Consider the following 144,179-nt stretch of genomic DNA (forward strand, 5'->3'; position numbering starts at 1 on the left):
CTGTAGGGCGATTTTGTAAAAGAATGATAGTTGAATAGCTGACAAAAGGCAAAATCTGAGTTGAAATTTATTGAAAATTATCCAGAATGTTTTCTTGAGGAAATATTTTGAAATTCCGAGCCCTGGGGGCAAAATGGGAAGAATTGATAACTTTGAAGACCCAGGGTTTTGAAATCAATTTTGAAAAGAGTTAAAATTCTAATCTGGATTGAAAATTTTGAAATCAAGAGTTCTGGACCTCGAAATGACATGCTGTGCAGTGCAGTGATATGCAATGCCATGTCTTATGAAATGCAATCTTGAACCAAGACTTGGAGCTGTCTGTCTCCTGTCAGGAATAAATTTTTGAACATCTGAGTTAAAAATAGAGAAATTTTGAGAGTTCCAGATGAAATTTGAACTTTTCAAGGTCCGGGCTCAGAAAATGACCATTTTGCCCTCCGACAATTTCAAAGGCTGGATACTGATGCTTGGTGGAAATGTTGGGGAGGTGAGTGAAAATTTGGGGTGTTTACAGATGCCCCTCTTTGCTACTAAGCCGGCTCATGGCCGAGCTTAGTGGCAAAGAAAAACACACCAAATTTGGGCTATACATAAAAAAATGCCCTAGTTAGAAGGATCTCACTGGGTGTGAAGAAATTAGCCCGAGGAAGATGGTAGATATGGAACGAAGAATGAAGAAAAAAGATTTGCTCTATGAGAGCGAAGTTCAGGTTTATGCCCTTGACCTGGATGGGACAAAAATACCTCGCATGGAACGATGCTCAGGTTTGACCCTTATCCTGATTGGGGAATGGAATATCTCATCGAAATGAGACTCAGGTTTGTACCCTTAACCTGATCGGGCGGAAAATGAAATACCTCTTTGAGTGAGGCTCAGGTTTATACCCTTATCCTGATCGAGCGGAAAATGAAACACCTCTTTAATTGAGGCTCAGGTTTGTACCCTTATCCTAATCGGGCGGAAAATGAAATACCTCTTTGATTGAGGCTCAGGTTTGTACCCTTATCCTGATCGGGCGGAAAATGAAATACCTCTTTGATTGAAGCTCAGGTTTATACCCTTATCCTGATCGGGGAGGAAAATGAAATGGAATCCTCGAAGGAAGAGACCATGATGGAACCTTCGGATTTTGCACAGTAAATCCGACAAGGGTTTTGCAAAAGGAAGGAAAATGGGGTCCCTAAAGCTTGAAAAGGGATTGATCTTGGGCATCTCATTGCTGAGACTAAAATTAGCTTTTGAAATTGCCTTTTGCGAGAAAATGATTGGTGGTTCGACCTCGAACCGAAATGGGACTGTCTATGGTGGGACAGTGGGGACACAGGGAAGTGTGCAAATCTGAGAGTTCATGCTCTCGAAGAAAGGAAGGAATCAAGTCCTTAGGAGGGATTTAAAATTGATGTCTGGATGTATCAAGGACGAACATCAAGCTCTCACTTCACGTCGGAATAGCTAGAAATTATTGTCAAAATATTGAGAATTATGTTGTTGATACAAAATTTTTGAAAATGTTGCACATTGTTGCAAAGATATTCTTTCTTTTCTACCCAAAGCATTACCTCCAAGCAAGGTTCACTTCGTAGAATCGAGATTGGAAACCCAAATTGTTTGCAATTGACTTTCTTCAAGGAAGCTATTAATTTCCTTGATATGAACAAGAAAGAGAATTTGATATTATGAAAGAAGTTGATGAAAGAGTATTGATAATAGAATTTCACAAATTTAGAGAGGATTCTTGATAAATTTGGCAGTTTGATAACCTGGGAGCTTCTCTCATGATAATCTTACTGCACTCTTTTGGCTCTCTTGAGCTTTGGCTGCATTCTCCTTCATTTTGGAGGTATTTTGACTTTTTTTTCTTTCTTATTCTTTTTCCTCTCTTGCTCTTTTTTGGAAGGGTACGTCACAAGTTCCTTCATCTTGGAGATGTTTCGATCCTTCTTGGATAATGTTGGCTCATGGGTTTAGAGATTTTTGGATGATAGCTGAAATTAAATATCTTTTAGGGATTGTCGAGAGGTTCATTGCATCTGCCTTCATCTCGACAGTGCTTTGGACTTTCCCTAGAAGGATCCGTCACAAACTCCATCATCTTGGAGATGTTTCGAATCTTCTTTGGCCCCGGGGGTCTACTCGCCTAATTCGCCTTCATCTTGACGACAGGTGAGAGATCCCTTTTGCGGATATTTAATTGCAGCTTAGGTGATTTTGAGGAGACGAGGCTTGGGTAAATGCACTCTTTTCTAGCACTCAGGATATTTCCACTGCCTCATTTTCTCAAGAATAGTCTTTAAAAATGTGTCATTGACTGCGATCAGTATCAATCATCTATGGCTTTTCAATAACATTGAATCTTCTTTTCTGGCCATATCGAGGATTTATCATTCATCCTTTTGGTTGGCCAATAGAAAGAATTCGAGTTTTGAATCTCTTTTTGCAAAAGCTTCACTCTTTTGGAAGTAATGCTAAAGGTAAACTGAGGTAGAGATTAGTGCAATAAAGATTCTGAAATCAACAAATACTTTGATTGACAAAATTTGATAAAATTTTCTTGAAATCCTTGGTGAAAATGAGTATTTGAAATCCGGCTCAACACATCCGTGACGAAAATTCTCCTCTCTTTTTCCCCAAAAAGAGAGACTCAGGCTTAGCCCTTACCTGAATGGGAAATGGGAAATACTCCTCTCTTCCCTGAAGAGGAGGTGTTTGCAAAACGAACTTTCGAAGAGAAATTGAGCTTTCGTCAAAGCTCCCTAATATTAGGCTTCTCCTCTGGAAAGGGGGCCGATAATAGTGAGGTCTGAAAATTGGGTCATGAAAGGAACGAGTCCATCACACTCTCCCTGCAAAGAGGGTCTTTCATGACGAAAATGGCCTAGTATGAAATTGGGGGGTCACAAGAAAAGCGAGTCTCCGTCGAGCCTCTCCCTTTAAAAGGGTTCCTCGTGTGAAATTGGAAATTGTTTTGCAAACGGTTCACAAATATGCGAGTCCCTTCAAACTCTCCCTGAAAAGGGGCTAATTGAACGAATTGGATAGCATGCGAAAAGAACGAGCTCCCTCGAACCCTCCCTAAAAAGGGTCTTTCGCAAGAGAAAATGATTGAAATTGGATATTGAGATTGATTGACCCAAAGGTTGAAATTGGAAATTGGAAAATTGGTTGCTCAAAATGGGATGACCCGAAGGTTGAAATTGGATGACTTGACGGTCGAAATTGAGAATTGATTTGACCCAAAAGGTCGAAATTGAGAATTGGTTGACCGAAAGGTCAAAATTGTGTGACTCGAAAGTCGAAATTGAGAATTGAGTGACCCGAAGGTCGAAATTGTGTGACTCGAAAGTCGAAATTGAGAATTGAGTGACCCGAAGGTCGAAATTGAGAATTGAGTGACCCGAAGGTCGAAATTTGGAAATTGAGTGACCCGAAGGTCAAAGATTGGAAATTGATTGACCCGAAGGTCGAAAATTGAAAAATTGGTAATTGAAACTGAGAATTGGAAATTGGGTGACCCGAAGGTCAAAAATTTGAAATTGCATGATTCAAAGATGTAAATTGGAATTTGGACGGTAAAATATCAAACTTTGAGCAATTGACATACCCTGATGATTGAAATGACTTGGATCAATCAAAGGAGAATGATGAGTTTGAGTCAGAGCTCGAATAAAATATAGAGATCACGAGTCGGAACCCGGATCAACAAAAGAAAATAAAGAACTCGATTCAGGGTTCGAGTAAGGTAATTGAGATCATGAGTCGGAACTCAGATCAACAAATAAAATGAAGAGCTCGAATCTGAGCTCGAATAAGATAATGAGATCATGAGTCGGGACTCGGATCAACAAAGGAAAATGAATAGCTCGAATTTGAGCTCGAATGAATAAAGAGATCTCGAGTCGGAACCCGGATCAACAAATGAAAAATGAAGAGCTCGAATCTGAGCTCGAATGAATAAAGAGATCTCGAGTCGGAACCCGGATCAACAAATGAAAAAAATGAAGAGTTCGAATCAGGGCTCGAATAAAGTAATGAGATCACTAGTCGGAACTCGGATCAACAGAGAACAATGAAGAGCTCGAATCTGAGCTCGAATGAATGAAGAGATCTCGGGTCGGAACCCGGATCAACAAATGAAAAAAAATGAAGAGCTCGAGTTAGAGCTCGAATAAGGTAAAGAGATCACAAGTCGGAACCCGGATCAACAAAAAAAAAATGAGCTCGGGTCTGAAATGAATAATGAGATCACGAGTCGGAACTCGGATCAACAAAAGAAGATGTTTTGAATAAAAGCCCGAGTCGAAACTCAGTTTTCCAAAAAGTTGGATCTTGAAAAAGTGTCAGTTTGAACACTGGATTTTGAAACAATACCAGTTTGAGCGCTGGGTTTTGGTTCAGTATTGGTGATGATCTTTCCATTTTGAATCATTAGGAATTATGACGGGACTGTTTGTTGAAATCCCAATACTGACTGGATTGTTGTTAATGCAGTTGAATGCAAACGAATATGAATTGATGCATATGAATGCACACGTGCGTGAAATGAGGAATTTGTTTATCCTGCCTGCATACAGAACAAAATTTTAAAAATGCCCCAGTGTAACTGGGAAAGAAAGTTGGATCATTATTTGAAGGAAACAGGAAGGATTACAAGAGGAGAATAAATGTTTCAAGTATAAAACTTTTTCAAGTGTCGAGCATTAATAGGATCTGGCAATTCTACCCCATCGGCATTGATGAGCCGATATGAGTTGCGGGGTGATGTTTCTTTGACGACATAGGGGCCTTCCCAATTTGGCGACCACTTGCCGTCGGGACGATGCTTGAGATAAGTTGTGGATCGAAGTACTAAATCATTGACTTTGAATCTTCTTTCGATGATAGACTTCGCATATTGCCTGACTACTCTCTGGCGATAGGATTGAGCATGCTCTGCTGCTTTTAGCCTTCTCTCGTCGAGTAAGTCTAGCTGCACTAGTCGCTGTTGCTGGTATCGATCAAGAGGTAATTCCAATAGTGATGCGAATTTCAAAGCGGGCTTCTGAACATGTAGCGGCAATACTACTTCTGTTCCATAGACCAATTCTGATGGAGTAGCGTTCGTTGGAGTGCGAATGGTGGTCCGATAGGCCCATAGTGCATCGTGGATCTTCTCATGCCAGTCACGGCCTGTTTCCACAGTTCGCTCCAAGATACGAATTAAAATCTTATTGGTGGCCTCTGCCTGACCATTCCCTTGAGGATAATATGGAGCGAAAAAATGGTGATAGATCTTGAATTTTGAGCAGAATATCTTCATCTTTTCATTCTTGAAATGACTGCCATTGTCTGACACAATGTCATGTGGGATGCCGAAACGGCAAAGGATGTTCTTGTGAATGAAAGAGACCACATGTCGTCCTTCTAGGGTGCGAAGAGTGATAGCTTCTACCCACTTGGTGAAATATTCTGTTGCGGCAAGCAAGTATTTGTGGCCATTTGAAGCTGAAGGAGTGATGGGACCTACCACATCGAAGGCCCACATAGAGAACGGACATGGAAAGACAACAGATTGCAGATATGTTGCCGGAGCATGGATGGAAGGTGCGTGTATCTGACATTGCACACACTTCTTCACATAATGATAACAGTCTTGTTGCATAGTCTTCCAGTAGTAACCTGCTCTGATGATTTGCTTGACAAGGGTTTGGTAGCCGACGTGGCCACCACAGATACCATTGTGTGCTTCTCGCACGACTTCTTTGGCTTCGTCTTCATCCAAACATCTGGAATATTCTGAACTGAATCCATGATGATATAGGACGTTTGCCAGAATGAAGTATCGAGTGGACATACGCTGGATTGCTCGCTGCTCTTTCCTTGAGAGTTCTGGAGGAAATTCGCCAGTTTCTATGAAAGTTTTGATGTTGTAATACCAAGGCTTCTTCCTTTGCTCAGCCTGGTTTACTTGTTCTGCTGGAAGGAAAGCAGGTTGGTCAAGTCTGCCAATTTCAAAAGAGCGACAAGATTCTCCATTCTTGAATGCCATAATGGAGCCTAAACTGGCTAGACTATCGGCCACTTGATTAAAATCCCTCTTGATATGGAAGAGCTGAAATTCTTCAAAATTGCTGACAAGAGCTGAAACAATTTTCTGATAGGGAAATAGCTTCTGATCTTTGACCTGCCATTCGGCTCAGACTTTATTGACAACGAGTAATGAGTCGCCATAAGCGTGCACTCTTTTAACAATAAAATCTAGTAGAATCTTTAGACCTTGAATCAGGGCTTCATATTCAGCCATATTGTGGGTACATTGAAAATCTAACTTGAGAGAAAACGAAATCATCTCTTTTTCTGGAGTGATTAATAGGATTCCGATGCCTATTCCGGCCATGTTCTTGGAACCATCGAAAAATAAATTCCAGACTGGAGATTGCTGGATATTCCAAATTTGCTCATCAGGGAAGTCATCTTCGGCTTTCGCTTCTTCTGCCAAAGGAAAATCTGCCAATTGATCTGCAATTGCTTGGCCTTTGATTGAATGATGTGAGACATATTCTAAGTCATATTGCATCCGTAAGACTTGTCATTTGGTGACTCATCCGCTGAGAAAAGGCTGCTTCAAGATGTATTTGAGAGGATTGAGTTTAGACAAGATTTTGACTTCAGATGCTAGCAGGTAGTGTCTTAGCTTCTGACACATCCACACCAGAGCTAGGCAGGTCTTCTCTATTTGAGAGTATCTCTTTTCATAATCTATGAAAGTCTTACTCATGTAATAGATGGCATGCTCTATCAAGCTGCCTTCTTTGTATTGCGCCAAGAATCCGCCGCATGCGACTTAATTGACTGAGATGTATAATAAAAGAGGTTTTCCTAATTCAGGCGGCTTCAGGATTGGAGGATTAAGGAGATACTTTTTTATTCGATCGAACGATTGTTGGCACTCTGGTCCCCATTCGAATTTCACTCCTTTTCTGAGTAAGTGGTTGAAAGGTTCGCATCTCATTGCCAAATTGGAAATAAATCGCCGGATTGACTGCATACGTCCTTGAAGGCTACGCAGTTCTTTGAGATTCTTTGGGGGTGGCATATCAATGATAGCCTTTGCTTTGGCTGGGTCGACTTCAATCCCCTTTTTGCTGACCAGAAAACCCAACAGTTTGCCTGATTCGATTCCAAAGACACACTTTTGTGGGTTAAGCCTTAACTTATAAAGAATGAGTCGCTTAAAGACTTGATCAAGGGCTTCGAGGTGATCCTCTCCCTCTTTAGATTTCACGAGGATATCATCAACATACGCATCCATGATTTTGCGCATCTGATCATGAAAGATAACGGCCATTGCTCGTTGATATGTTGCTCCGGCATTTTTGAGTCCAAAAGGCATAACGATATAGCAGAAAGTGCCCCAAGGCGTAGTGAAGGAAGTTTTTGATTGGTCGCGGGCGGCTAATTTAATCTGATTGTAGCCGGAATATCCGTCCATGAAAGAGAACATGGCATGTCCTGCCGTGCTATCGACTAGAAGATCGATGCTTGGAAGTGGATAGTCATCCTTCGAAGTTGCCTTATTGAGGTCTCTGAAGTCTATGCAGATCCTTACTTTGCCACTTTTCTTTGGGACAACGACGATATTGGCTAACCAATCTGGGTAGTCAATAGCTCGAATAAATCCTGCTTTAAGCAAATCTTCAAGTCCTTCCTTGACTTGTTGTTCTATTCTTGGATCCATTTTTCTCAGCTTCTGCTTAACTGGTTTAGCCTCCGGCTTTAAGACAAGACGGTGTTCGACCAATTTGGGGTCTAAGCCTGGCATGTCTTCATATGTCCATGCGAACACTTCTTCATGCCGCTTGAGAAAATCTGTAAGTCTTTCCTTCTCTTCTGGACTCAAACTGGTTCCGATCTGGAGAATTTTGGGATCTTTTTCTGAACCGATATTGACCTCTTCAGTCGGATCTTGTACTAGAGGAGATGGTTCATCTTGCTTCTGAACAACGGCGAACTCTGGTAATTTCTAAAGAGACTGATCATATTCTGCACAATCATCTGACTGCTCTGCAATCTTATCATTTCCGGTGCTTGCTTTGATTCTGTGAATTGCTGCCGATTTATGGAAAGCCTTGGGATTGAGAACGAGCTTCTTAATTGTCCGAGAAGTCATTCTGAAATTTTGGATAAGAAATCTGGTTCAGATAAATCGGCCTACAGTAAGACAAGCAATCATTTGAAGAGAACCATGCATAAAATGAAATTGAATTATAAAATCAAGAGATAGACAAAAAGGGAGTAGATGGCATCCGGATAGACAAAGAAACTTGGAATTTTATTGATTGAATTGATCAATGACATTTGATAAAATGAGACGTTTATTTTGGAAAGAATGGAAAGAAAGAACAAATGGTCTTTATTGTGCCCCTTTGACAAAAACAGTCTTCTTTGACGAGCTTCCTCCGGAGAACCCTAGTCCTGCTCTGTGGGGACGATGTTTCTGGATCACTGGCTCGATGCGGCCGTCCTCGTTCTTGCCGGGTCCCTTGAAGGGTTGATAACCATGTTTCAGGAGTAACTCAAATCCCTTTCTTGACTTCATGAATTGTGGAAACAATGGGTGATCCTTAATGGTGCTGTAGTCGATTCGGCCTCCAACCTTGAAAAATTGAGGACCTCTCCATCGGGTCATGGCTACGGTGTGCGGGGATAGTTCTGATGATGTCGGGAGGATTTCTCGATTTTCTTCGTGACTGATCTCTTTACTTTCCCTGATGCTGGGAATATCCGCGTTGAATGATGGCCGGGGAATCATGGGCTGCGGGAGCCTTTCTTCTGGGTCTTCTCCTAGTATTGTGGTAATCATTCCACCTTTTGACCACTTTACGCATTGATGCAGGGTGGAAGGTACTGCATTTGCATTGTGAATCCACGTCCTTCCGAGCAGCAAGTTGTAGGTGGGTGGTACGTTAACCACATGGAAAAGGACAGAGTGCACCGAATAGTTGATGAATACCTCCAGAAATATCTTCCCTTTTGTCGTTTGACCATGGTTGTCAAACCCATATATTGTGATGGGATCTGGGATGTATTCTTCATCTTTGATCCCTAATGCTTTTGCGGTCATCTCGGGACATATGTTGAGGCTACTACCTCCATCGACCAGTACATGGGGAACCGTCATTCCACTGACTCGAACGACAATATACAAGGCATTATTATGAAATGAATGAGGCTTTGGGAGGTCCTCATCCGAGAAGGTGATTGGCGCATTTGTCATGGCAGAGTTCACAATCTGTTCCATGTCTTCAGGAGTGGTACTGGGCTTAACTTTGATTTTCCTGAGTAAATCTTCCAGTACTCGCTGGTGCTTGCTAGAATTCTTGGCCAAATCAAAGATGAAGACATTGGATAGAGCGGTCAGAGGCTTCTGACTTGAATTTTCCGGCCTGGGTTTGATAATTTGCTTGAAGAAGTCAGGAGTTCCCTTTGACTTGGGGGCTGACTTCATAGATGCTTCTGAAACTCTCATTTTGTCGAATGCTGAGATTAAGTTCATCTTCTTAGAATCAGGAGCTGTTTGTCGTAGCACTGTCACCTGATGTTGAACTTGGAGATCTTGCGCGGAACATGGCTTGATATGCTCATGCGGTAGAAATGGCTGTGCAAACACTACCGCTGTGGTGTGCGAAGGGAAGGGGTGATTGAGAATGTCCATTTTCTCTTCTTCTTCTCCTTCTACCAATAGATTCTTTTCAATGAGATCTTGCACAATGTTTTTGAGAACAAAGCAGTTCTCAGTGTTGTGTCCTACTGTCCTGTGGAACTTGCAGAACTGATCTTTCTATTTCCCCATGGGCACAGGGGGATCGGCCAATCTGGGCAACTTAACCATCTCTTTTGATAGCATGTACTCGAGCACATCCTCGAGTGATTGGTCAAGAGGAGTAAATTTTCTATCGTAACTCCATCCTTCATGTCTAGTCTTCTCACGCAGCTTCGGCCCTTGATCCTGCTGAGGAGGCTTGCTGTATTGAGGAGCAGGCTTTGCTTTCTGATCCTTGTTGTTTGAACTGCTTGAGCTGTAGCAGTGATCTTTCTTCTGCTCTTTGTATCGATTTTGGCATTTGCTGTTGTTGTTGGCAGAATAAGTGAAGTGAGCTTTCTTCTTCTGCTCACCATGGGAGTTGTTCTTGGAAAAGGTGAAGCCTTCATAGACTCCATTTTCCACACTTAGTTCGAGCCATTCGGCTCGTTCTGTCAGCTCAATGAAGGTCCAGGATGGTGCTGTGGAGATCAATCCTCTTAACGGTTGCGAAAAGTTATTGAGGATTATGGACAGGGCGTGCCTTTCCGAGATAGGATCTCTCATTTTGTTGCAGGCCGATCTCCATCTGTGAATGAAGTCCCGTGCCTTTTCATTCTCGTTTTGCCTCAAATTGCAGAGATGGCTTAATGTAGGCAACGCTTATGTGTTGAACAAGAAACGTTCAATAAACAGATTTACAACTTTGTCGAACTCCTTGAGCTCGATGGGGTTGATATGCTCAGCATACCACTTGGCTGCAACTCCTTCCAAGCTGCGGGGGAAGCATAGAAATAGTGCTTTGTTGTCCCTTTTGAACCGAGAGCATTCTGCGAAGAATGTGGCGAGATGAGCTTTTGGGTTACCAGAGCCGTCGAATTTGATGAATTTTCGGGAAAGATTCTCCAGATCATCATCCCCTTCTAAGCCGTCATAGAAGTCCTCACTGGTGAAGACTTTCTTGCCCTTGTCGCGGGCTTGCAGATCCTTGACAACTCGGGCCATTTCTTTGAACTGCGCTTGCAAGGGCTCTTCTGCCTCTCTGCTCTTTGATCTGCGGCTTTTACTTTGGCCACGTTTCTAAAATGCCGGAGGCACCTCATATTCTTCATCAGTATTTTCAGTGGAATCTGATTCATCTGAAATCTCTTCTGGCTGGATCTGCTTCTTGGGAGCCTTCTTACCCCTGCGACCATGGAACCTTTCTCTGAATGGATTTCTTTCTGAGCTGGTCCCGGGCTGTTCATTCATCATTTTGTTCATCATTTTTCGAAACATGGCATACATTTGAGGGTCTATGCCATCATCTTCTTGCTGTTGCTCTTGACTCTTCTCGGATCGGGGGGAACCCATTTCTTCTTCCGAGGCTGACGAGTACTGCGGTGTTGCTGTCCTTTTCCCTGATCTTGTTTGAACCATCAAATGTTGTGGATGCTCTCTGCAGGGCAAATACCTGATTAGATTTTATAGGAATTGATTTTTTTTTTTTTTGAAGAAATATTTGCTGGAAATATGGTAGACAGTTTGAAAAAGATATCCCATTACTAGGGACTGAGTCGTCGCGGGAATCACGACAATTGTGTTGTCATTCCTTCTGCAAAAGAAATAAACAACGAAAATATGCCTTGTTACCTAGGCGAGGTCGTCAAACCACAATGGAGAGAGAGACAATTTTATAGAAGTGAGGAAACATGACTTTATTGATCTTGACAAAGAGGTGGGGGACAAACAATTTGCCACCATTCATGATAGTCCGCAGACACTCTAGGACCTGGAAAGATTTTAAGAGAGACAAAGGAATCCCATTTATAGCGGGCATAATGATATGCCCCGGACCATTGTGCGGAAGTGAGGTCGAACTCTGCCATAGCTCCTGATAATAGTCGGGCTTCGACATACTGCTGCCTCTGGGAGAACTGCCGAACACATCTCTCTGGTTGGTAGTAAGTGCAGAAGAATGGTCCTAGCAACTTGAACCGCTTGCCATAAGCGTAGGTATATCTGGGAGGAGATAGTTGCCGATCAAAATAGTCCCAAACAATGTCATCTTCTTGAATGTTGTTGATCATGGTTCGGTACTGCGATACTGGGAGAAGTTCTTGACCATCGTATCTGAAAGAGCTTGCTCAGGCTGGAACATGTTGGAAAAACCAGGACTGAAGTGCGTAGATGCATCCTTCAACTAAAATGGATTCTCCAAGCGAGAATCGAGTCTGACCTCGATATAGGAAGGCGAGCGCTGCCATGGCTATGGAGAGAAGATTGGTTTGCCGACTTCTCCATCTTCTCATAAGCTGAATTATTCTGATGTCCATGTAGTTTTGTCCATCTGGGAAGAGGGATAATCCTACAGTGCATAGAACCATTGCATTTTGAATCTTTTCTTTGGTTGTTCTTGATAGCGAGCTGACTTCGACGAAGGTCCCGTACTGGCGGTACAACTCAAGTAGGTCAACATATTCATTTCCTTCCAACTGGATCAGAGGCCAAGATCGGCGGCCTGTCATACGAGCTAAGGAGTCTCGGGGGTCCAAACCCTTGACATTGATAAGGAATTGATGCTCTAATGGGTCTCCTGGTTGACCGGCTCGTTCTGGTAACCCCATGATTTCTGAAAATTCATCCATTAAAACGGTCATCTCTCCCCATGGGAACCAGAAGGTGCACGTCTGAGGATTCCATCGCTCCGCCATTGCATGGATCAGGTTGCCATTGATGATCTGCTTTCCGACTGCTGACGCCAGTTCTAATCCGCACTCGCTCAAATGGTCCGGGAACATTCGGGAAAAGCTTTTTAGCCAGGAATAGTACCACCGGGGAATGAAAATTTCGGTGCTAAGGGCTCGATGTTCAGGACGACCTTGTCGCACCTCGTAGGAGATGTGACCTTCAGGAAAGATAGGATCGACTTGACTGGATGCCATCGAACTGAAAACAGAGAAATACTCAGAATGAGACTTAGGAAAATGTGGGAAATTTTTAAAAAAAAATTGCAGGCAGGATAAAAATGCAGCTGGAAATTCGAGATCCAGTAGAATGGTAGAATGAAAGAAATCACCTGGAGTTTTGAAAGAAATGGGATATTTGAGAAAATTATCCAGGGTTTGAGAAAAAGACCTTGTGGAAAATAAGGATATTTGGAAAAAGACCTAATGAGTTGAAAAATATTGAGAAACATAAAGAATTGAGAAAATCATACATACAATCACATCCTGCACAAACATTTATGCACATTCAGCACTCCCTAAAAGGCTGACTCTAGATGCATCAATTTGAAAACAACTGTAGGACCTTAATCCTAACTCTAGGTTCAGATCATCTTTGTCCAATCCAGTTACGCCGATATACCCGAATCGAAATCCGAGGTACATGGCATAGAGTTTCAACTCTGGTTCTAAGGTAAGGTTTTCCAACATCCTTGAGCGCCTACCGATTTACTTCGGACTGTGGCCCGCGGTACGTGGTAGGGGGGTGTTAACCCAAATAGTTGGCCCAATTGTGAGGCTCTGTCCCAAACTATGGTTCTGGAAGAGAGCCAAACAACGTGAAGACCGGGTAATGATAGGTAATGGAGATTTTGAAAAATGATCACATGCAAGAAATAGAGAGCTCTAAATCCAAGAGAAATAGACTTTTAAAAAATCTTTGAAAAAGCATACATTGTTTGCATTCAGATCCTAAATTGAGGAGAGTTGTATTTAGACCTAAGTCTATGTGAGCATGAAAATTTCTCCTCAATATGGTCCTACCAAACCATGCCTAAGCTATATGCAATCAATGTCAGCTAGGTCAGAATCTAGGCTCCTAGGTTCGCATGATAGCAAAAGTAAATAGCTGACATTTTGTGAACATAATTTCGATGATTGAACTAAGTCAAGCACTACTTTGACCAGACGAGGACAGGTCCCATCTCAGTCGCCAAACCTGTTATCGTCGCGAATTTTTTTCCCGTCTTCCCTTCCTTGCGGAAGAGAGAGAGGGAAACGCTTTCGCGCTTCAAACTTGACCGGATTTTGGAAATTGTTTTTGAAATACTCGCCTCCGTTTTGAAAATTGCGGAAAAATCCATGGGATGGAGCTCGACCTGTCGGTACGAGGTTCGACCGTTCCTGCCGCCTTTAACAGGGGTAATCTAACCAAAAACCAAAATTGTGCTTGACTTAGTTAAATCATCAAAATCGTGTTCTATCCTAAATGCACAGAGAATTCAGGCATGTGCTATGAGATTTTGGAAAATGCAACTTGGGAAAACATGATGTATGCTTGGAAAATATTTGAAGTTGAAAAGAATCTCTCAGAAAAAAGATGAAAGTCAATTTCTCAGAAAACTCAGAAGAAAAGGGTTTTGAAATCACGGGAAAGTTCATAAAGATGTAGGAAAATCATGAATAGTTGAAAATCCTGGGAAAATGGAGGTGATTCTTGAGAAAAGGGTGAACCTTTGAAAAGGGAAACACTTCTTAAAAAAACTTGGACTTTGATAGTTTTCTTAGGAAAATGATGGAAATTCATTGGAAAGCCCTTGTGGAAAAGGAAAATTGAAACTTGGGAAGTTGAAAACCTGAGAATCTTAACCTTGAAATACTTGGAAATCGATTTTGACTTTGAGAAAGGTGAGAGACTTCTCTTGAAAATCTTGGGAAAATGACCTTTTCCCATGGAAAACTGTGGAAAACTTGACTTGAGAAAACCGATTTTGAAAGATTCTTAGAGTTTCTTGAGAAATCAATTTCTTGAGGAAATATTTTGAAATTCCGAGCCCTGGGGGCAAAATGGGAAGAATTGATAACTTTGAAGACCCAGGGTTTTGAAATCAATTTTGAAAAGAGTTAAAATTCTAATCTGGATTGAAAATTTTGAAATCAAGAGTTCTGGACCTCGAAATGACATGCTGTGCAGTGCAGTGATATGAGATGCTCATGCAGTGATATGCAATGCCATGTCTTATGAAATGCAATCTTGAACCAAGACTTGGAGCTGTCTGTCTCCTGTCAGGAATAAATTTTTGAACATCTGAGTTAAAAATAGAGAAATTTTGAGAGTTCCAGATGAAATTTGGACTTTTGCAAGGTCCGGGCTCAGAAAATGACCATTTTGCCCTCCGGCGATTTCAAAGGCTGGATATTGATGCTTGGTGGAAATGTTGGGGAGGTGAGTGAAAATTTGGGGTGTTTACAGATGCCCCTCTTTGCTACTAAGCCGGCTCATGGCCGAGCTTAGTGGCAAAGAAAAACACACCAAATTTGGGCTATACATAAAAAAATGCCCCAGTTAGAAGGATCTGACTGGGTGTGAAGAAATTAGCCCGAGGAAGATGGTAGATATGGAACGAAGAATGAAGAAAAAAGATTTGCTCTATGAGAGCGAAGTTCAGGTTTATGCCCTTGACCTGGATGGGACAAAAATACCTCGCATGGAACGAAGCTCAAGTTTGACCCTTATCCTGATTGGGGAATGGAATATCTCATCGAAATGAGACTCAGGTTTGTACCCTTAACCTGATCGGGCGGAAAATGAAATACCTCTTTGAGTGAGGCTCAGGTTTATACCCTTATCCTGATCGGGCGGAAAATGAAATACCTCTTTGATTGAAGCTCAGGTTTATACCCTTATCCTGATCGGGGAGGAAAATGAAATGGAATCCTCGAAGGAAGAGACCATGATGGAACCTTCGGATTTTGCACAGTAAATCCGACAGGGGTTTTGCAAAAGGAAGGAAAATGGGGTCCCTAAAGCTTGAAAAGGGATTGATCTTGGGCATCTCATTGCTGAGACTAAAATTAGCTTTTGAAATTGCCTTTTGCGAGAAAATGATTGGTGGTTCGACCTCGAACCGAAATGGGACTGTCTATGGTGGGACAGTGGGGACACAGGGAAGTGTGCAAATCTGAGAGTTCATGCTCTCGAAGAAGGGAAGGAATCAAGTCCTTAGGAGGGATTTAAAATTGATGTATGGATGTATCAAGGACGGACATCAAGCTCTCACTTCACGTCGGAATAGCTAGAAATTATTGTCAAAATATTGAGAATTATGTTGTTGATACAAAATTTTTGAAAATGTTGCACATTGTTGCAAAGATATTCTTTCTTTTCTACCCAAAGCATTACCTCCAAGCAAGGTTCACTTCGTAGAATCGAGATTGGAAACCCAAATTGTTTGCAATTGACTTTCTTCAAGGAAGCTATTAATTTCCTTGATATGAACAAGAAAGAGAATTTGATATTATGAAAGAAGTTGATGAAAGAGTATTGATAATAGAATTTCACAAATTTAGAGAGGATTCTTGATAAATTTGGCAGTTTGATAACCTGGGAGCTTCTCTCATGATAATCTTACTGCACTCTTTTGGCTCTCTTGAGTTTTGGTTGCATTCTCCTTCATTTTGGAGGTATTCTGACTTTTTTTTTCTTTCTCTTTCTTTTTCCTCTCTTGCTCTCTTTTGGAAGGGTACGTCACAAGTTCCTTCATCTTGGAGATGTTTCGATCCTTCTTGGATAATGTTGGCTCATGGGTTTAGAGATTTTTGGATGATAGCTGAAATTAAATATCTTTTAGGGATTGTCGAGAGGTTCATTGCATCTGCCTTCATCTCGACAGTTCTTTGGACTTTCCCTGGAAGGATCCGTCACAAACTCTGTCATCTTGGAGATGTTTCGAATCTTCTTTGGCCCCGGGGGTCTACTCGCCTAATTCGCCTTCATCTTGACTGCATCTCTTTCAGTTTCTTGATGCTTTGCATAAGCGCGGGCTAATTCTAGGATGGACACCTTAGGCAAGGCACTAATTGGCTTCTAAATTGAGTTCGTACATTCTCCTGATGCTTCCTTTTCAGGGACTTGCTTCTTAATAAATTTTTGAGGAAAGTCTAGGGTTCTCTTGGTTACACTACCCGACGCTTTATCAGGCTCAATCGACGAATTCATCTTGCTCAAGGCCGAGATAATGTTCAACTTTTTTCTGGTGAGCTGAGATTGGAGAACCAAGACTTGATGCTGGGAAAGGATATCTTCATGGGACATGGCTGAATGTGATCTTGTGGTTGGAAGAGATGTTTTGTAATTACTGTTGTTGTATGATTTGGGAATCGAGTTGATAATATGGCTGGTTTTTCTTCTTCTTCATCCTCTACGAGAAGATTCTTGTCAATGCAGTCCTGGACGATATTCTTAAGAACAAAACAATGTTTAGTGTCATGTCCCACTACCTTATGAAACTTGCAAAATTGTTCCTTGAATCTTTCCATGACCAACGAAGGATCAGTGACACTAGAAAGTTTGATCATTCTCTTCCTCAGCATATAATCCATGACTTTTTCCAAAGGTTGGTCCAGAGGTGTGAACTCCTGATTATTACTCCAGTCTTTATGCTTTGGTTTTTTCTAAATTTTCTCTTTTTGCTGAGGACTGGATTGGAGAGGCTTACCATTGTTTTTTAAGAACTTCCCCTTTTGGCACTTGAACCCCTCTGAATTATTGCTATGATTATTCATGTTGCCTTTGTTGTTGTTGGAGGAATTGGCAGAAAAAGTGAAGTGAGTTTTCTTCTTGGCATCTTGACTGCTTTTTGCAATGGTAATGCCTTCATAGACCCTGTTCTCCATCCCCATCTTGAGCCATTCAGCTTGCTCTGTTAACTTGATAAAAGATCTAGAAGGGGATGTAGAAATATGACTCCTCAGCGATTGAGCAAAGTTGTTCAGTATGATTTGGAGCGCATGCTCTTCTGAGATCGGGTTTCTCATTTTGTTGCAGGTAGATCTCCACCTACGAATGAAGTCTCGAGCTTTCTCACTTTCCTTTTGTTTAAGATTACAAAGATGATTCAATGTTGGCAAAGCTTCTGTGTTGAATAGGAATCTCTCGATGTACATGTTGACAACCTTGTCGAACTCTTGTAGTTCGATTGGATTGACGTGCTCTGCATACTATTTTGTCGTTGTTCCCTCCAGACTGCAAGGGAAGCATCAAAATAGAGCTCAGTTATCCTTTCTAAATCTGATACATTCAGCAAAGAATATTGCCAAGTGAGCATTAGGATCGCCTGATCCATCAAACTTGATAATTTTTTGGGGGAGATCTCTCAGGTTATCATCCCCTTTCAGCCCATCATAGAAATCTTCACTTGTGTAGATCTTCTTACCATTGTCCCGAGCTTGCAAATCTTTGACCATTATGGTCATTTCCTTTAATTGTTTTTTAACAGGGTCCTCAATCAACTGGTGCTTTGGTTTCCTCATAAACTTTCGTTCTGGGACATGCTTTTTGGGTATGTGATAAGTTGGAAAAGATATTTCTTGCTCATCATCCAAAATTTCTTCTGTAGAGTATGATTCTTTCAAGGTGTCATCACTTTGAATTTTCCTTTTGGCAATTTTGATATGCTTCCTAATGGTCTTGCCTTTGTTTTTCTTTTTAGTAGTGGCCTTCTCAGTTTTTTCTTTAGCATGCTCAGCTAGCATCTTAGTCATCAATTTTTGGAACAGTTTGTACATCGTTGGATTGATGTCATCATTATCTGGCTGATTCTGCCCTTTCGCTGATGTTGGGGAACTCATCTCTTTGACACTGCTTAGACTGTACAGAGGTGGAATTGTTCTTTTTCCTGACATTGTCTGGACCATTCGATAATGCCAAGATTTTCTGCAGAATAAAGAAGGGTTAAACCAATGAAGAAAAATTATAATGAAGGCAATGAATCAAGGAAGAGTTAGAAGTTAGGTTGATAATTTAAGAAGAATATCTCATTACCATGGATTGGGTCATCATAAAAATTGTGATCATTTCGTCATTACTTTCATAATGAAAGCAAATAACTGAAATGTGCCTTATTACCTAGGCGAGGTCGCCAACCATGATAAAAATAGTAAAGAAGAATAAGGAAGTAAAAAAAGATAAAGTTTAAATTGATATTTGGAAAGGATATCCCATTACCAGGGATGAGGTCGCCACAGTGTGATCATCGCGTTGTTACTAAGAAGTAAACAACTAAAATGAGCCTTAATACCCAGGCGGGGTTGTCAACCATGATGAAGATGTAAAAGGAATATCATGAAGAAAGTAAATTTTATTGATGAAAGATCATAAACAAAGAGAAAGTGGGCAGACAATCTTCCACCATTTCAGATAATCAGAAGATACATTGGGTTCAGGAAATATAGAAAGAGCGATAAAAGAATCCCAACTGCATTTGGCTGCATGGTATGCTTCAGACCATTGAGCTGACTGCAAATCGAATTTTGGCATAATACTTGTTGGAAAATGAGTGTTGACATATGTCTGCCACTGCGAAAATTGCCTGATACATCTTTTTGGCTGGTAATCGACACAAAAGAAGGGTTCAAGCAATATGTAGTGCTTGCCACGCGCATAAGTGTAGTGAGGAAGTATTTCCTGCCGGTTGAAATAGTCCCAAATGATTTTCTCTTGATGTAGACTCTCAATCAAAGCTCGATATTAGAGAGTAGACTGTAGTGTTTTGCCATTAAATATGAATGAGCTAGCTTTTGATGGTATACATCGAAGAAACAATGACTATAGAGCATAGATGCATCCTTCTACCAAAATAGTTTCTCCAAGGGAAAAACGAGTCAAACCACAGTAAAGAAAAGCTAAGGCAGCCATAAAAATTGAGAGACGACGGGTCTGTTGACTTCCCCATCTTCGCAGGAGTTGGATAACTCTAATATCAACAAAATTTTGGCCATTTTGAAAGAAAGCTAATCCTATTGGGAATAGGACCATGGCACGCTAAATTCTTTCTTTGGCTACTCTCGATAGGGTGTCAACCTCCTCGTATGCCCTATACTGACGATAGAGCTTGAACAAGTCAACAAACTTATTGTCATGTGCCTCGACAAGTAGCCAAGATCTACGTCCAATCATTCTGGCTAAGGCATCTCGAACATCCAACCCTTTGACATTGATTAAAAATTGTTGGTCGATGGGATCAGCAAACTGACCAACTAGTGTTGGTAATCCCATAATATCATTAAACCCATTCATATGCAGGGTCATCTCTCCCCATGGAAACCAAAATGTGCAGGTACGAGGATTCTATCATTCTGCCAAAGCTTGAATGAGATTTACATTTATGATCTGCTTACCTATTGTTTATGCCAGCTCCAATCCGCAGTTATCGAGGTGGTCCGAGAATATACGTGAGAAGTTGGTGAACCAAGAATAGTACCAACAGAGAAATAAAGGACTGGTATGAAAGACTTGATGATCTGGAAACTCTTGCCTTATCTCATGTGAGATATGGTCTTTAGGAAAGATGGTGTCAAATGAACTGAACGTCATTGAATAATACTGAGGAAGAAAAATGGAAATGATTAGAATGATGATAAAATGCAGGGCTTTGGAGAAAATAGAAGGTAGAATTTAAAGAAAATCGAGATCTAGAAAGGAAGAAAAAGGTATATACCTAGAATTTTTGGAAAAAGGAGTTTTTAGAAAAGATTTCCAGGGTTTTTTAGAAAATTGATAGTAAGAAATAAAGAAAGAGAAAATATACACCTGGATTTTGAAAAATAAAAGAGAAATTTTAAAAGAAATATCTAGGGTTTGAGAAAAATTATTCTAAAATATGGAAAATTATAGAAAATAAACAAGAATTACAAAATCACAACAATATTATACAAACAAAGATGTGAAAATCGCACTCCCTAAAAAAGTTGACCCTAACATGCAAAGTTTTTAAAGAGCTTGTAGGACCCTAATCCTAACTCTAAGGTTTAGATCATCTGAATCCAATCAAGATATGTTGATATACTCAAGCCGAAGCTCGAAGTACAAGGTATAAAAAATATCTCTGGTTCTAAGGTAATGGTTTTCCAACATCCTTGAGTGTTTTCCAATATACTTTGGACTATGGCCCTTAGTACGTGGCAGGGTTTTTTTAGCCCAAATAAGTGGCCCAGTTGTGAGGCTTTATCCTGAACTATGGTTCAATGAGAAATCCCAGCAACGTGATGACCAAGACAATATAGGTAGGAGATGTTTCAAAAATATGATTCAAGCATGCAAGAAAAATCAGAAGGCTCTAATGCAAAGGCCTAAAGTGATAGAATTTTGAAAATCATAAGAAGCATACACTTGCACACAAGGTTCGCATTCAATCCCTAAATTGAGGAGGGTTGTATTAGACCAAATTCTAAGTGAGCATGAATAAATCTCCTCAATTAGTCCTACCAAACCATGCCTAAGTCTATATGCATCAAATGTCAACTGGGTTTATTTTTAGGCTCATACGTTTTTGCAAGAAATAAAGCTGACATTTACAGAATAATAACTTAGACAAATTTGAACAAGGTAAAGGCATAAATTCGATTAGTTGAAGATGAGTCCCATCACGGTCGCCAAACTTTTATATTCATGCAAAAAAATCATATCTTTTGCATTTCAGCATTTTTTTTATAAAGTCTTTTTGAACAATGGTTTTAAAATAAAACATGCCTCTATTTTTTGAAAATTAGGGAAAATGGACTCGCTCGTCGGTACGAGGTCCAACTGTTTTTGGCGCCTTTACCAGAGGTAATTGAACCAAGAATCGAATTTATGCCTTTGCTTTGCCCAAATCTGCCTAAGAAATTATCATAAATCCTAAATGTACATATAAACATGCTTGTGCTATGAATTTTCAAAAAATATAGATTTGAAAACATGATGCATGCTTTGGGAATCATTTTGTTTTAAAAGTACTTAGAAAATTAAAATTGAGTTCCAAGTGAATTTCGAAATTTTAGAAAATATATTTAGAAAATCCTCATGAAAATACTTTGAAATTGACTAAAAAAAATTTATTATTTTGAGAAATCACTTTAAAAATGAATTCAAAAATCACTCTGAAATTGCTTTGAAAATATTTAAAAAACGAACTGAAAGTAACTTGGAAAAAGGATTGAAAATAACTGGAAATGCATTTAAAAATTGTATGAAAATTGAATGAAATAATTATTGAAAATGTTTCAAAATTGAATCAGAATTAACTTTGAAAATAACTTGAAATTACATTGAAATAACTTGGAAAATATTTTGAAAGTGATTTGAATTTGAAAATAATTTTGAAAACACTATGAATTTGCAAATGATTTTGAATTTGACAATGATTTCGAAAACACTTTGAATTTGAAATTGATTTCCGAAAATAACTTTAAGTTTACTTTGAAAATTACTTTTGAAAATGGATTGAAATAGATTTCTAAAAACACATGAAAAATACTTTAAAATTGATAATATTTTGAAAATAGAAAATAATGAAATGATGCAATTCTATCCTAAGTGATGACTGTATTATTTTATAAAAAAGTTTTAAAAGAATTTTATTGAAAAAATATTTTATTTAAAATTTTATTTTGAAAGAGAGCTTTTGTGCCTTTATAGAATTAAAACAAAGTTAAATTTTCAATATATCTATGACTATGGCCACAAATATACTTTAAATTAACTTTTATTTGAATTCTAATAAAGGTAGAAAAAAGAAATTGATTTTGAAAATTGATGATTTTTTAAAATGACATAAGAGTGTAGGTTGAATTTTCTTTAATAAAGATTAGTAATTCTAAATATTATTTGTATTTTGACTATGGCCACAAATATGAATTTTACTTATTTTTATTATCCTCTATTAAAGTGGTGTACGTGTCATTCGTATTTTACCATGGTGTAATTGAAATAGAAATAAAAATGGAACAAATTAATCATGAAAAATCGAAATTAAACTATATGCTCATTCATTCCTATACTAAGCCTAAAGTAAAATTCTCATTAATTAATCAATTACAACCCTTTGAATTAATACAATAATTGATAAAATAGAAAAATAAGAAAAATTTCTGAAAAATTAGCAAACGTGTTAGAAATAAATGTAGGCTTTTATGGATTTTCCTTCAATAATGAGAAAATTGAAGAAAAATAGCCAAAATTAGCCTTTTATGCTCAAAAATAAAAAAAAAATAAACAAAATAAATGCAAACGATGCATGACTTTACAAAAGCATTTGAAAAGGTATTTTGGAGTTAAAGTTTTCAAAATTGAGTCTTGAAACATCAAACTTCACTTTGAAATTTGAATTTCAAATGAATATAAATTTGAAATTAAAGATTTTATAAAAGAGACATTGAAAATCATTAAATAAGAAGCAAATAAACTCCAGAACTTATTAAAATAAAGATAAGGCATTTTAAGTTGATGGACAACATTTTTAATTTATAAAATATGTGAATTATACTAAAAAATTGAACTTTAAAATGCTAAAATACATCATTTAACATCATTTTAACAAAAAATATGCATTTATATAAAATCAATTTTGAAGAATGCAATGAATGAAAAGTCAAATGACCATAGAAATTTATGAAAATTGATATGGATCCCCCTAACAATCCTAGAAACAATCTAGAATTAAAAAATTCAAGAAAACTTTGAATAAAAATTTAAATTAGGGTTTTTTATCAAATTAAAACAGGAATTTACAGAATCAAGATTTACAAGAAAACCTATCAAAGCATTTTGGGTGAATGATGGTCTAAAACAACTTAAATAAAGCTTAAAATAAACCTATGGATTCAGAACACATCACAGAAATATCTCCTTTTTACAGAACTTCAAAATCATTTCTGAATCTTGAGATGTGAATGAAACATTGGAGAATTAAATTTAGGAGGAGATTGAATTTAACATACAGGCTTTTAAAATTTGGGTGTTTCAGAGGCTAAATCGACTTAATTTCTCCCAAATTTGTAGGAGAAGTTGCTTAACACAATCAGGAAACTATTTCAATTTATAGAAATGGAAGATCAATTTCGGTGTGGAAATGGTGACTTCGCAAAATCACGGATCTATTTCAGGGAATGAACCTGTTACAGAACATGAAGTTTTGTAAGTAGTCCTGATTTTAATAGAATTGAAATAGCAAATGAATATGAAAATTTATAAAAAATGATAGGTATAAACTAGACACATAATGAAAGAAAACCCTTTTTACATATATTGAAAATGATTTCTCTCATTAGAGAGAGCTAATCTAAACAAGTTGACTCAAAGTTTGAGCAAGACCTGACAATGCAAAATGATAGGGTTTTGATTTTCGATCAGAATGAAATATGAAATGGCAATGAAAATTTATGAAAATTGTCATGCATAAACTAGACATTCCAAGTAAAAAATGTTTGTTTATAGATCTAGAAAATGATCTCGCATTGGGAAGATATGACTATAATAAGTTGATCCTGAACCTGGGCAATGCCTGACGTGGCAGACATACAGGGTTTAGTTTTAAATGCAAAAAAAATAGAAATAGACCATAGAAATTACTGACAATTGGTAAGGATGAACTAAACATGTAAATGAAGAAAACTCTTTTTACAGATCTAGAAAATGAACTAAAATGTGAGCAATTAAAATAACACAGAGTGACAAGGTTGTGGTTTCTGATCCAAATTAGGTATGAAATGATGTAGAAATTTTTAAAAATTGGCATGAACAAACTAGATTCAATTCTAGAGTCACCACCTTTTACGAATTGGAGAGATCACTTTTGGTTAGGAAGAAATCACTCCAGCAAGTCGGTTTTGATTCTGCTAAAATCTTGATAGTGCAGAATGACAGGTTCTGAATCCTGATTTTTAAAGTGAGTCAAAAGACTTCTGCATGAAGTGAATTTTGGTAGAAATCCCGAAGATACATGCATAAAGTTTCAATAAAAAAATTAGATTAAAATGGCAATGAATTCTCGTCAAATTAATGGATCTAAAATCGAACCAAAATTGAAAATGTAATCTAAACATAATTGAATGAAATAGCATCTAATTTTTGCATGGATCAAATGATAAAGAATGAAATCTACCATTTCATATCATGGATGATGATAAAAATGATGCAAAATTAGAATTAAAACATCTAAAAAACAAAAATAAAGTGTTGAAGCATAAATTAAAATTGATTTAGCCAATTGAAAGTGAGATTTGATCTATAAAAGATCGAATCTCTACAATCTAAATAGCTAGAACGAAAATGCATAGATCAATGATCAAAATGCATGGATCAAATTAAAATCTCAAATGCATATGTTTTAGATCTACAATGTTATAAATCAAATTGCATTAAAATTAAAATGGAAATGTAAGAAAGAGAGAGAGATAAAAAAATAAAAAATTGCAAAAGGTAAAGAAATAGAAGAAGAAAAGAAAATTTTGAAATTTGGGAAGAGAGGAGGCTTACTTTGGCTGAAGAGGAGGAAGAGGAAGTCTTCTTCTTCTCCCACAGATGGCGCCAATCCAAGAGCTTCAAGTGATGGAAATCCCCCCCCTAGGGGGTCTATTTATAGCCCAAATAGAGGGCATTTTGGACATATCAAAATGGTGGGTTAGTTAAGATAGGGCTGATGTAGAGGGGCCTCTAGAAGGCTACTCCACATGTCATCCTTAGAGCCCACAAGGGGGGGTTGACCCCCCCCCCCCCCACCCCATGTGGGTCATTTTTCAATTTTCAAAAAGGGCAATGTGGGAAGTTTAAGAAAAAGTGGACATATGGCACCACTTTCAAGTGTGTGCACAAGTGGATTTTTTTAAAAAAAAAAGGGCAAAGTTAAAACAAGTTTAAAAAGGGGGTTTTAAACTAAAGAAAAAGTTTAAAGTGAAAATCATTTTTTGAAATTGAAAGAAAATGCCAAGTGGCGCCTCCTTTAGAAAATGTATTTTCTTCTTCTTTTGATTTTAAAATCTAACAAAGGAAAGGATTTAAAAAGAGAAAGTGAAAATGAAAGAAATAAAGGGAGAATTTTGAATTTTGAATTTAATGGATCTTGACTGGATCTAAAATCCACTTTTGATTTTTCTTCAAAATCCAGATCGAGTTGTAAATTGGATCCAGACTAATTATCTAAATTTTTTTGCAAAAACTAATGAATTTGAATTTGAAATTCAAGGATTTGATTTTGAAGATTGAATAAAAATTGGAATTTAAATTTGAATCTGGATCCATTTCGATATTTGAAATCCAAATTAAGATTTTAAAGTGGATCCAGTTTTGAAATATTGATTTTTTTTTAAATAAGGAGAATACTGGACTTGTTTTTTAAATAAGAGGATTAATTTTGGAATTGAATTTTGAAAAGGATATGGATCTGAGGTTTTGAATAAAAATTGGATCTGGATCTCGATAAAAAACAAAGAAAATGGATCCAAATGATGATTGGATTCTGGATATAATCAGAAAATAGAAAAATTGGGTCTGAAATAGAATTTGGATTTGGATCTTAGATTTGGATCTAGAATTGGATCGATCCCAAAAAATGAAATTGAATTGGATGAAATTGGATGAAACATCTAAGCCCATGATAGAAATTGGATCTGATATTGGATCGGGCCTAGAGATGGAATTGGATCTTGGATAAAGATCTGAGGAAGTTGGGTCTCAGATATGAGACCATGAAATAAATCTAAGTTTGAGTTCAGAAACTGATCCAATTATTCTGTTGAATGGATTAGAAGGTGGATCCATATGGAAATGGATCTGGGAGTGATTGATTGGATCTTGGATATCCAATGGGACATTCCAGGTTCATAAAGTAATTTAGACTCTAGGTATAGATAATAGAATGAATTTGATGAAAGATCCAGGTCCATGGTAGAAAATGGACATCAGATCCAGCATTGGATCCAATATCTAAATTGAAATATGGATCGAATCTCGAATATTGATAAAATATCAGATAAAGAAATTTATCTGAGTCTGAATTGGGACTTGTCCCAGTTTAAGAAATTGATAGAAATGACGTTCTGAAGAATTTATTATCTTTGCCCTATAGGGGTAGCGAAACACGGTACTGGACTGGTTTAAACTCATTTGAACTTGATATGATTGAAATGAATTGAATTGAAAGTGAGTTATATTAAGGTGAACTAAATCTAAAGCTAAAACACTAGCTCAATCGACTGGGGTTGGCTCAATTTTGACCTAATTGAGCTAAAACAAGCCAAAAATGAGCTGAAATGAGTTTTGAGGAGTTGGAACTGGAACTGAATCATTTAAACTCCTGGTGAACTCAAATTAGACTGATGGGGATAGGATATACTAGATTTGACTGACTTGGGAGCACTTCGGCTAAAATTCGAGCTAGAAATGAGCTCATTTTGCCTGAAATGAACTGACATCGCTCATCATGAGCTCAGAGGAACTGAAAATGACTGTCATTCTAAATCCTCTAAACATAAAATGAGTTTTGCTAAGTTTAACTGACAAAGGGCTAAGGGTGACTTATGGATAAAATGGTAATTTTATTGACAAAATGGGGGTAAACTGACCTCTAGACTGGGATAAACCTAGGGGTGAGACTCTTACATTGCCCTGCAGGGGGTTAGCATCTGTGAAAGAGGGTGTCTGAAACGGACTTGGAAAATTTGGGGTGTTTAGAGAACAATGTGGCTATAGTTAACCTTCTTCAAGAGTTTCCTTGTCTGAAAGAAGTTTTTGGCTACTCTGATCACATCCTTTTCTATAATATGCCAAAATTTTTGAAAAAATAATCCTGAAAATCCATTGGGACTTGGCGCGCTATCTGCATCAAACACTACCCCATTGACTTCCTCATTGGTCACCTGTCTCCCCAAGTATTTTATTTACTTCTTCACTAATTCTCGGTTCTCTTTCCCTGGAAGGGATGTCGACTAGTGTTTGTTTTCTGAAATAGTGCTAACAAGTACCGAATGGCATATGTATTGATTTCATCATTAGACGTGAGGATCAATCCATCATCCAAGCTGAGAGACAATACGGTTTCCCATGATACTCCTATTGTAGAGAAAGTGAAAGTAGGAGGTATTTTGATCCCCCTCATTTACCCATCGGCTTGCTTCCTCCATCTCATGAAAGCCTTAGAATTGAGCTTTCAATTGGAATTCTTTTTTAGGTCGTTAGGACCCAGTCTCTATGTGCAATTGACATGCCTCTATCTCAACGTGGATGACTTTCATTCTCTTGGGAATGCATCAAATGGATGATTTGGCCCGTCAGATTAGACTCCTTGTGATCTCTATGCGAGAGGTGAGAACAAACATAGTACAACCATGAACCTTTGTGTCCCAACTGGATCTAATGATGCTTTCACAGTCCTCCTTGAGCGCACAATAATTGGAAAAATTGGAAGGGAAGGCCGAAGGTGGGACTTAGTTGATCATGATATCATTATGGTCCGAGATCAATTTGGAAATGAGTTTTTTGAATCTAGTGATCACTAATAAGACATCTAGCTATCTGACCAGCCTGGAATTGGTTCCAGAGCTGATGATTATGCCTTTAAAACAGTTTTTGAAGTGGGTAAGGATATTTGGGTCTTTAAGAACCTGACTCGTTCCAGGATCCAAGATATGGGCCCGGTAAGGGTGGACCATATCCCAGGAACTGAAAGGGAAACCTGGGAGGGCATCTGGTTCACTTTCAACCAGCCTTTATAGTCTAGTTTTACACCTATCAAGGGAAAAGGGAGAAAAAGGGTACCTTGGAGCAGGTGTTTTGACTTGGGTCCCTTATGAAGACAACACAACCTCCTGTTGTGGTGTGTCGGGGTGGAACTTTGTTATCTTGTCCTTGGTGCAAACTCCCCTCAGCACGTGGTTGGTCAACCAAATTTCACTGGAGCAGCATGTCCTGTAAGCACTTGGATGCTCGGATGCAGAATTGTTGTGGGGTGAAGAATACATTGTTACACTCGAAATCACCAAGGAGGTCCACACTCTCAACTCTCTTATAATTTAAATGCTTTTCTTTAACTGTTATTATTTTTGTATATCTATATGTTTTTCATACTCTTTCACTGCATTTAAAACTTGTAAGGTGTTCAAGTTTTGGGACACATCCCTGGGAGAAATCCCTTTATCCCCAAGAGACATGTCTCTTTGTATTTGAATATTGTGACTATTGGAATAGCTTTCAAGAGTCACCTTATGGCCATATAGCCTTACATCTCTCACTTGGCTATAAGGGATTTCCTGTGTTTATATGTTTGTTCTCAACCGGACCTTGCATACACACTTTTTGAGTGATCTTTACTCACTCATCACTTAGACATGTATGAGTCTCATCTGACTCATATGTCTAGTGAAAACATCCTCAGTGACTGCCTTGGTTTGCGGATATGCTATCGTGTCACTTGAAGAAATATAGTTCACTGCTATTTTATTTTTCATAAGCATATCATGAATATATTGATATTTAACTTCAATATGCTTACTTTTAGTGCTATCAGCTCCTCTTTGTATTAGTTTTTTAGCAGTTTTATTGTCATATTAAAGTTGAACTGTATCTTTTAAAATGTCCAATTTCAACTCATTTAGAAAGTGATTTATCCACACACCAAATGTGGCAGCCATATTATAGGCAATATACTCAGCTTCCTGGGTATGTTGTGCCACACACCCTTGTTTCTTGTAAGACTATGCAATTGCCTCACCTCCTAATATAAATACATAACTAGAGGTGGACTTTGCTTCATCTCTATCACCAACAAAGTCAGCATTTGAGTAGCCAACAAGCTTTAAACTATCTGATTGATAGCATAACTTGAGTTCCTTAATTTTCTTTAGATATCAAAAAAAAAAATCACTGCTTCTCAGTGAAAGAGACAAGGATTACTTTGATATCTACTTACTAGAGTTACAACAAAACTTAAGTCAGGTCTAGTACAAAGCATTGCATACACCAGGCTTCCAATTGCCTGAGCATAGGGAACATTCGACTTTTTTTGTTCATCTTTTGGACAGTCATTCTTACTTAGTTTTAGGCCTTTTACTATAAGAGTACCCTTTGCCTTGGTACTTTCTGTTCTAAATTTCTTTAGAATGTAATCAAGATATTTTTCTTGACTTAGACATAGCAATCTCGATTTTCTATCTCTCTGTATCTTAATTTCAAGGATATATGAAGCTTCACCCATATCCTTCATTTTAAATCGAGAACTTAACCATGATTTAGTCATATTTATCATGTCTACGTCATTTTATACAATTAATATATCATCAACATAGAGAGATACTACAATAAACTTACTCCCACTATTCTTGGCATATACACAGTAGTCCAGACTATTTGCCTCATAACCCGATTTAGTTATAGCATTATGAAAAGTCAAATATTGTTATCTTAGTGACTGCTTAAGTCTATACAAGGATTTATCTAACTTATATACTTTATCCTCTTGACCTTCAATTTCAAAACCTTTTGGTTGCTACATGAAAATAATTTCATTTAGTTCACCATTTAAGAAGGTCATTTTCACATCCATTTAATATAGGTCAAGATAAAAATAAGCTACCAATGCCAAAATAATATGAATAGATGTCAGTTTGGCTACAGAAGGGTAAGTTTCTTCATAATCAATCTCTTTTCGTTGAAAATAACCTTTTGCTACTAATCTTGCCTTGAATTTATCAATAGATACATTTGACTTGAGTTTTTTCTTAAGAACCCACTTACTATCAATTGCTCTATATTGATTAAGCAAAGTGGTTAGTTCCCAAACTTCATTCTTTTCTATGGAGTCCAACTCATCTTTCATTGCTTTCTTCTATAGCTCAGACTCATTGAAAGCAATCACATCTTCAAAACTCAAGTTGTCAATAGTTTTATCCAAATCCATGGAATAACATAACTCTTCACTCAAGAATGTATAATAATCATTCAAATAGGATGGAAGAATTTTTGTTCTTTTCTATCTAATTACTGGTTGTGAGTTTTGCTCATTATTTACACTTGGATCGTTATGCTCTAACTCTTGATCCGGTATCCCAGGATAATTTATGATATCTAGAAAGACACCATCATCTTCAGGATCAAAATTGTTTTCTTTTATTTTTAGGAATTTTACATCTCTACTTTCTATAAATCCCTTTTTTAGGATTATATAGACGATATCTCTTTCATCCTTTTGGGTATCCCATGAAGATGTATTTGATAGTTTTGTTATCTAACTTGTCTCTCATTTGACTAGAAATCAACACATGAGCAAGTGATCCCCACTTTCGCAAATGACTCAAATCTAGCTTCCTACCAGTCCATAATTCATGATGTTGTAAGCTCTACAGCCTTAGAAGGAACCTTATTTAGAATATACATGGTGGTGAAAATTGATTCTCCCTAGAATTTCTTGGAAAGATTTGCATCTGCCGACATGGACCTTGTCATATCCATTAAGGTTCTATTCATTTATTCTGTTACGCTATTATGTTATGGTGTATAAGGCATAGTTATATGAGGAGTTATATTATTATCATTGTAAAAGGTTTTAAACTCATTAAAGTTATATCCATCTCTTCTATCAGATCTAATCACTTGGATTTTTTTCCTACTAATCCTTCAACTTCATGTTTATATGCCTTAAACTTTTTAGAACGTCAGATTTCTTAGAAATTAGGTATATTATACATACGTTGAGTAGTCATCTATAAATGTAATGAAATATGATCTCTTTTCATGTGTTTCTATTGTTAAGGGTCCACATATGTTTGTATGTACTAAAACTAGTAAGTCACATAATCTACTTTCCTTAAAAAAAAGGTTTTCTAGTCATTTTACCTTATATGCATGCTTCATATTTTTCAAATTCTATATTTTTAAGATAATGTAATAATCCCATGCAAATTATTCTTTTTATTTTATTGACATTTACATGTTCAAACCTTAAATGACATAAATATGCATCGACATTATGCACAATCAATATAAGCAGAAATATGCATTGCATTATTTATAGAAGGAGTTACATTAAGACAAAAGAGACCATTGTTAGCATCATAGCAACCCCTGAGCTTCACTTTTTTATCTTTCCCAATAGTGACCTTGTCACCCTTAAAACGGAGTTCAAAGCCCTTTTTAGCAAAGTCTCCTTCATATCCATAAGTCCTTTCTTTGATTTAGACACATGGTCTAAATCAATCCACCACCCTAAGATATCACTATTTGTGATCAATGATTTAAACACAGTGCATACTATTTCTCGTCCTCCATTTACTTATTTTTCTAGATTCTCTTTCTTTGTTCTATTTGGGCAATTGTTCTTAAAATGCTCAACTTTTTCACAAGAAAAACATGCTCCCCTTGTTACAGTCTTAGAGTTCTTGGTTTGCACTAGACCCTTCTTATTGAAATTATTCTTCTTAAATTTCTTGAAGAATGTGCCTTTAGGCTTGAACTTGTGAGAGGTTGTCGAGAAGGATTCTTGGCATTCATAACTTCTCCCTTCCTGTCTTTTGACATGTGCTCTTGCTCAAGGGCTAATTGCAGAGGAAGTTCAATTAAAGTAAGGTTTTCTGGTTTAATCTCATGGCAATTGACACCATCTTCCAAGTTTGAGGAAGGTTGTTCAGTATGGTGGAGATTTGCATTTGCTCAAGAATATCATTTTTAGCTATGGCTAAGTCGTTAGCTATTACCAGCATTTGATTCATATGATCGACTACATTATCTGACTCTTTCATCTTGCAAGAGTTGTATAGCTCTAGAAGAAGTTGAATATGGGTTTCTGAAGTCATATCATACTTTTTTCTAACTTTTTTCATCATTCTCTTTACGATGTCAAAGTCTTAAAATACTCAGATGAGGTCATCTTGCATAAATGTTAGAAGAGTTGCTCGAGCAAATTGATCATCTTCGCTAAACTTATTATGAGATTTCTTCTCTTCTTCACTCAATTTATCAGTTAGTGAAGATTTTGTATTATTCAATGCATATAGGGTCTTATCATGTGTTAATAGATATTTCATCTTCCTTCTTCATATTCTAAAATTCATCTCATTGGGTTTTTTAATTTTGAACAACTCAGCCATGACTATTCAATTTACCATATTCCTAATTATAAACAAATATTAGAATTAATAAAGCTTATTTCAACTAATATTTATAAATGTAACTAGTTTTGATCCTTCTAAACAAATTTAGCATATAATAAGATACATAAATGTACAAGAATATGCACAAAAATGCTAAATTATAAATACTTTTAACAAAAACAAGCACTGGGTGGTTTTCAGAAACTCAAGACCACTTTTCTGCAATTTTATAAAACAACAAAAGAGGCTTTATGTAAGCAAAAGCACATAAACCTCTTTTTGCAACTTTTTGAGTTAAATAGAAAGTTTTTAACCCTCTTTCTGTAATATCAGAAAAGATTAAATGATACGTCTTACAAAAATTTAATAAAGCAGAACACTTTCTAAAAAATTTTAGTTTATCAGAAAAGATAACTCACCTTTCTGTAATTTTCAAAAAAGCAGAAGTCTTTGTACGCAAAAACATAAACAGAAACTTCAAACTGAAAATTTTCTGAGTTAAACAGAAAGATTCAACCCTCTTTCTATAATTTCAAAAAATTAAAAGCTTGTTTCTGCAAAAAATAATAAGTAGGGGACTCTTTCTAGAATTTCTAGAAAATAGACCCTTTGAACAACAATTTCAGAGGGGTCTTAAAAGGAATTAAGAAAAACATATGGATTTAAGATGAAAAAAAATTATGTAATGAGAGAAGAAGCCCTTCTTCTTAAAAGAGCCTTACAGGTTCCCTTTTCCGGTGACGAGGCCACACTCCAGGCGAAACCCGACGACCGGTTCGGTAGCAGCACGCTGCACCCGACAACCAGTCCGGCGACAGCACGCCCCACCAAACAAGATGACCGATGGTCACCGCACGACCTCAGAGAATGAGGCCTCCGCCAGCAAGGTTTTGAGGGCTGAAAAAATTCGGCCAATCAGTCCCTAGCAACAGCGCCACTACCGGCACCTCCGATAGCGAATCTGGCCTCCGATCGAAAAAGATGAGCACGGTTCTGGGCCCTCTATTTTTTTTTTCAATGGCTCAGCCGATGCAGACGATTTCTAGCAACAACCCGCCAAAAATGGAGGACCCACTTGGTGCGTTGCTCTCAGCTTCAGGCAACACCCCTGACGGCAATGATGAAGGGAACCATCTCTTTTTTTTCACTGGCAACGTGACCCCTGCAGTGAAACTAGGCGGTTCGGGCCAGGAAGAATCCTGACGACCGATGCACAGAGAGAGAGGGAGGGAAAAATTGGGCCACCACAGGTGTCCGATCACCCCCCGTGGTGGTGATTTCTTCTCTACCAAAAAACCGAAGACGACTGAACCCTCTTCCTTTGCGATGAGTCGTTGCCGTGAAAGGGGTATTCTGGTCTGGTTTCACCGGTATTCGATTTCTACGTCAATACACCTGCACGCACAGAACCTGCTATGATACCAATGTAAGAACTTGGATGCTCGGATGCAGAATTGTTGTGAGATGAAGAACATGATGTTACGCTCGAAATCGTCAGGAAAGTACTCATTCACTGCATTTAAAACTTGTTTTTTATACTCTTTCACTGCATTTAAAACTTGTAAGGAGTTCAAGTTTTGAGGCACATCCTTGAGAAAAATCCTTTCATCCCTAAGAGATACGTCTTTTTGTATTTGAACATTGGAATAGCCTCCAACGGTCACTTTATGGCCATATAGCCTTACATGTCTCCAGGGTGCCATCCATGTTCTGCATCACCGCCAACTTTCCACTATTTGTCGGAGCTCAGACGATGCTACCATGCAGGAGATTGGAGTGATGGATCGCTTCTAACCTGTGGTGGGGCTCCCGCCCCTTCACTTGTATCACGGCTGGATCTCGTTGTGGGTTGTATCTGTCATGTTGAGCTCTCGAGATGTCGCAATGGCCCTCCTCTTTTTGCGGCAGTACCGTTGTGGGGTCACCGTCCATTTGAAGCAGACTGTTTGGGAGTGTTGTGGTTCCATCGTCGGTTCCAACGGGATATCTTCACCTGGGTCTAGCCCTGGTTCGCTGGAACTACCTTTCATTTCTGGTTCTCGGCCTTCACCCCACACAAATCTGTTGTGTGAAATTGACCCGCAAGAGGCGCAATAGCGAATGTTCTCATAAATCACTTCCTGTTGATAAGTTGATCCCATTTTCACTTCTATTTCCACTATCGAAGCTGGATGAAAGTTCAACGGCACTTGGATTTTGACCCTCGCAAATTGCCTTCTCCCCTTCGATTTGGTGTACGTATCCACACCCACAAAAATCACTACCATGGATTAGATCCTCCCCTCTTGGTCCACCTACTACGTTGGCCCAGGATCGAGAGTTTGGTGGGGACAATAAGGTAGGCTGCTGCAGGGGTCCAACGCAGTTACTTCCATCAGAGTTGGGGCCAGTGGAATCAAGGGCCATGGATCTCCCAGCGGAGGGTGGAGGCCACGACACGAGTCCGGATCGCGTGCAATATGATTGCACAAATATTTGTGCATTAAGCACCTGATTGCCCTCCATCAAGCCTTGGGCCCCACAACTGACAGGCCCTGTCCCCAAGATGAAGGGTGATCAGGTGCTTAATGCACAAATATTTGTGCAATCATATTGCACCTGATCTTTTCAGGGAGGCCACCCACTGTCATTTTTTCACCAGTCGCCATTATTGCCTTCGGAATCCGTCTCCATCCCTCCAGACCTGCAAACACGTATCCTGTTGATGATAAACTTCGTTCATGGCCTAACCCAAAGTCTAGAAATTTAGTCCAAATCGTGAATTGTTGACAATGAGAAGGATTCAACCAGATGCTATCACTTGTTCGAGTTTGAGTTGTTTCATCATCTTTAGCAGACTTCCAAATTTGATTGACCAATGACACGCTGCGAAGAAATATTCAGTGTAAGCAGCCTACCATATGAAGAAATCCATGAATTTTGAACGTTCCTCAGATCCCTCAAACATAAGACATTGATTAGAGGACCTTTCAACATTTGCTAGAATGTAGCCCACCATAGAACATACAAAACGGGAGGCGGAGAGAAAGGTTTCACATGACTATCCACTCATACATTATAGTTATCACGGCATTAAGATAGTATAATCAAGACAGAACAAAAATCACACATGCAAAATGCTTTTACATGGAAGAGTTTCCAATGGAGTATCGCTAACATTTCATAGCAACTGCAAAAACCAAAAATCACCACACCAATGGAAAAAATGTTCATCCTCTGAAGTGCCCCCAATAGAGTATCAGTAACACTAGTAGAATAACTGGAAAACCAAAATCACCACCAATGCACACCAAAATACACGAGGGCGAGTTGCTGGCCAGGATATTAGTTACATACAATTAACTTGAGTTGATCCCAAGAGGACTCAGTCAGGCCAGAAATTGTGGAGAAAAAACAACCTTCCTGTAAAGAGATGTAAATCCGCTTATATCATTTCCAGAAGAGACAAGGATGAAAATGCACATATTGTTCTTTATTATTTCCATTATGCAAAGAAGCCTCTACACATAATCGGTAACGTATATTGTATAGAACCTTCTCTCTCAGAAAGCAGGTTTTCAATGGATGATGACACTTTGAATGTATATTTTGTGGCATAGGCAATAGCAGAACTCCTCCAGCTTTGATAAAATCAATAATTGTAACTAAATCAACCCTGCTCTTCTTGGATAGAATGCTCAAGGGCAAGATCCATATCAAGTTTCCGCTTCAGATATGACCTGTCACTACTGCAAATATTATCCAAAAACAAGTCAGTGGCTAGCTTCTAAAGATAAACACGGCCTGTAACATATAAAGTAATCTAGAACATAGTTATAGCAGTTTAAACTGAATTTAGTTGAAAACTATTAAATCAACAGTATAGGAGAAGTTGCACGTCTGAATCATGAAATATCTAGCAAACAAGATGGATATAATTACAAGAATAGCCGGCAATCCGCACATGGACAAACTACAAATGCAGGGAGAAGTTATATGTACTAGCAATAGAGATCCTCTGTAAATTAAAAGAGAACAATCGTGGGAGATTCTTACCCTGCATGAACTTTTCCAAGCAATACTGGAGCACAACTGTTCTCATATAGGCTAATCTGATCAAATCCGCTTCTCTTTCCCCCCCACATGCACCCTATGTCACATAGACACGTCTAACAAGCAGCCGTATCCGTGTTGACACAGCCTGACACGGGTACAGGTACCGGAGACAGCACAGATACATGCTGGTCCGGATCGAGTCAGGTACAACCTTGACCCGACCCAAATAACATTTATTCTCTTTTTTTGACTTTTGACCTGGGGTCGAAGGGCAGGGAGGAAGCAGGAGAAGGAAGAAGAACAAAGAGGAAGAGGAAGAAAAAGTAGAGAGAGAGAGAGTACCAGATCTTGCTCAAGCTGCTCCTCTTCTTCTCCACATCTGCCAGAGAGAGAGAGGGTGGGGGTGGGGGTGGGGGTGGGGTGGGGGGGCAAAAGCCCCCTTTTGTTCCCCACCCTCCTTTTTATTAAAAAAAGTCAAATTCCTCTCATTCTTTTCAAAAACTTTATTCAACCTCTTAAACAACAAACAAACAAACAACTACGCCTTCATCCCAAAACAATTGGGGTTGGCGATATGAACCAACAAAGAAAATCATTCTGGGTCTTCCACATGAATCCTTTTCCTCCATTCATTTCTATCCAATGCCATGTCCTCGGTGAGGTTCAAAGCATTCATATCCTTTCCTATCACCTCCATCCATGTCTTCCTAGGCCTACCTCGACCTCTTTTAACTAATATATTTTCCCATTTCTCCATCCTTCTAACCGGAGCATCATTAGGCCTTCGTCGAATATGTCCAAACCACCGTAAACGATTCTTCTCTCATCTTATTTTCAATGGGTGCAACGCCTACCTTCTTACGTATCTCCTCGTTCCGAATCTTATCTTTTATTGTATTTCCACACATCTATCTCAGCATACGCATCTCAGCTACACTCATTTTTTGAATATGATGTCTCTTGGCAGCCCAACATTCCGTACCATATAGTAAAGCGGGCCTAATAATCGTCCTATAAAACTTTCCCTTCAACCGCAATGGCATTCTACGATCGCACAACACTCCAGTTGCACTCTTCCATTTAAAAAAAAAATATTAAGGGGCTTTTGTTTTCAAATTTCTAATATGGATGTACGTCCAAAAAAAATATGTCGAAAAAATTCTAAAATGGATCCTATTGGAGAGCCACACCTGATCCATACACAAACTCTCTTTCTATATATATATAGAGAGAGAGAGTTAATCTAACACTAAACTAGTTGTGTTTAATATTAGATAGATTCAACCTTATAAAAAGAACTAAAATACCCTTAAAAGAATGGAACTTTAGAAATGCTTGACTACTTTTTAGGAATTACAAGTCTTTTGAAATTGAAGAGAACTAAAAAGTCAAACACCTTTTCTAAAAAAGTAACTTTATGAATCCATCAAATCCACCTTTTTTTACCTCAAAAAGTAACCATATATTTTAAAAAATACCACTTTTTAAGAGTATTTTAATCATTTTAATATGGTTGAATTCTTTAAACACAACTAGTTTAATGTAAGATTAACTCATATATAGTCGTGTCCCCGTCATAGTGACAAATCTCGCAAGAAATATCGCAAAAAAATACCCGAAAGTTAAAAACGGTAATTGTTCGCGATATTTTCAATTTCTCACGAGTTTTTTGTCAAAAACATAAATATTGTATTTTAAATGCCATATTCATGTTTTTATTGGCTATTTATCATGATAAAATCGTGTGGTTTTTATTTTTTAATATTTTTATGTATATTTCCTTATAAAAACATTTTTTATATTTTTTATATTTTTTATTTATTTTTTACTGCTCAGATTTTGCCAAAAATGCAAGGTTTAAAAAAAATCAAATTTTCATGTTTTTGTCTGCCGATATTTTTTCGTTTTTAACTTTTGTCACTATGGTCGTTGTATCCTAACTTTTGAAATTGATGTGGCGTACCCTCCGTACCCATGTAACTTAATCATAGGATACACCCACCCACTCATATCGTACAAACTCTTTGAACTTAACCATAACTTGAGTTGAATACTAGCACAACTATAGAATATCTCAAAAGACATTGATGAAATTAATAAGCTGATGGAAGATGTGGCTGGATGTTCCAAGAAGGCAAGGACCAAGATAGATCGTTGGAGAAGGTTATGCACAACAGAGATGATACTAATCTCTGGTCCTCAAAGATTGTAAAGCTCGTTAAAAAAAACCATGTCGTACACATGTCAGACACGTGCAGGGCACATGTCGTACACATGTCAGACACGTGCAGGGCACATGTCGGACACGTGTCAAGGTTTGGTCCGTCGTGTCGGGCCCGGGTCTGAGCCGGACCCGAGATTGACCCGGACCTGAGTTCTCGAAGCTTTGAGAACCTGCGTCTTTTAAAGGACGCAGGCGCCTCGGGCGTGGGCCAAAAACCTTCGTCCCTTCTCTCTCTCTCCTCTGCCTCCTCTCCCAGCTCTGTCCCGGGTGCTGCAGGAAGCCAGCGACTGAAGCCGCCGTCGGCCTTCGAGTTTCGGCGACCCACACCGGCGACTATCGATCGCCGGTAACCTCTTGTCAGCGACCTCCCCTGTCACCGCCTCTTCCTCTCTTCTCTCACGACAGTGGCCTCAGCAGACAACCCGACGACCGTCGTCGTCGATGACCTCGTTTCCCCGGCGGCCACTTGCGACATCGTCGACGACCTCCCTTCCGATCGTCGACTGCGCTAGAGCCCCCGACGTCGAAGTCTCCGGTCTCTCCTTCTTTGTCATTGTTTCTCGTAGCCTCTCGGTCCATGAGCGATCGCTGGCGACTGAAGCCGCCATCCTCCTCGGTGTTGTCGTCAACCCTCCCGATCGGCGATCCCTCGTTTCCCCCTTCTTCCCTTCTCGACCACCGTGACCATCGACGGTTGTCGTCGACGATAGCCTCGTGGGTCTTCCCCCTTTCCTCTCGTGTTGGGCCGACACCACCCAACATCGCAGCAGCCTCAACGCCGGCTACGCCTTGCCGGAACCCTGTTCTCGACTCCCCTTCTTCTGCGGCCTCCGGCGACGGTGTTGTCGGCATCCTCACCCCGATTGTAGTCCATCATGCCGGAAAACCCCCCGACTCTCAGGTAAAACCCTCCCCTCTTCTTCTTCTTCTCCTTTGTGAGGGGTTGACCGACAGGAGGGGTTGAGCCCCCTGTCGTCGCCTCTCATCGGCAGGGGGTTACCCCCCTGCCTTCCTTTTTGGAGTCGACCGACAGGGGGTCTAAGCCCCCTGTCATTGCCTCTCGTCGACAGGGGGCTCCACCCCCCTGTCGCTTTCTTTTGCAGCAGGGGGCTTTGTTCCCCCTGTCCTAGTGCTTGCCTGCAGGGGGCGAAGCTCCCCCTGCATTTGTGTCCCGATAGGGGGCGAGGCCCCCTGCTTTCTTTTTGTTTTCGGTAGAGGGAGAAGCTCCCCCTGCCCTCAGTTGTTCCTCAGCAAGTGCCGAAGCCCCCTGCTCTCTTGTTGCTTCTCGACAGGGGGTTTTGCCCCCTGCCTCCTGTGTTATGTCAGCAGGGGGCGAAGCTTTTCCCCCCGCCTCCTTTAGTTTCCCAGCAGGGGGCAAAGCCCCTCTGCTTCCTGTATTCGGGCAGGGGGTGAAGCCCCCTGCATCTTATTTGTTTCCCAGTAGAGGGCTTCGCCCCCTACCTTGATCTTTCTACTGGAAAGGGTAGAACCCCTGCCTGTCTCCTTTCCAGTAGGGGGTTGCGCCCTCTGTCCCGATGTGTGTTTCGACAGGGGGTTGTCACCCCCCCCCCCTTTCCTGTTGTGGCAGGTTCGGCAGGGAGCCTCTGCTCCCTCCCCTGCCTTCTCTGTCCTGGCGGGCAGGGAGCCCCTGCTCCCTGCCTCTACTGCTTTTTGCCAGGCAGGGGTGAGGCCCCTGCCTCTGGCACCCTTGTTGGCAGGATACAGAGTTTTTGCCTCTGCATTTCTGGCGGTCTGGGAGCAGGCCTCCCTGTCTCACTCATGTGGATGGGGGATAAGCCCTTAGCCCTCTCTTGTTCGGGCATGCAGGGAGCAAGGCTCCCTACCTCTGCCATTGTTTACTGTCGATGGTCAGCAAGGCTCTGTCAGGGGGCCATTGTTGCTCCAGCAGGTAGGGAACCCAGGACTCCCTGCCTTGCTGCCTCTGTTGTTTTTCTCCAAGGAGCTGAGCTCCCTGCCTACCTTTGTATTTGGGATCCGGTACCACTGCAGGTCTTACCGGACCCGCTTCTCGTTTGTATTATGGCATATTACTAATGTTCTAAGCATCGCAGGTTGAACGGTGGATCCAGCTCGCCTTAGTGGCTCGAGCTTACCTACGCCGCAGGCGTACGAGAACCCGCAACCCCTCAAGGTAGGGGATTCTTGCGTAAATGGACAATGAATGGATAAATGCCAAAATAAGGAAAGATAACTAAAAATGAAAGAGGATGATAATATATGTATATGTATAAAATATATACGTATGTCTTTTAATTCAAGGACGCGGTTTCGCGATCCTTGTCCTCTTTACTTTCTTGCACTTTCCTTTTTTGTTGCCGCCGCGCTATATATGCCCAGGCTTTTAATTCATGTTTTTACAGTTCATATCATTTTAACTCAAGGACGCGGTTTCGCGATCCTTGTCCTCTTTACTTTTTTGTACTTTACTTTCCTGTTGCCCCGCGCTTTATGCGTCATGGCCTTACTACCTTACTTTCTTGTTGTAGTCATGCTTGCTTTTGCATTTACTTTTTGTATGTGTTGTTCATCCTTACTTGGATGCCGCACTTCGTGCATATGCTTTGCTCGTGCATGTATTCTTATCTCTGTCATATGCTCATTTACTTGCTTACACTTATCGTTTTATCGAGGTACAACTCCATGCCTCGCGAGTCATCTTTTGCACTTGCTTAGTCATGATAGGATCTCATACCCCGTGAGTTGCTTACGTAGTTGTTTGCTTGTGTGTTTCGATGGTCGATGTATGATTTCATACCTCGTGTCTGGCTTGTGCGTTTTATGCTTGAGGTGCAGCTTTGCACATCGAGTCTTGCTCCTCGATTTTCCATGACACTATAATGTGCACGGGTTTGCCCCTTGTCAGCTAGCACTCCCTGAGTGCAGTTTCGAGTGTATAATGTATATTGTTTCACTTATTTGTCTTAAAAGCCACAACACACGCTTATGCATTTCGGTTCTTCAAAAATGATGGTTTTTAGGTGCAAACCTATTTTCAAAAATGTATAGCTTAGTAAAGCAGATTTCGAAAGCCTTTTGTGAGATAGTAGTTGGATCTCCCAAATCGATGTATTTGGGAGAAGTGTGTTGCAACTTCGGTTCGCGTATCTGATACAACTTCGATAACCTTGTTTAGGAGCCTGTCCACGAGTAGGGCGAGAGTCCTATCGAGGTACTTGCGCCATCGCTAAGATAGATGCTATATCACCTCTGATGCGAGACTTAGTTTCTAGGCTTTCTGGTCAAACCAAGATAGTTGGCGCACTTCCTTCTTTCACGAGATTATCGCAAGATTATTGTTAATGGATTTCTTTTAAGAAATCCATGCTCCTCTCCCTGTAGTCGTACTCTCAGTAATGTACAATATGTTTGGACTACGAAGAGCAGGATGAGAGGTTTGTAGTAACCTCGAAACGTGTATTGACACTTAAAGGTAATCATGAAATGTTGATATTCGCCTAATAGGCAAAATGCTTGCAACTGTCTAAAGGACCCGAGTGTGATAAGTTGGAACTCGAATGAGTTCACTGTGGACTTCTGTAAAGCAGATGTGTGGGGGATTTCCTATGAGAAATCCTTACCCCTCTCATCGTGGTTATACTTTTGAACAGGTATGTTGCATACTGCGGTGAGTATGATGAGAGGTGTGTGGTTGTCTCGAACGCGCAATGGCGCGTGTAATTCACATAATGATAATTATGTGCCTTCACAGGCAAGATGCTCGATTGGGTCGAAAGACCAGAGCATGTAGAATGGGACGGCGGTTAAGAAACCCCCGTCGTGCCCGTTCGGGATGGTTCATCAAGAGAGAGGATGAATGGTACAAAACTCTGATGAACAAGTCATTAATGGTTATTACGGGCAAAGGTCTGGCTTCCCTAGTCATCGGAGGTAGGGGAAAATGGGGGCTACCATAAGTATCCTAGGTGGTAGCCGTCTGACACTTCTGCAGAAGTTGGATGCATCCATAGGCTTTGTTCGCCTTTGGGGACTTACTCTCTTGGTCACTGGCCGTCCCCTTAGGATGTGGACTCAGTCAGTCATTCGGGGTATAATAAAATACATAGCATAATGGACCCCCGAATCGATCTCGGTTGTTTCTATGTTTCGTGCCTTATGCGTACCCACAATGGCTTGCTCATAATGAGAACAAGATATAACCTACGTACATGATTATGAGATAAGCGTGTTGTGACGTAAATTGATTGTTTGCTTACTCGGTAATTCAATATGCTACTCATTGAGCTATGCACGTTTGTCGAGGCATTACTCTAGTTGATTAAACTGTTTGTGTAGTTCTTTGCTAAGTAATAATTAGTTTCTCATACTAGTCAATTGTTTATAATACTAGCATTATGCTAGTTGTTACATATTGTGATATAACTATTGTCGTATGATTGCTTAACATGTGTAGCTTATAAATTGTTTGTGATGCAACAGCTTGTACTTTACGATTAATATAGTCATTTGCCGATGAACTGAACCATTTAATGGCAATTGTATGTATTGCGAGCATTGTTATGAATGCTTGTCTTATTCAGTTGCTTTGTTTGACTGTTGGATAGAGTTAGTTACTCTTCACCTTTAGAATCAGTTGGATTGCTATAGTTGCTTGTTTAGTACTATGGTCCTTACTGCTTCTATAGTTAGTTGTTTGCTTTACTAGAGTTTTGCTTACTCCACAGTACGTTTGGTTAGTTCTGCTAGTCTTGTTTTTTCTTGCTTGATCTAGCGAATATTTTGCTTATTGCAGCATTTGTAGCTACTAGTTTGTTGTGAAACTGACTCATTTCTTGGGTAAGTGGTGAACAGGTTGAGACAGCTTGCGATGGCACAATGACGTGATGCGTTCAAAGCGACACCCTTTCCCTGACGTTGCGCTCCTTAGGACACTTTTGGTAAATGTGGTATAAAGTTTCTTTGAAAGCATTTCTTCTGATTAAAACTCTGGATTACTAAAACTGTATTACCAAAACTTTGTTCTTCTTTTCATTTCAGTAAAATATATATTCGAGTTGCAAAACGGTTTGTAAAGGAAAGTTTGCACTGTAATGCGCCCAAGGTCCAGGGACTTGCTATTTCAAACATGATTTTCCGCTAAACTCCTGTTTCAAACTCTGATAAGTAATCGATTTCAAAGCTTTCAACCATTTTCATAAAAGGTTTCAAGTCCACGATTTTGGGGCGTTACAAAGATCATGGGCATATACAGTAAGTAATCTGACTTCCATAGTTGGCAAACCCGGCGAGTCAACTCGGGAATCACCCGAGTCGACTCGGATCGGACCACAACTGGGTCACGATTCAGGACTACCAATCCAACCCATTAGAAAAAATTATTATGTATTTTATCATTTTAATGCATAATTCTTATATAAAGTCGCTTGTTACGAAGAATCTAATATCGTTCAATTAGAAAAGTTCATACTCATGTATAATTATATATTTTTGCAACTTATCTATTGGCATATTAGCTTGAAGTTTAGTTATTTCCATGTCTTATTCATGTGCTTACATTATAAAATAGAGTCCTGACTAGTGTGAGTCACAGAGTCAACCTGCTGACTCGGTGACCAAGTAGGGGTCCGATCTTTGCCCGAGTCACAAGTTTGCCAACTATGCTGACTTCTCAGGTTCCTAATGGATCACTCCTTCATGCATAAGGAAAGTAAGATGATACATTTTTCTGTCATTATATAGAGAGAAAAAGAGTTTCAACATTCACTTTATATAGTTATATGCAAATGAATGCAAAGATCATTTTATGTAAGAGAAGTCATGAATAGGCAGAGGCGTTGATCAAATCCATTTAGTTCTTCACTAGCTAACAGCAAGTTTATGGTTGAATTCAGCAGCAAAGAAAATTTAGAATTTTAACCATATGAATGGACCTGGGTGGTGGTTGGGAGAATCCTTATCCATGGAACTATATGATGGATCAAGTTTTCAAAAATCCCATGGTGTTGAGAGAGTATCATTGCCAAATACTGCAGGTCAGTAAGGGGAAGGTGATAGCAGTGAATGATACGACAAAGAATTATAACCGATTTCACTTTGCATGCTTGCTCGTAGAAGTTACAATTAATCAGGATTTATTGGACTCTATATTCATCAAGTTAGATTAGGAACTGAGAGAACACTCTTGAATTTGAATCTTCTTCGACTTTGTGCTCCATATGTAGGCACCAGAAGGCATGTTGAGGAAAGATGTCCTAAACTGGCCCTGAGAGCTCAGCATTTCCCATCCAAGAAGATAAGAAGAAAAAGAGGAAGAAAAAATGAAACTGTGTGCATTACAAGAAAACCAGTAACCACTTCACAAATTCAAAATGTTGGATCAGATTGAAGGACCAGATGAGGTGGTAATACTCAAGAATGAAATAAATAGAGAAAACGCTGCTTCCCAACACCAGCAATGGTTCTTCTGGGGCCCCTATGGGTGCCAAAAATCTCAACCGATCCTAATGCAACTGGTCCAAGACCCAAAAGGCAGTGAAAAAACCCACCAAAAATAAATGGAGATAAATTCTTAGAATATAAGGGCTGTCAAGAGGCGCAACCCAACTTGAGCTTGATGAGGTGATTCAAATAAATCATCTAGATATTATCCAAAGCACAGATTGAAGTTCTTAGTCCTCGTGGGAATGAAGTCACTGCTAAAGGCAGACCTAGGGTTCTATTCATTTGGGACTCGAGGACTGTTAGAAGCTCATATCTCATACTGGAAGCATGTTTTATGGCATTTGAGTTCATGTCATTGAAAGACAGATCGGAATCAATAATTTGGAAGTAGACTGAGGACAGTTTTGTGAATTTCTTGTGGAACAAAGACGTAGGCAAGAGAAAAGCCCATTTGGTGAAGTAGGATGCAGTTTGTAAACCTAAATTAGGAGGGGCTTATGTGAATCGGAGACATCACTAAAACGAGATGTAAGCCGACTTTGAACATTTTATAGGCGTCCCTTGACTTGGAGAGACTTTATGAAAAAAATATGCAATGCAATATGGTCCTATGATGAATTTTATAGAGGGTCATACTTTTAGAAAGTATTTTGGGAGAAAATTAAGGACAATTTGACGGTGGAGCATAGGCAATGGGAGGAGCACCAATTTTTGGACGGATCCTTGGGTTGTCACTTATTTCTTTGATGCATCGTTCAAAAGCTTAGAGAAGTTAGAAATAAGTTTGATTACACAAACGAGAGGGTGTAATGCTGTATTATAACAATGATTCATTCCAAATGTATAACAAAAAATTGGTGCATGTGAGAATGGGTATCACTTCGGAGTATGAAGATTTCCTGTTTTGGGAAGGTAGGGAGGAAGCCATGGACAAATCTAGAAAGAAATTTCATGAATCATTAAGGACTAAACACCATTTGGAACAGTGGAATAAACTCATATATGCTAAGGACATACTTCCAAGAGACTCTTGGATGGTGAATGCCACAATGGCTAGCAAACTATTGATCCAAGATTATTAAAGAAGATCGGCTTCGAGTTCCTTGATAGATGTTACTTATGCGTGAGGAAGAAACAACCAATCATGTTTTTTTCAAGTGCAAAGTAGTTGTGAATGTGCAGAAAGAGACCTTCAAAATTTGGGCACTCTAGAATTCCACAAATTTGGTCAAAAAATTTAAATGGGTGGTTTTTTATAAAGCATAGATGGCCATGGATCAAACACTGCTGGAACTTGATGTTTCACATTGCCATTTGGAAAATTTGGTTGACTAGAAACAAAGCAGAACATGAGGTTCTGCTTATTCATATTGCAGCAATCAGGAGAGAGGTATTACAATATCAATATAGTTTTTGTGCATTCTAATCTATGATTACTCTTGCAAACCAATGAGGGGACGTATTATATTTTTAAATTATTATTCAATTATTTCTCCTATTTCACATTAGATATTGAATTTGTTACATTTAAGCATGCATATGTTTAATATTTTAAAATTTAATTGCATTTTAATTGTGGATAATCCAATTGGGATGTAAACCCATAAGAGTTTTGACTTGGAGGGGGAGCATGATTTGCACCCTCACATGTACTTAACTGATCCTATCCCTCCTTTTGATGCGATTGACGATGAAGCAAGAAACAAGTCAGATCATTAGCTCGTTCATAAATATTCAGCACGAAATACTTTTAGTATCCATTGTTTTCTCCCTGCCTCTGAACGTTCTTTTACTTTGGTTAATAAAACCTTTAGTAGTATAGTTTAATTCTTTGTTGTTTGACTTGTTTCATGTTTGCTAATTTACTTATTGTAGCTGTGATGTTTTTAGATTTAATTTAATTGTGTTACTTTTTATTGATTAGTAACTAGCAATAAATACTTTTCCATTTAAAAAAGATGCACCACTCCAATTGTCAGGTTAATCTTTCCAAGTCATGAGCAACTGAAAAAATGAAGTCAAGAGAGGTTCCAGAAGTATACAATGAATACCTGCTTAATTTGGGTCTGGATGGAAAGTTTGAACCAAAACCCCCATTTGTGTCTATTGACATTGGAATTCCCGTAGGTAGATTTGGTGTCTCCTTAACATGCTTCTCAACGATCCCCAAGGCATGGGGATTACCTGCATGTCCTCCAGGTGGAATACTTACTCGCCTCACCTTATTGGGTGGTGATAATACAAGATGACCTTCTTGGGAATTTCTCTCTGCAAATATTGAAGGATTACGAAACTCAACCTTATTAGCAGGTCTGGGAAGCAATGCTGGTTTTGTAGGCAAAGGAACAGAGGAAAAGTACCTATTGGCCGAAAGAACAACACATATTTTAGAGATCTTTATTAATAACAAATGTCACATATATGACACAAATTAGACCACTATGCACCTATGCTCCAGTGCCTGCTGTGCAGAAATTCTAGCTTTTGGATCATAAGTGAACATCTTAGAAAGCAGATCCAAGGAATCTTCACTTGCCATCGGGAATAATACACGTAATGGTTGAGCAGGAACATGTTGATATTCAATATAGTCAGGAAGGAAAGTCATGTCCTGCCACTGAGAAGGACTTGGAGTGCCAAATACTGCAAATATCTTCCCAAGCTGATCCATGTCAGTTTGACCCTGTACAAGATTTATCATAGCTTAGAAAAGCACATAATAAATAAGTACAAAAATTTTGATTAAAGAATATGATAATATGTCAGAAGTTAGAAAAGTGCTTTTTTCAAGAGAAAAATCAGTTGTGGAAGGCATCACTCTGCAAGTGGCCAAAAACTATTTTTAGTTCACAGGCTAGAAAATACTTCTGAAGTAAAAGCTAACTGGGCTATGACAAGTTTAACCACTATTAAAGACCTGTCATTCCAGATAATCATTATATATAGTCCAGGAGAACTACGAACTCATAAGCGAGGAAACATCAGCACTACAAAATTAGCACACAGAAAACAAATCTTCGAAGGACTTGAATTTCAAAAAATGGAAACAATGGCAGCATGCATGATCTATCCTTAGGAAGAAATTTGAGGTAAAGGAAAGTAGACTAGATGTTATTTGCATTCCAGGATCAAACATGAGACAACTACTGAATCTTAGAACTCAGGTACTTCACAAAACAAGGAAATCTGTTTTATATATCGTCCACTCAAAGTTTAAAACAAAGTAGCATGTTTTCCATACCCAAAACCAAAAGGTCAATTCCTAAAAAATCTACATTAACACGTTACAACTGTCAGGCAATGCAAAAGATGTAGGACTTGGTCCTTATGTTTCCTGAAGCGAACTCATTAAAGCATATAAGGTCATTTTACCTTTTTATCTGCATCTTATTCAAGGATGGAGTAAGAATGTAACTATTGAGTAACAATGATGAAAAGAAAAGGAAACCGTTTAGGTTTTTCCTAATTGTCAAACAGCATTTTCATGAAAAAGGCACTATTTTAACATGTTGAACCAAATTCCCTATTTTGGGTTGTTAGTTGGTAGTAGATTGTCTATCTATGCATGTCCGCCCGTAGGGGCGGACATACACATACAAAGTGGGTAGAGAACTTCTTGCATTTTTACCTTAATAGCTTTAGAAATTCCATCACTGAGCATCAAAGTAATTTTATAGTGCAATGGAAAATTTATTAGTTGTATTTGTGAATTTTAGTGCATCTTTCAATGTGCTTTCTTGTTAAATTTACCAAAATGCCTTGATGGTGACAATTAATGCATGAAAACCCCATAGTATAGATAAGATTATTGTAATATTGTGCTTTTTCACACAACCAAATTATGATTTTTTCAAAAATTTGGCTAAGTCTGAGAGAAAAATCGGTTGGACCCCGTTATTTAGACCGATGTTTTTGAGTCTTAGCCTGACTCAGATCTCATTTACAAGGTCGAGACGATCCAATCAAAGCGTAAGAAAGAGTTTTAAATTTTACCTTTAAATTCAAGCGAAATTCATAAAGTTCAGAATTCGATAGTAATGTAATATGTCGTTAGATTCGTCTCGAAACGCCGAGCGCAACGGTTTGTTACTTTGTTGAATTTGAGTTTTGGTTGGCCCGAAAAATCGCATTTTTACAAAAAGAAATCAGTTTGTTAAAATAGATCCGGATTTGGATCGGATTTGATCCGATGGGTTTGACCCAAATTAATATAGATCTGGACTCTATCCAAGACCTATATTAATCTGAATTTGGTCCAATCCAAAATCTACTGGGATTTGTGGAGTTGGATTTGGATCTTGGATCCGAATCCAGATCTGAATCCATGCCCAATATTTTTACACTTTCAAATTCAGTTAGGAGCTTTAAATTGGAGTTAATTAAGTATAAAAAAAGTCTTCCTAGTCAATTTGACTATTTTTGGAAGCCTTTAAATAATTAATAATTAATAAATACTTAATAATTAATTATTTATTTAATTTTTATTAATTCTGAGTTGGTAATTAGGGCTTCCAAAAATGGGTCCTTATTCTTACCTAAGAGAGATTTAGGAAAAACTTTTAAAAATACCAAACTTGGAAAAAAAGTCAACAAGGAAGAGTTTTTAAAAATTTGGAAACAAGGGAGAGAGAATTCCAAAATTTTGGAAACTCTCTTTCTCCGAACCTTTTAGAGAGGGCTGGAGAAGGAGGAGGGCATAACCCCCCCTGTTGGCTTACTTAAACAAAGAAAAGAAGAAATAAAAAAATAGGAAAAAAAGGGAAGAGAAAAAGAAAGAAAGAGGGAGAGGGAGGCGGAAGAAGAAGGCGGACCTTCTTTTCCAGACAACCAGTCTCTTTCCACCATTGTTCTTCATCATTTTTTTCGATTTTTGCAAAGGTAGGGGTCTCCTCTTTTGAATCCAAGTGAGATATCGAATGCCGGTTTGATTCTATGCAAGATTTAGATGTAAATCCATGAAAAAAATGGGTAGATCTATATGTCTACTCCATAATACATGAAAGAGGATCTATGGATCCTCTTCCACGGATTCGTTTCCGATTTCATTCACACTTTTTCAAAATAATTTTTTGTGTATGTTTCTTTTATCCTAAACAGAACTTATTTCATGGTAAAATAGCCTATAGTGTGCTTGATCTATGCTAGATTTGATTTCCAATGATTGAGCCGTTGGATGAATGCTATTTTGTGAGAGAATTTTTGTTTATGTATGTATAACACTTGAGAGATCCAACAATGTATATGTTCTGGATCAAGCATATACATATTATGCATGTGTTGTGGATTGGTATAATAGCACAGGCTGGCAAGTGGGATAACCATATCTTCCTAACATTAATTATGAGTATGTTTACAGTTTGATAAATTTGAGCCTAGGTTAATGAAAAAGTCTTATAGGTGTATAGTGGAATGTTTTTTTTCTGCAGCTTCCTTTTTGGCACACTATGTCATGGTAAATATATAAATAGTCTGTATTCTTTGTCTTTTTTTGTTTTTGTTTGGGGTTGGCTGCCAGGCCCTGGCAGCACATACACAGGCCCAGATCGGGCCTGTGCATGGTTTGTCAGGCCCAGCCGAGTGAGCTCGGCTGGGTTGGCTTGGGCAGCCTGAGTTAGCAGGGCTGTCGGGCCCAGCTCGGCCCCCTGGCTGGGCTGGTTCAGGCCGGGCAGCCTCTTGCTAGGCCCAGCCGTCTCTGACTAGACCAAACCCAGCCGACCGGGTCGGCTGGGCCTGATCTGGACCCCAGCCGACTGGGTCGGCTGGGTGCTTAGGCCTCTTTTAAAAAAAATGGGGATGAATGAAATACATGTTTAAAAACAAAGTTTTTATAAAAAAAGGGGGGGTTTGGGTGTGCTGGCTGTCAGACCAGCCGAACCCAGTTCGGCTGGCCTGATTTGCCATGCCTTGCGTGTAGCCGAGCCCAACTGAGTAGTCGGCTGGGCATGCACTCAAAAAAAAAGTTTAAATTTTTGTGTGTGTTGGGCCCAGCCAACCACAGTCGGCTGAGCCATGGGCCATCAGCCCCCAGCTGACTGGGTCGGCTGGGCTGGGTAGCTGACCCAGCCGACTGGGTCGACTGGGTGGGTTTGGCTGCATGTCAGACCCAGCCGACTGGGTCGGCTGGGTCACATATTTTCAATATATATATATATAGGTGTTGGCCTGGGTATGTTACAAAAAAAAAAATTATATCATTGGAGCAGGTCGGGCCCTATTGGGTTCAGTCCAACCAAGTGGCTGGACTGGTACAGGGGTATGTCCGAGCCACCCGCTCCCTGCCTTGGGCCTACATGTCCCAGCCGAGTATGTGCATTAAGTGAATGCGTGCACTTGTCATAAGTATATGAATTGCATAAAAGCATATGCAAAATTGACCACACTTAAACACTTGCACATGGATGGTGAACACATGCATATGATTATGGTGGCTCATGCACATTATCAAATTGGTATGAAATGTGCATTTGGAAACATGTTAACATCATTGTATATATTGCATATCGTTATGATTTTTGCATATGGTGCATCGATGATTGGAATGAATCATCGTGGGTCTGGTGGGCCTCGAGCTTTGGTTTTGCTCCTCTTTATTTATTTTAAAATGCATCACAAAAATTACATTAATATTTTGCATTGTTCTATGTTTTTTCGTGGGCGGTGGTCCTGTGATGGTTCTCGTAGGGAAATATGCGAGTTATTGTCTTTGTTGGCATGCTGAATTGCAAATTAAGAAAATGGGACAATAATAATCAAATAAAAATAAAAGAACAGTGTAATATACGTTCTGAGATCTCTCGTCGAAAGAATGAAAATCTTAGAGTTTTGATTTTTGAGGACCACGAGGATATAAAAACTCTATGTGTACTATTGATTACCTCTGAACCCGATATTGAGATTTTTTCTCCTAGACACGGTTTTAGGAAGAATCCACAACTTTGTCTAAAGGTAGTGTGTAGACACAGATGTTTTGGTAGACCAAGAAAAGTGGCACATATGGATGGGTAGTCCCTGATGTCCCCGACATTAGATGGGTAGTCTAATGTTCCGAAGGCTGTTTCGGTCGAGGGCTAAGTTTGGAGCCCAGTAATAAAATACAACTTGTGTACTAAATTATCCATGGAACCTAACTTGACATCGGGGATTTTACCCGTTTGGTGTATTCATAGGCAACGGTAATTAAAAAGAGAAACTCAAATTGTGTGCATTTAATAGGGACATACATATGAAAAGAAAATTTTAATAAGAGATAATAATTTACTCATGCATTGCACTGAAGCCATGCATATTCCTGCTATGCATTAAATCATTCATGTTTACCTGTTCCCTTTGTTAAAATATGTATATATATATATACATATACTTATATATATATATTAGTATATATATAAGTATATATATACATATATGTATATATATACAGTTTTCCCTTTCTTGGAATACCCGATAGGGGTATTTTTATAAAACCACAATGTAACTTTTTCTTTTTTACTTTTTTTCTTTTTTCTCTTTTTTTTTCCTTTTTTGTTTTTTATTTTCTCCTTTTTGTAAGACCACAAGGGCCCCACACATGTAGTCGTTGAGGCCCCAACGATCAGATTTATGACCGTTGGGGCTCCCAACGACTACATGGGATCCCCTTGTGGTCCCTTCCTTTAGATTCCCTCCTCTATAAATAGAGGAGGTATTCTCCTCTTGTAAGCAATGGGTTTTCACCCTTCTCTTCCTTTCTTCAAAAAATCCAACTTATGACTTTAAGTCATTTTCTACTTTTGAGAGTTTTGTGTGTGCACTTTTAGTGTTTGTGTTCTTGGCTCTTGAGGTCACTCTTAAATAGTGCTTTTTACTCCATTGGTGCTTCCGCCTCTTTTCATTACATGGTATCAGAGCTTGGTTGGTGATTGGGCTTCTCTTTATTATCTTGGACGTGTGCCTCTCAAATTTTAAGAAGAAAGGAAGGATATTTGGTGCCGATGGAACGTGATTCTAAAGTGGAGCTCTCTTTTAAGCTAAATGGGTCCAACTATCTCATGTGGGCCTCCGCGATGGAAAATCATCTAAGAGGTAAGAAACTTTGGGGTTTTGTTATGGGAACTACTCCCGAACCCTCTCTTGTTCTCACTAAAATCGAAAATGAGGTTGAAAAGTTTTAGATGGCGATGAGTGCATCAAAGCTATCAATGACCATTAATCCAAAGTTGAGGATTGGGAAAGTAACCATGCCAAAATTTTGGCATGGTTTATGAACAATGTAGACCTTAAAAATTGTGCTAATATTGTCAAATTTAGAAGGGCCAATGAGGCATGGTTTTTCCTTAAGGGTATGTATACCCAAAAGGATCTTGCTCGACAATTTTTTTGTCAAGAAAAAATCTGTTCCACCAAACAAATGGATATGAGTGTCCTGGACTATTTTAGCTCTCTAACCCCTCTTTGGGATGAACTTGCGCTTCTTGAGCCTAAATGGGTGACTCCGAAAGATATTGAGTTAAGAATGGAACAAATTAAAAAGGAGCACTTCTTTCAATTTCTTCATGGTCTTCGCCCGGAATTTGAACAAGTTAGGGCATCTCTTCTCCATAGAAGCAAAGCCCTACCTATTGAAGACGCCCTTGCCGAAATATGCCAAGAGGAAACTCGACTTGGCTTAAGCATTAAGAATGATGAAGTTTTGGTTGTTACTAGGCCCGGATCAAATGTGAAAGCCTATAGACCTCCTCACTTTAACAAAAATAGTAATGTGCCTAGAAAGGGAAAAATATGCCATTATTGTAATGAACCGGGACACATTAGACCGGTTTGTCCCAAACTTAAAGGAAAAATAGCCGCGCTTGGAGAAAATTCTCCAAAGAAGGAAGAAGAAAGTGCCAAAGAGGGAGATATCAAAGAGACTCTTAATCATATCTCCAAAGTTCTCCAACATCTTCTCAAGACTTCTTCCTCAACATCCGGAGCCGCGCCATCTCTTATTCTTCATCACCTCCAGATATGTGGATACTAGACTCCGGTGCTTCTTTTCATATGACATCTCATAAAAACTCTCTTTCAAATGTTTTTTTCGAACCCATATCCTCTTATGTTTCAACGGCCGATGGAACATCATTGAAAATTGAAAGTATTGGAACACTTGATTTTAAAAACTCTCAAAAAAAATTTGTTCCTAAAGTAAGAATCGTTCCAAAAATTAATTTAAATCTTTTTTCTGTTTCTTAAATCACCGATCATGGATGTCAAGTCTCTTTCTCACCTAAAGATTGCATCGTGCATGATCTCCAGTCAGGGAAGCTGATTGGGCAAGGCCATAGAAGGGGTGATCTCTATTTTATGGACTTTTTGACTCTTCCATCTAAGTCATCTTGCAATCTTGTAAAAGACAAAAGTATTGGAATTTGGCATGAGACTTGGTCATCCAAATTTTGTAAAAATGTCTCTTTTTCCGTTTTTGAACAATACTTGTAAAGACAATCACATGACTTGTAAAGATTGCATTTTTGGGAAATCTAAAGCTACTTCATTTCCTCAAAGAAGTTACTTTACCACTCGGCCATTTGAACTTGTTCATTCCGATGTATGGGGACCTTCCCTTATTTTGTCTAAAGGAGGATTTTCGTATTATGTGGTCTTTATTGATGACTTCACTCGATTCACATGGATTTACTTCGTAAGTCGCAAATCCGAAGTTTTCTCCTTCTTTAAAGAATTTCATGCAATGGTTAAAAATCAATTTTGGGGAAATCTATCTATTCTTAGGTCCGATTCGGGAGGTGAATATATGTCCAACGATTTTCAAAGCTAATTAAAAGAAAATGAAATTTGTCATCAACGTTCTTGTCCCAACACTCCGCAACAAAATGGTCTTGCGGAAAGAAAGCATAGACACATAATAGAAACTACAAGAACGTTATTAATTTCAAAAAATATCCCAAAATCCTTTTGGGCCGAAGCGGTTCTAACATCAACATATCTTATCAATAGAACCCCTTCATCCACTTTGAAAAAACTTTCTCCATTTGAAAAACTTTACAATATGTCTCCCGATTATAAAAGACTAAGGATTTTTTGATGTAAATGCTTTGTTCTAACTCACAAAAATGATAAACTTTCTCCTAAGGCTATTGAATGTATTTTCTTGGGATATGGCGAAAAACAAAAAGGTTATCGATGTTTTGACATACTCAAAAACAAACTTTATATATCAAAAGATGTCACATTCCTAGAAGAAGAAAATGGTTTTTCGCACCAACCAAATGAAAATATTAATTATTCCTTTTTATTTGACTTATTGCCTCAAGAAAACATCATAGATGACCATATTGATCCTAGTGAACCTTTTAGTGAAGATCATTTTGAACATTCAAATGATGATCAAAACTTAGAAGAAAATGTTTCAAGACAAATACAAGTCTACTCTATAAGGAATGAAAGAAATCCTCTTTCTGCCCTTGAAAAATTCTCTCAAAGTGAGTCAATCGAAGAGACCTCTCAAAGAAAATCAAATCGTATTTCCAAAATACCCAATAGATTTGTTTCTTATGATTTTTTTTCTCCTAACTTTCGAGCATGCCTACTTGCTCTTCACTCCTTTCATGAATCATCTCATTACAATGATGCTAAACAATATGATCATTGGAATGAAGTTATGAAACTTGAACTTAATGCCCTTAAAAGGGCGCAAACTTGGGAAATCATTGATCCTCCCAATGGCAAGAAACCCATTGGATGTAGATGGGTGTTTAAAGTAAAAACTAAGAGTGATGGTTCATTAGAAAGATATAAGGCTAGGTTGGTAGCCAAAGGATATGCCCAAGAGTATGGGGTAGACTATGATGAAACTTTTGCCCCAGTTGCTCGAATGACTAGTGTTCGAGCCCTTATTGCTATAGCTTCTGTTAAAAAATGGCCAATCTTTCAACTTGATGTTAAAAATGTCTTCTTGAATGGTAATTTAAATGAAGAAGTTTATATGGAACCGCCTCCAGGTATGAATTTAAATGGAAAAGTTTTAAAATTAAAAAAGGCTTTATATGGACTTAAGCAAGCTCCTAAAGCTTGGTATGACAAGTTTAGTAATGTATTAATCAATTTAGGTTTTTCTTCTTGCTATACTGACACTGCTCTTTTTGTTAAAAGGACAGGTGACTCCATTATTATGCTTCTGTTGTATGTTGATGATATGATCATCACTGGGAATGACAAAAAGGGAGTAAATGATGTTAAGAATATGCTAAAAGATACTTTTGATATGTCTGATCTTGGATATTTAAGACATTTTTTAGGAATTGAAGTGGCTTATTCTGCGCGAGGATACATCCTATCTCAAATGAAATTAGTTGCAGAAATTTGTACCAAATCAAAAATATCTGATGAAAAGAAAGTTGAGACTTCCGAAGTTATCAATACGAAACTGAGACTTGAAGATGGTGTTCTTCTTGAGGATCCAACCCCCTACCGTCAATTAATCGGATTCCTCACCTATCTATCCATCACATGTCCAGATATAGCTCATGTGGTTAATGCAGCAAGCCAGTTTCAGCATGCACCTACTTCGGTTCATATGGCGGCCATACTGAGAATTGTGCGATACATCAAAAATATTATATCCAAGGGACTCTTCTTATCCTCTTCCTCATTTCTTAATTTAACTGCTTTTACTGATGCTGACTGGGGAGGAAATCCCAATGATCGTATCTCAATAACGGGTCTTTGTATTTTTTTAGATGAATCTCTCATTTCGTGAAGATGCAAGAAGCAGCAGAAGGTTTCACTATCATCCACTGAAGCTGAGTATCGGGCCATGGCAATGACAACTATGGAAATCGTATGGCTCAGGAGTCTCCTTGGTGACATGGGCGTCCCCATTTTCACTCCCACCAAGCTCTGCTGTGATAACAAAAGTGCGATATACATTGCCAGCAATCACACTTTTCATGAGCGGACCAAGCATATCGAAATGGATTGCCATTATGTTCGAGACGAATATCTAAGAGGGACTATTTCATTACCATATGTTACTTCAAAATATCAACTAGCTGACTTCTTCACCAAGGCGCTCCCAACTCCACGATTTACGTTTCTTCTTAGCAAACTTTCGGTCTTCTCCCCGTAAAGTTTGAGGGGGCGTGTTAAAATATGTATATATATATACATTCGTATATATATAAGTATATATATACATATATGTATATATATATACAGTTTTCTCTTTCTTGGAATACCCGATAGGGGTATTTTTGTAAAACCACAATGTAACTTTTTCTTTTTTACTTTTTTTCTTTTTTCTCTTTTTTTTTCCTTTTTTGTTTTTTATTTTCTCCTTTTTGTAAGACCACAAGGGCCCCACACATGTAGTCGTTGAGGCCCCAACGATCAGATTTATGACCGTTGGGGCTCCCAACGACTACATGGGATCCCCTTGTGGTCCCTTCCTTTAGATTCCCTCCTCTATAAATAGAGGAGGTATTCTCCTCTTGTAAGCAATGGGTTTTCACCCTTCTCTTCCTTTCTTCAATAAATCCAACTTATGACTTTAAGTCATTTTCTACTTTTAAGAGTTTTGTGTGTACACTTTTAGTGTTTGTGTTCTTGGCTCTTGAGGTCACTCTTAGAGAGTGCTTTTTACTCCATCGGTGCTTCCGCCTCTTTTCATTACATCCTTAACTGTTAAATGTTGATGAATGCATAATGTTGTTCCCTAATGCATGTTAAATAATTATATTGCTTAAATTGTGATCTCTGTTATTTATTAAATGTTCTATCATGCTTAATAATTGTCTCTAATGTATGAATGCTTAATCGAATTATGAATTTATCATAATTGCATACCTATAAGTTATTGCATGAATTCTTATATGTATTCTTTATGCTCATTTATTTCATTAGAGGGATTCGTACACAGAATTTCTCGGATTTCTGACACCCCTACTTTTGTAGTTTTCGCATCCGCAGGGGATCAGTGAAGTCACTCGCTTCTGGGAGAGCTACGAGTGCTATATGTTTGTTAGACAACTTCACAGATGGATAGCGTGGCTCTGCATTTCTTTATTTTTTCCTTACATTTAATTGTCTATGCACTCTGATTTTTAATGCAATTGTCTTGTGATTGTTATTTCTTAATTAATAAAATTTGGTTTGCTATGGTTTAGATGATAATAGTAAGATACCTTGTGGTTGGTTGAGTTATCCAATTGTGTGTGGAGTTGTAAAGGCCCCGAGTCTCTGGAAATATTTCCGCAATGGTTTAAAAAAAATTGTGTTTTTAAGGGGTATGAGTTGGGGTCGTTACAATTAGTGGGGTCATGGACACAATCAATGGCACACACATAGATGAGCAAGCAAAATCTGAAGAAAAATAAAAAGATAAAGAATAACAAATGTATCCATAATATGAAAAAGTTATCAAAATAGACGGTTAATAGTTTGATAGTGTAAAATATCATGATATTTTAGAATTAATTGATCCTTCTATCACAATATTTTCCTTTTTAGTCATTTAGATTTTTTAACAATTTTTTTACCTAGCAATATATTAGGAAAACATAGTGAAAAGACTCTCTCTCTCATGCATGTCCTATGCACGTGAGACCTATGTGATTACCAGGCACTACTTAGACACCCAAAATTTAATTTTGAATAAATTTCAAAAGTTAAAAAGTAGAAAATATAAAGATTTAATAAATGATAATTTCCTTTTTTTTAACATGCATTAAACAGTTACTATTTCTTGTTGATTGTCGTCCTAGGCGCTTGGCTAGTGCCCACAGTTCACCCAAGGCCGATTGCCCATTGTGCCAATGAATAGGTTGCCTAGCTGCTTTTAACTAAAACATGTGCCAAACACCAAGATGGCTAGGTCATCTAGGTGCACTTTTAACTAAAACACATGCGGGTACATGTAAGAAATCTATTCCATGAAGACCTTTCATCCACCATCTTCACTAAGATCACAAGTTTCTAGGTTTAGGCTCTCTAATATTAATGGCATTGAATGCCCCAAAGGATGCCACTAATGTAAGTTCCAGTCTACAACTATCAGTCCCTGACCTAGTCTCTTAGGAAATGTCATACACCACTTGTGTTAGAATTAGGGTTTCTGAGTTCCGTGCAAAGAGAAAAGAAAACAGCAGCATATGGGGCTGAAAACACATGATTCCCATTATAGGAAATTGTGCCTCTTGTTTTTCTTTTATATTGACCCGTGGATAAGTTACATACCGAAAATACCCCCATTTACATATGATACAAAGAATACTAAAGAGGGGCATTTTGGTCAAGAAGAAAAATAATAATAAACAACACATCTCAGCATGGTGTCTAACAAGGATCAGGATCCAGATCCGGCCTCACGCTAATATTCTCCCTCAAGTTGAGCATGGTTATCAACAGCGGACAACTTGCTTCTTAAGTACCAAAATTTCTTCGTTGTGAGGCCTTTCGTAGATAAGTCAGCTACTTACACTTCGGTCCGTACATATCTTGTCTCTATCTCTTGATCCTCCACTATCTGACGAATGAAGTGTTCAATTTCAATTTCAATATGTTTTGTCTTCCCATGCTATATAGGATTTTGTAATAACCTTGATTTTTTACAATTATTTGTTTAAATTTATTTGAAAATAATGGGTATTTTTCTAAATTTGGGCCTGGGATCCAAATTTCGGATCCAGGACCCATAAAGGGATCTTTACGTATACTTATCTCGTATAAACTTATATGTATATATATAAGTGCAAAAAAAAAGAAATTTTTTAATTAATCAAATTATTCAAGTGATAGCTATTTATATAAGGCGTAAATGGGCTTGGGATCCACATTCGGGATGCAAGACCCAGATAGGATCCTTATGGATATAGGTAAAATACCATAAAAATATACATATATAAATGATGAAATATATATATATAAATAAATATATAAATATATAAATATTATACAAGTGTTTTCATGGGGCCCATTGATTGGATCCATTCGGATCCAATCTGTGGATCCATACCGAGTAGGAGGCGCGGGTCCAAAACCACGACCGGGTTTGGATCCCAAGTCGCAGGTCGCAGACCCGGACCCGGCCTGCTCGTGAAAACGATAAAAAGGAGGGGGGTTTAATAAGGCAACCCGATAAGGGTTGCCCGATTCTTTTAACAGGCGTTAGGGTTCAGAGAGAACCCTAACCCTGATCGCAAGGAAGAGAAGGGGGGTGGATGGGCCGCAGCCGCCGGAGATGTGGTAACGGCCTCCGCTACTTTCGGAGGGCTTCCTCCTTCTTCATAAAAGGTCGGTACTCTCTCTCTCTCTCTCTCTCTCTCTCTCTCTCTCTCTCTCTCTCTCTCTCTCTCTCTCTCTCTCTGTGTGTGTGTGTGTGTGTGTGCACGCCGGAGAAAGAGGCTCCATCGCCGGCAAAGCTCCGGCTATCAGCGGCCATCGAAGGCCCCTTGAGCACTCCCCTTCACGGCAGTGGAGAGGAGCGACACCGGCCAGCATTTTCCCGCAACAGTTGTCTCCGGCCACCGAAAAAATCACCGTAAAAGGTACAGTTCTTCATTAAATCTTGGTGAGGGATCGAACAGGGGTTCGATTCCGTGTAAGGGTTTGAGATGAGAAGCCACGGAAATCTGTTAGATGGCTACTTTCTTGGTTTTCAAGAATCAATGGGGTTATTTTGGTCTGACCCTAACCCGTAAAATCCCCAAATCAGGCCAATGTGAGGGGGGGGGTCGACTGAGGTAGTGGATGGCCCCAGCCGTGGAGGTCCCGAGTTTCTTATAAGGATACCCCAGACTTGGGGGTTTCCTAGTTAGGAAACTAGAAACACAGGTGGCCTGAGTTTTTGCCTGTCGCTATTTTCATTTCATTCCATGATAGGCTTAAGAAGGTTCTTGAATGTTTTTTTTTTCTGTAACCCTATTAGTAGTAGATTTGTAGAACATAACATGAAGGTCGAAATTGCTGTTAGTCGATCATTTGAGTTTTTCTCCTTGTGTCTCTGCCAAATGTTTTGATCTTGTGTTTGACGAATACAGTCGACCTGACGTGCTGATTTCAATCTTGTTTCTGTTAACCGCATGAAATTTTTTGTATTCCTGTTGGAAATCTTGATTTCTGACTTCCATTTAATTTTGTTGCTTCCATTTGGGGGTAGTGTATTCTTGGATTGAATGTATGATTTTGGATCTGGGTTGGATTCGTGTTATGGATGCACGTCAAGAACGTAGAGATATACTAGTTTTCTTCTTGCTGCCTGTTTGGCACCCAATGTTATACTGTGACATGTTGACTATGCACACGGTTTTATTAAGTGGCACAAGCTTGTTCTTGAGTGCAGCTTAAACCCATAATTGTAGGATGCAGTATGGGATTCTTGAATCATAACTTGAGTTGCCAGTTATATTTAATAGTGTTCAATATAACCTGTTCAAGAAGAAAGGACACGTAAATCCGAAATCCAATACATGACTTCCAGATGTGATTTGCCTTTGCTGTTTCCCTTTTGGGCATTATATTCTTGAATATGAGTCCATGTGTTCATTTAAAATCTTGCGTATTGGTATATCAGTGAAGTATATGATTACATGTTGATTGATATGAATCAGTTTGTGTAGGTCCCGAAACTGGTCCAGATTTAATGGATTTTGTGTATGATCAAAATTCTGATCTGAACAAAGGAAAAATTTTGGAACCTACATATATTTGTGTGTATGTCAAGGATCCCAGACTTTGGGACTAAGGATAGCGGGTCCGGGTTTGGTAAGCCCGACCTAGCATATGTCAAAGCTTACACTTCTGCCCGAAAATTATGTAAATGTTGTTTTTGCATTTCATGATACTGGTTGTGTAATCATGAATGTGAGTGTGCCTCGGTTAGCGATATTTCTTCTTGAGCATGTATGCTTTATGGATATATGAAATTTTACATGTATACTCACACACTTAAAAGAGATATGCATTGGTTAGTAGCTGTATTTGATGTAGATAACACACATAGTGAAGATGCATATGATTGAGAAATGACATGCATATGGTTGGGTTATGGTTGCATGAGTGCACATGCTTTTGACACTATTGGCCTAGTGTTATAAATAAACACTACTTGGTTTTATTATGTGATGCATCGATGGCCTAAATGGACCATCATCGGCATGGAGAGTCGTGGGTTTGGTTTCTTTTCACATATGTTTTTTACTGCATCACTTAAACCACATAAGTTGGTATGGCACACTACTACATTGTTCTAGTTGTCCTCACGGGCTGGAGTTCCGTAAGGTTTCCCGCAAGAGAGGATGCGGGTTTTCACTTTTCTTTTGTATATGGTATTGCAAACTTAAAGAATTGACTTTAATAAAAATATAAGAAATAAGAACAGTGTAATATATGTACTGGGATCATCCATCTGGAGAATGAAGATCTTAGAGAACCGGTCTTGGGGAGACTGTGAGGATACAAAAACTCTGTGTGCTACAATTTTATCTCCTGAACCCGATATTGAAGTTCCTTCTCCTGACTACGACTTTAGGGAGAGTCCGCCGCTTTACCTGGGGGTAGTGTACTTGTCACAACTGTGATTGTTTTTTGTAACAAGGAAGTGACACTTGTGGGCGTGTGTGTCCCTTGTGTCTCTAACATTAGATGTGGAGGGCTAATGTTCCGAAGGTGATTCGGTCGAGGGCTAAGTTTGAACCCAGTAATAAAATACAAATTGTGTGCTAAGCTACCCTGAGAACCTAACTTAACCTCGGGACTTATACCTGTTTGGTGTATCCGCGAGTAATGGTAATTAAAAAGAGGAACTTAAAGTTGAATGCATTTAATAGGGCATGCATATGGAAAGGAAAAATGCAACTTAAATGTAAGATAATAAAGAAATTCATGCATTGAAAATGTATCATGCATTCTCCTGTTCTGCACTAAATCATGCATAATTGAATTGTTCTTTATATCATGACATGATATGGTGGTGATATGTAATTTACTTCCTAAAAGCATGCTGCAAGGTTTGTATATTTAGTTCTTGATATATGATACTGCTTTACTGCTCTCGACTGGTGAGTATATGCAATTTGTCGCATGTATGAATTGTTAAATACAGAAATTGTTATATCTGCACTCACTCAAATCATTATATGAAATCTTATCCACGTTCTTTCTCTCACCTGGTTTTTTTAGAAGTAGTTGTGCTCAGAATTTTAGTTCTAACACCCTACTATGTTGGTTTTTCACAGGAAATGTTTAGCAGTGAGGTTGGACTGACTACTGGGAATGGATGAGAGTCATACTTGCATCTTGACAGCTTCAGCAGAGGACAGAGTGACTCTTTCTTTTATTTCAGTTCTTGCTTTTTCAGTTGTTGCTTTATTTTCAGTCGAATAAAACATTGTCTCTGAAATTTACTCTTATTCATAAATAAAGAAATTGTTTTTGTTCGTATGGATGATGGTTGTAAGTTCGTTTGTGGTGTTTGGCTATCCAGTTGGAATTGGAACAGTGAGGACCCCGGGTCTCTGGGAAGTTTTCCGCACTGTTTAAAAAAAAATCTGCATTTTCAAATGGTATAAGTTGGGGTCGTTACAACTAGAACCAAGATTGTAAGTATCGTATCGTTACCCATATCGGTTGGGCCCAAATTAAGACCGTATCGTATCATATCATAAAATTTTAATAAAAATTTATAAAAAATCCAAAAAAATCAAGAAAAATGGAAAATATTAGAAAAAAATCTATAAAAAACTTATCACATGAGACAATGATGAATTGCACAAAATGCAATAAAAAAATCAGATATGAAGCATTTGTGTCTCTATGAGTTGCATAAGAGATCATCAAACATTAACTAATATAGAATCATAGATAATATTGCATGCATATCTCACAAGAATAATGCAAAATATTAAATATCTTGCAATTAAAAAGACTCATACTTTCATATTACATAAACAAAAATATTATGACAATAGTTGCACTCGATTTTCAATCGGTTTTCACCTGTCATACGAAGTCTTATAACATGGCACCGCACCCTCGTCTCACTTGCACCCAGGTGGGTGCGACACTTGGACACAACTTCCTTTGTGTTAGGTGAAAGTCAACCACACTGAAGTCCATTTCTATCCAAAAGTAGATTTCAGTTAACCCTAATCAAGTCCATTTTTATCTATATTATATATATAAATACATAAATGCACACAAAGACACATAGTGTTAACTTAAAAGTATTAAAAATTATATATATATATATATATATATATATATATATATATATATATATATATATATATATATCCTCCCCACACTCCCGCACCCAAGTTTTTTTAAAGTGCCGCATGGCCGCACCCGTAACCGCACTTGCACCCTTACCCACACCTATGTGACAGGTTTTCACTCATTACTTGAGTGCTTCGTTGCCATGTCGAATCATCTAATGCCATCTTTGTTGGAAGAGTGTGGAGCCTGATTTCTACCTTGATATAAATCTCTAATTTTTGCGGATCCAACTTCGCAGTAGGCTTGCGAGGTGTCGTAGGGGGCAGCGCCTCTCGAGGCAAAAAATTTTTAGAGGGTAACTTTGTAATTTTACTCATAATAAATATTTTTTACCTTAACCCACTTTCTTGAGTGAAAAAATGACGAAAATGTACTTTTACTTTAGCAAACCGCAAAATCCCTCTCTCTTGTGCACGGATCGGTCGCCAAATCTCTCTCACGAGTCCTAGGGTGCGTGAATACATGTCTAATGGCTTCTACACAAATAAAGAAGTCTTTAAAACCCAAAACTGAAAAATTACTATTTGGTCATTTTTTTAAGACACTTTGTTGGACAGGTGGAGGTAAAGAAGTTAGTCCATGACCATAAAATAGGTTAGCCACTTGGAACATAGGGTCTTTAATTGGTAAGTTGGTAGAGTTAGTAGATGTTATGTGTAGGAGAAAGATTGATATTTTATGTCTACAAGAGACCAAATGGGTAGGTGAGAAAGCAAAAGTGATAGAACCTTAGGGATATAAGATTTGGTATACAGGAATAAATAGAAATAGGAATGGAGTAGGGATTGTTATGAGTCGTGAGTTTATAGATAATGTAGTTGAGGTCCGTAGGAAGGGTGATAGGATTTTACTTATTAAATTAGTATTAGGTACGTATATTATTAATATTATTAGTGTTTATACACCTCAAGTAGGTTTAGATGATTCCATTAAGCGTCAATTTTGGGAAGATTTAGATGGAGTGGTATAAGGGATATCTTATGGAGAAAAGCTTTTCATCGGCGGTGACCTTAATGGACATGTAGGCATTAGTAAGGATGGATTTGAGAATATCCATGGAGGCTATGGTATAGGAGAAAGAAACGAAAGTGGAGAAAGGATTTTAGATTTTGGTTTGTCCTATAATATAATCTTAGCAAACACTTGGTTTAGGAAGAGGGAGTCTCACCTAATAACATTTAAAAGTGGGGTTAATACAAGTCAGATAGATTTTTTCCTACTTAGAAAGAGAGATAGGGGTTATTGCATCGATTGTAAGGTTATACCGGGAGAAAGTGTAGTTACACAACATAGAGTCTTAATTTTAGATCTTAGAATTAGACAATGCCGCAAAAGGGATAGACATAGGATAGATCCTAGAATTAAGTGGTGGGCACTTAAAGGAGCTAAACAAGGAATGTTTGTAGAGCAGGTAGTTAAGGAAGTTGATTGGTGTCTCGAGGAAGATTTAGAATTAATGTGGAATAAGATAGCGGGTGGCATGAGAAAGGTGGCTAAGGAGGTATTGGGTGAGTCTAAAGGCGGTGCACCGCTAGGTAAGGATACATCATGGTGGAACGAGGATGTCAAATTAGCTATTAAGGTTAAAAGAGAGTGTTATAGAAATCTAAGAGTCGTGATAATGAGAATTTGGAGAAGTATATGATAGCAAATAAGGAAGCTAAAAAAGTAGTTCGAAACGCGAGGGATAAGGTATATAAGGAGGTTTATGACAAGTTGGATACCAAAGAGGACGAGAAGAATATTTATAGGCTTGCTAAGATGAGAGATAGGAAATCGAGGGATTTGGGTATGGTTAGATGTATCAAAGATGAACCGCAAAGGGTTTTAGTCAAAGATGAGGAGATTAAGGAGAGATGGAAAGATTATTTTGATAAGCTATTTAATGATAGTCATGCTCAAGATCTTGGAGACTTCTTCATTCCTTTTCATGAGATAAATCGTGACTTCATGCGCAAGATTCAAAAGAAAGAAATTGCAAAGGCTTTAAAGAAAATGAAATCAAGAAGGGCAGTTGGCCCAGATGGTATACCTATCGAGGCTTGGAAATGCTTGGGAGAGAAAGGTTTAGAATGGTTGACAAATCTTTTTAACAAGATTTGGCGGACAAATAAGATGCCTAATAAGTGGAGGAAGAGTATTTTGGTGCCTCTATATAAGAATAAGGGTGATACACAAGATTGCACAAACTATCGTGGTATAAAACTCATGAGTCATACTATGAAACTTTAGAAGAGGGTAATTGAGTCTAGGTTGAGGAAGGTTGTCATGATATCGGAGAATCAATTTGGTTTTATGCCTGGAAGATCAACTATGGAAGCTATACATCTTCTTAAACAACTTATTGAGAGAAATAGAGAGAGGAACAAAGATTTGCATATGGTTTTTATTGATTTGGAGAAGGCATACGATAGAGTACCTAGGGACGTTCTCCGGTGGACAATGATGAAGAAAGGTGTTTCTCTCAAGTACATTAGTATAATTAAAGATATGTATGAAGGAGTAGTAACCAATGTCCGCACTTGTAGAGGGGTGACAACCAATTTTCCTATAACGGTTGGGTTACATCAAGGATCTGCTTTAAGCCCTTTCCTATTTGTTATAGTGATGGATGAGCTTACGAGATCAATTCAAGAAAATGTGTCGTGGTGTATGTTGTTTGATGATGATATTGTTTTGATTGATGAGTCTAGAGTTGGGGTTAATGCTAAGTTAGAATTATGGAGACAGACATTGAAAGCAAGAGGTTTTAAGTTGAGTAAGAGTAAGACAAAATATATAGAATGTCGGTTTAGTACGCAACGAAGTAGTGATGGGAGTGTAGTGAAGCTTGGTGAGCAAGAAATATCGGTGGACGACGGTTTCAAATATTTGGGATCTATCATTCAAAAGTATGGAGAAATTGATGGAGATGTAAATCATAGGATAAAGGTTGGGTGGATGAAATGAAAAAGTGCAACTGGAGTGTTGTGCGATCGTAGAATGCCATTGCGGTTGAAGGGAAAGTTTTATAGGACAACTATTAGGCCCGCTTTACTATATGGTACGGAATGTTGGGCTGCCAAGAGACATCATATTCAAAAAATGAGTGTAGCTGAGATGCGAATGCTTAGATGGATGTGTGGAAATACAATAAAAGATAAGATTCGGAACGAGGAGATACGTAAGAAGGTAGGCGTTGCACCCATTGAAAATAAGATGAGAGAGAATCGTTTACGGTGATTTGGACATGTTCGGCGAAGGCCTAATGATGCTCCAGTTAGAAGGATGGAGAAATGGGAAAATATATTAGTTAAAAGAGGTCGGGGTAGGCCTAGGAAGACTTGGATGGAGATGATAGAAAAGGATATGAATGCTTTGAACCTCACCGAGGACATGGCATTGGATAGAAATGATTGGAGGAGAAGGATTCATGTGGAAGACACAGAATGATTTTCTTTGTTGGTTCATATCGCCGACCCCAATTGTTTTGGGATGAAGGCGTAGTTGTTGTTGGTCATTTTTTTAAAGAGTGCTGACCCTGCATTGTACTATACACTCCGTATTGTACGATACAGTACGATATAGACTCGTATCATGATACGAGTACATATCGTATTAATATTCTAATTAGTAACAATACGTACCATACAATACATACAACATTATTTAGAACTACAAAATGCTAGCATCTTGGCTCTATTTCAATATTCATTGTGTGCTAGGTTATCTTAACAGGTCATCATTATGTTCATGAAAATTTTGAACATGGCATTTTAAAGAGAAGTATTTCAAGACCAACAGTCAGGTTCCCAATGTATTTACTTTCTCTTCCTAAGTGCAAAGCAGAAGGTTCAAAGCAAGCTGTTGACCTATCGTTGATATGTATCTCTCTGTAACTTGAAACTGTCAAGATACTAGGAGTACCTTGTTGTCAGTTCCATCCGGCAAATAGCTGGTACCAACTTGATGATATCATGTCTTCATGATATCATCCTGTAGATGATATTATGCAAGTTTCTTGTGATCATTCTTCATGTATTTAATGCTTAGCATTTTAGTGTATGTAAGAGTAAAGTAGTAAAAATAAAACAGTTTCCTATGTATTCACAAACTTAGTCACTTATATCACCGATATGTTGGAAATATCACGATATTGTTGGCAATTTAAGGTAAGGCAATTATATTGGCAAAATATCATGATATTTTCAAAATATTGCCAGAATTCAAAATATCACAATAATATCGTGATATTATCACAATATTTTTGTGATAAATTTTTTATATATTTTAAGCCTAGTTTTTTATTCTTTGTTTTCTTTTGTATCTTAATTTTTTCAAACTTATTTCCTTATATTTTTTGCAAGAGAAGTGACAAAAATCGATTTTTTTATCTTATTACTTTTTTTATATTTTCTCAAAATTTAAGACTTCCAAGTTTTTCTGGAGAAAAACCACTTATTAAAGGTAACTCTGAGAGAAACTTTCGATGCGAAATTGCCTTCAACAATGCTGGTGACTACTGACTATGGTCACAAACATTGGTGATGTTTCAAAAATGTTTTTTTGCAATACTTTAAATTTTTTATAGCTAGGTCATTCAATCCCACTACTCTTAGCACTGATCCATTCCAATCACTTTTCTTTACTAAAAATGGCAATATTTTCAAAATATCACCTATCTTGAAAATGTCAAGATTTTGTTTGTGATGTTAATACTTTTAGTTATTTAATATTTTATATATCTCCTATATTCTAAACTTGATATATGCTGACATTTTTAAGGTTTCCAAAAGGCTAACCTTTTTAAAATTTTCACAGGATTTTTAATCAGCCCAGAAAATCCTGATGCTGATGTTGGTGGCATTGATTTGTACGACACTGGGTTCTTTAGCTAAAGATAAATTGCACTTTTGCATGAGACAATATCTCGGAATTCATCTCCTTTTTTTATTGTTTCAATCATTGACATGCTTTTGGTGCCAGAATAAGACGCAACTTGCCTATTACTTTTCCCCTATCTTCTCTCTCCACCTACCTTCCTTTGTCACCTTCAAGTTATTAGTGTGAGGCCGGATCTGGATCAACATTCAGATTCAGATTCGTGTTAGACACCATGCTGGGACGTGTTGTTTATTATTATTTTTCTTCGTAACCTAAATGCCCCTTAGTATTCTTTGTATTATATGTAAACGAGGGTATTTCCAATATGTAACTTACCCGTAGGTCAATATAAAAGAAAAGTAAGAGGCACATTTTCCCATATTGGAAATCGTGTGTTTTGAGCCCCATATGCTGCTGTTTTTTTCTCTTTGCAGGTATCTCAGAAACCCTAATTCTAACATGGTATCAGAGCCATGATCTAGAGCAGGACTGGTAAATCTTTGTAACCATGAAGACTTGATTTTCCTTTCTCCAAGTAATCATTTATTCTCTTAAACTTCTTCTCCTTGAAAGTTTCTTCAAATTGGACCTTTCTTCTCAAATCTGTATTTTTTCCTCTAGTTATTCTTGATTCTCATAAATATTACTTGATTTCTTTCCTCTTGAATTCTTGGGCCGCGTTCTTCTAAAAAAATGTTTGGATCTTTATTTTCATAACATGTTCCTCTCAAAACGTGCTTGGGTTACATTTTTCTCTAAATAAAAAAAACATGTTTAGTATTATTGCTTCCTATTCTATTTCTTTTTTATCGAATCTGATTCCTTTGCATCACACGATATTTGATATATGACTATGGTGCGATTACAACCAAACATCGATATTAGTATGTTGGTTTGCTGAAAAATATTCTTGGTGATTACTGGTAATCGTTGAGTTTTGGTTTAATCTGATGTATAAAAAAAAAGCGTGGCTTATCGTGTAACGTTGTCTTTGCTTATTATTGTTTCCTGCATGTGATTTGTCGTGTGATATCGTCTTTTTCATTATCATATGTGCCTGTGGTTTTATCGTTTCATACCTGTGGTTTATCGTTTGACATTGTTTCTTTTCATTAATCTCTTATTGATCCAAATTCTTTTCAAGGGTCTACCTCTGCCAATTTCCTTAGTCAATTGATCTTTGAAAAACTTGGAAAAGGCAAAACGTTCCTTTTATTAGAAGCCAAGATCTTGCTGGTCACCTAGATGGATCAAGCCCTATCTAAGTTTCTTGTAATAGGAAGTTAAAGATGATAAAGGGGTTGTCATTGCAACCTGAACAGTTCGTAATCCAGATTACACCATCTGGATGAAGGATCAGGCTTTAGTTGCATACATTACTTTCACTCTATCTTAAGAGGTATTAGTGGGAATACCAAATGACTGCAACGACATGGTGTTATGAAATACATTGGTGCAGACTTACTCTCAGATTTCATAAGCTAAGGTTATTTACCTGAAAAGAGAATTTCTGATGTTGAAAAAAGAAGCATCCATGTCTGTTATGGAGTACTTCAACAAAATCAAGTACATCACTGATCAATTAGCATTGTTTGGATGCGAAGTTTCTGAAAAAAACAAAATTCAGCAAGCCTTGGTTGGTTTGAGACCCAAATTTCACGTGTTGTCCACTACCCTTCAATACACTGGGACTGTTTGTAGTTTTGATGATTTGAAGGCCAAACTTGTTAGCTATGAGATGTCATTGTCAGACAAAGAAAGAGATGAAGCAAATTCACATGATTTATTGGTTACGGTAACATTTACGTGGTGGAGGACTTGTTAGAGTCTGAGGTTTTTATCATGGAGGATGTGGAATACTTCATAGTCCCAATAGACCCCCTTTTGCAAGAAGAGATACTTCCAACAACAATATCCTTATGCGCTATATCTGCGAAAAGAAAGGTCATGTAAAAACAAAATGTTGGTTCAAGGATGATCTGAGATATAATTTTGTAGCGCGGGGTAAACCTTTGTCTAGTGATAAAGGGCAGAACAATGGACAAAATGATTCTGACAAAGAACTTATTTTGGCTGCACTTTCTGGGCTGAGTTTTAAACAAAATGATCAAGGTGTTTGATATGTGGATTCAGGGGCTATCAGTCATGTCACAGGTGATGCATGTAAATTCTCTAAATTAATCATTTATTTTTGTAAAAATAACATTGTTACTAGAGATGGTAGACGCCATCCCATCACACACTCTAGAAATATTCTCATTCCTTTGTCTACATCTCATCCCATTCTTTTGTTCAATATGTTGTATTCTCCTAACATTGAAAAGAATATAGTCTATGCTTCTATACTTGTCGATGACACTAATGTTGAGAAACTCGGTTTTGATGTCACATAATATGATACACAGTCTCATTTGATTTTATATGATATGATAATATGTTCTCTTGAAATAATGTTATATTATGACTGAATATGTTTTGCCTTAAATCTAACGAGTATTTGATGCAAGGATATCTCACCCAATAAGGATGGAGACTTCCTGTTCAAGTACAACTATGGTGCAATCATACTCCTTGAAGAAAAAGCTTGATGAGTCATGCTTTCCTTAAGTTCAAATGAAGAGATCGGCTACCTCAAGATGAAGATTTTTTCTTCTTTAGAGTCATATGTAACAGAACCTTCAGGAACTTGCATATTGCATATTACATACTCATTCATAAACACTATATCATAAAAGTATACGATAGTTTCAAAAAGCTCCTTTTTTGAAAACCAATAAGTGTACCTTCTTACAACCTTTTATGAAAAAGATATTTTGTCATATAATAATTGTACCTTCTTACAACCTTTTATGAAAAAGACATTTTGTCATTGCACCTTACACTATATACAAGACAACATAAAAAAAAAAAGGGAATGTAAGAAAAAGACAAAAACATAACATCGACTACATGGAGAAAACAAATAAAATATGTTTTTGAAAAGACTCTAGTTTCCCTCTTTAAAGAAATATTTTTTATAAGAAGAAGACAAAAACATAAAATCGACTACATAAGAAAAACAAATAAAATATGTTTTTGAAAAGACTTTAGTTATCTTCTTTAATGAAATGTTTCTTAATACAAGAAGAAGACAAAAACATAAATCGGCTACACATAAGAAAAACAAATAAAATATGTTTTTAAAAGGACTCTAGTTACCTTTTTTCATAACCATAAAACGTCGACTTACTTGAAGTCATCATTCTCTCTACAAAGCATTAAATGCCTTCTGTAACAAATCCTTGTTAAATATCCTTCTCAAAGAATGTCGACCTTCTTTTTGGTCCTCATTCTCTCTGGAGACTTTGAAATACACAACATAAAGAAAACACTTGACATGACTATGTACAAATAAATATCTCAAAGCACTCATAGTACTTACACTTATTTAAAGTAAAGAAGTACTAATGTACCTCAAATCATTAATTAGAATAAAGACAAAACTACAACCCAACGTTCAATGTACTATTGTAAGAAATAGACTTTTTACATAAAATATGTATTACCTAAAAATATTACAACGACTAGTGTACCCTCTATTTCACCTTTATGGAAAAAGGCATTCTCGAACTTCTCTAAAAGATGTTTTTGAAATGACCTAACATTTCACATTTCAAAAAGTTACAATTCCAAAATGTAACGACTACTTTTTATAAGCTATATAAACACACACAAATAAACTATTCAAACAATGGAATGAAACAGACGTGTGAGCTTACAAAGAGAAAAATTTTCTATTCGTGATTTGAAAAGAGAGCCTTGAAAAAGAAAGAGAAAAAGAAAAAGAAAAAAAAAGAGAAAAAGTCAAGTTCAGCTCTTTGACAAAGAGTATCCTCTGAGTGACAAACAGAACATTCTTAGAATCATTCATTCGTGCATTCATATCATTCTGAAGGTTCTATAGGAAGTATTGTAACTCTGTTATTCACTGTATTCCTTCTTTGTTTAAAGAAGTAAACCTCTGTGAAAGAGGGTGTTGCCCTTCTCTGTTGAGAGAAGAAGACCTCTTGGGAAGAGGGTGTGCCCCTTCTCTGTTGAGAGAAAAAGACCTCTTGGGAAGAGGGTGTTGTACTATTTATCCGGTAACTCGGATGTTATAGTGAAATCTCAAGTGGTTTGCTTGGGGACTAGATGTAGGTCTGGATATTGACCGAACCAGTATAACTTTTGTGTTTTATGTGTTGTGCCTTATTGCTTAATTATTTTATTTTATCGATCATAATCATATTTCACTATTCACCCCCCCTCTAGTGGAATTTCAACTAATTCCTATATTGAATTTACTCTATCTTCTGTCTATGTTAAGTATCTTCAAATGAGGAAGACGTTCACTGAAGGAGAAAGATGTGGCGACATGTACGTCTTCAAAGAAGATCCCTTGAATGCCTGAGCTAAATTGGATAGTCGTTCAAAGCGTGAGCCTCTGCATGTGTCTTCAGTATTTCAGAGTCTGGTTAGTCAAGTGTTTGACGTAGGAGGTTAGGTCATTGTGGTAGAGTTTTCATTGAAAGAGTGCTTTCAAATAAAATGTTGTGTAAATCTGTCTTGGATTAAGAGTTTAGTGATAGCCTATGTCCTAGTTGTGAAGTTTACAAAAGTCATATACTTCCATTCAACTCTTATAACAAAAGGGCTTCGAGACCATTTGAAATTATTCATTCTAATGTATTGGGGCCATCTTCCACTTGTTTCGTTTTCTGGTAGTAAATATTATGTTTCATTCATTGATGATTATTCTCGTTACTCTTGGATATTCTTCTTGAAACATAAATATGAAGTTTTTGGTATGTGTAAACAATTTTGTGCCTATGTTTGTACCCAATTCTCTTTGAGCATTCTAAATTTCCAATGTGATGGTGATGGTGAATACTCATCAAAAGAATTTATTGAATTTTTATGGAATAATGGGATTAATTGAAGAGTTTCATGCCCACGAACACCTGGACAAAATGGCATTGTTGAAAGGAAGCACCACCATATTGTGGAGAGTGTGATGTCCATGATACATGCAAATAAGACACATAAACTATGGACCGAGGCGTTTCATATCGATTGCCAATGAAACTCTTGCAGAATAACTCTCCTTATTTTATGTTATTCGAGAAGCATCCAAATTGTAATGAGTTAAGAGCGTTTGGCTGTGTATGATATGTTCATGTTGACAGTCAACTAAGAAATAAATTTCAGGATAAGACTTATTTTTGTTACTTTGTTGGATATGTTGATGACTACGAGGGTTATAGATGCTACGATTCTAAGATAGGAAAGATCAAAATCTCTCAAAATGTTGTATTTGATGAGTGCAATTTTTCCAATGATAAGTGCAACAATCATGTTTTACGGACTAGAATAATATTGAAGTATATCAACCTTGGTTGAATGATGGTTTATTTTCAACTATGGATAACGAACTGCAACGGCCAAATTTCAACTCTGATCAAGTCCATGATAGTGAATTAGAGAATGCCTCACCTGAGTTCAATATAGAAGGGTGCGTCTACAAAAGACGCAATCAGAGTGACCAACAGCCAATCTTGAGTGACTAACAGCCTTGTTCAGATCAAGGGAGTCAACTTGAGCTATTGAGAAGGTCAAATAGGGCGAGACATCCTATTAAAAGATGAGTAAGTTATAAAAATTTCAGCATGGATTTTCAATGTTTTCTCACCTAGATTGAGAGGCAGTAGGAACCCAAAACTTTTTAGCATGCAGTACAGTCAAATAGGTGGATAGAAGCCATGAATGAAGAGATGGAGGCTTTACAAGAGTGTCAGACTTGGGAGATAGTGAAAAGACTACCCGATAAAAATGTAGTTGGCTCGAAATGGGTGTAAGAAATAAAATGCAAATGAGATAGTACCATTGAGCTATGTAGTCAAAAGCGCCGACTAGTCGCTAACTAATCGAGCTAGTCGCTAAGAGACCTAGGAATCAAACTGATTCCTAGTTTTTTTTTTAAAAAAACCTTTTTTCTTGACTAGGTGCCGACTAGCACCTAGTTAGTGCCTAATTTTCCTACGCATGAGGGCAAGAACGTCTTTTTTTTAAACCTTAAAACACGAAAAGGGGGGGGAGGTTTTATTCCATTTTTTTCTGTCTGCACTCTGCTCTCTCAATCTCTCCTCTCTCGCCCTCTGCTTTCTCGATCTCTCCTCTCTCGCTCACTCTCGCAACTGCAGGCTTACCTGACCTCTACCGTCGTTGTCACGCGCACTGCCATCACTCTCATCGCACCATTGTCGCCCTCAACGGCTCAGCCTCAGGTATGCATGTTTATTTTTCTTTTTTTCTTCTTCTTCTTCTTCATCTTCTCTCTGTCTAGTTTTCACTGTCCCCAACTCTTCTTCTTCTTCAGACCATTCCTCCACCTTTTTTCTTTTTTCTTTTTTCTTTTTTCTTTTCTCTCTCTCTCTCTCTCTCTCTCTCTCTCTCTCTCTCTCTCTCTCTCTCTCTCTCCGACTCTTCTTCACACCGTTCCTCTGCCTTTCTTCTTTTTGCTTTTCTTCTTTTTCTTCTTCTTCTTCTTCTTCTTCTTCTTCTTCTTCTCTCTCTCTCTCTCTCTCTCTCTCTCTCTCTCTATGTCTTTTCTCTCTCCCGACTCTTCTTCTTCTCACCCTTCCTCCACCTCTCTTCTTTTGTTTTTCTTCTTTTTTCTTTTCTTTTTCTTTTTCGTCTCTCCGCAGTCCCCCTTCCTCTACCTCTTTCTTTTTTTGATATGCTTTTGTGTGACAATACTCATGCCATTCTCCAGTCTCGGCAACACATAGTTTCATTTAGATGGCTCTAATATTCTTAATCACAAGTAAATGAAGGGCTTTGAAATAGTTGTGTGCATGATTAACGATGACCATATATTTTTCAATATGTGAACGACACTTCTGATAATGACTGGTTGCAACGTTTTTCATAACTCCTGAGTTTGATTCATGTGTTGAATCTCATCAACGCCTGATTTGCTTGCTAAATCTCATCAACAAATAAGATCCTTTTGATAGCCTTCAAGAGGGAATTGACATTTTTGGTGTATTTTCTGCTTTGGATGCATGATTAGGCAAACATAGAAGTTGCCTGAACAAAACAATAACTGATGTTGAATTTTCTTGTTGTCGTTGTAGCCGATTTGGTAAACCCCACTCGCATATAAATCATTGTGAAAACAAAAAAACCATGGCATTAATGACATTCAAAGACAACCACAATACAACAAAAGCCAGATGCAGAGACGTAAATACCCATACTTGCATAATGCAATTGTTTTATACATGATAGTATGATACTAATGAAGATATATTAAAATATGCTTAACAGTTATTTGACTTGATAACTGTTTTACATGCCCTTTTTTAAATTGTTTCGTGTTAATAACTTTATACTTTATATGATAACTTGCATGCCTTGTTCTACGCAATCCTTTCTTCTCTTCCGATAAATTGGTCATCCATTATTTTCGACCTCTTTATTCGTTATCAGAAATTTGAGCCTCTTCTTTTTGGGTGTTTTATAACTCCCATTCTCAAATACTTCCAAGTACCACTTCACAACGAAGTCATCCTCCGTCCCTCTCACGTCCTCGATGGTACCACCTTCAATCTACGATCCCTGCACATGCCCGGCTCTGATGAAGCAGCTCCAATGTCCTCCTTCAATTACTTTTCTGCTATGATGGATATCGAGCAAACTCAGGATCGAATCCTTCGTAATCAAGCCCTGTTGCAGCAGACTCGCAAGCGGAATCGTACCAACCAGTCACCTTCACCTTCTCCACCTTCGAAATAGACTCATTTTTTTATATATATATTCGGTCTGTAATAACTTTCTTACTCTGATCCCTTCTTTTTATCCATGACAAAGGGGGAGAAAACCTGTCTCCATTATTGGAGAAATATTCTCTCTTTAAACATTATTTCACTTTTTTATCATATTATTATTTCTATTCATAATGTCTTTTTGACAGGGGGAGCATATTTTGTCATCATCAAAAAGGGGGAGAATGTTGAGAAACTCGGTTTTGATGTCACATAATATGATACACAGTCTCATTTGATTTTATATGATATGATAATATGTTCTCTTAAAATAATGTTATATTATGACTGAATATGTTTTGCCTTAAATCTAACGAGTATTTGATGCAAGGATATCTCACCCAATAAGGATGGAGACTTCCTGTTCAAGTACAACTATGGTGCAATCATACTCCTTGAAGAAAAAGCTTGATGAGCCATGCTTTCCTTAAGTTCAAATGAAGAGATCGGCTACCTCAAGATGAAGATTTTTTCTTCTTTAGAGTCATATGTAACAGAACCTTCAGGAACTTGCATATTGCATATTACATACTCATTCATAAACACTATATCATAAAAGTATACGATAGTTTCAAAAAGCTCCTTTTTTGAAAACCAATAAGTGTACCTTCTTACAACCTTTTATGAAAAAGATATTTTGTCATATAATAATTGTACATTCTTACAACCTTTTATGAAAAAGACATTTTGTCATTGCACCTTACACTATATACAAGACAACATAAAAAAAAAAGGGAATGTAAGAAAAAGACAAAAACATAACATCGACTACATGGAGAAAACAAATAAAATATGTTTTTGAAAAGACTCTAGTTCCCTCTTTAAAGAAATATTTTTTATAAGAAGAAGACAAAAACATAAAATCGACTACATAAGAAAAACAAATAAAATATGTTTTTGAAAAGACTTTAGTTATCTTCTTTAATGAAATGTTTCTTAATACAAGAAGAAGACAAAAACATAAATCGGCTACACATAAGAAAAACAAATAAAATATGTTTTTAAAAGGACTCTAGTTACCTTTTTTCATAACCATAAAACGTCGACTTACTTGAAGTCATCATTCTCTCTACAAAGCATTAAATGCCTTCTGTAACAAATCCTTGTTAAATATCCTTCTCAAAGAATGTCGACCTTCTTTTTGGTCCTCATTCTCTCTGGAGACTTTGAAATACACAACATAAAGAAAACACTTGACATGACTATGTACAAATAAATATCTCAAAGCACTCATAGTACTTACACTCATTTAAAGTAAAGAAGTACTAATGTACCTCAAATCATTAATTAGAATAAAGACAAAACTACAACCCAACGTTCAATGTACTATTGTAAGAAATAGACTTTTTACATAAAATATGTATTACCTAAAAATATTACAACGACTAGTGTACCCTCTATTTCACCTTTATGGAAAAAGGCATTCTCGAACTTCTCTAAAAGATGTTTTTGAAATGACCTAACATTTCACATTTCAAAAAGTTACAATTCCAAAATGTAACGACTACTTTTTATAAGCTATATAAACACACACAAATAAACTATTCAAACAATGGAATGAAACAGACGTGTGAGCTTACAAAGAGAAAAATTTTCTATTCGTGATTTGAAAAGAGAGCCTTGAAAAAGAAAGAGAAAAAGAAAAAGAAAAAAAAAGAGAAAAAGTCAAGTTCAGCTCTTTGACAAAGAGTATCCTCTGAGTGACAAACAGAACATTCTTAGAATCATTCATTCGTGCATTCATATCATTCTGAAGGTTCTATAGGAAGTATTGTAACTCTGTTATTCACTGTATTCCTTCTTTGTTTAAAGAAGTAAACCTCTGTGAAAGAGGGTGTTGCCCTTCTCTGTTGAGAGAAGAAGACCTCTTGGGAAGAGGGTGTGCCCCTTCTCTGTTGAGAGAAAAAGACCTCTTGGGAAGAGGGTGTTGTACTATTTATCCGGTAACTCGGATGTTATAGTGAAATCTCAAGTGGTTTGCTTGGGGACTAGATGTAGGTCTGGATATTGACCGAACCAGTATAACTTTTGTGTTTTATGTGTTGTGCCTTATTGCTTAATTATTTTATTTTATCGATCATAATCATATTTCACTATTCACCCCCCCTCTAGTGGAATTTCATTTGGTATCAAAGCAGGTTTGCTGGTTTCGACGTAACAAGTCTTCCAGCACAAATGGCATCTACCTCTTATGCTCGTGATATTGAAGGTCAACACGCATCTCGTCCTCCTTTCTTCAATGGCTCCAACTATGGATATTGAAAGTGCAGAATGGCTATCTTTCTCAAATCCATAGACTTTGCTGTATGGAAAATTGTTGAGCATCCATACACATCTCCATCCGCAGACTATAACTTATGGTTTGATGAAGAAAAGAAAATGGCAAACCTAAATGCAAAGGCTATGAATGCCTTATATTGTGCCATTGATCAGAATGAATTCAACAGAATATCTATATGTGAATCTGCATATGACATTTGGCATTCTTTGGAGGTTATTCATGAAGGAACCAACAAAGTAAAAGAAGCCAAAATATCATCTCTTGTTAGAAAATATGAGTTGTTCAAAATGAACAAAGATGAACCCATCACAGAGATGTTTACCAGATTCACCAACATCACCAATGATCTGAAATCTCTGGGTGTAACATATTCCCAGACTGAAAAGGTGAAGAAAATCTTGAGATCTCTCACAACTGATTGTGAGAAAAAGACTACTGCTATTGAAGAAGCTCAAGATTTATCTAAACTTACATTGGACGACTTAATAGGCAATCTTATGGCCTATGAAGTCCACATGAAAGAAAGAAGGGAAGAAGAGCAACCAGTAAAGAAAACTCTAGCTTTCCCAGCCCTATCTGAGAATAAAGACTCAGATAAAGAATCAGAAATTGCGCTACTTACCAGAAAATTTCAGCGCTTCATGAGAAGGAACCGGCTTCCAAACAGGCACAAGGAAAGAAAAGATCTTAAAGAAGATCTCATGTGCTTTCAGTGTAACAAGCCAGGCCACTTAAAACGTGACTGTCCCCTTCTCAAAAGAAAGTCCAAAACTGAGGAACCAAAGAAGAGGTTCTTCAAGAAAAAGGCTCTGCATGCTCAATGGGATGATTCAGAACCATCCACTAGTGAAGAGTCAAGTGATGATGAAGCCGAAACTGCAAATATGTGCTTCATGGCAAACGAAAGTTCGGTAAGTGAAATCTCTGATTTTTCTTTTGAAGAACTTCTAGATGCTTTTCAAGAACTTTTTGAAGAATCTAGAAAATTGAGTTTCAAAAATAAAGTTTTAAAATCTGAAAATTTAAAGCTTTCTCAAGAGAATGAAAAACTCAGCAGTGAAAATTCGGAGTTGAAAAAGAAAAATCTTTTGTTTATGTCTGAAATTTCTTCTACTAGCTCCAAAACTAAAAATATGCAAGTAGAGATTTCAGAGCTAAAAAGTAAAACTGAGAACCTCATGAAAACGGTTTTCAAGTTTAATAAAGGTAAAGAGAACTTGGATAAACTCTTATCCTCTCAGAAGGTCTCTTTTTACAAGAATGGTATTGGCTACTCTCATTTCAAAAAACCTTCTTGTATAAATCAAAAGACCACGTTTGTGAAAAGTTCATCTGAACCAAATAAGGAGTATTACAATGATAATCTTTTTAACTCCTCTAAAGAGATAGACAAACCCAAATCCAAATGGATATGGGTTACAAAGTCTAACAAAAAAGGACCCGATTGGGTACCAAAAAGGAGATTTACTTAATGTTTTGCAGGCTCCAAAGAAGAAGAACAGATGGATATTAGATAGTGGATGTTCAAAGCACATGACAGGACATCCAGACCTTTTTGTTGTTCTTCATCATAAAGAAGGAGAAACTGTCACCTTTGGAGATAACAACAAAGGTTTGATAATTGGTATTGGAAATATTGGTAACATAAACAAACCTCTTATCAAAGACGTTCTCCTTGTTAAAGGCTTAAAACATAACCTACTAAGTATCAGTCAAATGTGTGACACAGGTTATAATGTTAGCTTTAATCATGATGCATGCCTCATAGCTGACACAAATGAAAACATCATCTTAAAAGGTATAAGAAAGAATAATATATATGAACTATACCTAGAAAACATCACAGAACATTGCCTCATAGCTAATAATGAGGCTCAACATCTATGGCACATGAGAATGGGCCATGTCAATTCTAAATACATGTCTAAACTAGCTAAAGATAAGTTAGTATGTGGGTTACCCAACATATCTTTTAAAAAGGATTATTTTTGTGATGCATGTCAATTAGGAAAATTGTCAAAATCTTCTTTCAAATCAAAAAATATCATTTTAAGTAAAAGACCTTTAGAGCTTCTCCACCTGGACCTTTTTGGTCCTTCTAGGGTAGCTAGCCTTAATCAAAATAGATATGCTTTTGTCATTGTAGATGATTACTCAAGATTTACTTGGGTAATATTTTTGAAAAACAAAAGTGACACGTTTTGTCAGTTTGAAATCTTATGTAAAAAATTACAAAACGAAAAATCGTGTTCTATTGTTAAAATCCGTAGTGACCATGAAGGAGAATTTGAAAATGAACTCTTTGAAAATTTCTGTAACTTGCATGGTATTTCTCATAACTTTGCCTTTCCTAGAGCTGCACCTCAAAATGGTGTAGTAAAAAGAAAGAATAGAACCCTTCAGGAATCTGCCAGGACTATGCTCCAACACAATAATCTTGCAAAATCTTTTTGGGCAGAAGCTGTTAATACTGCATGCTACATAACAAATAGAGTTCTCATTAGACCCTTATTAAATAAAACTCCCTATGAACTATTCTATGACAGAACTCCAAGAATAGACTATTTCAAAGTCTTTGGATGTAAATGCTTTATCCTAAACACAAAAGATAGCCTGGATAAGTTTGATGCTAAATCTGTTGAAGGCATATTCTTAGGATATTTAAGTCATAGTAAAGCATACAGAGTTTTCAATAAGAGTCATAATACTATTGAAGAATCTATGCATGTTAGTTTTTGTGAATCTACTGATCAATCTGTTCATATACAAACTAATGATGATGATGTTGAAAGTACAGATTTATTTTTAGATAACACAGCTAAGTCTAATGAAGATGATCATCAAAGAATCTTTGTCGATATCAAAGATCATCCTCAAGAGCAGATTTTGGGAGAACTAACAAAGGGGGTTCAAACTAGAGCTCAGCTAGAACGGATTGCAAACATGGCATTCATTTCTCAACTTGAACCAAAGAAGATTGATGAAGCCATCATTGATGAGTTCTGGATGCTAGCCATGACTGAAGAATTGAATCAATTCCAAAGAAATGACGTTTGGAATCTTGTACCTAGACCAAAGGATCATCCAATCATTGGGACAAGATGGATCTTCAGAAACAAGCTAGACGAAACAGGTAATGTTATAAGAAACAAGGCCAGACTAGTAGCTCAAGGATACAACCAGGAGGAAGGTATTGACTTTGATGAAACATTTGCTCCTGTTGCTAGACTTGAATCTATTAGAATGCTCTTAGCATATGCAAGCTATATGGATTTCAAATTATTTCAAATGGATGTTAAAAGTGCTTTCTTAAATGGTTTTATAAATGAAGAAGTTTATGTAAAACAACCTCCAGGATTCGAAAATGAACAATACCCAGATCATGTTTTTAAACTCAAACGTGCTTTATATGGTTTAAAACAAGCACCTCGTGCTTGGTACGAAAGACTTAAAACCTTTTTATTAAAAACTGGTTTTTCTGTTGGCAAAGCAGATTCTACACTATTTGTCAAAGTAGTGAATAATCATACCCTAATTGTTCAAATTTATGTCGACGACATCATCTTTGGATCTTCTAACAGCACTCTCTGTGAAGATTTTTCTAAGTCCATGCAGAAGGAATTCGAAATGAGTATGATGGGAGAACTCACCTACTTTCTTGGACTGCATATTAAGCAAACCAAGGATGGAGTTTTCATCAATCAATCTAAGTATGCTCGTGAACTTCTGAAGAGGTTCAACATGAACTCAACTGCTTCAAAATCCACTTCTATGAGCACTACTACTGTGTTGGACAAAGATGAAGATGGTAAGTCTGTTGATACAAAGGTATACCGAGGTATGATAGGATCACTTCTTTATTTAACTGCTAGTCGTCCAGATATAATGTTTAGTGTTTGCTTGTGTGCTAGATTTCAGTCAAATCCAAAAGAATCACATCTTAAAGCTGTAAAAAGAATAATGAGATATTTAAAAGACACAGTTGATTTTGGATTATTCTATTCAAAATCCTCTACATTTGATCTAATCTCATACAGCGATGCTGACTTTGCTGGAAGTAAATCTGACAGAAAAAGCACAAGTGGAACATGTCACATGCTAGGGCACTCTCTAGTATTATGGTTCAGTAAGAAACAAAACTGTGTATCATTATCAACTACTGAAGCCGAATACATTGCTGCTAGCCTAGCTTGTACTCAAGTCATCTGGATGAAACAAACTTTAAAAGATTTTGGTTTAAATTTTGAAAATACAACTATTTTCTGTGATAATACGAGTGCTATTAACCTATCTAAGAATCCTATTTTACACTCACGAACTAAGCACATTCAAATAAGACATCACTTCTTAAGAGAACAAGTCTTAAACAACATAATTAAACTAGAATTCATACCCACTAATCAACAGTTAGCAGACATATTCACTAAACCATTAAAACATGAAGACTTCACACGAATTAGAAGAGAACTAGGAATATGCAAACTAAGTGACTTATAAATTAATCACACTTTTTATAATACTTCTTATACGTCTTGTTTAAATCTTGTTTTAAATTGCTTTCCTTCTTATCGATTTTAGTTAGTCAAACTAAGTTTCCATATTCACGTATTCTTATAAGACACATTCTTTATGTCTTTCAACTTGTCATCTTTCAAGTACTCATCCATTATAACTCCTTTCTCTCATATCCATAAAAAATAATTATATTAAAAGCCATCATAACAATGTTCACATCACTCAACTCCTTTATTATTTTTTGTCCTTTTATAAAAACTTTTCTTACGATAAATTGTTCTACTTAGTTTATGAGAACTCATACTCTTCATTAGTTAAAATCGAATGACTATTTGGTTCTTTTAAAAGATCTTGTTGCTATATTCTCACGTAAATTTTTTTTACTATATCATCTATTATATCATAGCCCGACTAACTATCTCTTATCATCTCTTTCGTATACAAATTAAGCCTTCATTCTTGTCAACTCTTGTTTAAAACTTAACCTTGTCGAGTTTCTTTAAGAATATAAACAATGAATCATATCAATCATAACTTTATGTCTTTCATCAATCATTTTTTATTACTTCTTTATCCTTCACAAAAATCCATATATGTCATCTCACTTCTCTCTATGACAACTCACATTTATTACTCTTCATTCATAAATATTTCTTTGTCTCCTCATTTCATCTCTCGAATACATTTTTTTATTATACATTTTTTAATCTGACTCCTCCATGTCTATTCTTATTTCAATTCTTATATATTTTTAACTCTTTCTCCTTTTTGTCTCATCATCTCTTTTACCACTAGTCAAAGTCAAAATATGTCCTCATATCCACGTATACTCTTAAAAAATTACAAATATTAATCATGAAACAATTTTTTAAGGCACTCTTTTCTTTAAAATGTCATATCTTTCAAAGTACAAATCACATGATCACCCTATGACCTTTCTTTCCATCCGTGACCTTGTCTCTCTCTTATTGTATATCTCTCTAAAATCGAGACCCTTTAAAGTCTTGTCTCCAAGCAAACCTTTATTTATTCTAACTCTACTTTATGTCATATCTAAATCAAGTAAATGTTGTCCTTTATCATCTTTCTCTCATCTCTAGATATCCACATCATCTTTTTATGTCTTTAACTCTCCATTCACGAATTTAGAATCCCTCCACATAGAGTAAAAAGTTGTTTGTTTTATTAGGCCATTATTTTCAAGATCAATCACTTTTTTTTTATTCAACATGACACCCCATACTCTATAAATGGTTTCTCTCACTAGTCGATAAACTCACCCATAGTAAAATCTACATATTTCAATACTATGTCCTCCTCAATCTAATATAATACACTATCCTCAAACATTGATTTGATTTGTCATTCACAAGTCTCTTAACTTACTACTCACGGATTTCCTTATTGGACTAAAATCTAAAAATTACTCACTTCCAATGACATTCAACAATTATTTTCTTCTCTCTATTAAATCTATTGGTTCATCTCTTACCATTCCATTCGAACTTTTCTATCCTTATACAAACCTTCTCTCGGTTCAAGCTCCTTTCTCTCCTAGTGCTTTATTTTCAAGACACTCGATAATGGCTTCCTCCTCCACCAATGTGATCACCTCCGCCGATCTAAGGTATCCTGATTTGTTTCACAACTACAACTCACTCTGCTCTCGCCCCATTCATGAAGGAAAATTGATCAACTTTGACGACTTCATGTTCTTCGACTTAGACTCCTATCTCCCTGAACTCAAACCTCTCATAGGATCTTCATCTCCAGCTGCCTATTATCCCGAACTAGTCCGACTGTTTTATACCAACTTCTCTACTGATCATGAACAAACCTCAATCACCAGCAAAGTCCAAGGACAGCTGATGATTTTCGATGCTTCCGACCTAGGTAGAATTCTAAACCTACCTTCCACCGGTACCAACCTTAACACTATAGTACCAATCGACCGATCGGTACTTCGAAAAATACTTCTCTGCACCAACTGCTACCAACTTCCGTGGCACATGAGGAATCTCCAACCTCATGCTCAGCTACTTGCCCAGATTCTTCTCCACAACATCTATCCCAAGCGTCCCCGCCAGGGATTAGTCCCTCGAAAAATCTCTCTTCTTATCTACGCAATCCTTTCTTCTCTTCCGATAAATTGGTCATCCATTATTTTCGACCTCTTTATTCGTTATCAGAAATTTGAGCCTCTTCTTTTTGGGTGTTTTATAACTCCCATTCTCAAATACTTCCAAGTACCACTTCACAACGAAGTCATCCTCCGTCCCTCTCACGTCCTCGATGGTACCACCTTCAATCTACGGTCCCTGCACATGCCCGGCTCTGATGAAGCAGCTCCAATGTCCTCCTTCAATTACTTTTCTGCTATGATGGATATCGAGCAAACTCAGGATCGAATCCTTCGTAATCAAGCCCTGTTGCAGCAGACTCGCAAGCGGAATCGTACCAACCAGTCACCTTCACCTTCTCCACCTTCGAAATAGACTCATTTTTTTATATATATATTCGGTCTGTAATAACTTTGTTACTCTGATCCCTTCTTTTTGTCCATGACAAAGGGGGAGAAAACCTGTCTCCATTATTGGAGAAATATTCTCTCTTTAAACATTATTTCACTTTTTTATCATATTATTATTTCTATTCATAATGTCTTTTTGACAGGGGGAGCATATTTTGTCATCATCAAAAAGGGGGAGAATGTTGAGAAACTCGGTTTTGATGTCACATAATATGATACACAGTCTCATTTGATTTTATATGATATGATAATATGTTCTCTTGAAATAATGTTATATTATGACTGAATATGTTTTGCCTTAAATCTAACGAGTATTTGATGCAAGGATATCTCACCCAATAAGGATGGAGACTTCCTGTTCAAGTACAACTATGGTGCAATCATACTCCTTGAAGAAAAAGCTTGATGAGCCATGCTTTCCTTAAGTTCAAATGAAGAGATCGGCTACCTCAAGATGAAGATTTTTTCTTCTTTAGAGTCATATGTAACAGAACCTTCAGGAACTTGCATATTGCATATTACATACTCATTCATAAACACTATATCATAAAAGTATACGATAGTTTCAAAAAGCTCCTTTTTTGAAAACCAATAAGTGTACCTTCTTACAACCTTTTATGAAAAAGATATTTTGTCATATAATAATTGTACCTTCTTACAACCTTTTATGAAAAAGACATTTTGTCATTGCACCTTACACTATATACAAGACAACATAAAAAAAAAAAAAGGGAATGTAAGAAAAAGACAAAAACATAACATCGACTACATGGAGAAAACAAATAAAATATGTTTTTGAAAAGACTCTAGTTTCCCTCTTTAAAGAAATATTTTTTATAAGAAGAAGACAAAAACATAAAATCGACTACATAAGAAAAACAAATAAAATATGTTTTTGAAAAGACTTTAGTTATCTTCTTTAATGAAATGTTTCTTAATACAAGAAGAAGACAAAAACATAAATCGGCTACACATAAGAAAAACAAATAAAATATGTTTTTAAAAGGACTCTAGTTACCTTTTTTCATAACCATAAAACGTCGACTTACTTGAAGTCATCATTCTCTCTACAAAGCATTAAATGCCTTCTGTAACAAATCCTTGTTAAATATCCTTCTCAAAGAATGTCGACCTTCTTTTTGGTCCTCATTCTCTCTGGAGACTTTGAAATACACAACATAAAGAAAACACTTGACATGACTATGTACAAATAAATATCTCAAAGCACTCATAGTACTTACACTCATTTAAAGTAAAGAAGTACTAATGTACCTCAAATCATTAATTAGAATAAAGACAAAACTACAACCCAACGTTCAATGTACTATTGTAAGAAATAGACTTTTTACATAAAATATGTATTACCTAAAAATATTACAACGACTAGTGTACCCTCTATTTCACCTTTATGGAAAAAGGCATTCTCGAACTTCTCTAAAAGATGTTTTTGAAATGACCTAACATTTCACATTTCAAAAAGTTACAATTCCAAAATGTAACGACTACTTTTTATAAGCTATATAAACACACACAAATAAACTATTCAAACAATGGAATGAAACAGACGTGTGAGCTTACAAAGAGAAAAATTTTCTATTCGTGATTTGAAAAGAGAGCCTTGAAAAAGAAAGAGAAAAAGAAAAAGAAAAAAAAAGAGAAAAAGTCAAGTTCAGCTCTTTGACAAAGAGTATCCTCTGAGTGACAAACAGAACATTCTTAGAATCATTCATTCGTGCATTCATATCATTCTGAAGGTTCTATAGGAAGTATTGTAACTCTGTTATTCACTGTATTCCTTCTTTGTTTAAAGAAGTAAACCTCTGTGAAAGAGGGTGTTGCCCTTCTCTGTTGAGAGAAGAAGACCTCTTGGGAAGAGGGTGTGCCCCTTCTCTGTTGAGAGAAAAAGACCTCTTGGGAAGAGGGTGTTGTACTATTTATCCGGTAACTCGGATGTTATAGTGAAATCTCAAGTGGTTTGCTTGGGGACTAGATGTAGGTCTGGATATTGACCGAACCAGTATAACTTTTGTGTTTTATGTGTTGTGCCTTATTGCTTAATTATTTTATTTTATCGATCATAATCATATTTCACTATTCACCCCCCCTCTAGTGGAATTTCAACTAATTCCTATATTGAATTTACTCTATCTTCTGTCTATGTTAAGTATCTTCAAATGAGGAAGACGTTCACTGAAGGAGAAAGATGTGGCGACATGTACGTCTTCAAAGAAGATCCCTTGAATGCCTGAGCTAAATTGGATAGTCGTTCAAAGCGTGAGCCTCTGCATGTGTCTTCAGTATTTCAGAGTCTGGTTAGTCAAGTGTTTGACGTAGGAGGTTAGGTCATTGTGGTAGAGTTTTCATTGAAAGAGTGCTTTCAAATAAAATGTTGTGTAAATCTGTCTTGGATTAAGAGTTTAGTGATAGCCTATGTCCTAGTTGTGAAGTTTACAAAAGTCATATACTTCCATTCAACTCTTATAACAAAAGGGCTTCGAGACCATTTGAAATTATTCATTCTAATGTATTGGGGCCATCTTCCACTTGTTTCGTTTTCTGGTAGTAAATATTATGTTTCATTCATTGATGATTATTCTCGTTACTCTTGGATATTCTTCTTGAAACATAAATATGAAGTTTTTGGTATGTGTAAACAATTTTGTGCCTATGTTTGTACCCAATTCTCTTTGAGCATTCTAAATTTCCAATGTGATGGTGATGGTGAATACTCATCAAAAGAATTTATTGAATTTTTATGGAATAATGGGATTAATTGAAGAGTTTCATGCCCACGAACACCTGGACAAAATGGCATTGTTGAAAGGAAGCACCACCATATTGTGGAGAGTGTGATGTCCATGATACATGCAAATAAGACACATAAACTATGGACCGAGGCGTTTCATATCGATTGCCAATGAAACTCTTGCAGAATAACTCTCCTTATTTTATGTTATTCGAGAAGCATCCAAATTGTAATGAGTTAAGAGCGTTTGGCTGTGTATGATATGTTCATGTTGACAGTCAACTAAGAAATAAATTTCAGGATAAGACTTATTTTTGTTACTTTGTTGGATATGTTGATGACTACGAGGGTTATAGATGCTACGATTCTAAGATAGGAAAGATCAAAATCTCTCAAAATGTTGTATTTGATGAGTGCAATTTTTCCAATGATAAGTGCAACAATCATGTTTTACGGACTAGAATAATATTGAAGTATATCAACCTTGGTTGAATGATGGTTTATTTTCAACTATGGATAACGAACTGCAACGGCCAAATTTCAACTCTGATCAAGTCCATGATAGTGAATTAGAGAATGCCTCACCTGAGTTCAATATAGAAGGGTGCGTCTACAAAAGACGCAATCAGAGTGACCAACAGCCAATCTTGAGTGACTAACAGCCTTGGTCAGATCAAGGGAGTCAACTTGAGCTATTGAGAAGGTCAAATAGGGCGAGACATCCTATTAAAAGATGAGTAAGTTATAAAAATTTCAGCATGGATTTTCAATGTTTTCTCACCTAGATTGAGAGGCAGTAGGAACCCAAAACTTTTTAGCATGCAGTACAGTCAAATAGGTGGATAGAAGCCATGAATGAAGAGATGGAGGCTTTACAAGAGTGTCAGACTTGGGAGATAGTGAAAAGACTACCCGATAAAAATGTAGTTGGCTCGAAATGGGTGTAAGAAATAAAATGCAAATGAGATAGTACCATTGAGCTATATAGTCAAAAGCGCCGACTAGTCGCTAACTAATCGAGCTAGTCGCTAAGAGACCTAGGAATCAAACTGATTCCTAGTTTTTTTTAAAAAAAAACCTTTTTTCTTGACTAGGTGCCGACTAGCACCTAGTTAGTGCCTAATTTTCCTACGCATGAGGGCAAGAACGTCTTTTTTTTAAACCTTAAAACACGAAAAGGGGGGGGAGGTTTTATTCCATTTTTTTCTGTCTGCACTCTGCTCTCTCAATCTCTCCTCTCTCGCCCTCTGCTTTCTCGATCTCTCCTCTCTCGCTCACTCTCGCAACTGCGGGCTTACCTGACCTCTACCGTCGTTGTCACGCGCACTGCCATCACTCTCATCGCACCATTGTCGCCCTCAACGGCTCAGCCTCAGGTATGCATGTTTATTTTTCTTTTTTTCTTCTTCTTCTTCTTCATCTTCTCTCTGTCTAGTTTTCACTGTCCCCAACTCTTCTTCTTCTTCAGACCATTCCTCCACCTTTTTTCTTTTTTCTTTTTTCTTTTTTCTTTTTTCTTTTTTCTTTTTTCTTTTCTCTCTCTCTCTCTCTCAATACACAATGAATCTCCTTAATAAAACAGGGATGAAGAAATGCAAACCAGCTGCAACAGTTGTTCCTATCCATCAAAGATTGGGTGCTAGTGAAGGGGAACTATATCATGACCCAACAGAGTTCTGAAGTGTGGTTGGAATGTTAGCATATCATACGTTCACTCATCCAGATATTGTATTTGTTGTCAATCAGGTGTCACAATTTATGCATTAACCTAGGGTGTCACACAGGAGATAGTTTGTTTTACAAGAAAAGAACAAGATATGAAGATATGATGATGGTCATGGTACATTCAGATGTTGATTAGACTGGTGATCTCGATGAAAGATTTGTTTCTAGATACTGTATTTTTGTTGGAAGGAATCTTTTCTGTAGTACTAGAAAGCAAAAGGTTGTATCAAGGTCAAGTAATAAAGAAAAATATTGTTCCATGGTGGTTGTTACTGTAGAAGTGACTTGGATCATACCAAGGTTGCCAGACTAAGAAGCGGGAAACGATACAGAAAGTGAAAGCGAGAAGCGATGCATTTTAAAATGTATAGGAAGCAGAAAGCGAGGAATAAAAAAAAATATAATAATTGAATGTGAATCATAATGAAACACAAATAAAAACTAAAATAAAAGTGACTAATATTAAATTTCATGATTTTTTAGTGTAAAAATTTAATTTTTAACAAAATATAAAAATGATGATTACCAATTTAGAGAAAGCACGTGGATGTGAGTGAGAAGAGTGAGAGGAAACACATAAAAATCATGAAAAGTTAAGTTAGAGAATATATAAGATGAATAAGTTAAGTGTGTGGAAAGCATAGGAGAAGCGTGGGGGAATCGAGGTTCTCATCAAGTTTTGGAAGCGAGGAGCATCGCGCTTCCGAAGCGAGTTTTCGAGAACCGAGCTTCCCACCTATCTAAGAAGCTTTCGGTAACTCTGAATCAGGCACATGTATGATTTGAGAGTTGTTCCCAAATCACTATTGTTATGCTACAGTTAAGGGGCTATCAATATTTTAGTAAATCTGTAACGACCCCAACCCTTTGAAATTGCGAAATTTTTTTTTTTAAAACAGTGCGGAAAACTTCCCAGAGACCCGGGGTCCACACAGTTCCAATTCCAACCGGATAACCAAACACCACAAACGAACTTACAACCATCATCCATACGAACCAAAACAATTTCTTTATTTATGAATAAGAGTAAATTTTAGAGACAATGTTTTATTCGACTGAAAATAAAGCAACAACTGAAAAAACAAGAACTGAAATAAAAGAAAGAGTCACTATGTCCCCTGCTGAAGCTGTCAAGATGCAAGTATGACTCTCATCCATTCCCAGTAGTCAGTCCAACCTCACTGCTCACCATTTCCTGTGAAAAACCAACATAGTAGGGTGTCAGAACCAAAATTCTGAGCACAACTACTTCTAAAGAAACCAGGTGAGAGAAAGAACGTGGATAAGATTTCATATAATGATTTGAGTGAGTGCAGATATAACAATTTGCAGTATCTAACAATTCATACATGCGACAGATTGCATATACTCACCAGTCGAGAACAGTAAAGCAGTATCATATATCAAGAACTAAATATACAAACCTTGCAGCATGCTTTTAGGAAGTAAATTACATATCACCACCATATCATGTCATGATATAGAGAACAATTCAATTATGCATGATCTAGTGCAGAACAAGAGAATGCATGATACATTTTCAATGCATGAATTTCTTTATTATCTTACATTTAAGTTGCATTTTTCCTTTCCATATGCATGCCCTATTAAATGCATTCAACTTTAAGTTCCTCTTTTTAATTATCATTACTCGCGGATACACCAAACGGGTACAAGTCCCGAGGTTAAGTTAAGTTCTCAGGGTAGCTTAGCACACAATTTGTATTTTATTACTGGGTTTCAAACTTAGCCCTCGACCGAATCACCTTCGGAACATTAGCCGTCCACATCTAATGTTAGAGACACAAGGGACACCCACGCCCACAAGTGTCACTTCCTTGTTACCAAAAACAATCAAGTTGTGACAAGCACACCACCTCCAGGTAAAGCGGCGGACTCTCCCTAAAGTCGTGGTCAGGAGAAGGAACTTCAATATCGAGTTCAGGGGATAAAATTGTAGCACACGGAGTTTTTGTATCCTCACAGTCTCCCCAAGACCGGTTCTCTAAGATCTTCATTCTCCAGATGGATGATCCCAGAACATATATTACACTGTTCTTATTTCTTATATTTTTATTAAAGTCAATTCTTTAAGTTTGCAATACCATATACAAAAGTAAAGTGAAAATCTGCATCCTCTCTTGCGGGAAACCTTACGGAACTCTAGCCCGTGAGGACAACTAGAACAGTGTAGTAGTCTGTCATACCAAGTTATGTGATTTACGTGATGCAGTCAAAAACATATGTGAAGAAACTAAACCCACGGCTCTACATGTCGATGATGGTTCATTTAGGCCATAGATACATCACATAAAAAAACCAAGTAGCGTTTATTCATAACACTAGGCCAATAGTGTTAAAAGCATGTGCACTCATGCAAACATAACCCAACCATATGCATGTCATTTCTCAATCATATGCATCTTCACTATGTGTGTTACCTACATCAAATATGGGTACTAACCAATGCATATCTCTTTTAAGTGTGTGAGTATACATGTAAAATTTCACATATCCATAAAGCATACATGCTCAAGAAGAAATATCGATAACTGAGGCACACTCACATTCATGATTACACAACCAGTATCATGAAATGCAAAAACAACATTTACATAATTTTTGGGCAGAAGTGTAAGCTTTGACATATGCTAGGTCGGGCTTACCAAACCCGGACCCGCTATCCTTAGTCCCAAAGTCTGGGATCCTTGACATACACACAAATATATGTAGGTTCCAAAAATTTTCCTTTGTTCAGATCGGAATTTTGATCATACACAAAATCCATTAAATCTGGACCAGTTTCGGGACCAGCACAAACTGATTCATATCAATCAACATGTAATCATATACTTCACTGATATACCAATACGCAAGATTTTAAATGAACACATGGACTCATATTCAAGAATATAATGCCCAAAAGGGAAACAGCAAAGGCAAATCACATCTGGAAGTCATGTATTGGATTTCGGATTTACGTGTCCTTTCTTCTTGAACATGTTATATTGAACACTATTAAATATAACTGGCAACTCAAGTTATGATTCAAGAATCCCATACTGCATCCTACAGTTATGGGTTTAAGCTGCACTCAAGAACAAGCTTGTGCCACTTAATAAAACCGTGTGCATAGTCAACATGTCACAGTATAACATTGGGTGCCAAACAGGCATCAAGAAGAAAACTAGTATATCTCTACGTTCTTGACGTGCATCCATAACACGAATCCAACCCAGATCCAAAATCATACATTCAATCCAAGAATACACTACCCCCAAATGGAAGCAACAAAATTAAATAGAAGTCAGAAATCAAGATTTCCAACAGGAATACAGAAAATTTCATGCGGTTAACAGAAACAAGATTGAAATCAGCACGTCAGGTCGACTGTATTCGTCAGCTTGAACAACATTTTCTTGTCAAACACAAGATCAGAACATTTGGCACAGACACAAGGAGAAAAACTCAAAAGATCGACTAACAGCAATTTCGACCTTCATGTTATGTTCTACAAATCTACTACTAACAGGGTTACAGAAAAAAAAACATTCAAGAACCTTCTTAAGCCTATCATGGAATGAAATGAAAATAGCGACAGGCAAAAACTCAGGCAGGCCACCTGTGTTTCTCGTTTCCTAACTAGGAAACCCCCAAGTCCGGGGTATCCCTATAAGAAACTCGGGACCTCCACGGCTGGGGCCATCCACTACCTCAGCCGACCCCCCCCCCCCCCCACATCGGCCTGATTTGGGGATTTTACGGGTTAGGGTCAGACCAAAATAACCCCATTGATTCTTGAAAACCAAGAAAGTAGCCATCTACCGGATTTCAGTGGCTTCTCATCTCAAACCCTTACACGGAATCGAACTCCTGTTTGATCCCTCACCAAGATTTAATGAAGAACTGTACCTTTTACGGTGATTTTTTCGGTGGCCGGAGACAACTGTTGCGGGAGAATGCTGGCTGGTGTCGCTCCTCTCCACTGCCGTGAAGAGGAGTGCTCGAGGGGCCTTCGATGGCCGTTGATAGCCAGAGCTTTGCCGGCGATGGAGCCTCTTTCTCTGGCGTGCGCACACTGAGAGAGAGAGAGAGAGATATGGGGGAGGAGAGAGCAAGGGTACCGACCTTTTATGAAGAAGGAGGAGGCCCTCCGAAAGTGGCGGAGGCCGTTACCACATCTCTGGCAGCTGCGGCCCATCCACCCCCCCCCCCTCTCTTCCTTGCGATCGGGGGTTAGGGTTCTCTCTAAACCCTAACGTCTGTTAAAAGAATCGAGCAACCCTTATTGGGTTGCCTTATTAAACCCCCCTCCTTTTTATCGTTTTAACGAGCGGGCCAGGTCCGGGTCTGCGACCTGCGACTCGAGATCCAAACTCGGTCGCAGTTCTGGACCCGCACCTCCCACTCGGTATGGATCCACGGATTGGATCCAATCGTGGACCCCATGAAAACACTTGTATAATATTTATGTATTTATATATATATATCATCATTTATATATGTATATATATATGGTATTTTACCTATATCCATAAGGATCCTATCTGGGTCTTGGATCCCAAGCCCATTTACGCCTTATATAAATAGCTATCACTTGAATAATTTGATTAATTAAAAAATTTCTTTTTCTTTTTGCACTTATATATATCCATATAAGTTTATACGAGATAAGTATACGTAAAGATCCCTTTATGGGTCCTGGATCTAAAATTTGGATCTCAAGCCCAAATTTAGAAAAATACCCATTATTTTCAAATAAATTTAAACAAATAATTGTCAAAAATCGAGGTTATTACACTAGTATCACATTAACCATCATAAACATAAATTCAACTTGTTAGAAAATTACTTCTTTCATCCATAAACTACCTCTATGCATCAAAAAATAATCCAGAAAAGGGAAGACCCAAAGGTATCACTACCGAGGATAGATAACCACCTGTAGGAAAGGCCGCCGAAGCAAAAGCTCAGCAAATATTCATCCGGCAGCCCAAACATCAACAGCAGGACCATATTGTTTTGTGCCATACAATAACTCTGGTGCCCTATACCATCTTGCAAAAACCTGAAAAGGATAGCACTTCTTTAAATATGACCATAAGATTGGCAACTCGCACACAAGAAAAGGCATTCTCAATTAAGAGCATTATGGAATATTTAAGGGGAACAGTTAGACTATTTAATATACAAGGAGAATAGCTTCACATTATCCCACCATTCTGAAGAGGGATATCATGATCATCAACATTTGAGCAATCAAATCACCATTCACGATCAGCAACAGCCATCATAACTAACCTTTAGTAGCATAAAGGCACTAAGTAAAAGCTTCCCTTTTAACATCACAAGGTGGCCACTGTAGGCATAACAATGTTAAAATTTTCCAACCTATGATAGAACAAGAGAGATCCGGAATGGATTTTTTTTTAATTTCATGCCGATAATTAAACAGTGTTCGCCTTTTCTTGAAACGGTACAAGAAATACCTAAATTGTTTAGGAATTTCCTATATATAAATGTAAACCAAGCAACTGTCAGATACTATCAAATTTTATTCCTTGTTCTAAGAAAAAACAGCATTGTGAGAATTAAAGGGCAAATCCAAACTCTAAATGATATGAAGAAATGAAAATAGCATCAATTTAAATGTAAAAAAGTTTATTCTAACACATATTAGAAGGGCTCAGGAAAGACTTATTACATCGCTTCATATTGCATAGTAAGAAATGTAAAAAGAAAGCATTCACTATGTTCACAGGGTTCACTGAATGACACACACATCATTACCTTTGAGAATAAAAACATGAGTAACAAAGGGAAGTAATATCAAAGGATCTATAGCAACAATGCAATGCAACACACCTGATAATGATAATGAAGATAATAAAAAATTATATACATAAAAAATCACTTGTCAGCATGAAAAGATTAGCATCTAACTGAATTGAAGCATGTTCATAGCAGCCATAGCTAATGACACAATCACAGGACATATTAAGGCAAGATGTCATAACATAGCATAACATAGATAACGAAACCAACAACAAATATCGAAATTTTCAGAAATTCTAAAACTATGCTCTGTCTCCCACATCTGTAACCAAACCTCTATCTGTTACTCTTTCCATGTTCTCTTCAGAGAATTGAAATTGCTTCAGCTATCTATCTATCATAATGGTGGAGAGACTGCATTTTTTGGCAATCTTAACAACTTCCAGTAACTATGACACCCTGTTACTCTTACCTAAAAACCCCTCTGTATTTTTTCGCTTATCTTGTTTGGAACATTAGGGCATGCCTCTGCATGCTTTCTCAGACAAGTCAAATGTTATTTTAGAATTTTTATTCCTTTGCTGGATGTAGAATGAAAGAAAAATCACTTTGTATTGTTATGATCAACCAACTTTGTATAGTTATGATCAACCATCTTACCAGAATTTTCATGCTAGGTCACCTCTTCCTCTACTTGCCATGAGCAGATCTGGCATGAAAACATCAAAATATTGTTTACCTCTTCCACCTCCTTCCCAGAAGTTGTAGGTCTACCTTCTAAAAGCATAAAACTTCGCAAAAAACAGCTTTCAGTGCTTCAAATCTAGTTTGCCCTTGCAACTTTGAAGGTTTTACAGTCGGATTAGAGAAAATTGCAGAACATCCCAAATTTGAACCTATTGAAAACTGGGATGAGGGGTTGGATATAGAATTTGGGTATTTGGGTGTTAAAACCAAGGCTGCCAGACTAGGAAGCGAAAGCGAGAAGCAATGCATTTTAAAATGTATAGGAAGCGGGAAGCGAGGAATAAAAAAAAGCAATATGAGAATTAAACGGGAATTGAAATAGAATGAAAATAAAAACTAAAATAAAAGTGACTAATCTTATATTTCATGATTTTTTAGTATAAGAATTAATTTTTTAACAAAATCTAAAAATGATGATTGCCAATTTAGAGAAAACACATGGAAGTGAGTGAGAAGCGTGAGAGAAAACACATAAAAAACATGAAAAATAGAGTGAGAAAACATATAAGAAGAATATATGAAGCATGTGGAAAGCATAGGAGAAGCATGAGAGAATCGATATTCCCATCAAGTTTCGGAAGCATCGAGTATCACGCTTCCGAAGCAAGTTTAGGGGAAGCGGGCTTCCCACCTATCTAAGAAGCTTTCGATAACTCCGGTTGAAACACAAACCAGTCCTAATATCAACAATAGATAATGATCCTGATCAACAAAGTAAATAACAGAAAATGAAGCCACAAAATACCTTTAAAAGGAAAGAGTAGGATAACCAAGATTTTCCAGAACCCACTTGATAAATTTAACAAGTACCAAAACCAGCACCAAGTACAAAGAACCTGCTGAGCCCACAAACAAAATTTTTACACAGGCTATTGACCAGATGATCTAATTCCCAGAACATTTTCGTGCCCTTGCTCAAGCAAGAACTCACAAGAAAAATTCAGTTTTTCTTTTTCTTCTTTTTTAAGCTTTTCCTGCTTTCCCTTTTTTACCTTTTTATAATGATGCAGTCCCAAACAGCTCTAAGTCAAAAAGTTTGCACAGACGTAAACCATTTATTATTCATACAGATGAGTCTTCCATCATTCAACCTTAGTAAATCTCTCCTGAACATTAAGCTCATTGGTAGATGTGTTTGCAGCAAACAGGTGGTTGACATCTACTGCTATGCAAACTGCAGTTCTAACTTAAGTGCTGGATAATCAAGTGTCCAGAAGTACCTATTCTGCATTGGCTTTTATATTTTCTTGAATAATAGTAACCTGCTAGAAGACCAACCACAAAACCCATTTTCATGTTTGTTTTTCGGTGAGGACAATGAAAATAAATGTCATTACATTCAATTGAGATCATATACAGTTATTTTTGGTTGACAAGATATCAACACAGCATAGAGGAAGGCATGAAACTAGCCCTTAATTATGGGTTTCAGCCATGATAAATCTGACCCTGGCCACTTAGCAATGATTGAAGCAAACACATCAGCGATGACTGATTTGTGTAAAATGAAAATGCTAATGAAAACTCCGTGAAAGTTCAGTTATTCCTTTCTTTCTAGATCGTCCACAATGCGGTTAAAATCCAGCATCACCATACAAATTTCCATTGTTTGCTCCTTTAGTTGGATCGGTCACAGGAGAAGCACTCCAATACTCTCAAGAGTAACCTGTTCAGAATGGAGATTTGCCCAGGCCTGTTTCTACAGCTGTTGGAAGAACTCGCATATATGCAGAATAGATGGGGGCTGACTCCTCCTTGCGGCATAGAATTCATCTACTAGGACCTGGAGAACCTTCCTGAAAATAATTTGAGTGTGTGCCTCGTCCAAAGAACTAACCAAGTGAATGTCCTTGCTCTACCTGCAGGTCCAGGACCTCAAGACCTTTCTGTGGAACATTTCAAGCCTGGGATCCATCATAGATACATAGAAAGTTGCAACCAAAAATACTCTAGTACTGCTGCAGGTCCAATATACCCCATCAGCTTTGTTTGCCCCAGGTCAGATGCCTTCAAATCTTCTCATTAATTCCGTCAAAGCTATAATTCATGATCCTTAAAGTTTCTCTTAAAGTGAATGTCCCAACCGTACCCAATCCACCAGCAATAGTGCACCATGTCATTCAGGTGCTCAGCCAAACCAACTAACCCAGGAATCCATCAGTAAGTTTAGCATTTATCCATCTTATTAGTCCAAACCTGAATAGTTCCCCCATCACCTAGAACTAGCTTTTCATTCAGTCTTTCAACTACTCAAGAACCCCCAGACAGTCTAACCATATATCAGAGCTGTGTTTCCATCTGCTATTTCTCCTTTATTAATCCGGTGCATGGTTTGTTATCCATGCATAGACTCCACCACCATTTGGTGATGACGGCCTTATTCATAATTTTCAACTGACAAACACCCAGGCCATCATAATCAGTTATTGAAATGACTAAGCTCCAACAAACCAGGTTCAACCCTTTATCATTGGAAGCCCCTTTCCAAAGGAAATCATGCATGATACTGGAGATACGCTTTTCCATCTTAACTTGGAATATGATAGAAATACATGATATTGGCTTGGTTAAGCTTCATTGATCTGGCATAGAAATAAAGGTTATATTTCGTAACACTGACCTTACTGATTGTCAAGTCCTCCCTCTTGACAAGGAAGTACAAGTTATTTCCCAACTAATCCCTTTTTCACAAGTGAAACAAACAGCAAAGGTGGTTCACCATTTACCCTGGCATCAATGCTGGATTGAAATATCACCTTACCAAATTAGCATTTGTGTTCAGTCAGCCAACTTTCTTCTGAAGTCACAAAATTCCCCATGACAATTATCATTGGGACATTAACAGATAGCTAGGCACACTAACCCATAATCCAAAGCCTTAAAATTGCTGTTAAAAGGGTTTGATAGCTGATCCCACTGTAAGGAGGCAACCTATGGGGAGCTGAATTATCTATATATAAACATTGGCATACCAACTTCACTTTACAGTTTGCACTCCTCATATTGACCGAATCTAGTTTGTCAACTAATAATGCACTTCATAATTTTAACTAAATACATTATAGTGGGGTCTAATTTATCAAGAAAGAAACCAGTTGCAATTTCTAACCTCTCTTTTGTGAAGATTCAAGCTGTTGACTGATTCACATCTCTACTGAACAAATTGTTTTAGTTTGAAGCTTATGTCAATTCGAGAAGTTGAGTTAAAAAAACATTTTTTTCCTTTTTTGATGACGAGGATCTTGTCTAGGAAGATGGCCCACTAGGCCCAGCCCACAGAGTACACCCCAAGTGCCAGCCTAGCCCACAAAGGCATACTCATCAAGCTAGTCACAGATAGACAATCGCAATTTTGCCTAACCACATGGCCAATCCCGTGGTGGGCATATGTTAAGAACTTAAAAATAGAAAAAAAAAAGTATCTAATGTTTACTTTATTACAATTTTTCATTGTATTTTCCATTTTCTCTATTGGCTGTTTCTGTTGGACCATAATAATGGAAATTGAAGCCAACATGTAACATCCACTTCATTTATGCATGTTCTACATGCCACAAACTATATTGCAACCTCTTCATGCAATCACACATGTAGAAATACACTAGCAATATCATGATCATAGTAACTGGGTTTTCTACTTTGGCTGCACACAGCAACCCAGCCTTCTGAGTGGGGCAGAGTCCATTTTTTATTAAAATGATCCACCCCAGCTTACCAGGGCCTTTGTGAACAACCCCAGCAACCATGTTCACAAAAAATGATACAGTGATATAATGAGTTATCCTGCTAGTTCAAACAGCAACAAATTATACTTCTAGTGATTTCAAAGCTTTGTGTGGCTTAGTCTGTCAAACAGGCTAATCTTAGGGCTGACTTAAGCAATGATTCCAATGGAGCTCCCAAAACAGGCATTTATTGACAGTCATAACTAGTGTCTAGAGGATCACAACCACATACATAAAGGAGAAATATATGTTAGGCTTGTAAATCGTGAACATTTACATCAATGCCCCAGATATGAAATAGCCAAAAGCAAGCAAGATGTATATCTTTCCTTTAGATTTTTTGTTTTTGAAACCCAAAGCTCGTACAAAGTTTGGGCAATAAGGAGGACCAAATGATTCTTTCTAATTCAAACTAAAGCCTGCACAAAAATTGAAAATCAAGCAGATTTAGTCTGAAACTGCCCATTTCCTAATTCTTTTCAATACAATCAATCATCTCAGCATAACTCCCATCAACAAATTGTTGCTATTAAAATATTCAAACCCAAAACTGGGCATGTGTAATATGTCTTGGTAGCAAGCTGTTCAATTCATTGCATGTTGAGAACAAGTTATGTGCATCATGATCCAAAATGTCAGTAGACTTAGGCCACTGCTTGAAGAAGGGAAACAGAAACTATATGTTACATCCATGGAACAAAACTCACCTATATCATACCAAAAAAATAAAACATCAAATATGTAAAATAGTACATGATATTCCAATTTAATATCTAATATTTAATATATTAATCTCTATTCTAGAAATTACTATAAGTAGAAAACAAATACTCCAATGTAAACATATTCCATCTTGATATAACCCTCCTGAATGTGATAAATATGGATGAGCTACCACATAATACATAAATCATGGTTTCATAGAGTATTTTAACCAAACAGTTCATGGAAAGTGTCAGCCATCTATTATCACACAATGTACTTTTGTGAATAGAGATATCAATTTGACCTGATGTGTAAATTTGCGATTCGGGCTTCCAAAAATGCGTGCAAGGCCAAAGTCTGCCAATTTAAGTTGACCATCAGCTCCAATCAACAAGTTGTTTGGCTTCATGTCCCTGCATGCTACTAAGAAAGTCAGAGAAACAACCCACTTTTTAATGTCATAAAACTTACCATATGTCTTTTTAAGACTTTAAGATGCTAATAAAAAGGAGAAAATATTGCCATGTAAGCTAACAGAAATAAGATGTTTCACCTGTGTAAAACCCATTTCTTATGGCAAAAGGCCAGGCCCTTCAAGGTCATCAACATATATGACTTTATGTCAGCTGGAGAAAGAACAATGTTTTTGTTTTTAATGACTGCTTCCAGCTCAGTTTCCATGAACTCAAACACAAGATGCAAATTTCTCTTGTGAAGATAGGCATCTATCAATTCAATAATGTTTGGGTGCTTAAGTTCCTTGAGCAGCTTAATTTCCCTCAATGCCGTAATGTTAACACCTTCCTTGCAGTCACCCAGACGTATTTTCTTTATAGCAACTGTCCGATTTGTCTGCATGAAGAAGTTTTAGATGATATTTTCATGTTGAAATAGAAATAGATGCCAAAAATCTGAAGACAGTGTAACAGTGTTATTATGATATGGAAAAGCGTTTTCAACTAATTTGACAGACTTAGACAAGCCAGAGAACATAAGTAGAACATGGAAGATCACAAAGTCAATCAGTAATCTCTTAAATGTTTGTAACCATATTAAACTATGGAAGCACATCAAAAACTGGTTATCAAAACCATAAAAGAGATCTGCAGCTTTCAGCATACCGTTGATGCTTTAACAAAGATCTAGTTGAGCTAAATTTATATCTATGTTTCACAATTACGAGCATTCTGTGTGTGTCAAGAAGATCAGGTGGTTTTTGTATGTCTGAAGTGGTTTATTCTCCCTCTAGGCTTTGTATCCTTATTTTTACAAGGAAAAAGAACCAGGCAATGACTTCTTAGGTTTCTCCTTAACCTTAGAAGCAAAAGAAAGGAGAAATTCTAAAAAGGTGACATGCCTAGTAGTCGACATCTTCTTTGACATTGGATCATAAAATTTATATCCTTTTCAACAGCAATCAATTCCAGATTGAACCAAACACTATGTCGGACAGGTGTCATCTCTATGTGTGATGTCAGAACCTCTTTACAACTAGCAGTAGCAAGTATCTCTTCAATCAGTTACGCATCACTATTTTCATTCTTTAACACTCTCTAGTAGCTCTGATAAATCAATGGAAATAAAAAAATAGACACAAAACATTGAAATAATAACAAAAAATTGTGCAGCACTTTATGCATGCTTTATCACATATATTACAAATCTAAGAAACTTCAACTAAGCCTAAGTGCCTAACAACATAAATCAATTACTATATGATATTTTTGAACAATAAAAGAATATACAGATAGAAAGTTTTCTATAGATCCATACCTATAAAATAATATCCGATGGCAATCTAAAATAAAGTAGAAAACCCTTGATTCCTTTCATCCAAAAGACAAACTTATGAAACAATAACAAAATATATTCATATTGTTTTCAATAGTGACATGACCGTGAATCGGGATTCCCACTATTGACAATTATGTTTCACCACCACTTCCACTTCCTACTTTGTAGGAATCATGTCCTACTTACTCTAATCACTTCCAGTAAATATGGTTGTGAAGTTCATGCAGAAGAAACGATTTGGTGGCTGAAAACACCTCTCATAGAGGGATGAATTTCATGTCTGAATAGGTTTCTGCCTCACAAATGTTCTTTTATGAATCTGATGCCTCTTGCCTTATTAACTTAACATAGTTAGCCGGGATGCAGTGCATATGGCAATGTTGCGATCCATCATTCAGATTTTATGCATAAGCCGAACATAAACTAGTTGTTCTACTGGGTTATGATGTTGCAGAGCAAAAAACCTTAACCAATTGCCATACCATCCCCTGGTTATGAAGTCTATATGTAGCACTTGCAGAACTGGAACACCAGATTGATCCCTAATCATTATGTACCCCAGTGTCTATCCGTAAGCGGGATGGAAAAAAGTTTGGTCTAAAATTGTTGGGGTAGTTGGCTAGATAAAGTCAGACTGCCTGTTAACGGCATCACACCTATTTGACCAAGAACATTAATTTCCTAGGTAAGCTACATCAAGCCTCACAAGTAGGGATTAATGTTACTAAGAATCCTCTCCATGCAATAATGGTGCCAGCATTGTTCAAAGTTCAATGATGAGATATCACTATATCGGTGCCTAGGTGCAGCCTTTGAAAATAATGTCAGCATTCATTTTTGTCCACTTGGTTCAGCCTTGTAAGTCAGATTTTGTTTCTTCTATTTACACCGTTTAGATACTTGACACTCTTTCATGCCACGTCTCATTCATTACCTTCAAGTGTTCATCAGTTTTACTTTTCCCCTATCCTGATTCCTTCAATGTTGTGTCATGCCCTTCACACCATACTAATGCTACTTAAAGTCTTCATGAAGTTCATACAAACCATCTCAAAGGACACTCGACATTCTCTAGCTTTCTTACTGTAAGAGTGAGCTATTTCTAAACCAATGGAATTAATCCAATTATTTGATTACTTCAGGCATTTCTGTTCAACATACACAGCCAGTATCATGCATTTTATCTTGTCGCATGTTCGTCCTGGCAAACAATCTGCATCATATAACCACTACTCTACAAAAATGCAGCTTCTGTTGTGAATGGATTCATCCACAAAACGATGCAGCAGTGGTTTGCTTCGACCAAAAATCTCTACCACCCAAAAAACTGACCAAAAAACATAACAACATAGAATAATCTAATAAAAGGATTTACAAACGTTTCATACCTGGCAGCATGATATGCAAAACAAAAACACTTAATTCCGTATAACCCGAAAACCCACTAATCGACGCAATGCCAATGATGAACCCATAATTGGATGTCATGATACATGAGGAGCACGAACCAAATCATAAAGACAAAACTTGCAGATGGTTTTAGGAACAGTTCAACACTAAATTCCAGCCACAAACATCTCCCAGGTGCATAAAAAAAAAAGCGAGAATCGACAAAAAGCATAAAAACTATAAATAAGCAGACCAATCAACCGAACAAACAAAACACAGAAGCAAAATGTAAAAAGCCGCCGGTTCGGGCAAGCGCACCTTCCTGTCGAGGGCTTTGTAGACGACACCGTAAGTACCCTCTCCGATGTTGTCCCCTTTGATGTATCGGTCCGTATCCCTCCCAGACAACAGATGATCGGCGATCGAATCCACCGAATCCATCGACAACGACGACGACGGCGAGGCGCAATCCGTGAACGGGAGCAATAGCTTCCTCTCGGAGCTCGTCGTCTCAGAGAGAGCACTCGTACCGTTCCATCACAGCATTCGGAAACGAAGCCCTCCCCTCCGCTTCTTTCATACCATTCTTTCGACCGTCGCCGCTCTGATTCTTTGCATAAAGAATAATGAATGAATAAAAATCCTCGGATTTGGATTCGTGCAGACGCAGAGAATTTCGCGACGGAGATTGCGATCGGAAACCTCGCCGCCGCCGTCGTCGTCTTCCCGCTCCCTCCTCTCTCTACCGCTCGCTCTATTTATAGGTGAGCCTCGGGATGGGCAGCGGTGGCAATCCTTCCCTCTGCCACCTCTCATGCGATGCGTTTTTTAGTTTTTTTTTTGGGTTTTTCCCTTCTTCATTCCTAGGCCACAAAGATACGTGGGTACGAGGACGCTTGACGCGGGTTTCTACTCGCAAGTTGAAAAAAAATCGAAAATAGGACACGATGATATGGAATTCTAATTTTTTAATCAATAAAAAATAGTTTTTTTATATTTTAATGCAGTGTTGTGAGAGGCGTACGCCTCAGAGGCGAGGCGCACGCTCAAGGTACTGAGGCGTTGCTGTGATGCGCCCCCTCATCAACCTCCGACCAGTTGTGACCACCGACCACCGGAGTTGCTGTGCTGCAGCTGCTGCTCAGTCTTCTCCGACCACCGGACGACCGGCATATCCCTCGCTTCCGTACCAGCTGGGCGGGTGGTCCTTCTCTTACTGCCTCCCCTCCGACCGCTTCACTTCCATTTCAGTTGTGAGAGGCGTACGCCTCAGAGGCGAAGCGCAGGCTCAACGCCTCGCTTCGCCTCATCCCATTTAACAATCTTGTTTTAATGTTAATGTTAAGATGCATTTTTCATTGAAATAAAACCTTAAAACATCAATAACAATTAACAGAATGCTCACAAAATGCCAGCACGACTGTCTCATTTTTTTAAAAAACTGTAATTTTTTTTTGGAAAACTTGTTTTGCATTCTTGTTCTATTATTAAGGAGCCCTGAATTAGAGGTGTGCTGCGGCTTCTCCAGTGCTTTCATACTCTTATTTGGAAGCAATGGTATTGCCAAAACACTGCGTTGAGAATAAAATTGGCAGCCCTATGACCCCATTTGAAGATGTTTCCAGCAATTCTATTCACAATGTCATGTTTTGGCAACACATCAAAATGGTGTTTTCATCCCAATGCAAGGTTTGGAAACTAGTAGTTAATGCAATTGGTAAAAAAAAAAAGAAATTGAAAGGCAAGCTGGGGTTAGGCAGACCCCTACCAGTTTTATTCAACTTGGCCTAGCTAGGTTGGTGGTTGATAGCAGAGATGGGTCAGCTGCGGCTCAAAATTTAGAAGATAATTCAAATTCAATACTCAGAATCCAGAGATCTCTGCCTGAAAAAGATAAGTCCTATCCCACAATTATAGAATATGGATAAAAAAGTAGGGATATATCTCAGGCGCTATTCAAGAAAGCAGTTGAAGATCGAATCATCAAGAGAAGGAAAGGTATATCGTAGCTGAATATCTTGATAAATTTGGTTATGTATTGGCTATGTATATGTAATATCTGTGAATTTTATCAAATAAATAAACTTAAAATTTATGTTCTTAAGCTGGTACAAGGATATTTTATTATTTTAATTGTTTATTCATATTTGGATCTCGAATATTTTATTTGAATCTTTAATCTTGGATTCTTAATATCATGTTCGAATCTTTAATATTTTATTCGAATCTTAGATATCAAATCATGAACATTAAATTGAATATTTAATAATAGATTTAGGTCGAATGGATTGGATCCCCAATATCATGGTCAAATTTGATATTGGATTCAGGATAAATTGAGTGAATCCGTGGTGTTTACATCAAATTTGTAATGAGAAAATTTATATATTGGACCTATAACACTTTAGATGGATCTGTAAAAGCACATGTGATGGTTGGATCCACATTACTCTATTTGGATCCTGGACATTGGAGAGGCAAATATAGTAGGGATCTAATTAAAATTTTACTTGGATCCATTGTAAGTCACTTGAAATTCACGATAGTGTAATTTGAATCTAAAAATAATTTAGTTTGAGTTTATATTTAAAATTTTAAATATTAATATTTAAAAAAAATCTAAAAAGATTCAGATCCGCGGATGGATCCGGATAGGCCCTAGAGTGGACTCAACTCTATATGTGAGTCGCGGGTCCGGTCAAACCAAACCCGCACTCGTTGGTGCGTTAAAATGAAGTCATGAAAAAAAATGATTGAAGGTTTTCTTAGAAAAATATATAAAGGGTTTTAAAAAGGGGGGGGGATACATAAACCCTATTCAAGGTTTACGTTTCTTCATATTGGAAGGGGGAGTGACGTTAAAACCTCTTTCACGCCGAACGTAGAGAGGAGGGGGAAACTGACCCCCACTCCTCACCCACAATCTTCCTCCTTCACTCATCTCCTCTGTAACTGATTCACCCTCGCGCATATTTTTTTTTTCATCCCATCCCCTCAACGCTCTCTCCTTCGCTCTTCGTCACTCTCTCTTTCCCTTCTCTCTTACACGACCTAGCAAAAGGGAGCACGACTACCGGACGAGCACAGCAGCATAAGCAGGATAATACTATTTTGTTTGTAGTGTATGTGTTCTAGAATGCAAAATGTAGAAACACAACCCATCTGCACGAGTTTAAAATTGTGCAAACGTAGAACCTTGGCTCTGCATGTGTGCTATACACTGAACAATGGTAATTGCAGGTTCTGATTAAAAATATATATATATCCATATGCGATTATCTGTTTATCGGGTTTACTTATCACCCAGTTTGGGTGCAGCATAAATTTGCTTGAGTAATCAGTAAGGATTGGGATTTTGGTTGCCAAATGTTGATTCAGGCCTTATTTCTTGTATTCGATTATGTTATCTTTATATCCTTATTATTGGGTGAGGTCCTGCATCGCCTCCCCTTGATGGCAGTGGCCCTACGTTAAGACAGAAAATACAACAAAATTGTGTTAAACAAGCAAAAACAACAGGGGAGGATTGCGTACCTAAGGCAACCATTGGCGGGCTATTGTGGGTGGTGGAGGTGATGTCTTCTTTTAAATCATTGTAATTTTGAAAAGATTTTTAAATGTAAAACATGTGAAAACCATACATCAAATAATAAAAACTGGTTCTCACTAGTGGATGAGACCGGGTCGAACTCAGGGAACGGGAATATTTCGTATTCAAGTACACAATTCTAAACTAATCTTTATTGCCGAATTATTGAAATGTAAAATGTTCAAGAAAGGTAAAAACAACTAACTATTACAACAAATGAATACCCTTCGCAGAGGGCGTAAAGTGCAATATTTACAAACCCAATCAAATTCCTAATTCTAAAAAAAATAAAAGCAAAAAAAAGAAGCTTTATTTTTCATACTTCGTGTCACGTAATCAATTCCGCTCCAATCCTGTGCTATCCTGCACAATTCAAAGGAACACGAGCAGTACCACAGATAGAAGGAAAATTATACTAAACTGACTAAATGCTAAAAATACAAAAGAAATTAGGCAAGAATTCTAAAAAACAATTTCAAATGAAAATGAATTCTAATTAACTAGTTACTAATTAACTAACAGTTTACTTAACTAACACTTTACTTAACAAAAACAGGAAAATGAAGGAAAAATTAGAAGCAAGGAAATGACTTGTAAACTAAAGAAAACTAGAATCGTTATGTAAAGCAACACAGGAAAATTAAATTGAAAAACAAGAATTAAATGCTAAAAGTTGGAAAGTTAAAATGAACAAACAGGAATTCATTATTAAGAAAAATAGGAAATGACTGAATGAGGAAAAACAAAAAAATCAGAAAATGAAATTCAGAAAGTTAAACAAAAGAAACTCAAAATGTAAAAGAAATACAGGAAATGCATAATGTGAAAAACAGGAAAGTAATTTGTAAAACAGCAAATTAACGATAAAAAAAAACAGAAAATGACAGATTAGAAACAAAACATTCAAAAACAAAATAACTAAACAAAGAACTGCAATAAGAAATTGAATGAAACACGACAGAAAAATGATTGAATTTTCAAAATATGAAAGTAAAAGCTAATTTTAATCAAATAACTAGAAACCTAACTAAATGAATCAACATGGAATGACTGATTTTGAAACAGAAAATTCAGAACTTAATTCGATGAATGCAAAGCATGAACTACCTAATGTAAAACAGTAAAATAGACAAGAAATTACAAATGAAGAAAACAATAAATTCTTTGACACACAACTAAATTGAAATACATGAAACTGATTTAAAAAAAAACAGAACATTACACAGAAAGCACGATTAATGCAAAGAAAATCTATGCGATGACTCAAACAAAATGCATAAACAGGAAATAAAAAAAACTTATGAAATTTACCTGCTAACAAATGAATTAACAAAATTACACGAAATCTAAAGAAAGACTCAATGAAATAACAGATCGGGCGATAAAAATTGAAATAGTAACTATCTATTTTCTTTTCAGTTTTCAGTTTTTTTTCTTTTATTATTTTATTATTTTTCTTTTTTCGTAACCAGAAAAACAACAGCAACTATTGAATTAGGAAGAAGAAAAAGAAGATCAGAAAAAGAAAATGAATCGGAAGAAGAAAAAGAAGACGAAGAATTGAAGATGCAGATTGTAAGAAGAAGAAGAGGAGGAAGATCTGAATAAGAAGAAGAAGAATTGGAAGAAGAAGAAGAAGAATTACCGTGACCAGAGGAAGGATTAGGGAAGAAGGGCGGTCATCCACCGTGCGCCGTCGCCGGATTGAGGATCCATCACCACCGGCTGCTGGAGTTTCAATAGAGGAAAAGGGAGAAGGTAGGGAAGGGAAGCACCGACGATGGTGGAAGCTGGTGAGAAGAGAGAGAAGAGAGGGAAAGAGGGGAAAAGAAGGCAAGGTTTAGGCGTACAGGGGAGACGCCCATTTTTTCGTTTTTCTGGGTTTTAAAAACAAGCAAACCGGTTTGAACCGGTTTGCTGTTTATTTTATTTTTTAACAGAATCCAAACCGGCGGTTCACCAGTTTGTTTTCTTTATTTTTCTTGGTTTAAAAAAAAACAAACCGGTTAAACCGGTTTGTTACAGATTTTTTTTTTCATTTTTAAAAGTCAAGAAAACCGTATAAATCGATTTATTATGAAAATTTTCAAAAGTTAAAAAAAACAAAACTATTTATTTATAAAGAAACTCAAAATCAAACTATTCTAACTAATTTTTTTTCTAAAAAAAAACAAACACTTAAAAAAACAGCTAATTTTAATCAAATAACTAGAAACCTAACTAAATGAATCAACATGGAATGACTGATTTTGAAACAGAAAATTCAGAACTTAATTTGATGAATGCAAAGCATGAACTACCTAATGTAAAACAGTAAAATAGACAAGAAATTACAAATGAAGAAAACAGTAAATTTTTTGACACACAACTAAATTGAAATACATGAAACTGATTTAAAAAAAAAGCAGAACATTACACAGAAAGCACGATTAATGCAAAGAAAATCTATGCGATGACTCAAACAAAATGCAGAAACAGGAAATAAAAAAAAATTATGAAATTTACCTGCTAACAAATGAATTAACAAAATTACACGAAATCTAAAGAAAGACTCAATGAAATAACAGATCGGGCGATAAAAATTGAAATAGTAACTATCTATTTTCTTTTTAGTTTTCAGTTTTTTTCTTTTATTATTTTCTTATTTTTCTTTTTTCGTAACCAGAAAAACAACAACAACTATTGAATTAGGAAGAAGAAGAAGAAGATCAGAAAAAGAAAATGAATCGGAAGAAGAAGAAGAAGAAGAAGAAGAAGAATTGAAGATGCAAATTGGAAAAAGAAGAAGAGGAGGAAGATCTGAATAAGAAGAATTGGAAGAAGAAGAAGAAGAAGAAGAATTACCGTGACCAGAGGAAGGATTAGGGAAGAAGGGCGGTCATCCACCGTGCGCCGTCGCCGGATTGAGGATCCATCACCACCGGCTGTTGGAGTTTCAATAGAGGAAAAGGGAGAAGGGGAAGGTAGGGAAGAGAAACACCGGCGATGGTGGAAGCTGGTGAGAAGAGAGAGAAAGAGGGGAAAAGAAGGCAAGGTTTAGGCGTACAGGGGAGACGCCCATTTTTTCATTTTTCTGGGTTTTAAAAATAAGCAAACCGGTTTGAACCGGTTTGCTGTTTGTTTTGTTTTTTAACAGAATCCAAACTGGCGGTTCACCGGTTTGTTTTCTTTATTTTTCTTGGTTTAAAAAAAACCAAACCGGTTAAACCGGTTTGTTACAGATTTTTTTTCATTTTTAAAAGTCAACAAAACCGTATAAATCGGTTTATTATGAATTTTTTCAAAAGTTAAAAAAAACAAAACTATTTATTTATAAAGAAACTCAAAATAAAACTATTCTAACTAATTTTTTTTCTAAAAAAAAAAACAAACACTTAAAATGATTTTATTAACAATATAAAACTATTTTCTCTATTATTTTTTTTATTTTTATTTTTTAATTTTATTTTTAATTGAAAACTAAAACTAAACTACTATGACTATAACAAAAACTAAAATATGCATAAAAATGTAAAATAGAACTATTTTTCGTGCATTTTCTATTTTTAAATTATTTTAGCACATTTACTAGAAAACTAACATAAAATTGGGTTTTTGAAACATTATTTTATAAAATCATGCATATACTAATGTAAATTAACCCTGAATTATATGCATGATCAGAAGGTCGGCTAGAGCAAAAGAAGTCGCACTAGTGGTGGTGATTGATAAAGGAAGGGAAGGGCTTCTCCTCAACCGGACTGCGGCCCTCCACGAGCGCAGGCTGCCGGATGCAGTCGGTGAGCAGGACTGATTCCCTCTTGATGAAAATTGACGGTATGGAGAAATAAGAACCTAAAACCCTCTCTCACGATTTTCCTGTGTTTCACCTTAATCAGGGTTGCTCATGAAACCCCCTTTTTATAGGTTCAGAGTGGGAACGGTTGTGCAACCATTCCCCCTTTATTCTGCGCGGGTTTAACGGAAGGAACACCTTCCATTGGGACGCGTTATCTACATCGTGGGTAACCACCACCAACGTGGTGGTTTATCCCAACATTCTCCCACTTGTTCTGACGATAAACGTATAACCAGAAAACCTTATGGAAATAACTTGATGAATAGAATGGTCTTTTTATTCTATTCTATGGGTCCTTAATTGAATCTCTAATCCTTATGAGATTAATAACAAAAATAATGAGAATCATGAACTGAAAGTGTTCACTTTATTTATATGTATATGTAAAAAAAAAGAGTTTAACAAGCTCATCCTCATTACATGTTTGGAATATAATCCCGGTGCTAGCCCTTTAGTAAGAGGATCAACGATCATCTCTTTGGTACCAATATTAACAATATACACTAAATGATTCTGCGTCCTTTCTTTAACAACAAAATACTTCAATTCCATATGCTTACATGATGTAGTACTTTTGTTGTTGTTCGAAAAGAACACCGCAACTTCATTATCACAGTAGACCTTCAATGGCTTCCCAATGGAATAAACCACCTTTAACTGTGATATGAACTTCTTTAACCATATAGCCTGCGAGGTAGTCTCATATAATGTTATGAATTCTGCCTCCATGGTGTGGGCAACAGTGGTCGTTTGTTTTCCACTCTTCCAAGAGATCGCGCCCCCAGCAAGTAAGAAGACATACCCAGTAGTAGACTTTCTACTATCAAGGCATCCTCCTAAGTCCGCATCTGATTAGCCAATGACCTTGAGATGATCAACTTTATGATACATCAACATATAGTCTTTTGTCCCTTGCAAGTACTGTAAGACTTTCTTGGCAGTCTTCCAATGGGGCAAACCTGGGTTAGAGTGAAATCTGCCAAGCACCCCTACTACAAAAGAAATATCTGGTCGAGAACATGTCTGTGCGTACTGCAAGTTGCCAACAATTGATGCATATGGATAAGCACACATCTGTGCTTTGTCAATATCATCCTGTGGACAATCCTTTAAGCTCAGTTTGTCACTTTTTGATATGGGTGTTAAACTAGGAGAACAATTCTCCATTCCATATCACTTTAACACATTATCTATATAGGATCTCTGAGAAAGGCCTAGAAAACCTTTTGCTCTGTCTCGACAGATCTCAATGCCAAGAACATAAGCAACCTCGCCCATATCTTTCATATCAAAATGTGATGCAAGAAACTATTTTGTCTCTGAAAGCAACTTTATATCGTTGGTTGCAAGTAAAATGTCATCCACATACAACATTAATATATTGAACTTACTCCCACTTTCCTTAAGGTATATACATTGATCAATATTATTTTTTGTAAATCCGAAAGTCATAATGACTTGGGAAAATTTAATATACCACTGTCGGGAGGTCTGTTTAAGTCCATATATTGATTTGTTGAGCTTGCAAACCAGACAATCATTTTAAGAGAAACCAAGAGGTTGATCCATATATACCTCTTCATTCAGATCCCCATTGAGAAACATTGTTTTCATATCCATCTGATGTAGCGCTAAGTCATAATGAGCTACGAAGGCCAAAATTATCCTCATTGACTCCTTAGTTGAGACAGGAGAAAATGTCTCATTATAGTCAATGCCCTCCATCTGGGTGAATCATTTAGCAATCAATCTTGTTTTATGTCTCTCTATGTTACCTTTGGAGTCCTTCTTGGTCTTAAAGACCCATTTACACCCTACAGGCTTTACTCCCTTAGGTAACTCGATAAGTTCTCACACTTGATTTTTAGCTATAGAGTTTAACTCTTCTTTCATGGCTTCTATCAAATGAGTAGATTATTTGCTTTCCACAGCTTCCATAAAAGTTAATAGATCATCATCCATATCTATAAAATCACCAGGATTCTGAAGGTACACCACATAATCAGAATATATGGCAGATCTCCTAATTCTTGTGGATCTCCAAACAGGTCGTTCTTCAGGTTCAGATTGAACCTTATCATCATGTTCATGCTCTTTCGCATTGTCTACAATAGGTTCACTTTGGATTTGTGCAACAACAACCGAATAATTAACCACATCATCATTAAGAATAATAATGTGGTATCTTTCGGTGTTTTCCTTAACAGGTGATGAAACTGGATCATGTACTTCCTCAAAACCATGGTTTTGAAATGCACTTAATCCTACTGAACCATCTTTTAGGAATTTTGTCTTATTCGTATCGACAATCTGTAGTGAATGAGATGTGCAATAAAACATGTACCATTTTGATCTTTCTGGATAACCAATGAAATATCCATTGTTTGTTCTTGGATCAAAGACTTTAATGTGGGGGTTATACAACTTAGCCTCTGCAGAATATCTCGATATATGCATATAAGACAAAGATGGTTTCCTACCTATCTATAACTCGTAAGGAGTTTTAGACACAAATTTTGTAGGTATCTTATTCAAAACATGCACAACATTCCTTAAGGCTTTACCCCATAACTTCATGTGAAGTGTTGAATAATTCAACATAGCTCTGACCATTACTTTAAGCGTACAATTTCTTCTTTCAGCTACACCATTCTGATAAACACTACCAGGCATGGTATATTGAGGCACAATGTCTTCCTCTTTGAGAAATCGTGCTAATGGTCCTTCCCTTTGCCCCATCTCAGTAAACCTGTCATAATATTTGTCATCTCTATCAGACCTGGCAATTTTAATAACTTTATCGGTTTATTTCTCTACTTCTTTCTTAATTTCTTTAAACATCTGAAAAATATCAGATTTTTCAAAAATCAAGTAGAGATACATATACCGTGAATAGTCATCAATAAAAGTGACAAAATATTTCTCGCTTGTGTAATAAGGGGTAAATGGTCCACATACATCCGTATGGACTATCTCTAATATCTCACTATTGCATTTGACACCCGCTTTATATGTGTTTATATGCTTAGCCTTTATGCAATCAACACATGGGTCATTGTCGGTAAAATCTAGAGATTTCAGGATCCCTTTATTTACAAGTCTCTTTATTCTTTTTTTAGAGATATGACCCAACCTTTGATGCTAAAGCATGTAAGATATATCATTTATCAAGATACGTTTATTTCCAACCAATGCGTATTCAAAAGTCAGGGACTCCAGAGATGGTCAACTTCATGTCATTCAGCTGAGACACTATGTTCCTCATCTCCAAAATGTGCTAACGAATGTTTCTCCCTCCAGTATATTTCATAGATATGAGCTTATACATCAGGGTACTGGCTCTGGCCTTGTTTGAACTCATGAATTGTGCTTCAATAACACTCAGAAATTCTCTCACTGTTCTACACTGCGGGATGACACTTCAAATATTCTTAGCCACCTTAGATTGCAAAAGGAACATGCTAAGTCTATTTGAGCGCTCTCACTTCTCAAAAACACTCTTTTGATCAACAATGCTTTGATCAGTTAGGGCAGCGAGTTCATCTATCCTTAGGGCCAGATCTAAATCCATATACCCTAATGTAAAGAGAATATTCTCTTTTCAATTACTAAAATTTGATACATCTAGAAAAGGTATACAGCTAGAGCCATCTAAAATCATAGAACTAGAAACTGCACGACAAAAGACATGTATCAAGAAGCATTCATACGAGACTAAAACTTTAATGGAAAAAGCAAAAGAATAAAGGCCCTTAATATGCTTATTTTCAGGCGAATTAAGGGGGTCATCGGAGTCCTACTTTGGTAAGAACTCTGACGCATGAAACCACTTCGCCTACCCACCATATTCGATAAAACTAAGGTTCTTGTGAAGTTAGACCATCGACATAAGGTAGCTTTAGATATACATGTGTGATGTATCTTGACACATTTACCTTATTTCACCCTACTTAAATTCCAAACATGATAAAACTACATTTGGGTCTTTTATCGTTTCATGAATCTAAGTACAATGTTAATATTGGCTTAAACTGTATGATAGTGTCAAAATTCTTTGGCGACATACGTGTATTCAGTCACTTTGGTGACGTGAATACACTAAGTCATCTAACTATCCTTAATGCCAATATTAAACAATCATTTACGCATGCATAATTTTAAACAAATGCATAAACAATAACAAAAACAAGCTTAAATGGGTAAAACTCTGGGTCGTTAAGCAGGAACTAGTCTGAAAGCACTCTGAACCGGTCTGAAACAGCCCTGAACCGGTTATCCAAGGGTCCGAACTGGTTCTGAACCTTATGAATCGGTGTCAAGTATAAACAAAGGTTCATAAAAACCCTATAACCGTTTACCAAAATCCTTGTATTTTCTTATATTTATGAAAATAGGATCTTAGCATCTCAAAACCGGTGAGAAACTAGAAGGAACCGGTCAAAAATGGCTCTAAACCGGTCTCGGAAGGGGCCGAATCAGTCCCTGATCCGGTTCAGGCCAAATAGTGCATGAACCCTACTGGATCCGGGTCAGAACCAGTCCAAACTGGATTCGGGTCGGACCCGACTTTGAACTGGATCCGGGTCAGAACCAGTTCAAACTAGATCCGGGTTGGACTCGACTTTGAACTGGATCCGGGTTGGACCCGATATTAACCGGATCCGGGTCGAACCCAGTTTGTAACTGGATCCTGGGCAGACCCGGAGTTTAACCGGATTCGAGTCGGAATAGAGCGGGTCCCCAACCCAAATCCCGGATTCGATCCTTATAACTTTATGGATCAGATTCGGGTGGGGCGGGTCTGATTCTAAACCGGGACCCAGTAAACCAAAACAGGTTTAAAAGAACCTGAAACACGAGGTTTCAGAAAACCCTATTTCGCTCTTTCTCCTCCAAATACAAATGAAGATGGCGATCGTCGGTCGTGGCGATCCAGCAATCTGGCTATTGCCGATGGTCCGATGACAAAGGCGGGGCTGATGATCCAGCAATCCAGCAATCTGGCTATTCCGGGAGTTGTATGATCTTCTTTTGAACCAAGAAAAATGGGTGCTGATGATGCAGACCAAGAAGCTTGAGACCACTGAAGCTACTCACATTGTTTTTTTCTCCTCTCGTGGAAGAGGGAGAGGGCGAGCCTTTTTTAGAGGTTGTGGAAGAAGAAGAAACAATTAGTCAAATCAAAATTTCTCATATGTTGGATCTAACAATCAATCAGGATCGAAATCAACAATAGAGTGTTAATTTTGTGGATGCAAGGGACACTCTGTCAAAACGTGTTATGACATTCTGAAAGCCTTTTCGTTAATGTCTCTTCAACAAAGTAGTGAAGAGTTCTAGTATCCTGATACAAAAGCGACGAATCACATATCTTCAGATGACCAGCAGATGTCAAACAAATCTGTTTATCAAGGTGGAGATTCCATAATAGTTGGCAACAGTAATTCTTTGCCTATCGCTCATATTGGTGATTTTTGTTTGCACACTAAAAGACTCAAAATTTCAGCTTAATCGTGTTATGCATGTTCCTGAAATTGCAAAAAATTTATTATCTGTGGGACAGTTTACTGTCGATAACAACTGTGTTTTTGAATTTACTCTTCATGAATTTTTGGTTAAGGATGTTCAGACAGGCAAAATTCTGCACAAGGGGCCAAAATCTTATGGGGGACTATATTCAATTAAGGTAGAAAGGAAGGCATTTATGGCAGACTTATCAAAGCATGTCAACACCTTTGAAGACTGACATAGGCATCTAGGACATGCAAAAAAGAAAGTTGTGTCATTTCTTCATTCCAAAAAGCTGATTTCAGTCAAGTCCAATAAGGAGAATAAAAATTGTGAACATTGTCTTGTTGACAAAGCTCACAAACTTCCTTTTCAGCATGTTATTACGCGTGCCACTCATGTTCTTGGCCTTCTTCATGCTGATGTGTGGGGGTCTGCCCCAATTGCTTCTAGAGAAGGTTTTAGATTTTATTTGTTAATTGTTGATGATTTTTCTCGTTTCACTTGGTTATTATTTCCTTTGAAAAATAAATCCGATGTGGCTAAATGTTTTATGAACTTTAAGAATATAGTTGAAAGGCAATTTGAAGTGGCTATTAAAGTTTTCTGTCCAGATAATGAAGGGGAGTTTACTAGCAGTCATCTTGAAGATTTTTTACAAAATCATGGAATATTGCATCAATTTTCTTGCCTGCATACTCCTGAGCAAAATGGGCTAGTGGAGTGGAAACACTGCCATGCAGTAGAGACTGGTTTAAGTATGCTCCATGATGTTGGTTTATCTTATAAATTTTGGGTAGAAGCTTTTCGAGCTGCCACGTATGTGATTAAGACTTCCCACACTCGTTCTTGAGCGAAAATCCTCATATGAGATGGTTTTCAAGACTATTCTTGATTATAAGCATCTCAGAATTTTTGGATCAGTTTGTTATCCATTATTGACGTCGTACAATGCAAACAAATTTCAGCCCAAAACTAAGCCATGCATTTTTGTAGGTTATAGATCAAGACATCATGGTTATTTATGTTATGATCCCTCTTCTCAGAGAATATATCTCGCCATGTTTATTTTGATGAATATAAAAGGTTCAAGAATATGCCACATTCGGAAGAGGAACTCAAGGATCTAAGTCAGTGGAAAATATATTTCTCATCTTTTGTCTCTAATGATGAAAGTGAAGCAGTTGGTTTGCTAACTACCGAATCTGAGTCAGCAAATCCATTGTCAACTGCTGAACCTGAGTCCAAAAATCAAGTTTCCTTTAACCTTATGCATCCTACAACTTCATCAAGACAATCCTCACAAACCTTAGGAAACCTTAATATTGACCCATCTGAGACTATACTTCATACAAAAGGTCTACACAATGACCCTGAGATGTAGACACCTACCAGCCTTCCCATTGAATCTCCCATTGTAGAAACTGATCCAAATGCTCCTAGTTTAAATTGTCCTAGTTCTCATGTTCACCCTATGGTCACACGATCCATGACTGGGTCTTTAAAACTAAAAGCTTTTAGCCATACACTCCATCCTATATGTCCTACTTGCCTAAATATTAATCTTCTTCAAGTTGAACCCTCAACCTATCAAGAAGCTTCAACTCAACCTTGTTGGCAAAACGCTATGGACGAGGAATACAAGGCACTTATGCAAAACCACACATGGCATCTGGTTCTTCCTGATCCTAAGTTTAATGTTATAGGGTCAAAATGGGTTTATAAAATAAAGCATCATGTTGATGGGTCCATGGCAAGGTTCAAGGCAAGATTAGTGGCTCAAGGTTTTCATCAAGAGGCCAGAATTGACTATTCGGAAACTTTTAGTCCGGTGATAAAACCAACTGCAATTAGAGTTTTAATTGCCCTTGTAGTTCAATATTCTTGGCCTCTACATCAACTAGATTTTAACAACGCCTTTTTTAATGGGTTTCTCTCTGAAAATGTGTACATGCATCAGCCAAAAGGGTATGAAGATGTTGATTATCCAGATTATGTATGCAAGCTAGATCGAGCTCTATATGGGCTAAAACAAGCCTCTAGAGCTTGGTATCATCGTCTCAGCACTTATCTTAAGCATCTTGGTTTTATCACATCTCATTCTGATGCTTTCTTATGTATTTTTAAAAAGGGTAAAATTTGTTTATACATACTAGTCTATGTGGATGATATTATCATTACAGGTAATTCCGACAACGAAATTCAAAATCTGATCTCTCGCCTTGGGCAAACCTTCTCCATCAAGAATCTTGGGCGACTCGGTTATTTTCTAGGAATTGAAGTGATTCCTCATGAATGTGGGTTAATCTTATCTCAATGCACTTATGCATTATCTATTCTTCAATGAGCTGCAACGATGGGCATTAAGCCATATCCAACGCCTATGAGCACGAGTTCTAAGCTTTCACAGTCAGATGGAGTTAGTTTTCATGATGTCACACTTTATCGAAGCATATTGGGTGCTCTACAATATATGACAATTACTCTTCTGAATTTGACATATTCAGTCAACAAAGTGTGTCAATATATGTATCAGCCCACTACATCACATTGGGCAGCTGTGAAGCAAATTATGCGTTATCTTAAAGGGACTCTCGATTTCGAACTCCATTTTCAGCCTTCTACGAAAATGAGTCTATACGCCTATGTTGATGCAGATTGGGCCAGGAGCCCAGATGATCGAAAGTCAACAGGCGCCTTTCTTGCTTATTTTGGTTTGAACCTTATCTCTGTGCCATCGCGTAAACAATGAACCGTAGCTCGGTCTAGTACCAAGGCTGAGTATAAAGCCTTGGGATGTGCTGTAACTGAGGTCTTGTGGCTGTCATCTTTTTTGCATGAATTAGCTTATCCTCTTCAGACTGCGCCAAAATTGTGTTGTGATAACTTGGGGGCATTGTATCTGGCTTCAAATTCGGTTTTTCATGCCCTCAAAAAACATATAGAAATCAATTTTCATTTTGTGAGAGATCATATTGTAAAAGGTAATCTTCAAATTCGATTTACCAACTCTGCTCTCCAAGTTGCTGATGGTCTCACCAAACCCTTACCTGTAAATCGCTTCTTTGAGTTACGAGCCAAGCTCAATGTGTGTCCTCCCACGCTGAGCTCGCAGGGGCATGAAAAGGATAAGGATAAGTCCTATCCCACAATTATAGAATATGGATCAACGAGTAGGGATATATCTCAGGCGCTATTCAAGGAAGCAGTTGAAGATTGAATCCTCAAGAGAAGGAAAGGTGTATCATAGTTGAATATCTTAATAAATTTGGCTATGTATTGACTATGTATAGATCTTTTCATTATGTGTTTGTTGGGAAGGTTTATTAGCCTTCCTTGGCATGTACACTTTGTTATATATATATATCAATATATTATCTCAGTTCACGGTGTATAAGTGAAACTGAGATTTTACCGTTGTTCTTATATCTTTTCATGAAGGTCAATCAACATAGTGTAAGTCTCATGTTGATGACGTACCAAACGATGTAGTTTCTCTAATTAAGAAAATGCTAATTGATTAAAGACTCAGTTAGAAAGAAGAGGAGTTGGACACATGTCATCACCAAGAGGCAAGTTAATTAGCAAAAGGGCCCCACATGAGGGGGCATGAATCCAGAGAATCTTAGGAGATGTCTCTCTCTTCTTGAAGTTCATTTGATTGCTTTTAATTAAGAGTCTTTAATTAGTTCACTTAATTAGTGTGGAGTTCTTAATTGAATAAGAGTTTTAACTTAGATGAGTTATTGACTTTTCTAAATTAGATAAAGTGCAAGTTAATTATGACTCAACTTCAACATATAAGGAGGTCTAGGGTGGAGCTTATTTCATTATGAAATAAGATTATTGAAGTTCTTATATCTCTCTCTCCCTCTAGTTGTATCCTCCCCTCTCTACGTCTCTATCTCTTCTCTCTTTCTTGTTTCTCAATCTGCTCTCTATATTCTCTCATAACCTCTGTTTTTTCCTAGACTCTTTAACATATCATTATGCAAGGGTTGGACGTCTAGCCTTTTCTTTGAAGCAGAGACTTCTCCAGTGCCTGGATTGTGTGTTTTGTCTTTATGGCAACTCAAACAACCTCTCTGTATTGCAGATAATGTGTCCAAGTTTCAAAACATGGAGGACTCTATCAATCTGTTATAGACTTTCAAAGTACCTCTACAACCATTCTTTAACCTTAGAATAACTTTTGTTGGTTTATTAGATCTCGAAACCCAAAAATCGCATCTTACCAGGTGCCCGAAACTCTTGAATTTTTTAAACCTATAACCAGTAATTATCAACAACATTTTTATGTGTTTAGATTATATCTTAGTCTCTCACACATGTTCCTAGGTATCTATAGAACCCCTAGGCCAAAGTCTTTCAGTTCTGAACCGAAATTACACTGAAACACTTACTGAATCTAAACCGCATTGACTCGATTTAGCCGTTTTGTCTTGTTTCTTTTGTTTGACCTTGTTTTTTTTTATACCTCTCAAACTATTAAAATGTACAGCGGAATAGATCCTAGAGTTGCGGATAGTGACTGTAGTAAGTGTTTATGCATTTGGGATAGATAGTAAGGTCCTCTCTCCTTTTTTATTTACACTAAAAAATGGAGGTGATAGCTACCACCTCCTTGAGGTGGTAGCTGCCAAATCCAGCCACCTTTATAAATACATAATCTCCATAGAATTACCAGTTTTCAAACAAACCCTCAAGGTATGCTTGGTTTTGATATTTCAAATCTCATGAAAAAATGAATTTCATACCAATAAAATTTATTTTCTAAATCTCACTTTTTTGGTTATATCCTAGCTCACTTTTTATAAAGTTTGCTTTTGAGATTTTATGTCGAAAAAGTTTCATGTTTTAGTAACTTTTGGGGCACTGATAAAATGAGATTCACTTTTTAACCATTCATGATGCAACTAAACGTACCCTTAATGTAAACACGCTTCCGGTTGAATAGAAGTAGAAATGTGATTCCCTTTTGTTGGAAGAAAGAATTTGCAACAATTTTCACAAACAATATGTAAGAAGCACATCAAATCTTGCTTTTGAAGGTATCTAGGACTTTGAATAATTCAGCTGGACCTATTGGAGTCACACTGTCTTAACAGGAAAAGTGGGGAGAAAAAAAGAAAGACTTTAATGGGTTTCCCATGTTAGCACTTCAAATGTACAATTCAAACTGCAATATGGACTTGTGGTTGGAAAAGAATCGAACAATATCCCATTCCAAGCCAGGTGACCTAAACAAGTCTACGTTGCTCACAAGGGCTTAGTGCACTTGGCTAGATGGGTTGGCTTAAGACATTCATGCAATGTTCAATGGATTACGTGTCCATTGCTATAACGCCAAAGCGATGGTGCGACCTTTTTTTTTTTTTAGAGAAAGCTGGGTAGGCCTAGGAAGACATGGATGGAGGTGATAGGAAAGGATATGAATGCTTTGAACCTCGCCGAGGACATGGCATTGGATAGAAATGATTGGAGGAGAAGGATTCATGTGGAAGACCCAAAATGATTTTCTTTTTTGGTTCATATCGCCGAACCCAATTGTTTTGGGATAAAGGCGTAGTTGTTGTTGTAGAGAAAGCTGGGGTCAGTTATACAGCTATACCATTAGGATTCGAACTTGCAACGTCCCAACACAAGGTGACGTGCACTAACTGCTCATGGTGAGACTTTTCTGATCGGCAAAGTGGGGTATCCCAATATCCTGCAGGCAATGAAACAAGTCCACAATCGACACGATACCTCTTGACCCATATCTGTAATTTCCAAATTATAATGGATGTTTCTTCCCGAATGAAAAAAAAAAAAACTCTTGTGTCATTTATGTCCATCGTTCGTAGGTCTTCCTATACCCCCAACAACTATATATACCAGTGTCATAAAGTGTGGTATGACTTGACACGTGACACTGGTGCGAGTTTGTAAATGTTTTAGAATATAGGACACGAGGACACTGTTTTTTTTTCAAGTTTTCAATAAATATAATACTGTTTTTTATTTTAAAAATACAAAAACATTTTTATTAAATACAACTAAAAATTATCAAAACTAATAAACATACTAAAATAATATCCATACATGTTTGATTTGTGCTCGTCAGTTTGTCCGAGAGCATCTGATTCATGTCTCCCCCTGTATACCATTGTGACATAGATATATACCTACCCCAGAAATTCTTCTGAAGTGAATACTCAACTCCAATATACATGGGAAAGAATTGCGGGCCTAGGTCCCATAAGATTGGCTGAGGCCCAAGGTATAGGAATGAGGCCATATTTTAACAATAACCAAGTATCAGTCGACATGGACTCTACCACTATATCGTGAAACTCACCAAGGATGTGGTGAGTTCGAATTCCAGGGGTGTATGTAATTTGCTGCAAGGTATTCCCTAGTGGACAAGAAGGACCTACAGTTTTAGGCTAATGAACTCAATGAGAGAGGTGGTTTTTCCCTGTCTATTCAAGAAAAAAGAAACCCCACTCAAGTATCATTTTTTTTTTTCGACAGAGAAAGCTGGGGTTAATCAGACCCCTACCAGTTATACAACCATATACCATTGTGATTCGAACTTGAAACCTCCCAACACAAGGTGGCGTGCACTAACTGCTCCTGCTAGACAAGCGGCGCCCCTGTTGGTCCCACTAAAGTATCATTGTCCCAACATAATTTAACAAATTTCTTTGTATAAGCATGCCAAACATCCTTTTTCAATCGTGAAAGAGAAAAGGAGCATCCATCATGACAACTCTGAACTTCAATATGTAGGATCTTGTTCCCACATTTATGTAACCATCCTGGGCAAAATTTCATGCCAAACCAATGGGGGCTTCGCTTGTATGGTAGAAGCAGTTAGTGCACGTCACCATACAATGGGACATTGCAAAGTTCGAACCCCACTGTGGTATGTAGGTGGTTGATTAACTGTTGTAAAAGTAAGGGGCCTTAATTCCCTTGGCCATGTTATGGAAAAAAAAATTCATGCAAAACCACCATCCAACTTCTTGAGCAAGTGGCCACCATGGAACTCGTTTCCTTGCAAACCTGGATAGAATGCATCTCCACATACTTGCCACCATAGGGAATGCAACATAGAAAAAAATGCAACTGACAAGTGATGGTTATCTCAGCTGTATGTTTTCAAATATCACGCCAATTTACTAAGGAAATCCTGAATTTTTGGATACGATCTAGAGTGACAAGTGTGTCCTCATACCCCAAGTAGAGCTCCTAGGCCACTATAAATATGTTGTTTTTACACTAAGGCTCTGTTTGGGAGCCCTGCACTGAGATGGAAAACACCATTTTCATGTGTTGCCAAAATATTGTTTTGCCAACTGTGTTGTTGAGAGATGGAGTTGCCAAAAACATCCCCATGTGGATGTGGATGGTGTTGAAATGTGGTGTTGGGGCGGCCAACTCCATTTTCAATGCAGCATTTTGGCAGCACCACTGCTCCCAAACAGCAGAGTCGGATCCCATTGTAGTATAGTGGTAATTGGTCAGATCCAACATCAATAGGGACAAGTGAACGTGTCGTGAGACAATGAAGTGGAAGTAGGTTGCGGTCAAGCCTGGAAAACTAGGATTAGAGCAGACTAGAAATAGTAGGGGTAGCCCACAACCACAAGGGCTAACGTGACAAGTTTGAAACCCACAGTAAGGCATCTCTTGACGCAAGGACGAAGCTGGTTGTACACCTCGGAGAGGGGGAGGGGGGTGTTTTTCCCTTAGACTATCCAAAAAGAAGTAACTCCGGAAAGGAGCAGCGTATTTGTGGTTTGGGTCTAAATAAGATAGTAACTAGGATCTGAATCTGACCCATTATCAATATGGGTTTGGATTGGATTGGGTCTAATGGATAAGAATGACTTGGGGATCAAGTTAGCCTATACCAATTTTCAGGTAGGGGCTTACATTGGAGCCCAAGTTTTCTAAGTGGCTTGAATCCCATCCCTCTCTTTATTCCTATGCCTATCCTCTCTTCTTTCCCCGCCGAACTCTCTCGCTCCCCTTGAGTCTCAACTGAATCCTTGTTGGGATATGTTCCCCCATCTTCTCCCTAACCCACTCCTCTCTATTCTAACCCCAGGGTCCAAATAACCAGACCAGACCTGCTCCTTTCCCTCTATTTTCATTCTGGACCCAACCCGGTTTTCTTGTGAACAACAAAGGAAACATGCTATGATTGATTGATTGGGCGATAAAACCTGCAAGAAGTACAGGTTAATAGGAAAAAATTATTTATTTAGTGCCTTTATGAGTATTCAAGTGTGCATACATGCGTGAGTTCTCGAGAGGATAACAGACATAAAAGAGAAGTATACTTTCAGCTTGCTAGCATTTGGAGAACCATGAATTGAGACAAGATCAACTTCACATGATAAAAGGTATAGCATCTGGGGTTGTAGCTGGCTCTGCATGCAGGAAAAATACAATTTGCGGCTGGCTCTACATTCAGGAAAAATACAATTTGTAGCTGTCTCTGCATTCAGGAAAAATGCAAACATGTAACTTGTATGATATTAAGGATGTGAGAAAAATGCCAGCCATAAAATCCCAAGGGTGAATAATAAATTTCACATACTAAATTCGTTAAAAGGTAGTGCAATCTGTTGAGCAAACTTGCAGCAGTCATAGTAATTGACACATGGACTAGCCAACTCAGCCAGAACTCACTATATACTTTTTCAGAGTAGAGGAATTCAGTCAAAAGCCAATCACCAATTAGCACAAGAAAACCCCTTGATGAATTACGCCGGTTGGCTGTGATTCACACTCCAGTATGAGACCCACTTGTAATAACGCCCATCTAATTCCACATAGGGTCTAGCAAACCACATCAAACGTACTAAGGAATGCATTAAAAATGAAAAAAGATTATCTCATCTCATGCATGAAGTTACATCTGAATCCTCAATACATATGACAAGCAAGGTTTTTCTCTGCAACAGAATGACTGTACCATCTAAAACATCCAGCTGCAGCATCAGAATGCAAGCAACAGTTAAAACCCAAAAGACACACTAGAGATGTGCTGGTGTGCTGCACCACACACACACAGAGCTCCCTATTTTTACGGGTTGTCTGAAGCAGTTATTATTATGCTGTCAAAGAACCTGATTAAAAACTTTATATAAGCTTAATTTTTTAACTGCAACAGAATTTGCATTAGACGCAGGGCAGAAAGGGTTGCAAGTTTCCAACTGCTCATTGATTTGGAATCATGCACAACAATGCCTTATTTGAGAATGGAAACGGAACGATAATTCGCATTAAGGACTAAACAGACGAAATCTTTTGATCCAACATGTTTCTCTCCTAATCATGTTTTCCAAATAGCTTGATATTAATTCAAGTGCACTCAGAAACGTTCCATGTCGGATCGACTTGCAGTTCCCAGTTCTGGTTTCTTATTCTTGATTCACTGGTAGATACTACAGCAAATAGCAAATTCTATGTTCTTTTACCCATTCTGTAGAATTAATCTCCAACATACATAATTACTAGTTCTGGTCTCCATGCATAAAACCCAACACAGTTGTCGATTGGAATATTTCTGTTGTCATTTTCTTTCTTCTGTGCTTCAGCTAAAATTACTGTTCAAAAACAAAGGAATTAAAACTGAATCTGCATATTGTGGAAAGGTTCTTCTCCTTAAGGTGGATAAATCCTAGAGGCAAGAAGTGTACGCTGCCAGGGAGATGGTCTAAAGCAAAGGAATTAAAACTGAATCTGCATATTGTGGAAAGGTTCTTCTCCTTAAGGTGGATAAATCCTAGAGGCAAGAAGTGTACGCTGCCAGGGAGATGGTCTAAAGCAGTGCCAATGATATCGCTGATATTTTGAAAATATTGTGTTAATATCGGCAATTTCAGGCCAGCCGATAATATCGGCAAGATATTGCGATATTTTCAAAATATTACCAAAAATAAAAATATTGTGATAATATCATGATATTATCACAATATTTTGTGATATTTTTCACATAGTTCTTATTTTTATATATTTTAAGCCCAATTTTTGTATTTTTGTTTCTTTTTAAAAAAACTGTTCAAACTTATTTTCTTATATTTTTCCAAGAAAAGTGATACAAAACCTATTATTTTCTTATCTTTCTTATTATTTTTATATTTTAAATTTTTTAAAAATTCTTGAGGTTTTCTTGAGAAAAAACCACTTATTGAAAATCTCTCTGAGTAAAACCCTCACCGAGAAATTACCTTAAGTGACTATAGTCTAAAGAACTTGATTAGAGGAGGAAGGAGGAAGGAAGAAGGAGAAAACACCATGTTGAGAATGAGAGAAAACTCCATGAAACTCAGTTATGATATGACATCAGATTGCATATTTGCACCCATATATATAGTAGATTCAGTTAGGCTCCTTATGTTAATGGACCTTTTCTTACGTTAAATTAAAAATATAATGCATATAGGTGGCATCTCTCATGTATCAAATATTACAAAAGTGCCATCCACAGGCGGTGTTGATATTGGTCCAAAATTACACATATGCCACTCTATCGGGTGTTGCATTACATTGCACCATTATGCATAAGTAAATTTAGTTAGGGTCCTCGGCTAATGGACCCTTTATAGTTTATACACCATTACGTACATGCTGCCTATAGGTGCCACATCTCACGTATCAAACATTGCAAAAATGCCACCTATAGGTGGCATCGATGGTGGTTTAAATATTCCATCTTATGCCACCCTAGGATGGTATGAATCGCAACTACTTTCTTATGCGTGCATTTGGCTTGAGTATAGTGCTAGCCTAGAAATTCAAAATTTGTTTTTGAAATAATGCAAATACAATGACCAAAAGGTGGACATTCGGAAGCTTTTGGTGCACAACAACACATTTTGACAGTCCCTCCCCACCCATCCCCCCGCATCACAATTAGGGGTGTCAACGGATTGGATTGGGCCTGACCCGACCCATATGGTACCCTATAAGGTCAGGGTTTAGTGCTGAAAAAAGGAGGTCCAATTAGAAATAAGGACGGATCCAAAGGGTCTGATTAGTATATGAATGTGGGTATGGTTTGTAAAATTTCATACTAGACCCAGGTCCAGCCCCAGTTGCGATCAAGACCCGTGATTTTTCAATATAAAAAGATAAATTAATATTATTTTACCAGGTATGGACTGGATCTGGTTCATGTAATCCTTATAAGGTTCGGGTATGGTTTTTCTTATAGCAGACCCAATAAGATCCAGGTCCGGACCCGATACCCGCACCTCAAAACAGATCCAGGTTAGGACACCTGAATCTGAACCAGATCCAACCCGTTGACACCCCTAATCACAATCAAAAGAAAAGACAAGGAAATGCCAAACACCCTTTACCCTAAGATATATCATTACATCAATTATCCTGTGAAAAAAAAATGCATATAGGACTTGGATTTTGGTGAGGCAGTGGTGGTGCATGATGAACAATCTACAAAAGAAGTCAAACTCATCATCTATAAACAGTATCATAGTTGCAGTGAACTTCAAGATCCTTTTTCCTTGACCAAAAAAGAAACCTGAATATCATATATAAGCTGGTGGATGATGCATCTGGTCAAAATATAAAGGCTTCATTTTGCATCACCTTTCTTCTGACATGGTTAAATGGTTGATTAGTATAACATGACCTCACCTAGATTCAGTCTTTGAATTGAGCTCGAAGTACGGAGTAAGAACTAAAGAAATCTTAGACAAGAGAATAAGATTACCCCTAACTGTTTATAAAAAAATGCTAATGCATGCGACAAATCAATTCAGTTCATGAACTAAAAAAGGTCAAGAAAGAAAAGAAGTATTGCTCATTGCTTCTACAAAATAGCTATTGATATTATTGGAATCAATTGATTCTATGCTAAATGCTGATAAGCACAAACTCCTACAGAACCAGACAATCATTTGAAAATAAGAGTTTACTCACAGCAATGGATGTCTAATTGCTTGTTTCTGTCCACAGTGGCTCAGCAAAAGCTCTCTGCATAAATCTTCACATTTATCCAGTGGTACATTCACCTTGTCGGGAACAATGGATTTGTTACTCAAATAAAGATGATTATCAGAAGAATTGCTTTCACTATTAGTACTACTGCATCTAGGGCTGGCATCATTCAGCGCCTCTGCATCAAAAAGATACTCCAGTTTCTTCTCAACACATTTTGTATCAATATGCCTCAGTTTCAGAGAGTATTGAGGAGAAACAAAAAGACGTTTTCCATGTCTGGTCCCTGCACTACTCGCACATTCATGATCCATATTCTCACATAAACTTGACACTGCAGACCTTGATTCTTGATCATGACTACCACACCCTCCTTGAGAACATAAATCACCTACCTGTTCTTTAGAAAGAGAAACTTCACTTGAGGTGAAAGATGGCGACAGTTTGGATCTTCTGATTGGTCTTTTTCTTAGAATAGATGGAGTATTTGAAAAGCTCTCAGCTGCTGTCTTTAGAAAAGATTCAATGTGCATCCCATTCAAAGGAATACCAGTCGAGTAATTGTCAGGAGTTGAGTAACGAGCGCAGTGCATCCTCTCTTGAGCATAAACTGGAGTGTGATCTGACTGAACATTGCCTTTATCACCAAGTGCAATCTTAATAACATCCTCATATGTTAGTTTAAGTGGTTCATAACAGAGTGGACCAAAGTTAACATTCCGTGAGTGAAGTGGGATGCTTTGAACACCATTTTGATGAAAAACCACCCCATTTTCTTCAGATATACCAGAATTTGAGATTGAGCAAGCACTGAAATCTATGCCATCAGACATAGTATCTTGGAAGACCAAATGATTCCTCGACAATCCATCCTTATTCATTTTCTTAGACAATCCAAATTCAATGAAAAGAGAGTCAGAAATCTTCCTTCGAAAAGCATTATCACATTTATTACTGCCAACAGGTTGCTCTAAAGAATGTTGACCATGGTCACATGGAGATGCAGTGTGCAAAAAATCATATTTACAAGGAGATCTGGAAGAGTGCCCACTCTGGCTATCACATCTCTTTGTGTGTAATTTCAAGTGCAAAGAATCCTCCTTTGAGGTAGATCCACAGAGTTCAGACATATTTGCATGATGGGAATATTCTGAACATGCAGTACTAAAAGAATCTCTTGAGCTTCTAAAGTCAGCTTTCACAGCTGTGGGTTTTGAAATGCCATCAACAGAAGATAAGGATATATGCATCTGTGGCTCATCCAGGACGGTGCCATAAAATTTTTTCACATCAAAAGAAGCATTTGCAACAGCATTCACACGGTATTTCGTCACTATAGATGATTCCAAGGTATATTTTTCTGTTCGATCAGACTCAAAAACAGAGTGCTGCTTAATGACACTTGCAATTTCAGGAATAACACTGATGGAATCTGTTTCACATTTGCTGTTTAGATCTAAATATTGTGAATAGCCAAGTAAAGAACTCTGGCTCCTTTGTCTTGACATTTCTTCAGCTCCACCATGTTCTTCTTTGACAGAACCAGATAATTCAGGTAATTGAGGAGACGTCTCAGGCAGCTTTCGCAGAAGACCAGAAGACAAATATGAGTCAAGCTTTTTCTTTATAGAGCAGTTCCAATGATTTTTTATTGAGTTATCTGACCTGTTTAGATAGAAACATCATGCTACTTCAGATTTTATCCCTAATATTACATGTCAACCCTCTTCTATGCTTGATTCAGAAAATAACCAAGCATCTCCAATTCACCACATCCATGGAACAGCTAATCCATAAAATGGACATATCATAATGCACATGAAAGAAAACTAAATGCCTTTCGGATGCATGACCTTTCTCAAAAAGGACTAAATGCCCAAATGAACTTACAAATTTGGAAAAAAAGGTTTAGAACCTCATTATCTGTATGTTCAATGTTTAATTTACTACCAAACGTGACATCCAATTTTGCTCAGATGATAATTTTTTATTTATGGTAGCTCAATACTCCCAGGAATTTTTTAGTGAGTGAGACAGTTGTATCTTAGACAAAAACAACATGTAGAAAGTCAATGATGCAAAGCAAATATTCCAAGGCTTTTTCCATAATATAGTAGTGCATTTTGAAAATTTGAGTGGATTTCTTGTGTGTTTACAAGAGCTTGGTGAAGATATAAATCTGGAACCAACTTTATGTCAGAACTTATTTTCTTTCAAATGATACCTGCCAGGTATAAATTTTGCAATCTCTGCCCACTTGCTACCATATATTTCATGGGCACGAATAAGTGTCAACTCCTCCTCCTTTGTCCAAGCATCTTTTTTGATATTAGGGTTCAAATGGTTATGCCACCTGACGCAGAAAAAAGGAAGGACCACAAACGCAAAGAGCAGGTAATTAATAAGATACACAAAAATAAGCTACATGGCACTTTAAAATTAAGTATTAGATGGATTGACGCAATGCTTAATATAAAATGATAATGTTATATCAAATATACAGATAAAAAACTGCAACATAACTGAATGAAGCATGAAACTTCTCAAATAAGGAGGTGCATAAACTGTAAAAGAAATGGATGAGAGAGAGAGAGAGAGTCAAGGATACATTTGAGAATGAAAACATCTGGTACCAGTTCAACAAATAAGGTGACTTGCCTTTCTCGGCATTGCTTTCCAATTCGTCCTGGCAGTGATTTTGCTATAAAGGACCACTTCTTTGACCCATATTTCTCAACCAGTTGAATGATACAATCATCTTCCTGAAAGCCAAATATAAACAAAAATGATAAATTCTATCCAGATTTGCAGTATTTGGTTGTAAAAGGAGAAGCATTCAAGAAAATCGAGCTAGAACCTTCTTGGTCCAAGGTCCCTTAACAAGATCAGGATTAAGAACTTTCTGCCAACGATGCAAGCACTGAACATCTGTTCGACCTGGGAAGCACTCAGCTGAAAGAGATTAAGCCATGAGAAACATGGTTAGAGAAGATAACTTAACTGTGAGAAATAAAATAACACTGATACATGCCAGCAGAATGATGTGTTTTATAAGCATCATAAACTTGATGACAAGGCAAATCTCCTACAAGAACATCATTGGAATAGAGGAGATGTTAGATTATTAGTCCATATGCACACAAAGTAAATCATGAAGAAATAGAAGATAGCTCTCGAGGCAGAAGCTTCTGTTTGCTTGAAGCTATCCACTGTTCAGAATTCTATAACCCATTTGATATGCATCTATGTCCTACTGTACAAGCAATGAAATTTGATCTTAATTTTTCCCACTTGTAATATATGATTACCAATGCTATCAATCAAGCAACAAATAGGAAGCTGGAATTCAGATGAGTCACAAATACCAGTATAGATTTTATTATTGTCCAGAAGTCATTCGTTTCAATTTTTTTGAAGAAAAGTCACAACATGGTCAAACGAGAAAAACAACAAACAACAACAACAACAACTACGCCTTCATCCCAAACCAATTGGGGTCGGCGATATGAACCAAAAAAGAAAATCATTCTGGGTCTTCCACATGAATCCTTCTCCTCCAATCATTTCTATCCAATGCCATGTCCTCGGTGAGGTTCAAAGCATTCATATCCTTTCCTATCGTCTCCATCCATGTCTTCCTAGGCCTACCCCGACCTCTTTTAACTAATATATTTTCCCATTTCTCCATCCTTCTAACTGGAGCATCATTAGGCCTTCGCCGAATATGTCCAAACCATTGTAAACGATTCTCTCTCATCTTATTTTCAATGGGTGCAATGCCTACCTTCTTACGTATCTCCTCGTTCTGAATCTTATCTTTTATTGTATTTCCCCACATCCATCTAAGCATACGCATCTCAGCTACACTCATTTTTTGAATATGATGTCTCTTGGCAGCCCAACATTCCGTACCATATAGTAAAGCGGGCCTAATAGTCATCCTATAAAACCTTCCCTTCAACCGCAATGGCATTCTACGATCGCACAACACTCCAGTTGCACTTTTCCATTTCATCCACCCAACCTTTATCCTATGATTTACATCTCCATCAATTTCTCCATACTTTTGAATGATAGATCCCAAATATTTGAAACAATCATCCACCGGTATTTCTTGCTCACCAAGCTTCACTACACTCCCATCACTACTTTGTTGCTTACTAAACCGACATTCCATATATTCTGTCTTACTCTTACTCAACTTAAAACCTCTTGCTTCCAATGTCTGTCTCCATAATTCTAACTTAGCATTGACCCCAGCTCTAGACTCATCAATCAAAACAATATCATCAGCAAACAACATACACCACGACACATTTTCTTGAATTGATCTCGTAAAAGTTACATCATCAAAATTAAGAGGGTGTTTGATGGAGCCAAAAGTTTCTCCCCAAGGGAGAAACTTTTGGTTTTTGTGTGGGGCCCACACACCTTATCAAACAGGGAAGAAAAGCCTCCTCACTTTTTGCGTTGGCGGGAGATTTTTTCCCGTCTTTTGAGGAGCAGAATTTCCTCTGGACAAAGTTTTCTCCAGTGATAACTTTATCTCCACAGTCAAACACGCCCTAAATGTCAAAAAATTTCATACCATTTCTAGCGTAGAATATAAGTAGTTTGTAGAATTCATGCCATAAACCACCCTAATCATAGAAATAAGATACAAATATATAAAACAAAACATATTTCTTGTAAAACCGGCTAATACACAGCCTTAGGCTCATACAAAAATCTAAAAATAACAAAAAAAGAAAGACTTGTTGCTTAAAAAGCATGAAGTGCAATAGACCTGCAAATACTATCTATATTTCAGAAGAAAGAGATCCAAGTTGTATTCTTCAATAAGAATGCATCCATGGCCATCAAGAAAATGCCACAGCACAGAAATTAGAGAAAAGTATATACTATATAGCAATTCTAGCAATGTAAACAGGGTCGCACCTAACTTTAATTTCATCAAGAAAAGCTTTTGATTTCCCTTTTCCCCCTAAAATACCACCACAGTCATTCCACAGATCATTGTTTAGTTTCTTAAGTTTCAAATGGACCCTGAGATCCATAGAACAGAATCAACAGATTTACTTTCCTTTCCTCGAACAATCAGCAAGCACATGTTAAAAGCAATTTTCAGTGTTAACAACAAAAAAATAATGTTTTTTGAGGAACACCTTTCTGGGTTTGCTGTATAGAATTGAGACAACATCACTAGCCACAAAAACACTTTTCCAATGAGGCAAGATGCTAAGGGCCTGCTTGTTTCAGGCAAGTGTCAAGAGAAAGTGCCACACTGGAAATCTCATCCCATCATGGTTGAAACAAACAACCAAATAATACAAGTGAAAAATCCATGCTGGCCCAAGCAGGACCCAGTGTTTCCCCACCTCCAGAGCCCTTTCATGTCAAAATTCCTTCACATCTCCACCCATGGGAAAGCCATGCTGGCAGAACTTTTAAAAAAGTTGTGCCCTTTCCCATGAAAGGATTTTCCCTTCCACGGGAATGAAATAAATGGGGACTAAGGAACCACTAGAACAATTTCAGATTCATTCTTCTCCTGTCGCACTCAAACATCAGTAATCACATGTTCTTCATTAAACATTTGAAGCTGTTGTCCTACAGCTACGGATAGCATTAAAAGGGAAACATAGTTCTATATTTAATTGTTTCTTTTTGTCATGCACGCATCTCAAATTTTGTTCTCACAAAATAAAAAAAGTCGAGAAGAAATTTTCTCTCAGAAATCTTAAGCAATTCAATGGAAAGTAGTCATGACAATGGGCACTCCACAAACCTATTTTCTTCCAGTTCTTTCCTTTGTATATTTGGACAGCTCTTGTCAAAATCTTGTCCTGTTCCAAACCAGCAAAACAAATTGTATGACATACAGCAAAGTTTTAACAGTAACAGGGTTTCAACTACTCACATCCTCCTCTGTCCAGCCTCCTTTTGAAGACCTCCTAGTAGGACCCCTGGTCCTCCTACAGATGATAAATTGAAGAAACATTTAGCAAGCGGATGCGCAAGACCTTTTATTGTTTACATTAAAAAAATATGACAAATAAGCTGAGAAACTCAGACTCCATCAACATTACAATGATAAACATGCAAGATCACATAAAAAATTAAACATCATAAGAGTGAAAAAGAAAAACCAACAAAAATTAGAAGCAGAAATGGAATCACAGGCATGAATTTATCTACACATTACACGGGGCTACAAACAGTAAGCTATTGAATTAACTGGAGCAAAAAACTTTCCCCATAAGATTCACATCAATACTTCTGTATCTTGTCCATATATCTCACGCCTTTGCCTTTAAAATATCGATTCAACAGTACAAATTCCAATCAATTATGAACTATATGCAGCCAGTGAGCTCATTGTTGGCATAGTCCATTCGAAATGTATGCTCAGGCAAGTAGCAAACCAAACACACCTGAGATGACGGCATTTTCCTATACAAAAGCATATAAGTTCTATATTTGCACGACTAGCATTATCCATTAAGGCACTAACATGCTGCTAATTTCAGCTTTTGCTATAGGTGCCACACTTATTACTCCAATTATGCATAGAAGCAGCGGATACTTATATATACCGTCTGCATCGTTCTATTTCTATCCATCTCTAGATGAAAGAAACCTTCCACATTAGTGGCTTGATTTTTCTCCTACAAAACCCATGATTGTCATGCTTCCTATGTGGTGTTCTCCAGGTACTCCCCGCTACATTTTCCAACTTCATTACTCCAAGGCACACTCTTAACCTTCTACAAATGGGACCAATCATGAAAGAAACAAGCTTGGCTATGTTCTTATACATGTCAAATCGGTACAAGAGCACTTTCACAGCTTCACTCCTGACAGAACTCACATCCCCATTAAAGCAAATGCTAAAAAAAATGAAGAGACACAACAATTCTTATATCACACGTCTCCCTTTTCGGGTTCTTTCATCTGTTAATCTTAATGATTCCAACTCCCCTACAACTAAAATCAATAGAACGAAATTTCCAGCATGTAAAAAAAGATCAAATTTAAGCTGTTTCATCACGGAAACACAACGCAGAATGAAAAAAAAAAACTACCGTTGCTACCAACGAACAAGAAACCAAGAAATAAAAAACTAACCAAACCAATTACTGTTTCTTACCATCAAAAGTTAGATTTAGAAGAAGAAACACACACATATATGAAACCAATACCGCGGCAAATTTCGGAAAAGCGAGTTGCGGCAATAGGGGAGGGCGGGGTCTGCGTCCGTTACGCTTTCCATCTTGATCACCGCGTCTAATCCCTCCGCCTGCAACCCTTCCATTCTTGGTGTTATCGATCAAAAAACTCGAGCGAAGAGAAAAAAGGAGCAGTAGATATTACAAGGATGGAAAGCGCATCAAACTAAACACGCATCCCGGGAAACAGCTTCTCCTCTCAAAACTAAACGATCTAAATTCGGGTAGAGACTAAGAGAATCAGAGCAGAGATGCATCGTGATCATTATACACACACAAATGATGATGATGATTCAAAGAGAACAGGGGAGACTCCCGCGAGAGAGAGAGAGAGAGAGAGAGTTGAATGGGTACGGTGGAGCCCGCCCTTTCAAAAACGCCCTCGCTCGCCCTTTCCTTCTCCCTGTGTGTGTGAGTGCGCGTGTGGCTTCCGTTAGAAGCAAGCAAACGGCAAGTATTTTGTTAAGAGGGGGGAATCGATGACGTCATCCATGCATGTGGGCTCCACGAGCAATACCCACGTTGGTCATGTGGTTTCAATATACCGAAAAGCCCCACGCTCTGTTCGTAAAATAACAACAAGCCACCCCCCCCAATTTGACGTTTCGTAATACGGGTTCTGAGGGTCATTGACTCATTTGGCAGGATGCGAGTGTGGCTCGTGCGTTGGTTTGTTTCTTTTTAAATGACAAGGGCACGGTTTTGGTTGGGTGATCTGATCCAGTAATCGGTTTCACTCATGCCCCGCTTAAATCTTTATGATGCAAGTTGTTTTGATCGAATCGGACCGTATAGATGGATCCAGCACGGTCAATTTAGTCACAGTAGCTATACTCCTCCTCTTCTGCGTTTACTCGGGAACCCTAATAAGAAAATCATGATTAGAAAATAAACCTTAATTTTAAAAATGTCAAGAATTAGAGAACCAATTCAAATAATTTCTTATACTTTTCATATGCAACTAATTTTTAATTTTGCAATACATGAGAAAAATAATAATTTACAACTACTTGTAAATTCTCATCAAAAGAATTATATATATATATATATATATATATATATATATATATATATATATATATATATATATAGGATAAGTGGCACTAGGATAGAACATTTTGTGTTTTACATGATATTAAATGAAATTGTAGTGGCTGTAATAAGTTTGAGGTAATTTTTGTTGGGGCTCATCATCCACAAAACAATATATCATTAACCGGATGACAGCATCCATGAAGGACGGGAAACCACCATCGTGATCAAAGAGCTAGTCGTGCTGGCTAAGCCTGCCGTATTTACGGTCGCTTTCCGTCGGTGTAAACCTGTGGCACACCCTTTGATTCCAAGGAGTTGCCCAGCTTCGACTGAGCAAGGGATAAGCAAGGGCTTTGGAAGACATCCCACTATTTGACTTTTTCTTGAATCATGACAAATCACAATTCACTGGCCGAGAGGAAGCGATTCCACAATTTTGATAGAAAATTGTGAATGATTCCTCGCCAAGATGGCCCATTGGTGGTTCATCGTCGAGTCCGGATACCACGGATTTAGTGAGGATCGACCATTGGATTATATTTTTTCAACGAAAAATATAATGTTTTAAATTAGAAAAAAAAATTGCCAACTGTTGACTTTTAAATCGCCAAAAGGTCCAGAACACAAGTCGAGTTTCTTTGATTTAAATGTCCTTCATTAAATGAATAATGTAGATCACATCTGTGGAGTCTGAATTGATCAAAACAACTTGCATCAATGAAATTCTCAAAACAGTTGAACACTTGCAATGGGAATGACATAGGGGATGAGTGAACAGGATTTGTGTATAATGTGTTCTGTCCCAACCATTGGATGCCATATCACAAACTATAAAAATAAAACAAAATCCTAAACATTTGTTTATCCATCCATGAGGTAGATGAATGGTTACCATATATCCCCTTCCCCTGTTCATATGGAAATATTTATGCACCTTTTTCTTATACCTGTGGCAGCTTTGAATAAATTATATAACAATTCAAACAATTCCTTCTTCTTGAGAATATATTGGAAAGAGTTTGTGCAAAATAGTAGACATATACATCCCAACTCCAACATAATTACCCTATTATAGCAGTCTCTTTTAAGTACTTGAATATTTCTCAATTCCTTTAAAAGTATGAATGCTGCATTAATTTCACCATAAAATCATCATGATATTTAAAAAAAATAAGCAATACTTTAAAAAAATATTGCTTTTTTTTCTTTCTATAACGGCATTTCAAAATATATAGCACATGACCAAAATGGGTCTTTTCATCTTCGACTATGATCGATAAAATCATGCTACTTTCAAAATAGGCAACACTTTGAAAATCTCTGTTTTCTTTTTTATTGTATTATCCCGTTGAAATTGCCATGATAAAATTTAAAAATATCGACAGTATTTATCACATAGCCTAACATAGCACCGAGTACTAAGACGCTTTGACCGGTAACATTATGGTTGCGATATACCACCGAGGGATATTCTTGTGGTTGTTAGAAGAATGCAAGGGCATTTTAGGTATTAGAATTATTTGTATCATAACGGTCGTGGACGGAATCCCAACGGTTTGTATCATTTGGCAACGGAGCAACGGAGGGTCTTTTTGAACCTCAAACGGTAAAGCTCAACCACTTCCTCTAACGAGAACAAAGTCACCTGACGCCGTTTAACTCTTCATCAATCTTGACCCGTCCGATATGAGCATTCTTGGAGATCCGTCTAACGTCCATTTTGTGTCGGTTTAGGAAAGACGGAGTAATTGGGAGCCGCGACTAAATGGCTCCATTAAAAGTGCAAGTGGATCGGGTGTGGTCGGCCCTTAGACCCTAATCCGACACTGTTTCTATCTTTATATGGAACCTCAATATAAGGTAAGCATCAGATTTTCCCAGTTGATTTGCTTTTGGATTCAAATCGGATATTTTTTTTTTCTGTTGGTCTCTCTCTCTCTCTCTCTCTCTCTGTATGTGTGTGGCTTCAAGCCCCCTCACTAAAACTCATGGATCAGGTCGTGTTACCACGTCTGATCCAATAAACGTGCTCCGAATGGTCTGAAAATGACCCTTAGATCATGTTTTTTCTAAGTTTGAAGGGTGAAATTTGCTGTTAATTTTTTTAAGCTCATAAAAGCCTATATACCCACAAAAAAAACATGACCCAAAGGCCAGTTCCTATTCACCCAAGTATGTAGATCATATATGAAGGGTGTGTTTGCCCATCGTCAAAGCCTGAGGGTGTTTCCACGGAAACACAAGAAAACTGTTGTATTTTCACGAGCCCCACCCCGCCTTTCCGTGTAAAAGTTTCCCGACTCTGTTTCAGTAGAAGAAAGACTCCAACGGCAACCCCTGCGCGGATTCTTTCTGCTGCACACAAAAGCATCTAAGGGCCTGTTTGGAATCTTTAGCTGGGATGGGCGTTGTAAGGAGTTTATGCATTTAAAGAAATGACAGCTGTCAAATTAATAATTTAGTGTAAATACAAAGGAAAAAGGGACTCACTCTCAGTAACAAAAAACAGCTAGATTTATAAAAAATCTCGCGATAATATCGCCAGAAATTGCTTGAAAGTTTTAAACGACAATTTTTTGTGAGATTTTCAATCAGTGACAAATATCGTGATATTTACCATTTTAGCAGATATTTATCGTGAGATTTTCATTTTTAAATGTCTTATTTATATTTTCTTGTAAAAAAATATTTTTTATTGCCAAGATTTTGCCAAAAAAATTTACAAGATTTATGAAAATTTTCAAAATCTCCCAAGTTTTTGACTCCCGAGATTTTGCCGTTTTTAACTTTTGTCACTATGGCCTCACTTCTCATCCCAAATGCATAGATGGTCCTTCCCAGCGCTGAGATTCCAAATAGGCCCTAAAGGTTGAATCTATAAAGAAAATCAAATACTTAAAAGAAAGGTGTTCTTCACTTTTGGATTTAGAACCGGTGAGTGTAACCAATATTCCTACCCCCATAAATGTCTTTGGTTCATTTACTAAGAAATGCCCCTTGGATCAAATAGTTTAAACATTAAAACATGATTTTGTTAATCATGAAATTTTGATGCATTGTAGATGTTTGCAAAACCCTTTAGATCTGATGGGTTTTGAGAAAACTTTGGGTTGAATTAAATCCAGATTTTATTGTATAAGATATGGGTTTCCCGCTTACAAGTCAAGCATATTTTCTTATCTGATGAAAAAGAGATTAACCTCGCCAAGAACATCTGCTCCCTTGATCTTGGTTTTGGTGTGAAAATCAACATACCTCATGCATGAATCTTATAAAAAAAGTGTGATGGGCAGCGATACCACCAAAACTCAAAACGATGTCCGTTGGACAAATGTGCACTTAAATTAATAAAATAAACAAAAATAAGTATGAAAAAACATCAGGCTTAGATAGCCCTTTCTACGACGATCATCATGAATGTGATGACATACAAAAAAAAAAAAAAAAACTTCAGTTAGGCAGAAGAATTAATAGGATCCAGGTATGTGTGTATTAGGTTGAGGTGAATTTGGTAGAGTTTGGGTGCTAAAGGACTTAGATCATAGATGATGGGAAAAGGGGGGGGGGGGGAAGAACTCAATTTATAGGTGTAGGGCTGGGTCTTGGATTTAGATCTCGAGGGTTCTAGGCCAAAAGGTCCAGATCCAAGTGCCATGCAACAACCTAAATCTGATTGGCTAGAGAATGACATGACACAAACTGATTGTCAGGGCTTTTAACTTTGGGGCTAAGTAGAATTGGCAGGCTGAGGGAGGGCTAAGCTAGGGTTTTAAAAGGTTTTGGGGGCAAATTTTCAAGCTTTTGGCAAGTATTTGGGTACAAAATGCATTCTAAATATGAACTAAGCCTAAAGGTCCAAACTACACCTAGTTCGCAAGAGCGATAACCTAGCTGTTGGATCTAGATCTGACCCAAATCCAAACATTTCAAATGATAACCTATTCCTTTGAGCGGAAACTTAAGCTATATTTTTGGTCTGGATCCATTCACGTGAGATGCAACTTAGGGTATTTGGATCTAGATTTGACACTAATCCAATCATTGGGATGACAAGTGAGAAAGGATTTGATTCTTATTCAAACTACTAAAACGACAATTCAACGAGAATGATAACCTGGTTTGGATCCGATCCAACTCCAAACAACTTAAACAATAACTTAACTAGGTCCAATCCAAATCCAATTAATTTCAACAATGACGGGTCCAAATGCAAAATTGGAACCACATCTTGGGCCCATATCCAAAACCTTGGAGCAACAACTAAGCTACAAAGACAATGTATGGATGACAATTGAGCTGGAACAATAATTTAGACTAGATGTGGATCTAAAACCGTATCCAAATATACTAAAAACCTTGTTTTGGGCATAACTTTCGATCTGGATATTCATTTGAGGTAATTGTTGGTGTGTTAGAATGCTGGCAATGTATTCTTTAATTTATTTTTTAAATGAAAAGCTTAAAAACATCCATTTCTAGGCCAAAATGCATTTAAAATGGATCCATTAATTTTGGACAAGAAACATCAGTTTGGGTGTCTACTGTAGGCATTGAAATTTGAGACCCTTAAAAAATTGACTTATATATAATGTAATCGGGTGATCTAAGCTTGTTTTTGACTAAATATACCATATCCATAGAGCTTGATCCATTAAAAAATCATGAAAATGTGAAGAAATGTATGTTTCTACTAGAGGGTATGGTACAACTCAGGGTAGCCAATATTATAGGAAATGGTGTAAAATTGAATGGGCAACGCATCGAACAACACTGAACGTGTGGCCGCACAGTGCACATTCGATCTTGATGCCTTTGGTAGTAGGGGTCACCAACTTCTGCTAAAAACTATTTTTGCACAAAAAAAATTTTCCATTAAAAAGTTGTTGGGTAGGGATGGCAGTGGACAGGGTAGGGGGACAAGGCCTCCACCCCTGCCCCGTTTCAAAATCTGAACCTTCATCCCTGCAGGGATGGATTTTAACCTCCACCCTGCCTCCATCCCCGTTTCATGTCCTCCATCCCCGGTCCAAACGGGGGTGAGGCAGGGCAGGGGCCCGTTTCCCCTAGGTCTATAGTCATTTTTTAAAGGATTGGGGATGGGACGGGGCAGGGAAATGCGGGGATTGAGACGAGGACGCGATGGGGCGGGGGAAAGCGTAAGTCCATCCCCGCACGGGGCTAGATTTTAACCTTCATTCCTGCCTCCATCTCCGTTTCATGCCCTTCATCCCCGGTCCAAACGGGGTGAGGCGGGGCCAGGTTGTCCCCCAGTCCACTGCCATCCCTCTTTTGGGTGTTTGATGATACAACTAGGGGGTGTCAATGGGTCGGGTTTTACCTTTTTTAAAGAACTCCTGAGACACATCATCACCGGTTATGTCCCAAAAAGAATGTTAGAAGCATGCTGGGAACCCGGGGTGCCTATTTGGAAGATCGCCATGAGCACTTTATCCTTGGTCCGAGGACTGCTAAGAAATTCATTCTCAGCTGCAGTAGTCACCGTGGGCCTCTCGACCAGAGAAGAGATCACATACCGCCACACTGCTGCTCCTTGGAGAGAATATCCAAGCCTACTGCATACTTTGGAAGGACCTCAAGGACTCCCCTTCATAATCAATTGAATGGATGTTTCTATGCTTACGCCGCCCCCTCACGTAAGCATGGAAATATGAACTGTTATTGTCACCCTGTACAAGTCCCCCTTAATCGTAGTTTGTAAGGCATCTCGACTCGAGTCAAGGTTGTTTCGTTGCCAGCAGGGATCTCTAAGGTATTGGCCTCAATGCTTTCTCGAATACATGCAGCAACCTTGGGTTACACATCTCAGATGAAAAATCTATTACAATTCTTA

At 37.6% G+C, this 144,179-nt stretch overlaps 3 protein-coding genes across 6 annotated transcripts; all 3 read right to left on the reverse strand.

The window, feature by feature from the left end:
- Positions 1-35,689: 35,689 nt before the first annotated feature.
- LOC149813258 (cyclin-dependent kinase D-3-like) lies at positions 35,690-105,979 on the reverse strand. Of its 4 annotated transcripts, XR_016428264.1 has the most exons (8): positions 105,484-105,979; positions 102,536-102,834; positions 102,287-102,395; positions 95,973-96,098; positions 47,729-47,964; positions 47,333-47,641; positions 36,137-36,330; positions 35,690-36,004 (listed from the first exon to the last, which is right to left on the reverse strand). XR_016428264.1 is itself a non-coding variant. In XM_089991561.1 (5 exons), the coding sequence occupies exons 1-4, from the start codon at positions 105,604-105,606 to the stop codon at positions 96,012-96,014; spliced, it is 618 nt and encodes a 205-aa protein (XP_089847687.1). In that variant the 5' UTR covers positions 105,607-105,892; the 3' UTR covers positions 36,198-36,330; positions 95,973-96,011. The 4 variants fall into 4 exon arrangements, 2 of the variants coding, with proteins under 2 accessions (XP_089847687.1, XP_089847688.1); XR_016428265.1 differs by lacking the exon at positions 35,690-36,004 and having other exon boundaries at positions 36,054-36,330; positions 47,333-47,549; positions 47,642-47,964; positions 105,484-105,977; XM_089991561.1 differs by lacking the exons at positions 35,690-36,004; positions 47,333-47,641; positions 47,729-47,964 and having other exon boundaries at positions 36,198-36,330; positions 105,484-105,892.
- On the reverse strand, positions 47,257-47,952 carry LOC149813259 (cyclin-dependent kinase D-1-like). Its single transcript, XM_089991091.1, has 3 exons — positions 47,729-47,952; positions 47,466-47,641; positions 47,257-47,285 (listed from the first exon to the last, which is right to left on the reverse strand). Exons 1-3 carry the CDS (start codon positions 47,950-47,952, stop codon positions 47,257-47,259), a joined length of 429 nt encoding a protein of 142 aa, XP_089847217.1.
- A 20,356-nt stretch (positions 105,980-126,335) lies between the features above and the next one.
- LOC149813260 (uncharacterized) lies at positions 126,336-137,386 on the reverse strand. The gene is made up of 8 exons (XM_089991092.1): positions 137,267-137,386; positions 135,985-136,039; positions 135,844-135,910; positions 132,922-133,016; positions 132,723-132,826; positions 132,289-132,417; positions 130,047-131,729; positions 126,336-126,591 (listed from the first exon to the last, which is right to left on the reverse strand). Exons 1-8 carry the CDS (start codon positions 137,377-137,379, stop codon positions 126,564-126,566), a joined length of 2,274 nt encoding a protein of 757 aa, XP_089847218.1. The 5' UTR covers positions 137,380-137,386; the 3' UTR covers positions 126,336-126,563.
- Positions 137,387-144,179: the final 6,793 nt, after the last annotated feature.

The sequence above is a fragment of the Nuphar pumila genome, chromosome 16 (genome assembly GCF_984573655.1).
Source record: "Nuphar pumila chromosome 16, dmNupPumi1.hap1.1, whole genome shotgun sequence".
Classification (NCBI taxonomy): Eukaryota; Viridiplantae; Streptophyta; class Magnoliopsida; order Nymphaeales; family Nymphaeaceae; genus Nuphar; species Nuphar pumila.

Bases quoted from the DNA above. Each gene is read 5' to 3' on its own strand.
- LOC149813258 (XM_089991561.1), bottom strand. From the start codon at position 105,606: ATGGATTCGGTGGATTCGATCGCCGATCATCTGTTGTCTGGGAGGGAT. The intron at 102,396-102,535 runs GTGAAACATCTT...AGTAGCATGCAG, and splicing joins AAGAAATGGGTTTTACACAG to GGACATGAAGCCAAACAACT. The intron at 96,099-102,286 runs GTCAAATTGATA...TATCCTTTTCAG, and splicing joins ATCGCAAATTTACACATCAG to GTTTTTGCAAGATGGTATAG.
- LOC149813260 (XM_089991092.1), bottom strand. From the start codon at position 137,379: ATGGAAGGGTTGCAGGCGGAGGGATTAGACGCGGTGATCAAGATGGAA. The intron at 131,730-132,288 runs GTATCATTTGAA...CTATCTAAACAG, and splicing joins GCAAAATTTATACCTGGCAG to GTCAGATAACTCAATAAAAA. The intron at 126,592-130,046 runs GTGAGTAAACTC...TCCTGAATGCAG, and splicing joins GCAATTAGACATCCATTGCT to AGACAGCTACAAATTGTATT.
- LOC149813259 (XM_089991091.1), bottom strand. From the start codon at position 47,952: ATGGATCAGCTTGGGAAGATATTTGCAGTATTTGGCACTCCAAGTCCT. The intron at 47,642-47,728 runs GTGCATAGTGGT...TTCGGCCAATAG, and splicing joins CAGCAGGCACTGGAGCATAG to GTACTTTTCCTCTGTTCCTT. The intron at 47,286-47,465 runs GTAATCCCCATG...TCATTTTTTCAG, and splicing joins TCCACCTGGAGGACATGCAG to TTGCTCATGACTTGGAAAGA.